The sequence below is a fragment of the Antedon mediterranea genome, chromosome 5 (genome assembly GCF_964355755.1).
Source record: "Antedon mediterranea chromosome 5, ecAntMedi1.1, whole genome shotgun sequence".
Classification (NCBI taxonomy): Eukaryota; Metazoa; Echinodermata; class Crinoidea; order Comatulida; family Antedonidae; genus Antedon; species Antedon mediterranea.
The window spans coordinates 7,900,710-8,030,632 of NC_092674.1; the positions used below are offsets into that span (position 1 = coordinate 7,900,710).

At 32.3% G+C, this 129,923-nt stretch overlaps 7 protein-coding genes and 3 long non-coding RNA genes across 16 annotated transcripts; 2 read left to right on the forward strand and 8 right to left on the reverse strand.

Moving 5' to 3' along the window:
• Positions 1-40,031: 40,031 nt before the first annotated feature.
• LOC140048828 (uncharacterized) lies at positions 40,032-43,953 on the reverse strand. 2 transcript variants are annotated; one of them, XM_072093626.1, is made up of 5 exons: positions 43,739-43,953; positions 43,266-43,553; positions 43,090-43,168; positions 41,291-41,546; positions 40,032-41,225 (listed from the first exon to the last, which is right to left on the reverse strand). In XM_072093626.1, the coding sequence occupies exons 1-4, from the start codon at positions 43,791-43,793 to the stop codon at positions 41,333-41,335; spliced, it is 636 nt and encodes a 211-aa protein (XP_071949727.1). In that variant the 5' UTR covers positions 43,794-43,953; the 3' UTR covers positions 40,032-41,225; positions 41,291-41,332. The 2 variants fall into 2 exon arrangements, with proteins under 2 accessions (XP_071949727.1, XP_071949728.1); XM_072093627.1 differs by having other exon boundaries at positions 40,032-41,221; positions 41,290-41,546.
• A 315-nt stretch (positions 43,954-44,268) lies between these two features.
• Positions 44,269-50,878, reverse strand: LOC140049653 (uncharacterized). The gene is made up of 9 exons (XM_072094603.1): positions 50,253-50,878; positions 49,766-50,149; positions 49,372-49,620; positions 48,986-49,120; positions 47,069-47,209; positions 46,172-46,303; positions 45,735-45,875; positions 44,662-44,973; positions 44,269-44,345 (listed from the first exon to the last, which is right to left on the reverse strand). Exons 1-9 carry the CDS (start codon positions 50,329-50,331, stop codon positions 44,269-44,271), a joined length of 1,650 nt encoding a protein of 549 aa, XP_071950704.1. The 5' UTR covers positions 50,332-50,878.
• A 124-nt stretch (positions 50,879-51,002) lies between these two features.
• Positions 51,003-61,020, reverse strand: LOC140049168 (tyrosine-protein kinase receptor Tie-1-like). 3 transcript variants are annotated; one of them, XR_011845207.1, is made up of 7 exons: positions 60,840-61,020; positions 60,454-60,702; positions 60,020-60,154; positions 59,767-59,907; positions 52,700-52,909; positions 52,547-52,622; positions 51,003-52,108 (listed from the first exon to the last, which is right to left on the reverse strand). XR_011845207.1 is itself a non-coding variant. In XM_072093987.1 (5 exons), exons 1-5 carry the CDS (start codon positions 61,015-61,017, stop codon positions 52,863-52,865), a joined length of 750 nt encoding a protein of 249 aa, XP_071950088.1. In that variant the 5' UTR covers positions 61,018-61,020; the 3' UTR covers positions 51,003-52,862. The 3 variants fall into 3 exon arrangements, 1 of the variants encoding a protein (XP_071950088.1); XR_011845206.1 differs by having other exon boundaries at positions 51,003-52,622; XM_072093987.1 differs by having other exon boundaries at positions 51,003-52,909.
• On the reverse strand, positions 56,289-57,954 carry LOC140048863 (uncharacterized). The gene is made up of 4 exons (XM_072093666.1): positions 57,949-57,954; positions 57,063-57,303; positions 56,654-56,944; positions 56,289-56,427 (listed from the first exon to the last, which is right to left on the reverse strand). Exons 1-4 carry the CDS (start codon positions 57,952-57,954, stop codon positions 56,312-56,314), a joined length of 654 nt encoding a protein of 217 aa, XP_071949767.1. The 3' UTR covers positions 56,289-56,311.
• Positions 58,007-58,956, reverse strand: LOC140049572 (uncharacterized). Its single transcript, XR_011845308.1, has 3 exons — positions 58,896-58,956; positions 58,451-58,756; positions 58,007-58,054 (listed from the first exon to the last, which is right to left on the reverse strand). It is a non-coding gene; the product is annotated as an uncharacterized lncRNA (long non-coding RNA).
• A 2,595-nt stretch (positions 61,021-63,615) lies between the features above and the next one.
• Positions 63,616-79,933, reverse strand: LOC140049654 (uncharacterized). Its single transcript, XM_072094604.1, has 19 exons — positions 79,853-79,933; positions 74,119-74,497; positions 73,736-73,984; positions 73,255-73,389; positions 72,984-73,124; positions 72,596-72,727; positions 72,054-72,194; positions 71,512-71,823; positions 71,289-71,356; positions 69,123-69,363; positions 68,711-68,995; positions 68,208-68,286; positions 67,524-67,998; positions 66,878-66,977; positions 66,339-66,412; positions 65,835-66,086; positions 65,308-65,462; positions 64,651-64,786; positions 63,616-64,466 (listed from the first exon to the last, which is right to left on the reverse strand). The coding sequence occupies exons 1-19, from the start codon at positions 79,931-79,933 to the stop codon at positions 64,383-64,385; spliced, it is 3,519 nt and encodes a 1,172-aa protein (XP_071950705.1). The 3' UTR covers positions 63,616-64,382.
• Positions 79,934-81,021: 1,088 nt separating this feature from the next.
• On the reverse strand, positions 81,022-83,908 carry LOC140049655 (uncharacterized). Its single transcript, XM_072094605.1, has 6 exons — positions 83,896-83,908; positions 83,504-83,582; positions 82,816-83,296; positions 82,151-82,250; positions 81,689-81,762; positions 81,022-81,087 (listed from the first exon to the last, which is right to left on the reverse strand). The coding sequence occupies exons 1-6, from the start codon at positions 83,906-83,908 to the stop codon at positions 81,049-81,051; spliced, it is 786 nt and encodes a 261-aa protein (XP_071950706.1). The 3' UTR covers positions 81,022-81,048.
• Positions 83,909-83,920: 12 nt separating this feature from the next.
• LOC140049656 (uncharacterized) lies at positions 83,921-90,012 on the reverse strand. The gene is made up of 10 exons (XM_072094606.1): positions 89,832-90,012; positions 89,548-89,682; positions 88,892-89,026; positions 86,727-86,867; positions 86,343-86,474; positions 85,801-85,941; positions 85,258-85,569; positions 85,035-85,102; positions 84,408-84,648; positions 83,921-84,286 (listed from the first exon to the last, which is right to left on the reverse strand). The coding sequence occupies exons 1-10, from the start codon at positions 90,010-90,012 to the stop codon at positions 83,997-83,999; spliced, it is 1,776 nt and encodes a 591-aa protein (XP_071950707.1). The 3' UTR covers positions 83,921-83,996.
• A 7,967-nt stretch (positions 90,013-97,979) lies between these two features.
• On the forward strand, positions 97,980-112,943 carry LOC140049163 (uncharacterized). 4 transcript variants are annotated; one of them, XR_011845203.1, is made up of 9 exons: positions 97,981-98,219; positions 99,024-99,095; positions 99,281-99,361; positions 99,673-99,736; positions 100,824-100,900; positions 101,134-101,211; positions 101,464-101,535; positions 101,898-102,367; positions 112,656-112,942. It is a non-coding gene; the product is annotated as an uncharacterized lncRNA (long non-coding RNA). The 4 variants fall into 4 exon arrangements; XR_011845201.1 differs by having other exon boundaries at positions 101,134-101,535; positions 112,656-112,943; XR_011845202.1 differs by having other exon boundaries at positions 98,157-98,212; positions 101,134-101,535; positions 112,656-112,943.
• Positions 112,944-120,756: 7,813 nt separating this feature from the next.
• Positions 120,757-121,592, forward strand: LOC140049989 (uncharacterized). Its single transcript, XR_011845343.1, has 3 exons — positions 120,757-120,783; positions 121,024-121,060; positions 121,493-121,592. It is a non-coding gene; the product is annotated as an uncharacterized lncRNA (long non-coding RNA).
• The last annotated feature ends 8,331 nt before the right edge of the window (positions 121,593-129,923 follow it).

Below are 129,923 nucleotides of genomic sequence, written 5' to 3' on the forward strand. Positions count from 1 at the left end.
CATGAATTCGTTCTTTTCAGATAGCAAGGGTCGCAGTGGAGTCATCAGCTCTGCGATCTTACTAGTCGAGGAGGCAAGTTGGTTTACAAGTCCACTAAATGCCCTCAAATCTGATCTGGAACTGGGCTTTGGAAATTTATTGATCGCTTCCATGGTTTTAGGACCGATCGAATATCCATTACGTGATAAGGTGAAACCTGCAAAGGCAACTGTAGTTTTACATAACTGTACCTTATCAGTTGACAGCGCAATATGGTGTTGTTGACATCTCTTGAGATATTCTGTAACCACTTTCTGATGCTCTTGTCTGGTTTTACTGAAAATAACCACGTCGTCGACTATGCGTCTATGATTAGTTAAACCTTGAAGCGCCTCATCCATTCGACGATTATAATGGTCCGAAATAGATGTGATACCGTATGGTGCTCGCAAATATTTATACCGTCCGAAGGGAGTTGTGAACGTTGTATAAGATTGGCTTTGTTTCTCTAATAGAATTTGGTGATATCCTTTCAGCGCATCGATTACAGTAAAGAACTGAGCATCGGATGCAGCAATATCTGCTACAGCTTCCTGTGGAGTAGTATGAGGATAATACTCGCGTTTTACACTTTTATTTAGTTGAGATAAGTCAACACACATTCTGATTTTGTCAGTGTCCTTCTTTGGTGCAATGACGATTGGAGCACACCAATTGGAATGTTCAGTAGTCTTGACAATGATGCCTTGGCTTTCAAGCGTTTCAAGCTCTGCTTTCAGCTTATCATTGTAGGCATACGGTATCTTTCGTGGGGTGCTAACACAAAATTGTTTAGCATCATCTGCTATCTTGATTGTGAATTTTTCACCAGGCATCGAGCGAATTATACCATCAAACACTTCTGGAAATTCCTTGGACAAGTTAGTCAGATTGAAACGTGGCGCAGCAATCGGACTAATGTTAGTAACTGATGCAACGTTTGCGTGACACAGTGGCTCAGGGTAAGCTGGTGAGAGAAATCCCAACTGCTTTGATGCATCCCATGATAAAATAATGTCATCGATGTCATCAGAAAAATAAATTGTAACACTCACGCAACGTTCGTCGGTTGAAAAGATTAGTGGTAATTTTCCTGCAATCTGAATTCTGCTACCTTCGACAGTTTCAGGTCGTATTTTGCAAAGGATGAGATTCTCTACGTGGTCATTAATTTGTTCGAGCAGTGATGTAGGAGCGAGACAAATATCTGAACCGGAATCAGGAAGAACAAGAGCGTCTACGGCATGTTCCCTGTGTGTTATCATTACTGTGGTTCGAGGTGCATGTGTAAACTGATCGTACTGACTGCACGTATTGATCCGTATCGCTCCATTTTGGGGCTTAGAGCGGCATACGGTTGAAAAATGTCCGCGTTTCCTACACGTATTACACGTAGCATCTGCAGCGGGGCAGTGCTGCCTTCCACGTTGGAGGACCTTGCCACAGTAGTTACATTTATCATTATTACTAGAAGATGGTTGTTGCTTACCCTGCTGCTTATTAATATGCTGCTTTTCTGGTTTTTTACTGTGATGTTTTCTCATATTATTGGACTTTCTTACAGCCGCAGTAGTGCTTGTCTGGTCTAGGCTTAGCTGTTGAGGATTTATTTCATCCCTTTGTCGTTTAGCGGCCTCTAACGCACGTACCGTTGATATGGTTTTGGTCAAATCCAATTTGTCAATCGCTAAGAGTTTTTCAACAATTGTATTATCAGAGAGTCCCTCGATGATTTGATCTCTTATGGCATTCTTAGCACATTGATCATTACAGAAGTTGCATTCACGCACAAGGTCGCGTAGGCTAACAAGGTAGTCGTCAAATTCTTCGCCAGGTTTTTGTACCCTGGATCGAAACTTTTTCCGTTCAACGGATTCGTTCAGTTGACCTTGAATATGCGTTTCCAACGCCGTAATAATGTCCGTAGGTGACTTGAGCTGAGCCTGAGTAAGGCCTAGGTACATTAAAATCTTTATAGTGTCAACAGAAAGGCTCAAACTGAGCACGTTTACCTGTGCTTGGTTGGGCTGTTGATCAAGTTCAGTGACAGCATTGTACGCTTCCCATTGAGTTTTCCATACACGAAACTCCGACAGTCTGTCGCTCGCTAAATCTAGCTTGGGAGGCTGAACTTTGATTGCTCGCAGCGCCATGTTTGGGTATGTTGCTTCGTCAATACCACAATAATAAAACTATACACAAAGATGTGCTATAACTAACTTTAATAACAACTCAAGTCAAACGAACAATATGGCGGTCTACGCACGTTGTTTCTCTTTCTCTCCAACTACATATGTCATACGTATGGGCGGCCTTAAGGGCCTCACACATCCCATGAGCATAAAAAGGCCTCGTAGAACCAGACGTGTTAGCCTATACTACACTAGTACGTCTACCATTTATTATAGTTCCATGGTACTATACTACGGATCACTACTATCTAGGCCTAGCTAGTGTGCTAGAGTTCCAGTAATTTCGGTCGCGTTTTCGGCCTACTTATCAGGAGGGCATGTGAGAGGTGAGGTAGGTTAGCCCAGCTAGGCTAAACTAACCTGTAAGTAGTATTCTAGCATGGGAACGAGTTGGCAGAGTGGTACGGGTTGACCCTTATCATTTTCTAGGGTGCTGGTCAACCCGTGCTTATGCCAACTCGTACCCAATTTGGCTAACCCGTACTCAAATAATTGGTCAAATCGTACCAACTTTGGCTAACCTGTACCCAAACTTTTAATAGAATTAAACATGGATACTGGTCAGCCCATGAAGAGTACGAGCCAGCCCTTGATGATTGCGAGAGTGAGCCAACATTTTGGGTACGAATATACCAAAATTTGGTTACGAGTTGGAATTGGTACGGGTTGACCTGTATTCCTTCTAGCTAATCTTACTAGGCCTCGAGTAGGTCTACGCTAAATTCCGGCTACAATAATGGTCTATTCTGTTTATAGCTTTATTGATACTGGGTTCAAATCTGGGTTGGGATGGCTTTTTCTCATTCAAAAACAGATTTCCTTATAATAATAAAATAATATCGGCCTATGAATTTAACTTAATATTGTATTGTTTACATAATATTAGTAATTCCCATTGCATTTATTATTATTATTATATATTTTACGGTTACCCCTTAATTATAGTAAATATAGTATAACTTCCTTGTTATATTTTACAATATTTTCTTCATAATTCAGCAATTTTTTTTTCACAGCACAAATTATCATACTGAATCATCACACACCAAGTCTCATGAAATCTCTACTGTATTTCTGCAAGCTAATGCAGCTACATGGTATTGCCTTGAGGCTAAATTACACTGTATACTGGCACTACCATCATTCCTAGCCCACACATAAGTACAGTCGTTTACTACTGATTCCATCCTGTGGTCAAGGCTTTATTTTGCTCTTATGCTTATTTCCTCTAACATACAGAGTACGTATGGCTTCTAATTTGCTTTTATACCGGTTAATTTAAAAACCATTTATGCCTATTGGTGCATAAAGATCAAATTTAGACTGTAAATACTGGAATAATCACCCAAAATTTATTTCACAGCTAGAAAAAAGCATACAGAGTTTTTTGTTTGTTTTATTCATAACTGTTGAATTGCATCCCAATACATGGTACCTATTGGTTTTATATCTATAAATATAAAGTACTCTCTTATAAATAGATGTATCTCTCCAAACTACTCCAACTACCTAATCTAATAATAATAATAGTACTGTACACTTTGTAGACAAGAAATATGTTGTATCCACCTAGAGGACTTATGGTAGTACTGTACAGTCGATCGTCCTCTCACTGGCCTGGTCAACATAATCTACGCCTAGATTATTACAGTAATTAAAAAGTACATTATTACAGAGATTATTTTTTTTGCAGAAATCAAAGTTATGTGTATAGAAAGCAGTACTCGTATTAAAAACTAAGCAGGTTGTACTGAACGCAAACTGGCAGGATATTTTGAATATTTTTTTTTCATTTTCCACGAACTGGAGACAAAGACATATTCCGACCCTTTTATTTAAATTTATTTGGATAGACCTCCATGAAAATTCATTAAAGGCTATATGATTGTTTTATATTTTAATAATGTGATAGTAGAAAACCATTGTGCATAATGAGGACTATGAATCTAATATTTACTTGCATTCTAATCTTTTTAACATTTTGTTTGTAATGCTGGTAATGAATTTACTATTGAAAAGGTCATGTTTCCACTTATCTCAAATGTTGGCACCCGGCCCACGTCTAACCTTGGTAGAACTGACTGTGTTCTACATGAGTACATATAGTAGTGTTTCCACCATACTACTTCAACCTGGTAATTGAATAAATTTCATTGGGGTAACATTTAAACTAATTATCACCGTTAACATAAAGTATCCTCCTGAAACATGTATTTGTACTGTACTTCATCTAATATCCATTACTTAATACTAATTTATGTGATTTATGTCTAACTTCAGGAATGATCTGAGGCTAGAAGAACGAATTTATGTACACATATAAAAAATAAACCAATGTTTTCCTAATAATTTAACCCCTAGGTTGATAACTAACAAAGAAATTATTGAAATTATGTTCTCACAATATATAGGTGTACTGTATCTACATATGCATGCTGCTGTACTTGTTTTTAACCGCATAATGGCATTGAAAACAAGAATGTTTTATAATTATTATAGGTTATTTCCAAATATTAAAGGTCTGAAACAGAAACTAAATGTTACCAAACTATGTTTTTGAAAATCTCTATGATATAATATAATAATATGAACATAATATTAAATTATATTGATAATCATCATGTCCTTATAAATTCATTTATATTTCTTTTGTGTAATATAGTTCATATATTATGTATTAAATAAATTGGTAAGGCCCTATACTGTTTATATTTAAGGAAAGTTTATATACACTATTATTTTATGCCTACCAATATTAGTATTAATTTTTTATGTAACTATTTTGTCTAATTGCATTGATTTTTTGTATAGGCCAATGGCATTAATGTTTTTCTCAAAGCAAATTAGCCTAATATCGTAATGTGGGGGTGTGGGAGTTATCAATAAGTATAGCCCCTCAGATCGTAAAGAATCCAAATAAAGTGAATACGATTAAGTATAAAATTTTGCAACAGTTTAAAAAGTAATACAAAACAGTATCAACACTTCTTTGTCTTGAACTAAAACAATTCCAATATCAGTAACACTTCAACCATGGCAAGCTTCAACGACCTTGATCCGTTGATAACATTGAATACAAATTAACAAACTTTTCGTATAGTAATCTACTCTAAATCTATGAAATCCTTTACAATCCATGTAAGTTCAAACTACAGTAAACATCTTCACACTCGAATTCTATTTCCAACGTCGTATTATACCTCTTAAACATCAAATTATTAACTAACAAGTAATATAAACATCAATTATTACTCGGAAATGTCCATTCAACTCTATTCGTCGTGTTCATCTCCTCTCTCGTGCGTTCTCCTCCTCCGCACAAAATATCTCAAATCCATGGGGGGCGCCCTTCACCTCCCGTCAATTTTCCTGTTTGAAAAACATTCGTCCCCGAATGTAAAATACAAATTAAAAAAAATGTTTCTCTGAAAACTTAACAAAAAAACAAATTTAAAAAATTTCAAATTACTTGTCATCTATGTAAAGTAAACCTCATAAATTATCTGCAATATCAACATAACAACTATTAAAGATAATTCAAGCTAATCCCTAATACTCAAGTGATCTTCTAACAGAGTAGCATACAATTTTAATCATGAACCCCTACTGCCGATGTCGGCAAATGACATGGATTTCCATGTTTCCCTTTATTCAATCTACTTGATCGTGTCAACCCTTTATCCCTATCTTCAATATTCTTAACTTGATTTTCTACCTCCTTGTTCTCTACAGAAGTAATATTGTCTATCTCTTCGTTTTCTACAGAAGGAGTAAACACTAATTGTAACAAAGCATCACCCTCGTCATCTCCTTCTTCACTACCCTCACTATTCTCATCTGATACAAATATAGGAAGATGATCTTCCAAGGCATCTGATTCCTGACCACGTGGATCAAGGTGCAATTGACGTCGATTTACCCATTTGGAAATTCCACCCATTGCTGGTCTAACTTCATAAATATCCTGTTCTTCATTCATGTCTATAATCACATGAGTTACTTCTTGAAATTTATCTGATAACTTATGAAGTCCAGTAAACGCATTTCGTTTCAACAACACTCTATTCCCAACCTCCAATTTAAAGTCTGTAGTGCGACCATCATGTCGTGCGGCTTCTCGGTTTGCTGCCTCTTTTTGTTCATCTTCCGTCTTAAAAACAGCTGCCTTCCCTGTTTGTTTGTTGGTCATCCCTGTAGTTACCGCGTGTAAAGGTACCGCGATTCTTGGAATCAACGATGGATTAATCCTTCTATATGGAAATCTAATTAGTGGTCCTTCTGTAACTTTGATTTGGTGAGAATTCACAGCACATCTACTAACATCTAAGTTTCCTTTAGATAAAACGTCTTCATTCTTTTGTAGTAATTTCTGCAGTCCCGCCTCCTCTTGTTGTGAAAGGTCACCAAGTTCCACTCCTGTTGGCAATAAGTTGTCACTTTCCGCCGTCGACAACGCAGGCGTCGCACATTTGTTATGAACATCACCCTCATTCATGACTTTGCACGATGCTAATAACATTTTATCCTCATCTGACGCAAGTATGACTTTGTATTTCCGAATAGCTGTTACCACATCCTTACTGCTCTGTATTGGCGAATTCACTAAATGTCTAAGAATATTGCAGCCGATTACAAGAGGTGTTATTCTGTGTACAAGACTGATCTGCTACAACTAGGAAACTTCCCGTCAAGTTCTGACCATTCACTTCAATCGGTACCTCGATGTAGCCTTCAATTGGAATTTCAATCCCGCCTACTCCAATAACATTTAGGAATATTCCAGATGCGGGCTGTAATTCACCAAGATTCTTTTTTAGTTTATCGTGATACAGTGACGATGGTATAATCGATGCTTCTGCACCCGTGTCAAAAATGCAACCCAGCATGATGCCTCCAATTTCCACATCACCAGAAGGATTTTTTGCGACCAGTCGATCTACCAACTCTGTATTTTCCATTGGTGTGGTTGACATCCGCTTTGTTCCCGGTCCTTTAGCTTCCTTCTCTTTAGGTTTCTCCGGACAGTTTCTACTGTAATGCCCTCTTCCTTTACAATTAAAACACAACGTTTCCTCTGTACAGTCTGTCTTTGCATGTCCATTTTTGCCACAATTGTAACACTTTAACTCTTTAGCTCGTTCCATGTCAGCACTCTGAATATTTATCAAGCTCTGGACACTCTTCGTTAGCATCGCTACGTCATTTTTTAATGCAGCAATTTCTTCTTTTAGTGCTGGTTCTTCTACCCTTCTTGCCTCTACTGAATGTTCCATAGACACCTCACAAACTCTGGCCTGATGCCTTGGCTCTTCATCCTTAAAAAATTCTAACACTTCCTCCCGCATTTCCAAAAATGTCTTATCTTTACACTGCATTTCTATTCTCCTTAGTTCTCTCCTAACCCAACCTTCTTTGGAACCATGAACAAATCTTTCCTTCAATGTATAATCCCTCAGCCTCTTCAAAGCATCCTTATCTTCTTCTACTGCAGCTGCCTTTACCATCTTTGTATATAATCTCATTAGAACACGGCTAAAATCTGCTAGCGACTCAACATCTTTTTGGTTCCGGTTGTGGAATTCTCGAGTTAGAGAAGGTACTGTTTCTATTGGTCCGAACAAAGACTTTAACACTGTCACTATTTGGTCATAGTCTTCTCTCACGTTTCCTTCTCTGCAAAGAATCTCTTCTTTCGCTGAACCTGCTAGATGATCCAATAATGACTGCGCTTTTGCTTTTCCTGTCAGGTTATAGTGGTTGGCATAACTCTGAAAGTCATCTAACCATTCTTTTAGTGACAAATCTCCATCTGCTTTCGTAGACCCTCTATACTTGGCTATTTTCACTGGAGGTGGAGCTTGCTGAACTCTTAACCCTTGTAGGACATCAGTCAAAGCCTGCATCATCCCCTGCATGGATGCTTGATCTTCTGCTTGTTCTTCTGCCATAATTGCAGACTGAGCTCTTACAGTACAAATACATTCTTATTACACAATATTATATACTACTGAGCTTATCTCTAACATGTACCTTAATGCACCAAAATCTTAAAAAACATCTATCGGGTAATGTATACAATTTTTGTTTTTACCCTTATTCTACCATAAATATTACACTTATACCATCAATCAATCAAAATAATTCCAATCAATCAACAAATAAAAATGTTTCATAAATATAGTGCTTAAAAGTCAAAATAGTTCTAGCTTCAACAATACAGTATTATTAGTCCAAATCTTGATAGGTGGCGTCCTTCACAATCAAAATATCTGCACAAAAGTATATCCACACGTAACTTGATCTCTTATTCCAAATTAGAATTAATACTATAGTTCAATCATAACTAGGTGGCGCACTTCACAATCGCCAAACTGTCATTAAACAAAAACACTGCAACGGTAAAACACAACAATCCGTTTATATCACACGTACGCCACGTCGTAAAATCCTTCCTTTTATAAATGAATCGCTAAACCGCTTCCTAGTTTACTTTCGGAAATGTCAATAATCGTAATCGGGATCTAGGCCTATGCTAGAAGTTTACAAATGGTAATTGTACAGTACTTACAAACTGCTACATCCCATCATCGTCGCCATTTGTCGTAATGTGGGGGTGTGGGAGTTATCAATAAGTATAGCACTTCAGATCGTAAAGAATCCAAATAAAGTGAATACGATTAAGTATAAAATTTTGCAACAGTTTAATAAGTAGTACAAAACAGTATCAACAATTCTTTGTCTTGAACTAAAACAATTCCAATATCAGTAACACTTCAACCATGGCAAGCTTCAACGATCTTGATCCGTTGATAACATTGAATACAAATTAACAAACTTTTCGTATAGTAATCTACTCTAAATCTATGAAATCCTTTACAATCCATGTAAGTTCAAACTACAGTAAACATCTTCACACTCGAATTCTATTTCCAACGTCGTATTATACCTCTTAAACATCAAATTATTAACTAACAAGTAATAAAAACATCAATTATTACTCGGAAATGTCCATTCAACTCTATTCGTCGTGTTCATCTCCTCTCTCGTGCGTTCTCCTCCTCCGCACAAAATATCTCAAATCCACGGGGGGCGCCCTTCACCTCCCGTCACTAATAATGCCATATTTAGACACATAATTCATTGATTTTTGATATTCTGTACTTGTGTATGCATTACTAAAATAGTAGTTATTTTATTTCATTTATAATGTATGTATAAACATTTATTCAGTTTTTTTTTTACCTTTTTAAGTTTAAAAAATATTAAAATACCTATCAACCTTTCTGTTATTGTTACTATTATAATATTTTTTGCAGAAGATTGATTTCAATAAAAAAATTTAAAACATTTAATTTGACTTATACTGTACTATGTTAGTTCAGGAGATGAAGTGTGTGTTGGTAGAATCTGGTGTGTTTGAAGTTGGTGATGTGAGGTGTATTTTTGTGACTTTAAAACCTAAATTAGATGTTTTCTGAAGAAAAGAAGCGAATAGGCTTCCCAATAAAATAGTATGTAACAGTGTATATTAAAGTACATTGAATGAATTCGAGCGGAAAAATAACACACACAAAAAAACATTCATTTCCTTGTCGAAAAGCGCCCTCTCTAGTTTTCTAATAATTTATTAATAATTATTATTAATTAATGAGTAATATAAACATTTTTTTAACATTTCATGCTTGAAGCTGATTCTACTCCAAACAAAGTTTCATACCTCCAAATTTCATCAACGTATTCAAAGCACTTCAATAAATATCACATTGAACATTAAAAATTAGGGTTATGGATAGAATTTTGCTTAAAACATATACAAAAAACATCGATAACAAATATTTTTCGTATTCAAAAACATTTGATACTTGGTATAAATGTTCAATATAGGTTGCTCCATCCATATTGCAAAAAAAAAAATAACTATCGAGCCATTATTACTGATTTTTTAAATTTACGTTTTTACAAAATGTACACTTATGAAAGACCATGCAATTCCAATGCATTTTTAAAACCTAATAACGATTTTGAAAAAAACAACCAACAAAAAACGTTCATGAATGAAATTTTGTTTCTGTGAATAGAGCAACCTATATTGAACATATAAAAGAAGTTTCAAATGTTTTTAAATTCGAAAAGTATTTTTTATCGATGTTTTTTGTATATGTTTTTAAGCAAAATTCTATCCATAACCCTAATTTTTAATGTTCAATGTGATATTTATTGAAGTGCTTTGAATACGTTGACGAAATTTGGAGGTATGACACCTTGTTAGGAGTAGAATCAGCTTCCAGCATTAAATGTTAAAAATAAGTTTATATTACTCATTAATTAATAATAATTATTAATAAATTAATAGAAAACTAGAGAAGGCGCTTTTCGACAAGGAAATGAATGATTTTTTATGTGTGTTATTTTTCCGCTCGAGTTTATTCAATGTAGTGTAATATACACTGTTACATACTATTTTATTGGGAAGTAGTTATTTTTGTGTGAATCTTCTTGGAGTTGTTTGAAAGCCTATCCACTTAGGCCTACTTCTTTTCTTCAGAAAACATCTAATTTAGGTCTTAAAGTGACAAAAATACACCTCACATCACCAACCTCCAACACACCAGATTCTACCAACACACACTTCATCTCCTGAACTAACATAGTACAGTATAAGTCAAATTAATTGTTAAAATTTTTTTTATTGAAATCAATCTGCCTCAAAAAATATTATAATAGTAACAATAACAGAAAGGTAGACAGGTATTTTAATAATTTTTAAACTTAAAAATGTAAAAAAAAACTGAATAAAAGTTTATACATAGGCCTAAATTATAAATGAAATAAAATAACTACTATTTTAGTAATGCATACACAAGTACAGAATATCAGAAATCAATGAATTATGTTTCTAAATATGGCATTATTAGGCTAATTTGATTTGACAAAACATTAATGCCATTGGCCTATATATATATATATATATATATATATATATATATATATATATATATATATATATATATATATATATATATATTTCCTATAATATATAGGGCATTACCAATTTATTTAATACATAATATATGAACTATATTACACAAAAGAAATATAAATGAATTTATAAGGACATGATGATTATCAAAAATAGTCAATATAATTTAATATTATGTTCATATTATTATTTTATATCAATCATAGAGATTTTCAAAAACATAGCTTGGTAACATTTAGTTTCTGTTTCAGACCTTTAATATTTGGAAATAACATAATAATTATAAAACATTCTTTTTTTAATGCCATTATGCGGTTAAAAACAAGTACAGCAGTATGCATATGAAGATACAGTACACATATATTGTGAGAACACAATTTCAATAATTTCTTTTAGGAAAACATTGGTTTATTTTTTATATAAATTATATGTGCAGAAATTCGTTCTTCTAGCCTCAGATCATTCCTGAAGTTAGACATAAATCACCCAAATTAGTATTAAGTAATTAAATGAATAGTAGATGAAGTACAGTACAAATACATGTTTCAGGAGGATACTTTATGTTAAAGGTGATAATTTTACCCCGATGAAATGTATTCAATTACCAGGTTGAAGTATGGTGGAAACACTACTATATGGCAAATTAAATGTACTCATATAGAACACAGTCAGTTCTACCAAGGTTACAGGTGTGTCACAATTTGAGATAAGTGGACACATGACTTTTTCAATAGTAAATTCATTACCAGCATTATAAATAAAATTTTAAAAAGATGAGAATGTAAGTAAATATCAGATTCATAGTCCTCATTATACACAATGATTTTCTACTATCACATATTAAAATATAAAATAATCATATAGCCTTTAATTAATTTACATGGAGGTTTATCCAAATAAATTTAAATAAAAGGGTCGTAATATGTCTTCGTCTCCAGTTCGTGGAAATTGAAGTTAGGATTCCATCATTTCAACAACAAAAAATATTCAAAATTTTCCTGCCAGTTTGCGTTCAAAAGTACAACCTGCTTAGTTTTTAATACGAGTACTGCTTTCTATACACATAACTTTGATTTCTGAAAAAAAAATCCCTGTAATAATGTACTTTAATTACTGTAATAATCTAGGCGTAGATTATGTTGACCAGACCAGTGAGAGGACGATCGACTGTACAGTACTAACATAAGTCCTCTAGGTGGATACAACTTATTTCTTGTCTACAAAGTGTACAGTAGTATGCTAATAGTACTATTATTAGATTAGGTAGTTGGAGTAGTTTGGAGAGATACATCTATTTATAAGAGAGCACTTTATTATTATAGATATAATACCAATAGGTACCATGTATTGGGATGCAATTCAACAGTTATGAATAAAAAAAACTCTGTATGCTTTTTTCTGGCTGTGAAATATAAAATTGTTAAATGAAAAAGAAAATTTAGGGTGATCATCCCAGTATTTACAGTCTAAATTTGATCTTTATGCAACAATAGGCATAAACGATTTTTTAATTAACAGGTATAAAAGCAAATTAAAAGCCTTACGTACTCTGTATGTTGGAAGAAATAAGCATAAGTGCAAATAAATCCTTGACCACAGGATGTAATTCACTATTTGGAATCAGTAGTACACGATACTGTGTTGGACCATAATGTGGTCCAGGTTGACGGGCCAGGAATGATGGTAGTGCCCAGTATACAGTGTAGTTTAGCCTCAAGGCAATACCATGTAGCTGGATTAGCTTGGAGAAATACACTAGAGATTTCATGAGATTTGGTGTGTGATGATTCAGTTTGATAATTAGCTGTGAAAAAAAAGTGTTGAATTATGAAGAAAATATTGTAAAATATTACAAGGAAGTTATACTATAGTATAATTAAGGGGTAACTGTAAAGTATATTATAATAATAAATGCAATGGGAATTACTATTACTACTTATTATTATGTATACAATACAATATTACAGTTAAATTCATAGGTCGATATTATTTTATTATTATAAGGAAATCTATTTTAGAATGAGAAAAAATTGCCCCAACCTAGATTTGAACCCAGCTATCAATAGAGCTATAAAGCTATTGGTACGAGTTGACCAATTATTTTGGTACGAGTTAGCCAAGTTTGGTACGGGTTGACATGGGTACGTTACGGGTTGACCAGCACCCTAGAATACGGATAAAGATCAACCCGTACCCCCATGCCGACTCGTTCCCATCCCATGGTAGAATACTACTTACATGTTAGTTTAGCCTAGCTGGGCTAACCTACCTCACCTCTCACGGGTGTCACGAAACCTAAGACCACGAAAGCTCAGACCCCCTAAGACCTAAGATCACGAAAGCTAAGACCCAACACCTAAGATTACAAATACTAAGATATACTACAGCTTAAAAACAATACTTGTTTACCCATACATAATTTTAAACACAGTAGGTTTCATTTATTACCATAAATATAATTTAATACTACCGCAAAACATAGATAAACTCACATTATTTTCGCCCGTTGAGTAAATGTATATTTTTTCTTTACAACAAACAAACTTGACGGGTTGTTTGTTGGTATATATTTACTCCATTGTGTTGGTTCAGAGGATGTTTTTCTTACGCACCTGCCTTTCTTGTATTTTGACTCCAAATTTGTTGCCTAACTTTATCCTGAACACCACACTTTAAAATTAGGACTTTCAGAAGGAGAAACACATAATAACAAATAAATAAATCCTTTAAATTGATGATTTTACAGATGTGTTTCTTTGTATACTGTAATGTAACTCCTCGAGCTCCCCATGCTCAATGTTTTTGTTTCTATGGAGCGCCAAAAAAGCAACAATAATAGTACAAGTATAAAAACAGAAAGAAAACGAAACAAGAAAACTTATCATGATTTTTAAATTAAAATTTATTTGCCAGTATTTATTTCTTCGTACTTGCATGATTATACTATTATCATTACAATTTTAATTTTACATTGTTCCATCCACACTGTAGATGGACTCCACAGAGTTTTCAGCCCTCTATTTAATTTCTGCTCTTTCGACGTTCCATAGAAACAAAAACATTGAACATGGCCCATGGGGTAGGCCTACTGTACTGTAGGCTAGTCATTTTGTGTGCGAGAAAAACGTCTGTAAAATCATCAATTTAAAAATGTATATGTTACTTTTTTATGTGATTCTTTTTCATGAAAGTGCCAATTCTAAGGTGTGGTATTCAGAATAAATGTTAGGAGTTAAAATACAAGGCAGGTGCGAAAGATAAATATTTGTAATCTTAGGTGTTGGGTCTTAGCTTTCGTGACCTTAGGTCTTAGGGGGTCTGAGCTTTCGTGGTCTGAGGTTTCGTGACACCCCACCTCTCACATGCCCTCCTGAAAAAACGCGACCGAAATTACTGGAACCCTACCCTAGTCTACTAGACCTAGATAGTAGTGATCCGTAGTACCATGGAACTATAATAAATGGTAGACGTACTAGTACTGTGTAGTATATGTTAACATGTCTGGCTCTACGAGGCCTTTTTATGCTCACAGGATGACTTTTTTGGGCGTCCCAATGTAGGCCTATGCCTATAACTAGGACAGATTTCCCATTCCTGCAGGCCTGTAGCCTATGCTCTAGTAGGGCGCCCGGGTGTACCCTGGTCGATTCACCCCTGGTCGACTCGTATCCATGCCAACTCGTACTTAACTTCCTACCCTAAACTCGTATCCAACCAAATAATTGGTTGATTTCCCGCTAGACTAGTAGTAGGCCTAGCCTAGCTACAATATTCATTATGCCCTGCTAAAAAGGTAGGAGCTACTAGACTAATTACGTAATTCGTATAATAATGTAATATAGTGTTGCGTTGTTGAGGTACTAATGAAGACTCTGACTCGCTTGACTGTCGTAACACATATATTGTTTATTCAGTATAATACTTCAGTACAATATACAACTTGTTTACTTACTTGTTTACTTGTTTCCGGAGCTCAGCAATGCTGGGTCCGGAGTCGAAGCTAGGCTATGCCTATAAGCCCCTCTTGATAATTACATCAACTCTTGAATATGGCGCAAATTTAAGAGGGTGGTTGGACCATGCCCGTTCAAGACCGGACTTAAATTGATTGGTTGATCTTGAAGCTACTACATCCTCCGATAACGAATTCCATAATATAATAGCTTTTCGACCAAATGAGTCCCTCATCCAATTTGTGCGTGAGAACTTAAATTTTAATTTAAAAGAATGACCACGTGTTCTAACATCTTCATCACGCTCAAAAAAAGAATCAGCAGAAATACTATCCACTCCATGTAAAATTTTAAAAATCTGTATCAAATGTATCTGTATGCGAGAGTAGGTAGGTTGAGAATTTTCAGCCTTTCTGAATAAGGTAAATGACGAATGGAAAAAATAAGCTTGGTGGCACGTTCTTGGACTTTTTCCAATAGGTCTTCCTCCTTACAATGTAGCGAGTTAAAAACAACGTTGCAGTATTCCAAGGTCGGACGAATAATAGCTTTATATAAACGAAGAAACCCATCCATATTTAAAAACTTGAAAGCTCGATATACCATGCCCAACTTCCGATTTGCTCTCATTGCTACATCTGCCACATGTACATTAAAAACAAGTTTAGAGTCAATAGTAACACCGAGGTCTTTTTCATGATCAACTTCATTCAATAAGAAACCACGCATGGCATACAGATGTTTGTTGTTTTTCTTCCCAAAGTGCATTACTTTGCACTTACCCTCGTTAAAAGGTAATTGCCATTTGTCAGACCAGTCACATGCTTTCTCTAAATCTTCTTGTAGAACTTGAGCATCATTCACAGTGTTAACTACTCTATACAATTTAGTATCATCTGCAAACATGCGTACAGAGGAAGAAATAACAGAAGATAAATCATTTATAAACATAATGAAAAGAACAGGTCCAACGACGCTTCCTTGCGGGATACCACTACGAACATCAGCCCAATCTGAAACACATCCATTGACACTAACCCGTTGTTGTCTATCGTTAAGAAATTCTTGAAACCAGTTTAGAAGTTTACCTCTAATACCCAATGCACTCATTTTCAGAAGGAGTCTATGATGAGGCACACTATCGAAAGCCTTCTTGTAGTCAAGGTAGATACAATCAAAACAATCCTGATTATCAAAATAAGAAAACCAGTTTTCAAGAACATCAAGTAATTGTAAAGCACAGGAACGACCTTGCCGGAAACCAAATTGCTCATAACAAATAAGTGAGTGATGTTCAAGAAAGTCCAATAATTCCTTCCTGATAATTCTCTCCATAATTTTACCAACTACCGAAGTTAAACTCACAGGTCTATAGTTGCTTGGGTCAGACTTCACTCCTTTTTTAAAAATCGGTACCACTGTAGCCCGTTTCCAACTATTAGGGACGGCTCCTTCTTGAAACAATTTCGTAAAAATAATATGGAGGGGATAGCAAATGATATCCTTTAGTTCGACTAAGATGCGTGGGTGAATACCATCAGGTCCAGCTGTTTTAGTAATATTCAACGTTGATAAAATATTTAAGATTTCGTCACAAGGAAAGTCAACTTGAGATAAAAAATCCTCTGAAATGTCATCAATAGCCGGTACATTCGAAAAATTTTCATCGACAAATACACTACTAAAAAACGTGTTTAGCAACTCAGCCTTATCCTTGTCATCAGACACATGCCTTCCATTACTATCAGTTAAGTTGGGTATACCAGACTTTATATTGATCTGAGAACTGAGATACCTCCTAAAAGACTTTTCATTAGATTTGATCTCAATTGCTATTTTATTTTCGAAGTCAGATTTACTACATCGAATCAGATCTACTGTTTGATTTCTTACTTGGACAAACTTTGACCATTTTGCTGACACACATACTTTTTGTTTTCTCTTGGCCTTTACATACTGTTTCCAACATTTATTCTTTTTGGCAATCTGCTTTTCAATTTTTTTGTTCATCCAAAGAGGTTTTCTTCCGTGGCAAACCTTCCTCATCGGGATACACTCATCAATATTCTTCGCAAGAATATGCTCGAATTCGTCCCACGATTGAATACCTGATTTGTCATTGAAAACCACATCCCAATCTACCAAACCAATTTTCTCGCGCAGCAAATCATAGTTACCATGCCTGTAACTTCGAATATTTGTTTCAATTCTGTCATCTCTTACAAGATCCAATGAAAATTGTAACACCATATGGTCGCTTTTACCCAGTGGTGGAGACTGCATAATGCCATTTATAGTATTCTCTTTGTCTGTAAAAACCAGATCCAAAACATTGGGTGTTTCGCCTTCTCTGTATCTAGTAGGTTCCATAACGTGTTGAATTAAAAATAGATCGTTGATGGTGTCAAAGAAACTTCTGCTGGAATCTCCATCTTCCGAAGACACACAATTTAATTCCCAGTTAATACTTTTATAGTTAAAATCGCCGACAACGATTAAATCAGAAAAAGATAATTTATATACTTCACGGAACAATGAGTTCAGCTTGATATTATTATCCATACTACAAGTCGGGCTACGGTAAACACAACCTAATAAAAGATCCGTTTTTACTTCTTTTACTCTAACCCAAACTGACTCTACAAACTTATTCTTCTTAAAGAAAATTTGAGAAACTGAAATTCCATTTCTGACATAAATTAAAACACCACGACCAGAAGTAAAATCCTCATTCGAAAAAAATGCTTGGTAACCTTGGACACGAAATTCATTTATCAGTGGCGGGTACAAACAATGCTTTGGTAAAATCTCTGTCAATGCAATAAAATCAACTTTTTCTGAAACCAAACGGGAAAGTAACTCTGACTTCTTATTTAGAAAACCATCACAATTTGAGTACCAAAAGTTAAATTTCTGATTGGAAAACGTACTTTCTTTTAAATTAGAGAACTTTCTGTTTTTATTTTCTTTATTGGGAACGAAAAAGCTTCACAATCTTCCCACTTCGGATAACTATGTCTTTCTCACCTGCATCTAATCGCGTTTTTAATTCACCTTTTAACTTAGTGAATGCTTCTCTTTCTTTCATGGTTCTATCATTACTAACAGCAAAACCCTTTTGAATTGCTAGAGAAAAAACTTGACGTTTAATAGACTCCTTTCTGAAAACTAATTTCAAAGGCCTCTTAATATCCTTCTCAGCTTTTCCAACACGATAGATAACTTTCATTTCGGCGTCGATATCAACTGAACCGTTAAAAAAAGAACGGATAACAGATAAGTCATGTTGTTTGCGGATCATGGGATCACTACTTGTATTTTCCTCAATATTATATAACATTAGGTTACACCTTCTTCTTTCCTTCTCAGCTTCATCTTCAAATCTCTCATTTATTGCTGTTAACAAATCAATCTTATCAGTTGAATCCTTAGCCTTGAGATCAGCAATATCACTTGAATTTCGTGTGATAGTATCATCTATACGTTTTATGTCTTTCAGAATATTTTCTTGTGTTTTACCGATCGTCGACAACGCTTTCAAAAAACCACAAGCCGACTTATTACAGGTACGACAATACCAATGAAGGCCCTGTTCACCAGATGAAATAACATCAAATAAAGACTTTCCTACGTCTTGACATGAACAATGAAAACAAAACCCACACATGCCACACGTTACTGATTGATTGTCAACAGCTTTACTACAACTACCACATAGGCCTAGATGAGGTATCGAATCATCCCCCGCTGGGGTTAACGCCGACCTAAGCTTACGAGCTGTCTTAGGCCTACCACCACCTCCAATATAGCCTCCACTAGCCATCCTTAAAAATCACAACAATCCTTGAACAAAAAAGCTTGTTTTCAATGAATCCGTCAAGCAATAATACTAAAGAGCAAATAGCGTTATGTTTTTTAAATACTTGCGATCGAAAAGTGTAAAAATTATGATAGTAAAAAGATCTCCAGACTACGAAATCACAAACACGACCAACCACCGCTAGTGCGCCCTCTATAAGTATAGATAAGGAACGGAGGATCAATGATGCTGTCGGTTAGGTGTGAAGTGTGTAGGTCTGCTTCTGAAGAAGTGGCTGTGAGGTGTGTAGGTCTGCTTCTGAAGAAGTGGCTGTGAGGTGTGTGCTCCGTGAAGTGGCTGTAAGGTGTGTGCTCCGTGAGGTGGCTGTAAGGTGTAGATGTTCTTCTGAAGAAGTGGCTGTGAGGTGTGTCTGGGCCCTTCTGAAACTTGGGAGTATATTGGCCCTCGGTTCATTTGCATATGTCACTACGTAATCTGTGAGGGTAACGATTGGTCCTAAGTTGATCCAGGGGTGTTTAAGTGGGAATGATTGATCTTATCTTGGGAGGTTACAATGATGAATTGGCCCTGTCGAATCTCTGCTTAAAACTGTCAATATCTAATTGTTTTACGATGGGAACAGTCACAAAATTAAGCTAAGTGTTTTCTTTAGGGATTCTATTATAAACTAAATGGTCATTAAAACATCTGGACAAACTCTCCTCTGGACTTTCTGGGTCAAGTTTGTGAACCTATTTGAATTCCGATACAAAGGTCAATTTCTTAAATATAAAAGTATATCGTTATATTACATCCCTCTGTTTCCCTTTTTTTTGTAATCTATTTTAAATATAAAAATGGTTATAATAGTGGCATGCAAAATTAAAGTTATATAAAAGAAAAAAAAACATTATTATACATATATGCAAAATTGAGTTAGCCAATATCAAATCAAACATAAATCAGTTAAAAAATAAAATTACAAAACTTAAAAATAGTATGTTACATTGAACATACATCAAATCGTGCGACAACTCATCGCGTTCTAATGGCCTTCAAACATAAATCAATCAAATCAAAACATAAAACTCAAGAAACTGTGGCTGATTAGCCTAAAATCAAATATCAAACTCATTCACTTTAAAACTTTAAAAGAAACAAATGTGTGTGTCCCGTTGACACAAACTTATCCACAATTTATCGTTATCATCACAACTTTATCGATTTAAGCATTTATATTCACAGGTAATACGATTTCAATCAATCGACAAATTCGACTTTTGTACTCAATGTCAAAAAAAATTACACTTAAAAGTACTAAGAAAATCTCCTGTTTTTGTATATCAATTAAGTAATGCTTGAGATTAACGACTCAAGGGTTAAACAAAATATTTGTTACAAAATGCTTGTCGTTCTTTTCAATATCTCAATATATCGATCATCAAAATTCAAAATTAATCTTTATAAAAAAAACTCGTTACAAATCAATACTTAAACATAAATTCAATTCTCTTTTAACTGTAATCACATCATTACTAAACAAATCTCATCAAATACGTAGACTATGCTATCATTAATTTAGCAAATGTCGTGATTTAAAAATAACCTTGCAAAAAAAATTAAATCAGTAACTTGTTGCATTATACAAACGTTTTATGAAACGTTTTGGCGATCCACTTATCGGTATCTGTTTATCATTAATGATCTCTTTAATCAATTTATCTGTATCGTTATATCTGTCAATATTCCACCAAAATTTGCGATCATTAGATTCGTGTTTTGTTTTATCGGTGTTGCTTTTGGCTGAAGTCGGTTTAGAATATGAAACTAAAACTTGGAAATGTCCTGCTTTAAATCTACCTCGGTTTAATGTCATATTTGAATCGTTAGGTGCTGTCATAATTAGATTAGTTTGTTCCTTAATTTGTTCTTCTTTCATTTGGAATGGGGCTGCTAATCCCATGTTATTCTCTACACAGTCAAAGTAAGGTTGCAAGTTAAGGGGTTCTACTTTAGTTGGATGTGTAAGGGTATCTGATTGCAATTGGGCAGGTGTCCTATCATGTTCGTCGATAAATTAAACATTGTTTTCGTCATTTACTACGTTAACGGTGTTCTGAATTTTCTCATTATTATCGGCGGGTTTATTCAACAATTATTTTAACAATTTAAAAAACAATTTTAGTGTGTATATATGTAAACTCTCACTTTTTCAATCAAGGTTACAAATCAAAAATCAAAATGGTTTTGACTTACCCCAAATGCTTCGGATCCAATTAAAAATGAATTAAAGGAATGCAAAAAGTGTTAAAAAATGTTTAAATGTTCAAACAACGAATTAAAGAAAGGTTAAAGGTGCTCATCAATGTTCAAATTTTCAAACAACGAATTAAAAAAATGCGAAAGGTGTTCATCAATGTTCAAAATGGTCAAAAAGGTAAATGTCGAAAAAAAAACGGCGTGAAGTTGAAAGTGTCCAAACGAAACAGTTCTTGTCCGCTTGCTTCTGTTTTGATTCTTTTTGGGTCTTCCTCGATTATCTTCTTTGTCTTTATCCAATGGTTATAATTTCATAAAATTTCTGCTTGTCTCGATCTCATTCAAATATAATTTCAGCTTGTCTTTTGTGTCTTCCTCGATTATCTTCTTTGTCTTTTGTGTAAAAGTAAATTTCTGGTTTTCTCCTTTCAAACAAATATGGTTATTTTTGTCTTCGTCTTCGTGTCTTGTTAAGTGTTTTTTTCTTGTTTTCTTGTTATTCTGTTTTCTCACTCTGTTCCTTATGAAATTTGGGTCTTCCACCATGTAATATAGTGTTGCGTTGTTGAGGTACTAATGAAGACTCTGACTCGCTTGACTGTCGTAACACATATATTGTTTATTCAGTATAATACTTCAGTACAATATACAACTATAAGTATAGATAAGGAACGGAGGATCAATGATGCTGTCGGTGAGGTGTGAAGTGTGTAGGTCTGCTTCTGAAGAAGTGGCTGTGAGGTGTGTAGGTCTGCTTCTGAAGAAGTGGCTGTGAAGTGTGTGCTCCGTGAAGTGGCTGTAAGGTGTGTGCTCCGTGAGGTGGCTGTAAGGTGTAGATGTTCTTCTGAAGAAGTGGCTGTGAGGTGTGTCTGGGCCCTTCTGAAACTTGGGAGTATATTGGCCCTCGGTTCATTTGCATATGTCACTACGTAATCTGTGAGGGTAACGATTGGTCCTAAGTTGATCCAGGGGTGTTTAAGTGGGAATGATTGATCTTATCTGGGGAGGTTACAATGATGAATTGGCCCTGTCGAATCTCTGCTTAAAACTGTCAATATCTAATTGTTTTACGATGGGAACAGTCACAAAATTAAGCTAAGTGTTTTTCTTTAGGGATTCTATTATAAACTAAATGGTCATTAAAACATCTGGACAAACTCTCCTCTGGACTTTCTGGGTCAAGTTTGTGAACCTATTTGAATTCCGATACAAAGGTCGATTTCTTAAATATAAAAGTATATCGTTATATTACAATAATAACAATAATTGACTAGGCCTAGAAGGCCTAAAAGCGGCGGAAAACACCTATCCATGCTTGCATGGCAGTACGAAAACCTATGATTGTACATCATTGTAAATTGTCAACACACACTGTGCTACAGACAGTGTACCGTGTGTTAAAAGTACAGCATTTAGGCCTATAGCAGACATCAACGTGTATAACTTGCTATAGTTTTACAGATAGCACATGTGGACAGTAGCAGATCACAGTTCTACTTAACCGATGTTACGACAAAATTCGGTATAGGGCTATTTGCAACAGATAAATCATTTATCACATTGACAATGTGACATCCACTCTGTCTTGTATGAGCGTATTTCAATCAGGTGGGTTATGAAATTAATAACATCTTTAACGTTTCAGTATTTATAAGACAGAGCATGGTGCAACCGTGCCACAAAATGATTGCTTCCGTACACCTACACTTCAACAAGAATAGTATTTGTAATACAAAGATTATTTTAATGAATACAAATTAGAACCCTGAGTAAATAGTGAACAAGATATATACAATTATAATAATATGCCTGTATAATTATAAAACACTACCTGCGAATCCAAAATGGAATGTCAAAGACAGAGCTATAACCAGCCGGAACAAGATTAAGTCCAATTTGTGGCTTAATATTCGTATTAGTGGACGCTCATTTACGTGTGTCTAAACTCAATATTCGGTTAGTAAGCTGTATTATATTTAACAATGTAAAGCAATGAAATTAACCGAAATTAATAGATTAGGCCTACTCAATCTTAACAACATACCTATAAGGTACTCGATCAATAATCTATATATAAATTTACGTAAGGGCTAAATTCGGTAAATCTCGGTTTATTTCTAGAATTTTTATTCGATGGTATGTAAAGTTGGTTCGTACTTTCGGTACTGATTTTAACCAACTGATTTAGTAACCCTGTTTACTAATTAAATTAAGTTAGATAATTAGTTATTGACGATTAAAACGAATTTAGGTTCAACGATTTGCCCCAGATAGGGGTGTTTTCCGATCGTGGTATACACTGTCTAATGGATGTCCATCTTGAAAAATACCCGCCACAAAAATGCGAGGAGGCTTCGCATTTTCCTATCTCCTCCTACGATAATTGTTTTTAATAGCTGAAAACCGGTTGAACAGCTCGAGTACAGTATCATAATGTTGAAGACAGGCCGATTTTAATTAAAATACTATTTTGATAGATTTAATATACGTTTATGCAAATGTATTGATTTGAAATGAATGGAACATTCCAATCTCTGTTCCACAAGTGTCTATTCCCTCAGGTGTCGTAAAGGCAAGTACTGTATACTCATAACAGAAATTCGATCCATTTCTTTTTCAATCTGTGCTGCAGAGGTTGGATATAGATTTTTTTTAACGGATAATGAGCTAGCGTTTTCAGTCGCCGTATATTATGTACAAATCTCTATTATTGCAGTTAAACCACCCACGTGACATCATCACCCTTCCCTCACTGGCATGAGTAGCGTTGTAAAGCAAGTAGAGGATAGGCCTACGGTGCATCACATGCCCTAAACACAGAACAACTTTGGTGAGTAGGGTTAGGAACCAACTTAAGTATGAATTGGCTCTAAGAAACAATTGAAACCCATTAGGCCTACTAATTAAGTTGAGTTAGATAATGTAATATAACGATATACTTTTATATTTAAGAAATTGACCTTTGTATCGGAATTCAAATAGGTTCACAAACTTGACCCAGAAAGTCCAGAGGAGAGTTTGTCCAGATGTTTTAATGACCATTTAGTTTATAATAGAATCCCTAAAGAAAACACTTAGCTTAATTTTGTGACTGTTCCCATCGTAAAACAATTAGATATTAACAGTTTTAAGCAGAGATTTGACAGGGCCAATTCATCATTGTAACCTTCCCAGATAAGATCAATCACTCCCACTTAAACACCCCTGGGTCAACTTAGGACCAATCGTTACCCTCACAGATTACGTAATTGACATATGCTAATGAACTGAGCCAATATACTCCCAAGTTTCAGAAGAGCCCAGACACACCTCACAGCCACTTCTTCAGAAAAACATCTACACCTCACAGCCACTTCTTCAGAAGATTATCTACACCTCACAGCCACTTCTTCAGAAGCAAACCTACACACTTCACACCTCACCGACAGCGTCATTGATCCCCCGTTCCTTATCTATACTTATAGTTATATATGTGTGTTACGACAGTCAAGCGAGTCAGAGTCTTTCATTAGTACCTCAACACAACATTATATTACATGGTGGAAGACCCAAATTTCATAAGGAACAGAGTGAGAAAACAAGAAATAAACACTTAACAAGACACGAAGACGAAGACGAAGACAAAAATAACCATATTTGTTTGAAAGGAGAAAACCAGAAATTTACTTTGACTCAAAAGACAAGCTGAAATTATATTTGAATGAGATCGAGACAAGCAGAAATTTTATCAAATTATTACCATTGGATGAAGACAAAGAAGATAATCGAGGAAGACACAAAAGACAAGCTGAAATTATATTTGAATGAGATCGAGACAAGAAGAAATTTTATCAAATTATAACCATTGGATACAGACAAAGAAGATAATCGAGGAAGACCCAAGAAGAATCAAAACAGAAGCAAGCGGACAAGAACTGTTTCGTTTGGACACTTTCAACTTCACGCCGTTTTTTTCGATCGTTTTTTTTAACATTTATTTTTTTTGACCATTTTGAACATTGATGAACACCTTTCGCATTTTTTTAATTCGTTGTTTGAACATTTAAACATTTTTGAACACTTTTTGCTTTCCTTTAATTAATTTTTAATTGGATCCGAAGCATTTGGGGTAAGTAAAAACCATTTTGATTTTTGATTTGTAACCTTGATTGAAAAGTGAGAGTTTACATATATACACACTAAAATTGTTTTTTAAATTGTTAAAATAATTGTTGAATAAACCCGCCGATAATAATAATGAGAAAATTCAGAACACCGTTAACGTAGTAAATGACGAAACCAATGTTGAATTTGTAGATGAACATGATATGACACCCACCCAATTGCAATCAGATACCTTTACACATCCAACTAAAGTAGAACCCCTTAACTTGCAACCTTACATTGACTGTGTAGAGAATAACATGGGATTAGCAGCCCCATTCCAAATGAAAGAAGAACAAATTAAGGAACAAACTAATCTAATTATGACAGCACCTAATGATTCAAATATGAAATTAAACCGAGGTAGATTTAAAGCAGGACATTTCCAAGTTTTAGTTTCATATTCTAAACCAACTTCAGCCAAACGCAACACCGATAAAACAAAACAAGAATCTAATGATCGCAAATTTTGGTGGAATATTGACAGATATAACGATACAGATAAATTAATTAAAGAGATTATTAATGATAAACAGATACCGATAAGTGGATCGCCAAAACGATTCATAAAACGTTTAAATAATGCAACGAGTTACTGATTTAATTTTTTTTTGCAAGATTATTTTTATATTACGACATTTGCTAAATTAATAATAGCATAGTCTACGTATTTAATGAGATTTGTTTAGTAATGATGTGATTTCAGTTAAAAGAGAATTAAAATTATGATTAAGTATTGATTTTGTAACGAGTTTTTGATAATGATTAATTTTGAATTTTGATGATCGATATATTGAGATATCGAAAAGAACGACAAGCATTTTGTAACAAATATTTTGTTTAACCTTTTAGTCGTTAATCTCAAGCATTAATTGATATACAATAACAGGAGATTTTCTTAGTACTTTTAATTGTAATTTTTTTTTTTGACATTGAGTACAAAAGTCGAATTTGTCGACCGATTAAAATCGTAATTACCTGTAAATATAAATGCTTAAATCGATAAAGTTGTGACGATAACGATATATTGTGGATAAGTTTGTGCCAACGGGACACACACATTCGTTTCTTTAAAGTTTTAAGTGATTAAGTTTGATATTTTGATTTTAGGCTAATCAGAAACAGTTTCTTGAATTTTATGTTTTGATTTGATGATTTATGTTTGAAGACCATTAGAACGCGATGAGTTGTCGCACGATTTGATGTATGTTCAATGTAACATACTATTTTTAAGTTTTGTAATTTTATTTTCTAACTGATTTATGTTTGATTTACGCGAATTTTATACCAAATTCATATTTAATTTTAATCTTTTTTAAGAGAGAGAAGAGAGAGAGAGTGAAAGTGATAAGGTTACACTTCAGAGTCAATGGTTTTGGCTAACTCAATTTTGCATATATGTATAATAATGTTTTTTTTCTTTTATATAACTTTAATTTTGCATGCCACTATTATAACCATTTTTATATTTAAAATAGATTAGAAAAAAAAGGGAAACAGAGGGATGTAATATAACGATATACTTTTATATTTAAGAAATTGACCTTTGTATCGGAATTCAAATAGGTTCACAAACTTGACCCAGAAAGTCCAGAGGAGAGTTTGTCCAGATGTTTTAATGACCATTTAGTTTATAATAGAATCCCTAAAGAAAACACTTAGCTTAATTTTGTGACTGTTCCCATCGTAAAACAATTAGATATTAACAGTTTTAAGCAGAGATTTGACAGGGCCAATTCATCATTGTAACCTCCCAAGATAAGATCAATCACTCCCACTTAAACACTCCTGGATCAACTTAGGACCAATCGTTACCCTCACAGATTACGTAATTGACATATGCTAATGAACTGAGCCAATATACTCCCAAGTTTCAGAAGAGCCCAGACACACCTCACAGCCACTTCTTCAGAAGAACATCTACACCTCACAGCCACTTCTTCAGAAGAACATCTACACCTCACAGCCACTTCTTCAGAAGCAGACCTACACACTTCACACCTCACCGACAGCATCATTGATCCTCCGTTCCTTATCTATACTTATAGTTGTATATTGTACTGAAGTATTATACTGAATAAACAATATATGTGTTACGACAGTCAAGCGAGTCAGAGTCTTTCATTAGTACCTCAACACAACATTATATTACAATAATTTAGTATTATTGACGATTAAATCGAATTTATGATTTGCCACGAATAGGGGTGGTTTTCACAAATTGTTTTACAATATATAAACATATTATACACGTCGTAGTGATGTATCGTTACATGTAGTGTACTATTTCAATCAACTAGGACGGTGATAGTTTCAACAAAGTATTACATCGCAATGTTTTACTGTGTTTAGTGGTATATTATTTGTAAAACATGAAAACAATTAATATTTCGTTACTACATCGATAAAGAATATATTTAAAAATTGTTCCTCTTTGCACCCATTCTCTTTCCCATCCCTCAACCTAATGTTACATACAAAACACAAATTAAGTTTGTTTAAATTTGACTTAAACAATTGGTCTCATTTTGTGACAAGTTTCTCTTTCGGAAGTAATTCCCAGGGTGCTAATTTTAGTTCAGTACATAAATCACAGTGTCTATGTATTCGTTCCCGTAAACGACATGTATTATTGTCCTGCGGTACGTATATTTGAAATCGCCAGTTTTTTAACGCTGAAATTATTATGTATTCGAGAACCATCTGTGGGCACGACCTAGATGGTACACGAGCGAAGCGTACCATTTCCACCATACAATGAACCCGTTCTAAAAACGAAAAAAAAATGTGGAAAATGGAGGGAAATGTAGAAGAAATGAATATGATATATGCTGAATCGACAAGGTGAGAATAATGTATGATCCTATGAAGAAAATGAAGGGCCTAGAGAGAAGGGATGGGGTAGATGATGATTACAATAATATATAGTCCTACTTTACATCAAAACTGAAACCACTGAATATGTATATATGTTTTGCTTCTTTATTCATCAAACTGATAACTTTACAACCATTTTTTATTTACTGTATATGTTTTTGAATACCATAACCTTTTATCACTACGTACAAAAATTATTCATATATATATAGGTCTTGGGGTGAGGAAAGGGTTTTCCGTCAAAAGAAAACTAAAAAATAAATACAAATTTTAAAATAAGTGGCGTGGATCGAACATTGGTGTTTATAAAGAGATTCGTTTTGTATTTTTGACAATTGTGACGATATGCATCAATACATTTTTATAATAACAATAGACTATCAAGCTTAGCTATTTACTTAAGAACTGACTTAATATTAACAATAATTATAGAACGTAAACATGTTATACTTAGGTGGTATGGGTTTATGTTCACTAATATTTCTAAATACACTGATATAAATATTATTATTGTGCAGCTGATCTAATACTGCCAAAACTTATTGGATTACACATATTTATTACATTTTACATTTTACGTCTGAACTTTTATGCAAAATAAGTAAATATGCTAAAATTAATTACCTTTATAAAGTTGAAGTTATGTTAATTTTATTTATAATCACTAATTTCTTCATAATGTTTCATTGGTAATTTATATTTTATTATACAGAATTATTCGTTGTAAAAAGAAAGCCATATATATGGCTGCAGTCGCGTGCTCAAGTTAGTGTTTACCGACTAAAGCCCTTTTCTCACAGAGCTGAGTGCCAGGAATATTGCGGGAATATACCATTACCATGCCGGTATGGTTTTCTGTGAGAACGGGTCGTCTTGACATCATGCCGGCACCATGCTGGCATCGACATGACCTGCTTTAGACCTAGTAATATTCTAGGGATATTCCCCGCAATGCCAGACGGGCATTCTGTGAGAACGTAACGCCGTTATATTCCGGGGTTCCCTGTCGAGGCTTCAGACACCTTGCGCGGTCAAGTGTATCACTTTGGCGCCGATTCAATTCAATTAACAATAATAATGTTGAACTGGAGGGATAATGAGATAAGAGAGCTGCTTAAAATAAGGGGACAAGAAGAAATTTGTAGCATAATCTATAGCAGGCCTAGGCCATATAGGCCTAGCTCTTTGTTGGTGCCTAACTAGCCTGACCCTTCGTCGCCTTGTAAATTGTACAGCCTTCTAAGGTGTTTTACAGATTGCCGATCGGCTAATTAATTGCTGTACCTGTATAATATATGCACAATATACTGTACATAGCATGTATTGCATAAATATGCTATAAAGGAAGATAACAATCTGTAACCTAACATTCGCCTACATTATATCCCTAGACAAAAATAATAACAATAAAGGATGCCCTCAATAATTATTTTGTCAGAGACTTTTTATTGGCCGAATATGCCCGACACCTTTCTCACAGAAAGCCGGTATATACCGGTTATATTTCCGGCACGATAGTCCGATGAGAATGGGTATATGCCGGTAACGATACCGGCACGACGCCAGCACTGTACCGGTATATTGCAGTAACATCTGTGAGAAAGGGGCTTTAGTGAGCTGTAGAGTCGCGTTACGTTTATCATACAAAACATACACAAATTCCGATTTACATATTTTAGTCAAAAAGCGCTAACGAACGGTTACGAGACATGTCCGAAATAAAGGTAGATTCCATCTGTATAAAAATAACAAATGATATTATGTCGGTGTATAATACTGTAGTACTTTTGCCGATAGAGGGCTATCGCATCGGGACGGTAAATGAAATGGACGGTAATTAAGCGAGCGTGGCGGTTATTTGGAAACAAACACGATGGCGGTCAATATACCCTTCCCCTTCCTTCCTTTCCTGGACATAGTCCGCAGAGCCTGTACACGCGGGTTTATGGGCATGTTTGGCAAGTTTTTTAGTTAGCAAAGTTCAAATGGATGGACTTTAAAACCTCAAAAGAGGCGTACTTGTAGTGGGTATTATAGGTTGGCACTCCTACATAAAACATATGATGTATTAATTACTACAACTAAATTGAAAAACCTGCCACGTGTATTCGCTTCGACCATTTACTGTTCCAATGAGAACTGAACGGAGTATACTGTCTGCACATGCGCAGATTAATATTTTGTATAAATCATCGTATCCATTCATCTATACCGCCCCCTTTCGCTTACCGTCCTGAAGTGAAAGCTCACTACTGTTGTTGTTGCTGCTTGCACTGTATACAACATTTATTTTACCTGTCAACTTCTCATGTTGTTGTACTGTATACAACTTTTCTTCTACTTGTCAGCCTCATAACTTTTCATGTTATTGACTGTTACTTGAGCTGTTCGTCCCTTCATTTGCATAGTATGTGGACAAACCAGGTTGGGACGGTTCTTGAACTGATGATGAAATTGTATTTCTGAAATAATAACTGTATTTCATTTTTTTTTTTTTGCAGAAGAGTTTTTATTTGAAGAATTCATTCTATTTTTGACTGCAACTTTATTTCCAATTTCGGTATTCGTGTTTCCGCCCGTAATTTAAGAAACAACAATATCCTTTGTGTTCCCTTTTGTAGAATCAATATTCTTAAAAATGGTTACATCAGTAGATTAAGTTTATCTTATAATAGTTTAGTCCAGGCCCATCCCCATATCGACATTTTTAATTCCAATCTTTATCTGTTACGTTGTAATTTAAGTGTTTCTTTGTATCTGTTAAACCAAGCTGTAAGTGGTGGATTTGTTTCTGCTGCTGTTTCTGGTTTTAAAAATAAAATAAAATAAAAATAAAAGGAATACAAAATTAAAATTGTTTTAGATAGGCATAGACCTCAATTTAAATTATATTAAAAAAGAAGTCAACCAGCGTATTGAAAAGCAAGATTCTTTATCATTCCCGACAACTAAAAGTTTATTATATACTGCACCCCCTTTCCTTCACTCCTGAACAAATAATTTTTCAAAAGTTATTTCAGCCATTTTATTACTGCATAATATAGGTATTTACTTGGACCGAAAATTGGACTTTAAAAAATTATTTGCTGATTTGAAGATCTGATGAAGAAAAAAACTAGTCAATGATCTGAAAGTCAATGGGTTTTGGTTCATTTAATTGTTTATTTAATTTTTTCATAAGCAAAATCATTATTATCATTTTTTTTTAGCAAAAGTGAAAAAATATTAAATTAAAAATGGCCTATTAAAAGATTTAGTCATCTCACAATGTACTTTTAATCAGTGAAATGTTATTAAATTATAGTCGCGGAAGAGTCGGGAATGCCTGGGATATATTTTTCCTATTGTTAAACCTTTTGGAATCTATATTTTGAGTTTTCTTCTATATTTCGAATTTTAAAAATGTTTTTCTTTAGGCTAGCCTACTACTTGTTTCAGTTCCAGCAAAGTCTTAATTGTTGTATCTAGATCATCCTATCAAATTATTTATTTATTTTGATTCCAATTAAATCTTACTGTAAGCTATTTTACACGTGTCTGCTCTAATGATTATTATTCATATATGTTAACACTAAAAATTGCAAATCTCTAATATACCAACGAGAACGTGAGAATTAGCGGGGTTGCTTTTCAAACTACCACATCTAAAAAAAAATTGTATTTACATTATTTACATCAGTTGATTTTTATGTAGTATGTTTAGCGACAGCATCGATTTGATTGTTTTCCCTTCAGTATTTCTTCTCTAATAAGGGGAACTCAGTAGTAGTATTTTTCATTTTTCAATGATTACTATAAACTTGATCCTGTACAGAATCAGACTCGGAGTTTGCATAAATAAATTCAGGCGGACACGTAGTAACAGTAACCTCAATATCTTCATATACACTTTGTTCATATTTTTCCGACAAACTGTGATAATCAGTATCTATTGTGCATACATTTTTTTGAACAGTAGAGGATTCACCAGCGTCTTTTTCTGAATCTATACGTCTACATCTAAAATAAACAAAGTGTATGTATATTTACTTCATCAACGGATCTCTTTTTTTAGAAATAATTTGATCGTAACATTCGTAAGTCATAGTCATTATCTAAAGTCTTTTCATTTTCAACCACAGTAACAGTCTAAGAGTGATACTTTACCGTTTCGATATCATCAAGGTGATAACAACTGTGAGAATTATCCAGAGTACTGATGATCCAATTACAACTCCTATTAGTATTACGTAATCTGAAAAACATGAAACATGTCACATTGTTATAGTTGTCATTTTTAATGTATGTAGAATTCTAGGTCTAAATCTCTTCGACTGTTTTCATTAACAACACTAACACTTTATCTCAAGCAATCTCAATACACACCTAATTGCTCTTTTTGGCTTGGATCACAATTGGTTCCAAACCAAAATTTCTTTGTGTCAGATGTACTGTTATTGTTTACATATGATGCAAATACTGTGAATGTATATTCTATACTTGGCTCAATTTCTTCACCAAATAATACAAGTTCAGTTTCTGTTGTACTTCCTTGCTGAAAAATTCTACCTGACAATTCATAATAGTAGATCAGCTGATAGTCTGTGATGTCACACGTAGGAGATTTCCACTTTATCACAAAATGTGTTCCATTTGTGAATGGCCCACTTTCAATCGCTGGCTCTGGCATTACAAAATAGAATATATAATGAATTATTATAAGCCTAATCTGTTTGTTATAAGGATGGTAACATGTCTAGAATAGGAAATAGTAAACATTTCACTCTTCCCTGATTAGGACTATTATATATTTTAGTGAATGGTCAACCAACCTGACGGAGCTGTTTGTATCTTTGTATTTTGTCCCCAATTACCGACAATATCCATATTATTAATAACTCGAGCGTTTACGACATATTCAGTACAACTTGATAATCCTGATAGTTCAACTTCTAATTGAGAACTGTTTGTTGTGTTGACAACATCTTGTGTATTTCCATCAATCTCCGAGTATTGCACTTGATATCGAAGAATATAGTTACATTGGATGCTATCATGATTATTAGATACAGGCTGAAAATACAACAACAAACATTCAGGTAAGGTAGATTGATTGATTGATTTTATTCGATATTCATACATAAAAAGTTAAAATATACAATGTATTAAAAGAATACCTGGATAACCCATTAAGTCGACAAAAAAGTAAACTTATTTCCAATGGGGTCCAATCCGTAATGACTGAAAAGTGAGTGGTTGGGCCTAGTACAATTATCATTAAGTATGACTCAGTAAAAATGAAAAAAACAAGAAAATACATACAAGACAAGATAACATCAAAAAAACAATATTAAAAATAACTTAATTAAACTGAAATTCCAAGCTGTAAAATGTGTATGACAGCTATGACATGGAAACCTGGGGCTGGGGAAAGTCGGACGGCCCAAAACAACATGGCGGAGAACAGTGGAATAAGAGGGAGAAACCCTTAAATGTAGGACATGTAACGAATCAAAACTATAACCAACTGGAAAATTGCCATTGCAGCCTTATGGCCCACGAGGCCTGAAGAGATTGGGTAAGGTAAAATATAACCAAAATACAGTAAATGACAAATACCGTTGTTTGGATATGATACTGGTAACCGTTAACAATTTTCGATTTAATATTTAAAATCTAAAAAAAATAGAGAATACTACTACTGAACTATAGGCAATGGAATATCTGCGGACCATTTTAGAAACTATTTACGTCATTAAAACCTAAAACAGCAACATAATGTATACTTTTAGGTGACAGAACATTTGAGGAACCTTTGAGAAACCATTTACGTCATGAAAACTATGTAATACTTTCACTAAACATACATAAATACCAATAACATAATTTATAATGTATGAAACATTCTAACAAACAAGAATAAATCTATATTAAACAATGTACCTTTACACTCACGATCATCTGATTATCTTCAACGGTTTTTAATTCTATCTCAGGTTCTTCTAAAGGCTCTATTTCATAATACAACAAATCAATTTCAAACAGTAGGTAAGTCGATGTTAGTAGTTATAGATTTACGGCCTATTATAGACCTAAAATAAATGCAGTTGGTTAATTTGCTGATCACAGTAATATAACTAATATACTTTGTATTGTTTTACATGATTTTGGTGTAATAATAGAGCTTACCTAAACAGATTGTGTTTGTTGTTCCAAGTGTACTTCTTGGTCCATCTATCTCAATACCACCAACCATCCTCGAAAATTGAGAGTAGAACTGAACTTGAGTATTTGGGATGAGATTATCAATAACAATAATTACATCGTTTTCTGGTTTAACTATAGCTGTAAATGAATCCATCTGCGATGATTTATACGAAAGCTTCCGTTTCGTAATTGTTCCTGTTCCATAGTCTTCACCAGGAATCCAAGTGACGTCAAATGCTATATTTGTTGCTGTCTGTTTTACAACACTTGGCGGTTCAGAACGATATGGCAATGCTAATTGTTATAAATGCAAAGTGTTTTGTAAAAACTGTAAGTTTTAACTAAGTAACTCATTTGAATAAGGGATAGCAAAAAATGCTGATCATATGTCATCATGGAGGATCTTGAATATGTCACATATTAACAGATTGTATTTTTTATAATTTAATAGAATTACCACTTCACCACGTCACATTTGATTACGGTAAAGTATCAAGTGCTCGACTACAATAGTTGATGCCAATGCTAGTAGTAGGCCTACCAATACCATGCTTGCATCAAGCTACTGCAGTATTATGTTGTATTATGCCTATCTATCCAAACTGAAAAATACACTTTTTATATTTGTTTATTATCGTTACCTATGCTGCATTCATTTCCAGTCCAAGCCTCATGACATCCATTAGGGCAAATTCCATCTCGATTGCAATTTACAGAATGTTTGCAGTGACATGGATAGTTACACAAAACACCAAAGAATCCGGATGGACAGAACGGAGGTACTATTATAAAAAAAACAAGTACATATAATTTTAAAAACAAAACGTTTTTTTAAATAGATTTTCCATAAAAGATATGACTATAAAACGATATCTTTTGGATTTAAGGTAAAAAAACTATCATGGAGCCATGGTTTTGAATATTGAATAATATTTATATAGTAAGTTAACTTTAGTTAGCAAAACCAAACAACCTAAATAAATCAGAAATTGAGTGAAATACTTGGCAATATAGAGATAGCAACAGTGCTATTTATTATTTTGGCCCATATATTGAATATAATATATATATAAATAACTCGAGATTTTAATCAAAATTTGTCACCAATACATCAATTGTTCTGACAATCAACAGATATGTCTGGAAGTATATACCTATTAACACCTAACAATTCAGGAAGAAGATTTTGGGCGCAACCGTGCAAACAAACAATCAAAAACAAAGAAACAAAGCAAGTACTATACTTAGCAAATTTATACTTTGCTAAGTAACAATTGTGGTTAATTGTGGTACAGTAGTATCACAAGGGTGTATACTTTTAGAGTATACAGTACCTTGACAAGTATCACCAGTGTATCCATCCAAACAGTCTGACCCGGATGAACATCCTGTGTGTTTATCACAAACACTATCGTCACAGTGACATTCTTGGCGACAATCAGCTCCATAGTATCCAGCCCCACACACTATAAAACGTAGTTAAATATTATTCACAGATAATATTATGTTTACAGTTTTCACATCTTATTCTATCATTATTTCTTATCTTACTTGAGTGAACATGTAATAATCATTACAATAATATTATAGTATAATCATATTATAGCAATAACTCTAATACAGTATAAATTATAAACTTTTTAAATCTATATATAATTTTACATAAGGGCACATTTTAGTAACAATAACCTGTACTACAATCATTTCCTCCAAAACCATTGATGCATGTACAACCAACTGGATCAGGTGGACAAAAAAGTATTCCAGTACAATTCGCACCCTCGCTGCTACACACAGAGTCGCATTTACGACCCCAGTTGTTATTTCCACAACCTATCGCAAATAAAATACATACAATAACGTTCAATGTATGTTTATTTGTTAATTACACGTCCACGTATTTTAGCAGTTTATATTTAGGCCTACCGTTTTCACAAGAATCACCGTTGAATCCTGCTGGGCAAATACAAACACCCGTCTTATCGTCACACACTCCGCCATTATAACAAACGGGACAGTTCATTTCACAGTCTGGAGGGTTCCATTTTGGTGAGGGACAAGCTAAGAAAGCATTTAAAATAAATATAACTATACGATTATATTGGTTTGTATATTTTTGCTTAGTACAAACAGAATACTGCGACTAATGTTTAAGTTTTAAGTTTGTACATCATGTTTTCCAAACTAGCATTTCAAATCTCAAAACTACATTATAAACTAATTTTAAACTAAAATAAACGTATTTCATTTCAAAATGTACTTTTCTTTTGTACCATTTTTCAATAATATTCCTATAAATCTTTGTCAATGCTGTTTTTTTTTTTAACGTAGAATTATTATTATATCAACCGACCACATCAAATAATTCTCATTTGTATATAAGGAACTATTTTATCTGACGTTTTTCCATCTGTTTAATTAATATGTAATAAATGTTATAACTTACTTCTAACAATAAGTCTCATGATAACATGGTTACCATCAGGGCTATCACCTGTATAACATTCATATACGCCATCATCTTTTCTTCGTATGTTTCCAATCACAGCAGACGTTTTACCCGTCATATTGTGTATTTCCTTTCCATAATTATGTCTCCAGCGTAAATCGTCAAGATCACCACCTTTACTGAGATTGATAGTGACAGACTCCCCTATACCGACCGTAGTCGTTCTGTGCTCCATTTCAATATTGGCTGTAAAAATTGAATCAATAGGTCTTACAAACTAAACGTAATTATGTAATGGGCTGATGTGTTTTTCTAGTTAACAATCACCTCTATAAAAAAAATTAATTGATAATTTAAGGACGGGATTGCATGGCATTACTCACCAGAAGCAGATTTCAATATTATTGCTGTATGTGTGACTACTCCATTTTTCTTTGCTTCAAATGAAAAGACACCAGTCTGAGTTTGTAAGTTATTAACACCTAGAAAGGTGAAATATTGGTGTGTTCGGAATCTAATTATGCTGTCGGTGGAAAATATTTTACCGTCTGGCATATCTTTTGTTTGCTGCCTAGAGCTTGGGCCTTTAAAATTACCAGTATCAGCCCAAGTCACGTTATCGTTTCCATTAATATTCTTGTACAATATTCCAACAGATAAATCTCTGATGTCTTTGTCTTTTTGAAGTGCGAATCCTTGAAACCAACCATTACTATTCGCGTCAACTAGAGGTGTTCCAGAAAGTGCTGTTATATCTAATGGCTCTTTAAAGAATAAAAAAAATAGTAATTTTTAAATGAAGTTCGAACTGGTGAATAATAGCTAGTACTGTAGACCATTTTCGGGAATACGGTATACATGTAGAATAAATAGATTATAGTAATATAACAATGTGACACAATTAGCAGTGGCTGTTTGCAGATTAGAGGTAACCTTATGATTTGTTATTTCTATTGTTACAGCAATTTGCCGATAGTTATTGCTTCCACACACAAAAAATTAGCCATGTATATTTCAATACAAACTAATGAATAAAAATAGGAACCCCCGATTTAAAAAAAAAATTGTAAACAAATCAGTATAAAACATACCTGATAATCCTGAATTAAACGTAAAATATAGAGTCACAAGCAGGTAGAACAAGTGTGAAAAACGTATAGCTAACATCTTCACTAAGCTCACAGGTACCAGAATTAGTAGCTGACTAGTCCTAGTAGTACGCTCATTTAAAACTCAATATTCGATTAGCAAATGTGCCATAGGCCTAATATTAAAAAATGTGTAATAATGACATTAGCAGTTGAATCAGTGAATGTTCGGATTTCCGAAATTGACGTTTGGGGGCGTAGATATTGGTGTTGGGTTGTTGAAAAATTATAGTAGTGGAAGTTATTATAGTAGATAATAATTATATTCTTATTCCTGAAGGTCGATGCCGAATTATGATTTGAATACATGCGGAAAATAAAGCCAGAATCAATAGTTCAGTAGGCATGTTTGTATCATATTAATATATAAAAGTATTAATGTCATACCGTATTTTATTTCTCAAATTGTATTCAGTATAGTAATTAAAAGTAATTTACTTTAGCTATTTTCATATTTATCTTGTGCATTTATATATTCTATTTGTTAATGGTATGTGTCTTTTAGGGGGATGTGGATAGAGAAGCTTGTCACATGTTCATCCATTTCTTTTTGCTGCCTATATGTTATGTTATGTGCAGTGATAAAGCTTAATAAATTTTAAAAAAATAAACGATACAAAGTTCGATCTTATTTTTACGAAATAAAACTGAAACAAGGGAACACCGAGTATGTCATATTACTGGACCAATTATTGGATTATCTATCATTAGAATCATTCATTAATTGTGTGGAAACGATTTGTCTGCTCTCGAGGGATCCACCCTGTAACCGTTTTAGTGATCGTGGCCGTAAAACCTGTATGCGCACAGCAGTAGATGAGAGATTGGATCAAATAGTGGACGTCGTATAGCCGATTACCATCATTTTAGTGCCCTTGAATTGCAGACTATTTTTGGTGAAGTGACATATAGAGTCAACTCACAACCATTGTTTGCGGATGGAACTGATCCCTGAATCATCACCAATTACTTTCTTTTACCACACGAACAACCTGTAATGGTGCAACCCAACTCGGACGTGCTAACGAATCAGAAAGGTATTTTCGACATGGCACAACGACCTATCCTTGCATTCTGGGATTGCTCAAATAGTACAACGTTCAAAGATTGGATATTTTGTGCTAGTACTTGAACCTGGGTTAACGGGGGCACAGTACCTTGATTAACGGTGTATAATTGTTGTGGATGTGAAGCCTGGGAAGGACAATCTTATTCTTAGGGCCATATAATGGTAATGGTAATGTAGAAAGATCAAATAAGTACACTGGAACGGCCTGTACATAAACTGTGTTTGATTGCAATTGTGAAAGAACACAATTTTTCTTCGAAATAAGATAATATATTACGTAAAAGTCTTTCAGACGTCTGAACATTTAATTACTGTAATATTATTAAATATAGATTTGTTTTGTAGTGGTTATTCGAAATCATTGTACGTACTGTGACTCATTTTAATTCGTCACAAAGCGGGAGCGTTTCGGATTTCCGAACATTGGCGTTTGGGGTGTGAATATTTTGGTTGTAGACGAATTGACAGCAAGAAAGTCAGGGTTATCTAATAATATATAGGTGGACGTAAGTTATTATATTATAGTTTGTGTATTCAGACTTTTCCTAAGGATAAAGTACGGCTAAAGTAACTATAACGAATTCGTTGTATCATCATCCGGATGGATGATACGTAGGTCTACGGATTATAATACAAAGTTTTTCCTTGTGTGGTTTTATCAACTCGTGACTATATCTTTTACAAATAATTGTCTTATATTTAACACTTAAATGGAACAGTTATGGTTTTGACATTCATTCGCAAAAATAATCTACTATCATTTAAACGTAAACTTAAATTAAATGGTTCCCTTTTTTGACAGTTTATACTGTACCATAATAATAATTATAATTATTTAAAATGTGTTGTGCATGTGCGTGGACGCAGACGAGAAGTAAGACAGTGAGTTGATCTGGGTCTCCGTATTAAAGTTAATTTATTTAATTAATTAGTTAAATTAAACTTAATGCCGTTATTTGTAGATCTTAATTAAGTTGGTTGACTATCGTAACTAATTTGCCTTTCAAATTTGTTTGTTTTGGTATTGACAGATAAATAAATGTATTTTTTTTTTTAAATAACAATTTTATATAAATAATTTCATGTGATTTCAGTCTGTTAATTAAGATTGGATTGATTTAAATTAGAAAATAAAAACACGCAAGCATAAGATAAACGTATACAGTATATACCAGGTAAATACAACAAAATACATTAAAGCCATCTTTTTTTTTAATGCATTCTAACTTCATTGTTTGTAAAATGCTACCGATTAATATTTAAGGTTATTTTTTATTATTTATTATTTAGTGACATTTCATTAATTCAATCATTAAAGAGTCGTGAAGAAATGCTTGCTAAACAGTTATTAATATAGTAGAAAAGCTGACTAATTTTAACTAGTGATTTGATTATTTAATTAGTACTGACAATGCTATACTGTTGTAAAACAGTTTAATAGGACTAGGACGACATCATATTTCTGTTATATATTATGAAGATTATAAGAGATAGCCTACAGTGAAATAAGCATTTTTTTATCCTTTTGTTTATACTAATTTAATTTTGTATTTAAGCCTATTCTGCATTCATAGAAATGTTCGTAAATAGTTATTAAATTACGCTGTATATAATACTTCTAGTTAAAGTCATATACAGCTTTCAAAAGAAATGGTTGCTATATCTATATATATATATATATTATAATAATTGTATTTTCGTTTAAATCTTACTGTAGAAAGACTACTTCAAAGTGTCTGTTCTATAAATGATTAATATGGATCTTTCGATTTGCCATGACCAAACTAGGTCATGTCAGTTCATTGTACGGACAAGTTAGGACGCCCTTCTTCGCTCTCCATCTCGACGCTTGGTGGCTTGTAAGTTCAGATGATAATCGACCGTCGATTGACATGACCTAGCTTGGTTCAGATCGTCATCGCAAATCTGCAGCTTCTCTTATTTTCTATTTTACATATTTTATTTAATGCAGTTTATTGGTTAATCGTTTTGGATAGGAGCACTTAAGAATGGTCGTTTATTTTGCAAACTACCAGTTTTGTTGATAAAATTGTATTATATTTACATTTTGTTGATTGTTTTTAGACTATGCTTAATTATAGCTATAGATTTACTTCTGTACTGTAACTACATTTTTTATTTCTTCAGTACTTAGGCTAGGCTAGGCTAGGCTAGGCTAGGCTAGGCTAGGCTAGGCTAGGCTAGGCTAGGCTAGGTACTACTACTACTACTAACTCAATAGGTTTATTTTTGATTTCTCAATCAACTGTGTTAACATAAACATGTTCCGGTGCAGGCTTGGTGTTTGCATAAACATGTTCACCAGATGAGGATTCAACAGCAGGTTTAATTTCTTCATACTCACTTTCTTCATATTTCTTAGATAGACTTTGATAATTTGTATCTATTGTGCATACATTTTGTTGAACATCAAATTTAGCAGCGTGTTTTCCTGAATCTATACGTCTAAATCTAAAAGAGACCAAATGTATTTATATCAATCAATTAATAAAAAAAAATTAATAAAAAATAAATATTTCATCAATATCAAACAAGGCCAACAGCCATTAAGTCGCGTGCTACAATGCATAGTGATACCGGACCGACAGACAAACAGACCGACAGACAGACAGACCGACAGACAGACGGACCGACCGACCGACATAGTGAACTATACTGACCGAAATTACTGAACATGTTTAAAAATGTTGAAATGTTTAAAAACATTTATATTTTTTTAATTTACACGTGCGTAGCCTGTCACTTTTGACGTGCTCGTATAACGTAATTTCGAGTTGAAAAGTAAGTCAAGAAAACAGAAATCGGGCAAGAAGAGTGCGCAATAACATTTAACGTGCAGTGCGCGCGCAAAAATCTGCGCACTCATGGCAATTTTGTAAACGCTTAAAATTGCCTGAAACGTACTCTTATTTCATCGAAAATAAATTTTGAAAATTTTAAACGCGCTTACGCATGCGTTACATGCGCTACGCACGTAATTGTATTGCCATATGATGATTTATGCCCTGAAATTTATGAGTACCAAATTTTATTTAATTGTGATTCATGGTTGTTAAGATATGATTACAAACGTGATTTCGTTAAATCGTGCGTAGACCACGTAATTTTTTATTGCGTAATTTTCGATGAAATAAGAGTACGTTTCAGTCAATTTTAAGCGTTTACAAAATTGCCATGAGTGCGCAGATTTTTGCGCGCGCACTGCGCGTTAATTGTTATTGCGCACTCTTTTTGCCCGATTTCTGTTTTCTTGACTTACTTTTCAACTCGAAATTACGTTATACGAGCTCGTCAAAAGTGACAGGCTACGCACGTGTAAATTAAAAAATATAACTGTTTTTAAACATTTCAACATTTTTAAACATGTTCAGTCATTTCAGTCAGTTGGTAGGTTGGTCGGTCGGTCGGTAAACACTAAGCACGCGACTGCAGCCATCTATATGGCCTTGTTCTTTTAAGTTTTAAGTTTTGTGATATGGATAAAATATCAAGCATAGTAACAGTTTCAGTGTGTGATACTATATGGATGAAATATCAAGCATAGTAACAGTTTCAGTGTGTGATACTATATGGATGAAATATCAAGCATAGTAACAGTTTCAGTGTGTGATACTATATGGATGAAATATCAAGCATAGTAACAGTTTCAGTGTGTGATACTATATGGATGAAATATCAAGCATAGTAACAGTTTCAGTGTGTGATACTATATGGATGAAATATCAAGCATAGTAACAGTTTCAGTGTGTGATACTATATGGATGAAATATCAAGCATAGTAACAGTTTCAGTGTGTGATACTATATGGATGAAATATCAAGCATAGTAACAGTTTCAGTGTGTGATACTATATGGATGAAATATCAAGCATAGTAACAGTTTCAGTGTGTGATACTATATGGATGAAATATCAAGCATAGTAACAGTTTCAGTGTGTGATACTATATGGATGAAATATCAAGCATAGTAACAGTTTCAGTGTGTGATACTATACCGTTTATACATCATCACGATGACAGCAACTGTGATAACTGCCGCGATTAGTGAGCCAATTACAACACCTATGATGTAACCTGGAAAATATAAAAGGACAAATTTTCTTGTTTTATTTACATTACTGGTACTGAATCTAATAAGAATTCCAAACAATGAACTATGTATAATACACACCTTGTTTCTTTTGGTCACAATTTGGTCCAAAAATGAATTTCTTTGTGTCAGATGTCCCACTAACGTGTAAAAATGATGCCAATACTGTGAATGTATATTCTGTACATGACTCAATTCCTTCACCAAACAAAACTTGAGTTTCTGTAGTATTTCTTTGCTGAAATATTCCACCACCTGACAGTTCATAATGGTAGGTCACCTGATAGTTTGGAATGTCACATGTAGAAGCGTTCCATTTCATCAGTATATGTGTTCCATTTGTGAATGGATTGCTTTTTATCGATGGCTCTATTATTGTAACATAGAATATTAAACAGATTTTTAATAAATGAATTATACTAGACATTAAGAATTGTTTCAATTGGCCGATAAAATGTTTTACCCATTTTTTTATATATAAACTTTACACTAAATGACCAACTAGGCCTAAATGTTAGTAAAATACACTCACACATTTAATGATTTAAGCATACCTGATGGTGCTGTTTGTATCAATATGTCCTCTCCCCAATTACCAACAATCTCCATATTATTAACAACTCGAGCGTTTACGACATAAGCAGTACAACTTAATAATCCTGGTAGTTGAACTTCTAATTGAGAACTGTTTGTTGTGTTGACTACATTTAGTATACTTCCATCGATGTCTGAGTACTGCACTTGATATCGAAGGATATAGTTACACTGGATTCGATCATAATCACTAGAAACAGACTGAAATACAGAAAAAAGACAAATACCGTTATTTGAATCTGATACTGGTAACCAATTTCTGTTTGATAATATGTTATATTGTAAGGACAAACAATTAGAGAATACTTTACAACTTTACTTGCTTGAACTTACTTAGTTCATTTACAAATACCAATAACGTAATGTATACGGTATTTACATTCACTACTTTAATTAGACTTTCTAGTAGGCCTCCTAGTTCCGTAATAATTAATTTGTTGATTGTGGAACTTACGATAATGAAGAACAAACAAGAACAATAAAAACATATCTAGTGTACCTTTAAATTCACTATCATCTGATTATCTCCAATGGTTTTTAACTCCATCTCAGGTTCTTCTAAAGGCTCTATTTCATAATATGTAACACAGCGGATTAGAACAGACATACAAAATACAACGTGGTGTGCTATGGTAGATATCATAATAATTTTTCTAACAACAAAGAATAAATAAAGGAATATCTCATATAATCCAACAAAAAGTTAGCATACTGTAAAACAAGTAAAAATTAATAATCTGTGAATGATAAAATCCTTAAAACAAATGTTGGCAATCTTTTAATTCTAGATCTATAGATACTAGATTTATAAAATCAGTTGACGCGTTGCTGATTACATGGCTTGGCAGTTTGTTAACTGATTATCTGTAATGTTAGATCTTGCCTGAACATATTGTGTTGGTTGATCCAAGTGTACTTCTTGGTCCATCTACCTCAATACCACCAACCATCCTCGAAAACTGAGAGTAGAATTGAACTTGCGTATTTGGGATAAGTTTGTCAATGACAATACATAAATCATTATATGATTCAGTTATTGATATAAATGAATCCATCTCCGATGATTTATACGAAAGTTTCCGTTTTGTAATTGTTCCTGTTCCATAGTCTTCACCAAGAATCCAAGTGACGTCAAATGTTATACTTGCTGCTGTCTGATTTACAACAGTTGGTGGTTTAAAGTTGTATGGTAATGCTATTTATGAAAATAGAAAACACACTGAACTATTAAAACAGAATACATGTAGGCCTATGTGTTGTTCTGCCGTATAAACTTTACTAAATCATCTGCATATCTAATTAGATGGTTTTACTCGCTTTATAGTCGGATGTATAGAGACTATAATGACTTCAGAGATATAGATAATATATGGGCAAGGCAATTGAGAATAATTCATAGAGAAACATACGATAAATGTTCATGTGGAGCAATTTGTCGATAATCAAGTGTAAATATGATTATGACTATCAATCTGTTTGTGTGTGCATCATAATTTTTGTGCAAATTAATTAATTATTCTCTTTATGTGTATATAATCAGGTTTTAAATGTTTTTTTTATATTTACATAATTGACTATTTTGTAGTTTTTGTAGGGCTGTGGATACTCGCATGTTTTTGCGCATTGTTGCTTTCGCAACCTCTATTTTTGACCGATTGTGTTGATAAAATAAATGGAATGAATAAATAAAACTGTAAAACATGGAAACATTTGATGATCCTAGTTGCCTATTGTGAATTTTCTAAATGGAAATCAAATTAACTGCATCTTCAGTTATACAATGAGGTACTACAGAGAAAAGGCAAGATGTATGTATGTGTATGTATTTAATTAATTAACTTTCATGACAAAATATGTAACTAATAATCTAATCTCTCTCTCTTTTCCGATAATTCTTCAGGCTACTTTGAATAGCTGAAAGTATACGACATATATAGTTTAATGTCGTGTAGTTACCTATGCTGCAGTTTGGTCCAGCCCAAGCTTCATGGCATCCATTATCGCAACCTCCATCTCGATTACAATCTGCCGAAGCTTTGCAGTGACACAGGAAATTACACAAAGCACCAAAGAATCCGGATGAACATGACGGAGGCTCTTTAGAAACCAAGAATAATATCATTAGCAATTTCAATGTACTGTACAGTATAAATGATTGTGTAAAAGTCAAAGAAAACTTAATTGAGTAGAAACTCAGTTACCAAAGTAAATGCATAGAATTGACCAAAAGGTTTAATTTTCCTCCATTGTCCCATTATATTGTTCGGATTGATTTTTTGGTGAATTTGTGAATTTATTCGGGGTGAATCGCCATTCAAATGGATCAGTGGTACATTTTAAACCGCCCAGTGATATAAAGAAAAGTATCTATCTTATTTTTAATAATATACTACCTAAACACGTGTCTCCTGTGTAACCAGACGAACATTTTGAACCGGAAATGCATCCTGTTGTTTTATTACAAACGCCATTGTCACAGTTACATTTTTGACGACAATCTGCTCCATAGTATCCAGCATCGCACACTGGAAAACATGAAACAATTGTAGTTTAAAATACTTACATCTTATCTAATATTAAAAACTGTAAAAATCAATCTTATACAGAAAATAATAAAACAAAACAACTATACGATTAGTAATAATAATAATACTGAGATATGGTACAAATAGTACGAACAGTAATCACGGTGATAGATGTGAAAGCAGTGAAGCGATATCAATAGTATCAGCCGATTCTGCTACTGTCAAGAGGTATCTATCTGTAAAACTATGTACAGCATTTCTGCAGACAGCAACGTATATAACTTGCTATAGTTGTATAGATAGATACCTCTTACAGTAGCAGAATCGGGTCCTAGTATATGAATTAGCCTAAAGGCAAAATTCGACATATCCCTCCAAACACCTATCGAAAACCAGTATACTAATCAAGTTTAGTTAGAAAAGTATTTAGGTTAAACGTAAATATTGTAAATAATGTGTATTCATAGTTATGTTACGTCATCATTGGATGGCGGTCAATAATGTTAAACTTTATAGTAGTGACCTGTAGGGCTTAAGTTTGAGTTTTCGTCTGACATCAATAGTTGAAAAAATAGTTTGGCATAATGGCAAAGATAATTAAGAAATGCTTTTTTGCATAATTTATCATAATTTTGGAAATTTATTTATTTTATTAAAACATATTACCTCAACAACATATTTTTTGAGTATTAATAGCACTAATAACACTAAAATATAATAATCATTATTTTCATCATAGGCACAAAACATATAAAATGTTCTGACCTGTAGTACAGTCTCTTCCTCCAAAACCTTTCATACATGTACATCCAACTGGATCAGGTGGACAGAAAAAAACCCCAACGCAATTTCCACCAGTAGAACAGTTACTGTTGCATTCATGGCCAAAGTTGTTAATTCTACATCCTTAAAAAATACATTAAAAGTATCTCATAAAAGAAACATCTTTACTACATCATAAAAGTATTATTATCTTATCCTTTGTATAGTATTGTATGTTTTTAACTGTTGTTATTTTTATTGTAATTTCAACCTTGGAAGGCAAATTTCATTTACAGTGTATTTGACAATAAATTTGAACTTGAACTTGAACTTGAACTTGAAGTAATTTGACAAATAATTAAAATAAAAACAAATTGTATCAAAAATAAAATTCGGAATTATTTACGGTCATTAATTTTGTTATACACTATCCCTTCACTTTGGAAACATATGTAAGCTAAAAAATGAAAGCAATACTGGATATGTAATTTAGACTTTACTTTTGACTGTTCTGACTTTACGAAAAAGAAAACATTTGATGATGCGCAAAAACACTAACGAAAGTACAAAATACCAAACTATATTATTTTTGTTGGTTTTCGTGGTGTATTAATTATTTTGATAAATTTAGATAAAACAAAAAAGTTGACAGAAATCGAATGAAAAACATATTGCTGCGGAAACACGAATTGTTAAGTTTTTATGTTCTATATCAAACCATTTGGAATCGTTTTGTTTGTGGGTGTTCATCATCATCTACATTTATTTTTATTTCAATGGTTTTGATATTTTGCATTTTCGTTTGTGTTTGGGAGATTTGATACCTATTTGCTACTTTTTTAATTTTAAAACTGTGGTTTAGAAGTAAAGGTCATGTCTGCCTTAACAATAATTCGCATGGGATGAAAAAGCGCACTCTTCGCCCCGGCTCCTGAAAATCATGTTAAGAATTGTCAAGAAAAAATTCAGAACTATTTACGGCCATGATTTTGTTATACACGGAGTATTCCTTACTTTATAAGTGAAAGCAATAGTGGATATGGGAACTTTGTGGTGATCTAGGGTGCGCATCAGAGAGTGACAATGTGCATGAGAGAGAGGATGAAGTCTGTCAATCAGTAGGCAGTGTTGGAATAATAATAAAACTACAGCTGACTGACGGACTTTTATGAATAATGTGTTGAAAATAGATGATGATGTTTAATGTTTATTGCTTAATAACAATAATAAATGTTATGTTTTAATAATTTGTTTACCTCCGCCAAGGATGTATATGTAGTCGATCGCTTGTATTTGTATCTGTCTGTTTGTTTGTTTGCAAGATTACTCAAAAAGTGCATATTACAAGATTTTTACGAAAATGAAAATACAGATAAATATGTGATCAAGGACCAGGGTCCCAATTCTGGACCACTTTTTAGTATTATTTTCAGACCTGCCAGATAGGAGACAATTCTCAAAAGCCGGCGAGCAGTCTTAAAGTAACAAGTAACCTGAACTTGCATTTTCTCGAGAACTACATGTCAAAAAAAAACTTCATTTTTGTACAGAAGCAAGAGTTATAATTTGTGATTTGTAATTTTAAAACATAATTTGATTTAATGTACAGTTTTATATGATTAGTTTTAAAAACCCTATTTCTTTTCAAATGTACCCGTTTATTTTTGGCGTTGCTGTTCTATTGTTAATCAACTGAAACTATTGTTAGTTGAAAGGCTGGTTACGTAACCATTACACCAAATCACACACAGCTCGCATTTCCGGTGAAATCTTATGTAAGAGAATTTTATAGTAGGCGGAGGTATGCACTCTCGGAGTATCGTTCTAATTTTAAGATTATTTATGTGATTTCCAGTTTTACAAAAATTGCCTTTAAATCCTGCTAATTATATTATAATACAATATAAATTAAGCTATTACCAGTTTTACAAGAAGCGCCTTTAAATCCTGCTGGACAAATACAGACGCCCGTCTTATCGTCACATACTCCACCATTATAACATATGGGACAGTCCATTTCACAATCTGGAGGATTACATTTTGGTGATGGACAAGCTATTAAATAAAAATAATAAAAATAATAATAATTTGTCCGAAAATGTAAACAGTCTCTCTGAAAGACAAATTATAAGGTCAATGTGTTTTCATTTATTAGAACCAATTAAATAATGTATACTAATTTACTTTTAATTTAAAATATTTACATATTAGTATTATGTTCCAAGTGTGTATCCTAATCAGATATCAAACTACCTTGTTGGTAAATATTACTAATTGACGATGAAAATGCTTTTACAAAGATTTACCTCTAACAATGAGTCTCATGATACCATGGTTACCATCCAGGCTATCACCTGTATAACATTCATATACCCCATCATCTTTCATTCGTATGTTTTTAATCACAGCAGAAGTATTACCTCTCAGATTGTGTATTTCCTCACCATAATTATGTCTCCAACGTAAATCTTCAAGATCACCACCTTTACTGAGATTGATAGTGACATACTCTCCGATACCGACTGTTATCGTTCTATACTCCATTTCAATAGTGGCTGTAAAATAATTATATTGGTAAACAGATAATAGTAATAGCTATTAAACAAAATATTAATGTTTTAAAGAGTATGAATAAAATTAGATATTATTTATTCATTATCGTCGTCCTCAAATTGAGAATAACATCATGACCTTACTCACCAAAAGAGGATGTCAAGACAATTGCTGAATTTGTGACTACTCCATTTTTCTTTGCTTCAAAAGAAAATACACCAACTCTTTCACTGTGAGGTAAGTCAGAAACACCTAGAAACGTGTGATCATCGTGCACTCGGTATCTAATTGTGCAACTTGTGGGAAATATTTTATTGCTTGGCATATTTGTTGTTCTTTCATTACCAGTATTGCCATCCGTATACGGCCCAGTATCATCCCAAGTCACGTCTTCCCCTTCCATATTCTTGTATAATATTCCTACTGATAAATCTCGAATGTCTTTGTCGTCGTAAAGAGCGTATCCTCGAAACCAACTACCATTATTGGCAACCAGTGGTGTTTCAGAATATGTTGTTATATCTAATGGATCTTTAAAAATAAAACATCATTTTTATGAGGAGAAAAAAAATCGGTAAATCGCTCGTAACTTTTACAATTTATAGTCTTCAATGACCGGCAACTAAGTACATACCTGAGGAGAATCCGGAATAAAACCTTAAAGAGAGAGCTATAATCACGTAGAACAAGTTTGGAAAACGTTTAGCCAACATATCCACTGAAGTTTTTACTTGTAGTAAAACTTAAGTCGTGAGAGACTAAATGTTTCGTTAGTATGCCGTTAGCTTATATATTATACTTCACAATTTAAGCAATGAAACAGATTTCTCACCCAATAACAAAGAAATACAGTAATACAAAACTATTTCCTTGTTTATTCAAGTGTCAAAAGTATTTAAGTTGAATAGGCCTATATGTAAAATGTTTTTATTCAAAATATTTATTTCAGCTTAGAGAAAGAAATTATATGTGGAGAAAGACTGTAAACGACGAGGATAGATTTGATTTGTTATGCAAACATACTTTGTTTGAAAGCACTGAATATTTCTCATACTTTCTACACTATCAAACGTTATGTGACAACAAATGTGATGTGCCCATAATAATGGACACGATGATGTCATATCGCTACCATATTTAAGCATATCGCTACCATATTTGGGCATATCAGACATTTTTTGTCAAAATATTTTGATAATAGGCCTAGAAATGATTGTTTCTAAATGTTTTTATTCATTTATTGTATCCAGGTGATTTTTATAATCCCCAAAACAAAAAGTATTTTTTATGGCAAGGAATTTAATCATTTAATGATATTTTACTTTTAAAACTAAAGCGTATAAGGAAATAAATAATAATTTTAAAAATAAGTCACCAAGGATCGAAATCTTGGTGTTTATTATTATGATGTGTGTTGTAAATTTTGAAAATAAAAATAGACTATCTTGTCAAACTATCACGTAGGCTATTTAATCCTGCTGATATCATGTCGCTTGATATCAAGGAACGATATTTTAACCAACAATATGTATAACATTATAATCTTAAATGATAAAATAACATAATCATGCAGTACCTTTTAGGAGTATATATTCACACATATTTCTAAATCCATTGCTACAGTATTATAAATCGAATATATTGGGCAGCTGATAATATGCTATTGTCAAAATTATTAAATTACACAAAACAAAAGTGTATTACGTCTTCACTCCGAACCGCATTAACCTTTAACTAAATAATTAAATAATAAAACTAAAATAAAATTAATGTTTAGCTCTGTTATACATGCAAGCGTATTTGAGTGAACATCTATGTCTATGTTTTAACTTAAGTTCTGTTCATCTACATAGTTATCTAATTACATAATATAGAATGCAGTTTGCACAAATGAGAAAACAAGAAAAAGTATATTTTACCTTTGACCTACATACATACATACACAATGCTCATTTTTAAAAATCAATCTAAACCTTTGGTATGTTACTTTTTAGTTGCGTGCAAACGCGACTCTACAGCTCACTATGTCGGTCGGTTTGGTCGGTCGGTTAGTTAGTCGGTCGGTCGGTCGGTCGGTTGGTCGGTCGGTATAAACACTAACTCAAATTAAAGCAGGCTACTGCAGCCTTGTTTATTTGTATTATTCTAAAATAATTATGATTGTTAGTAAAATCCCGGACATGTCAATACCTGCAAAACATGACAATCAAATGGGTAATAAATTTATTAGTACGGTTTTTAAATATATATATATATTCAAATCTTAATATGAACAAAGTGCAGTGGACTGAATTAAATTAAAATTAATAAAATGCTCTACTTTTACTGAATTTTTAAAATGCCGTCATTAAACCATAATAATTTTGAGTAATACAAATATCAAAATCAAATCGTAACCGTTTTTCTTTTTGAAAACGTCCAACAGATCTGTTCTAGTTTCAAGTTCAACAAATCAAAATTAAGTCCATAACAATAACCATCTCAAATATCCTGAAATATAAAAGTATTGAAGAAACGTTTGTATAATATATTTTTTTTTCTTTTCTGGTTCACCACCACATTTATTCATTCAATGTTTCATTACATATTTTCTAAAAATGTTCTACCATTTTTCGTTATTTTCTGTTTTTCCTCATTGATATCTTAATTTTAACCTTAGTATCATACCATCAATACAAAGTATTTACTTCTTAACATTTCTTGTGTTGAATCCTCTATTTAAAATAACCAATTGTATATTAAGTAAAATACTTAACTACATACATCAAATGTTTACTGCTATTAACCTGCACACACACATAGTGTAGACACATGTAAACATACACATTCATTTATATATATTATATCCTTTCCACAAATGTTTACATTTGCATAATATTATACATTAATTATTCGTCAGACTTAGTCCTAAAGGCATACAATACAAACCTTTCAGTTGCTGAACAAAGATGCATAAGTTATGGTGAAGTACAGTCGCATCTTACAATTATACTAGGCCCAAAAGCTGAAAAAGAAAACACATTACTGAGTAAGATAATACATGATTGGAAGTTTGCGGATTTAATTGTATTTAAAGCTTACCTTTGATGGTGTTTGTTGATCCAAGTGCACTACTTGGGCCTTCTACTTCAATACCACCAACCTTCCTCGAAAATTGAGAGTAAAATTGAACTTGCGTATTTGGGATAAGATTATTAATAATAAATACATCATCATCTGGTTCAGTTACTGAAATAAATGAATGTTAGAGTGGATGCTGTCTGGTAGACGGTTCAGAACTGTACGGTAATGCTATAATTATGGAAAAAAAAAGTACAGAAGATTATTCCAAAGAAAAGATAGGTTTATATAATTATGTTTTAGTTTGGAAATCGTTTAGCCGACATATCCATTAAATTTCAGGATAGGTTGTATAATACAATGTATAGCATTAGCAATAACTGCAATAAGTGAAAGACTGACAGTTACAATTATTGTCACTATCGTTACCCAATACTATAAAGTATTTTTTTGTAAATTAAGTTGTTGTTCATCAACTTCTGACTGATTTTTGTTTCCTCATACAATTGTACAGTGCTGCAACTTGAATAGATTCCTCCATGATTCTATACGCTATAGTTTATTTTAGCATAGCGGAGATAAGTAATAGACATTTAAGGTAAATCAGCAAAGAAAGAGCTGAATAATGAAAATTAATAATATGTTTTTCTATTGTAACAGTATCGTACAATGGGCCGGAGGCTTGTACTCATTGAATAATCAAATGAAATGAAAATTAATGACAGTGTTTATCGAGAATTAATACTTTGTATTAAAAGCACTGTATATTTCTGACATTTCTTATTATATTAGTTGTTTCTATCTTAGGCTCTGTCTACACTATCAAACTTTATGTGACAAAAACAATTTGATGTGCCCATACATGACCGTATTTGGGTACAAAACACTTTTTTTTGTCAAACTAATTTGATTTTGATTTTTTGTGTAGACAGAGCTTTACAGTATTATTATACATTTGTTATTTGTCTGATTGCTGCTACCACAAGAAACAATTTTGTTAATGTACGGTATACTGTTTCTTTATTTGTTTTGTTTTTAGAGCAAATAATACTAATAACATGTATAATTGCTACACCCGCATTGTATATTCAATATACTTATACTTTTAAAACAAAAACATGTAATAATATTACGGTAATTGCGTACATCGTATAAGGAAATGAAATAATAATTTTAAAAGTAACTGTACTGCGGATTAGATTCATATTGTTTACATTTGTGACGATAATGCTTCGATGCATTTTGATAATAAAAGTATACGTTAAGCCATCATGTAGGCTCTAGTTTGGTTCTCCACTACGTACACAAGTACTACCAACTACAAGCGTCTATGTCAATATATTTGCGTCAGTGTGTTATTAAGCTTATTAGTGGAAACACTAATTTAATTTGGTAAATGCCTATGAATTGTATTTATCTGTTAACGCAAAACTAAAAATATAGAAACTAAAATATTTAAATCAATTTACAGTTTAATCAATCTAGTGGAGAATTACTATATTTGTAATATTTTAGGTATGTTAAAGGTTTGTGTTTAAAGTAAGTATATGCAACCAAAAGCTAGATGTCAAAAAATTATACAAAATATGATTACTTTTATAGAGGGCGTATAGGATCCCAACAATCTCCTGTCTGTCTTCAAACACTGCATCACCCATTTACATTCGTCTTGAACACTTATCAATATTTCAGTAATGTCCTTCAGAAGATCAACATTGTTGCAGTATCGTCTTTTTGTACTAAACTATCCACATCTTTCTCATCATCCGATCAAACCTTTTGCCGAAAATATAGTCGGCCGTTCACCAGAGGGCCGACTTTTGCAAATGTTCCTGTTAAGGTTTGATTTACCTGCGTTAACTGTCAAATCACCAGTTCCATCTGCCAGTTTGATAATATAAGCCCTGTTACCTCTAGGCCTCGATACGATCTGATTGGTTGGTTGTTTTTTAGTTAATAACCGACACCCAGATGTACTTACCTTTCATTATGCAAGAGCCCTTACTGATGCTAAAGTATTTTCGGAATATCACGATTAGAAATATTCTCGTTAATGAGTCTTTTTAAGTTCAAGCACACATTAAAGTAAAACATCATTTTTTATTGTGTTTATTTTATAGGCATTTATTACATAAATCCATTTTACGATTGTAGCTTTAATGTTTAACGTTCATATAATTTCGTTTCAAGAAATTGGATTTTTATTTTTGTTTTCATTTTTCATAAATACTGTAGTATATTTTGTATTTGTTTTTCTATTTATATTTGTATACATATGGTATTATTTATATCGCCTTAGTTGACAGGGGCACATCACAAGATGACGGTTTCACTAGTTTTGCTTTTCCTCTACACCCTATAACACTCTTGTTTGTGTTATGACTATGACTATGAAGTGACATTTATAATTATACAAAAATTTTCAATAGCAAACAAATTACATAATTTGTTACGAAGTGATATATACAATTATTATAATAGAAAAAATAGTGTAGATAAGTAATCTAATAATACGGCAAAAGACGACAAAAAAAGTTGAAGGATCCTAACTAGAAAAAAAAATTGTCTCACTACGGAATCCTGACTTAACTAAATATAAGGTAAAAATAGGAAAATAACAAATAAGAGGCAAAAAAATATAATAATAACGTTTTAAAAGTAGAAGGAACATTTTGAACAGTGAGCAATTATATTTCATATATAGATATAAGATTAGAAAATATTGTTTTCAATTTCTCTTAAATAAGTATAGGCTAAATAAATTACTGTATGTACATTTTTAGGGAGTTGATTCCACAGTTTGGGACCAATTGAAGTAATAAACAATCATGGTTAAAACATAAAAATGGTATTTGCAATGTCTAACCAATCGGTTACAGGAGTATTATTATTATATTAGTTAAAGTTGATTGTCTGCCTTTAAATCTCAATGTAATAACTACAGTAGCGAAACAAAAATGTTTTATAGAATTTGACATAATTGTATTTGTTTTATTTATCATGCTAAGGCTGTTGTTATTCTATTTTGCGTGTTTGTTCAAATGAATTATATTTGTCCATTTCCTTTTAAGGTAATATTATTACTATTTTCTACTACGCATCTTGTTGATGTTTCATAATAATAAGTTTTATTTCATTATTGGTTAAATATTTTTGAAAAAGGAGTACTTGAGATTTTACACTTCTTTTGGAAACATGTTTGTATTTTTAGTTTATACCTATTCACGTAAATCATTTCTATGGGACTGTAACTACGATTTTGTAAATTGTTTTCACTACTACGGATAATTAAATGCTTTGTATTCTTCATTTTTCAACTATGTTATCATAAATATGTTCCGATAAAGGCTGTTGAGGGTTAGCGTAAACGTGTTCAGGTGGAGAAGTAGTACCAGCAGTAGGATTAATGTCTTCATATTGACTTCCTTCATATTTTTTAGACAAACTCTGATAATCTGTATCTATTGTACAAACATTTTGTTGCACAGTAGAAGATGTATTTCCATAATTTCCTGAATGTATACCGGTACGTCTGTATCTAAAATTAACAAAGTGTAGTATTGTTGGTAATATTCACTCGTCGATTTAAAGATGGTAAAGCAGTCAGTATGTTCTTTATAAGTAATATCTAATTTATAAAGATAGTAATAGTCTAACAATGATACTATACCGTTTGAATATCATCACGATGATAGTAACTGTGATAACTACAACACTTAGTGAGGCAATTACAACTCCTATGGCGCAACCTGGAAAAATAAAATTACACATTTTTGATAACTTATTTTGAATAAAGCTTTGGTTTACAAGCTCGATATTTCTCTATATTTCATTGTTAGTTACTAGTACAAATCCCAAAGACAAATCTAAAAACGTGAAAAAAGTATCACTATTAAAAATGAATGCGGTTTCATGTGAACTGCGCGTAAAAGGAGTCCGATATGATAAGGGTTTTAAGGAAATACTACTACACACCTTGACCAGAGTCTGCAGGATCACAATCTGTTTCAAACATGAATTTCTTTATGGCAGATGTCCCATTAACATTTGAATATGACGCTAATACTTTGAAGGTATATTCTTTATTTGACTCAATTCCTTCACCAAACAAAATGTCATTGTTTGTTGTAGTCCCTTGCTGAAATATTCCACCTGACAGTTCATAATGGTAGGTCACCTGATAGTCTGGTATGTCACACGTAGAAGTTTTCCACTTCATCAGCCAGTGTGTTCCATTTGTGAATGGATTACTTTCTATCGATGGCTCTAATAATTGTAATAATTCAATGATTAAAAATACATAATAATAATAATAGTTATTATTCTTCACATCATAATTGTCGATAAGTTTTTTATAAGATCATAATATGAATAATAAACCAACCTAATGGCGGTGTTTGTACCGTTATCTCCTTTCCCCAATTACCAGCAATTTCCCAGTTATTTACAACTCGAGCATTTACGACATAAGCAGTACAACTTGATAATCCTGATAGTTCTACTTCTAATTGAGAACTGTTTGTTGTGTTGACTACATCTTGTATATTTCCATCTATGTCAGAGTATTGCACTTGATATCGAAGAATATATTCACACTGTATTTTATTATAATTACTAGAAACAGGCTGAAATACAAGATTACATAATAATGTCAATTTCATCTGAAATGGTATTGTACTCTTCAACAATGTTTGCATTCATCAAGCTAATTTGTGAAGAAAAACAATGATGACCTAGCGAGCTCTCTGAGAACGTATAGATTAAAATAATATATTTATGAACAATTCTAACAAGGCCATATACATGGCTGCCGTCGCGTGCGCAAATTTGAGTTTGTGTTTACTGACCGACCGACCAACCGACCGACATAGTGAGCTATAGAGTCGCGTTCGCACGCGACTAAAAATGTTTAGAAACATTTATATTTGCCTCCAAGTATTAATATCCAGTGTCAAAATAACGACAAAAACAATTAGGAATATGAGTTAGTGTTTACCGACCGACCAACTAACCGAAATTGCAGCTGGAAATGTTAACAAATGTTGAAAAATAATAAAAAACATTTATATTTGCCTCCAAGTATTAATATTCACCGTCAAAATAAAAAAATAAATGAATATGAGTTAGTGTTTACCGACCAACCGACCGAAATTGCTCAAAATATTTAAAAATGTTGACACATTTTTAAAAACATTTATCTTTCCCTACAAGTATTAATATCTACTGTCAAAATAACGAAAAAATATGAATATAAGTTAATGTTTACCGACCGACATAGTGAGCTATATCAAACACATTGTTACAATACCTTTAAACTCACGATCATCTTCTTATTTTCAGTGGTGTTTACTTCTATCTCAGGTTCGTTCAAAGGTTCTATGTTATAAAATGGATTAGTGCTGAGCAAATCATATATTAAACAAATAACACGTTGTCTAATATGGTATACTTTGGTAAATATTTACTTTATGTACTTTGCAAAAAGAAAGAAAATGAATAACAAAAACATTTTGTGTTATATGAGAATATAAAGTATGCTCATTTGCACAAAAAATAATGTGTACAAACAAATAATAAATGACATTTATTTAAAATTATCATACCAAAGAGATTATAATAAAACCAAATAGGAACGATACAAAATAAATTGCTACAGCATACTGCAAAATCGTGTACATACAGTAATACCATGGACCTATAAATTAGGTCTAATTTATAGGTCCATGATAATACATAACGTAGTAGGCTAATTTGCTGAATGACCATGCTTACCAGAACATATTGTGTTGGTTGATCCTAGTATACTTCTTGGTCCATGTACCTCAATACCACCAACCATCCTCGAAAATTGAGAGTAAAATTGATATTGAGTATTTGGAATGAGATTATCAATAAATAAATCATGATGCGGTTCTTCTATTGACATAAATGAATTCATTTGAGATGATTTATACGAAAGCTTTCGTTGTGAAATTGTTCCAGTTCCATAGTCTTCATCAAAAATCCAAGTGACGTCAAGCATTAAGGCGGTTGCAGTCTGGTTTACAACAGCTGGCGGTTTGAGGCGGTATGGTAATGCTGTGTATAAAGAAATGCACTACATTATCTCATATCAAAAAGGTGTACTACTAACAGATAAAGAAAGCACCATGATGTAACTACCACGTTGCGACTTGCAAGGAGTATAATATAATAATTATTATGCCTTAAGATATACCTATACTGCATTTTGATCCAGCCCAAGCCTCATGACATCCATTAGAACAACTTCCATCTCTATTACAATCTTCAGAGTCTTTGCAGTGACATTGGTAGTCACACAAAACACCAGCAAATCCAGAAGAACATGACGTAGGCTCTTTTACAAGAAAAAACTTTAAGTTTATTATATTACCAATTCAAATTATTAAATTGTATAAAATGATATGGAATGAATAATAGAAAATAATAACGAATTTAATTCAATGCTACCTAGACACTTGTCTCCAGTGAAACCAGGCGAACATGTTGAACCGGAAGCACAACCTGTTACTTGACTGCAATCACTATTGCCACAGTTACATTTTTGCCGACATTCTGCTCCATAGTATCCATCCTCACACACTTAAAAACATAAATCCCGTTTGATAGTTCAAGAAACTTTATTTTTTTTATCGTCGAATATACATTAGGTAAATAATGGTATGGTTTAGGATGTACTTAGATAAATCAAGTAAAAGTATATTGAAAGTTAAATAGTAAGAGTATAAACAATAGATATAATCATGATATTATAAAAGCAATAATTAACCATGAATATGAACATCGTATCATTAGCATGGGTTAGCAATTTGAGGGACACCGGTATGGCTTAATCTCTGTCTACACTATCACTATAGGGCCGCATAAAATGTTGTAGTACAGACAGACCTAACCGACATTATATTAAAATCATTAAAAAAAATACTCAATGTTAGTCTGCAAACTGTAACAATCATAAAACTGTCTCTTATTGTCAATAGACAATTTATTTCATTCATTCATTTTGACAGTAAAAAACACATACAAATAATACTAGTTATTATACTAATATTAGTTATAATACTAACCTGTACGACAATCATTTCCTCCAAAACCATTGATGCATGCACAACCAACCGGGTCAGGTGGACATAAAATAGATCCTGTGCAATTCCCGCCAGTAGCACACGCAATAGTGCAGTCACGACCCCAGTTGTTATTTCCACAACCTATTGAAAAAAATGGTTCTAGATTCATTTTTTTATTAATAAATTAAAATTTAAAAGTCTACATTCTCTGATTGTTATCGTGTTTTAAACATTATTATTATTTTGCTATTACCTGCTTCGCAAAAAGTGCCTTTAAATCCTGCTGGACAAATACAGACACCCGTCTTATCGTCACACACTCCACCATTATAACATACTGGACAGTCCATTTTACAGTCTGGAGGATTCCATTTTGGAGAAGGACAAGCTAATAGAAAATATTGAACTAAATTTAAATACATTTGCAATTCTTGGAGCCATTTCGTTGGTCTGTTTCATTTTACAATAAAATTGACATTTTAATGAATTTCTAGTATAAATATTTTTTCCTTTTATATTAAGCTTAAATCAATTTAAAATTGTAAAGGAACCGAGATGCAGAAACAATTCGTCATTTATCAGACACATCATTATCCAAATGTTTAGTCTTGATTTGGTGTATGATACATTTTATTAGTATCTATTTGAAAAGGTAGAAATGATTATTATAAAAGCCTCAAAACCTACATCTAACAATTAGTCTCATGATACCATGGTCACCATCAGGACTATCACCTGTATAACATTCATATACGCCATCATCTTTTCTTCGTATGTTTTCAATCACAGCAGACGTATTACCCCTCAGATTGTGTATTTCTTCACCGTAATTATGTCTCCAACGTAAATCGTCAAGATCACCACCTTCACTGAGATTGATAGTGACAGACTCTCCAATACCGACTGTTATCGTTCTGTACTCCATTACAATAATAGCTATGTAAAGTCAACAATAATTGTTATAAATTATAATGTATATGTTTTAGTTAATTAGTGTTACCTTACTTGGCACGTACATTAATATTATATGTTTTCATAATGATGATATAATGATGGGCATCATTGGCACTCACCAGCGGCAGATGTCAAGACAATTGCTGAATTTGTGACTATTTCGCCTTTCTTTGCTTCAAATGAAAATACTCCAACTCTCCCATCGGGTTGTAAGTCAGCAACACCTAGTAACATGTGGCGAGTGTGCACCCGATATTGAACCATGCTTCCTGTGCTAAATATTTTACCATCTGGCATATCTTTTTGGTTTAATCCTCTATCGGTAACATCATCAGTATCATCCCAGGTCACGTTATCTTTCCCATTGATATTCTTGTATAATATTCCAACTGATAAATCTCTGATGTCTTTATCGTCTTGAAGTGCGTATCCTCGAAACCCACTACTACTAGATGACGTCAGTGGTGTGTAAGAATGTAATGTTATATCCAATGGATCTGCAAATAGATAGATAAAAATAATTCATTTTAAATTTTAAACTTGCAACTTGCGTATCCTCGAAAATCACTATTACTACATCCATGCTGACTTAGAGAACAGTGTTGTATCTAATGGATATGTAACAACTAAAAAATGTTATGATCAGCGGTGCAGATTTTACAGAAGTCCCACACATTTCAAACTTTAAAATGATTTATATTTATTTTCTGTAACGTTGAATGATGTAACTTTCGGTAATCATATGAAGTGTAAATTTTTCAAATGATAAAATAAGGCTACAGTTATTAAAATGAGAAATTCAACCAGGAAATTGTGTAAGCAAGCAATTTGAGAATTAGGTGTAACCAATGCCGTAAAGTAATACACAAAAGAAAGATGCACCGTCCTTAGTGGATTTCCAACGGTGTAAAAGTGTTACTTTCTAAATTAATCCTTATAGGCCCTACTTAAACTTGGATTGGGGATTGGTGACATTTTATATTGTGTCTAACATGGAAAAATGAAATACAATCTTCTAAGCTGTGCAAATATATTTTAATACTATTTAGTACAGTATAACCAAATTAAACCTTAAAAGTCCCTTAATATGCGTTCTACTGTATTAAGATATGCAGATTTATATGGCAAACAAATATGCCAAATTGAACAATGATTAAAACAGGATACATGGAATTGAAAAGAATTGAAGCTTGTGTAATACGTAAATTTGTTAAATTAAACACATTTTTTTACAACATGGATCCACTAATTGGTCAGATTTCACTTGTTTGAAAAAGTTTTTGAAATCGGACAGACAACGAAAATGTGGTAAAATCAGGTAGTGTAGGTTATAAAGTAGTTAAAGTCCCTTGAATACAAAGTACAAATTAATGAGTGGAAATTAATGATAACATTGCTGTATACGAATGAAGTAAAACACACATGAAAATCGCCATGCATTGGACAAAGCCAGAGAAACATAAACATATAATTATTATGAAGATCCATTTTTGTACTAAAAACCATCTATATGAATATAATAATTGTTTGTCTTTTTTTTATTAAATCAACCATTTTTTAAGCACACTCAAAATTGTCCCTTCTTCTTAATAAAAGTGTCCCCTCTCCTTAATAGACGTGTCCCCTGAATATGGGTTGGAATTAGTGGTAAAACATATATTGCCCTCATTTTTACGATAATACAAGTTTATTCGCAATTCTAATACAAGATGCTGAACCAGGTTTACCTGGCCGCCTACCTGAAGATCCGAATTGGAACACCAAACAGAGAGCTATAATCAGGCAGAACAAGTTTGGGAAAAATGCTACAGTCATCTCCACTATCGTCACTTACTAGTCCGACACTTATCTCAGACAAATGCCGTTTGATATAAAGCAATACAATTACAGATGAAGCAATAAAGTAAACAATATATTACACGTTATCAATTCGTCTGCAATATCAAGTATTTCCTTGTGTGTATAATGTGTCATTTATTTACATATGATTCAATGTAAAAGGGACTTTTATTCTGATTATTGCATCCTTTTTCACATGCTCAATTGATAATAAGAGAAATTTGAGATTAATTATTATCTAATACAAACCAGAGATGACAAAAGTAGGCCTACACTTTATATTGACACTCAATTTCTATTTTTACTCTAACGCCTTAAATTTAGCATTAATGGCATTATTCTTCATTTATTTATAAATACCATGTAAAGCTGAATGATATTTTTAATCTAATCTTATTTATTATGATACGCCTTCCTCTTCAGATATTCCAATCTGTGTTGGTCTAGCCTATTTGGTTTGTATTCAAACTCAATCAATCAATCAATGTTGATACAATAAAATGTTCCAGTACAGGGGTTGCGTATGTCAAATGTATGCAAAAGCAACAGCAGATTTATATAAGTTATATTTTTCAAACAAACTATGATAAATTTACTAATTATTATTTAATTTCTCTTTCTTATGTTTATTTAATTCTTTAATTTCGCACAAACATTAACTTTTGTTTATATTAGGCCTAATAGGAGCTGACTTTTTTTGTTTCTGCTGTAAGACGGCAACTTAGTTAATAAGAATTTTGTTTATTTCAATTTACAATTCTCTCTGTTTTTGAGGTCTTCAGATTATTATTCTTTACCACAAAACTTCTGGTTCTCACTTCCACCCCTTGGTGGTTCTACACGGTTTGTGTTTAATATTCGACCAGAAAGTCAAGAATATTTGTGACGTGTAGGCCTAGGCTTGGACTTTGAGATAGTTTATTAAAGATGTAAATAAAACAATAAGAGTAAGACCTAACTAATTCACACACAATAAATGGACGAAAACCCCGACTTTCAATTCAATTTATTTTATTTATTTATTTATTTATTTATTTATTTATTTATTTAGTTCTAATATTATATTACTATCAATGTTCCTACATCAAATTTAAGAAGTGATTATAATAATTAGATCAAATAATACATCTTCACATTCAGTATGGATTTGCAAGGTGAGATCTATTGGATATTACTATATACATGTTTTTTTTAGTTGTTGTCAAATTATGAGTTTGATACTGGATTACTGGATATGGGCATTGCAGTCTGTGTTCAATCTTTGTATTTGTGTACATAAACTTTATTTATATTTTCAGTTGTCCATATAATAGTGTAAATATCTGTCAAAAAGTTATTAAAGCACAATTACTTACCTCAGTCATAATCTTTACTGAAGTCTGGAATTGTTTTTATTGATTATTCAATATTATTTTAATCACATCAGTCAGTAATGGAAGTCTTTTCGATTTTAATAATCATTAATTCTAAATCTTATTTATTTTGTTTCCGCTTGAATCGTATTTGTGTACTCATTGTGTGTTCTACATAAGTGAGTATTTGTCTATTGTGTTTTCTTGTACACCCACTTGATAACTTTCGTTGCTAATAAATAATAGGAGCTTTCTGCTTGACTACACATATGTCGAGTTAAAAAATCACTATGAGCATTTGCAGTTTAGTGGAACGTGTACACAAAAGTTCTCTATGACAAAGAAATGTTATCTGCTTAGGGTAATTATTTAAAGAAATTGTCGATTATAATTAAATACACTTTCCTAACCACTACAAATTACAGTCTTCGTTGTTTTTAGACTATGCCTAGTTATAATTATTGACTTCATTTATTTTTCTTCCGATACTCTGTTGCCATCATCACACCTTCTCAGATAACACAATGCAGCGTCATAGCAAAAGTTGTATTGGATCTAAATTAGTAAAATAATAATAAAAATACTGTTAAATACAAAGTAATACGTTCACGTAATGTGCTTATTAGATTAGTTAATCACTCTTCCCTGGTTAGTCCTACGATTGTTACGTATATAATTTTCTTATAAACTAAATTTCCTCACTATTAAAACTAAATAAAAAAAAAACTTGTCTTCTCACCTCAGAGTCCACCATAGTGGGGCATGCTGACCGCAGTGCTTTAAGTGTTTGGAATACATCTACTACCTTTTCATCTCGCATTTTCTCGATCATAGAATAAACTAGACAGAACAAGCCTGATCTGGAAACACCGTCTCTAGAGATTGATATAGATTGTGTTTTTATAGTTTCCATAAAACTTAATTTAAAACTGACCAGCTTACAGGCCCGTCGTGTTTCCACAGCTACAAATTAACTGATAATTAGCCGATAACCGGGGTTTAACTGATTCTACTCGAGAAAAATTAACCGATAATTATCTCATTCAAATCGGATAACTATCGGGAAAATGCGATAAAGTTTTACCTTTGACCTGAAGAAAAATGGTTGTGTTGTGAGTGTGTACCTGGTTGTTTTATAATGAATGATCATGCGCACTTTATTTTTTAATTGATTACCTGATTGGTTCACAAATTTTTTTTTTGGATGCGAAAACACATGTCATGTGTCTACGTTGAAAATACAAAATGTTAACATAATTATAAAATTTCAATATTTTTAGTATTACATAATACGATGACAAACTGCTGTAGAAAGAATACGTTACATTTTCCGTTACTAATAGGCCTATATTAATATTCTAATAACAAAATAGAGAATATTTCAATTTATACCCACGTGCAATGAACAGTGATCGGTGTATTGATAGAAGACGTAGCACGTCCTTCCATTATCGTCCTAATGAATTTAACAAATGCATCAATTTCAGGAACAGGTTTATTTTCTGGCCATTGGTTAACTTCATACAGAATAATTTGCTGTACATTGTTATCCTATAAACACAAAACAGAGAGTTATTAGTTTAAATTGTACTTACAAACATCTATTTTATTGTTCTTTGTTCAGATTTCTGTTTTCGCGATGACAATTTCATTTAAACGTGTCATCATGTCTTAGGAATTATGTAAACAATTGTTCTATTGCAGATACTCCAGTAACTACATCGCTTACTACAATAAGGATAATCTTAGTTGGTTTCAGTGCAGAGGTGTAGGTATCTATTATATTGTAATCTTCAAAAGAATATTGATTATATTTGTTATAAAACTTTAAAAATATAGATACTGCTGTAACTCATGCATTACAATTATTTTGAGATGGTACTTCAGTAAAATACAACAAGAAAAAAATTTAGTAGGTCTAACCTTTTTTAGATTTAATTTTCTCTCAGTCATAAATTCGTTCTGAAAGTTTGACTTAGCAGTCACGGTTAATTCACCAAATGGTTGTTTTTGGTTGATCTTTTTCGGGAGGTACATGGCACTCGTTAGGTCTTCCATCTCATGTAGTTGTACAATGACGTCAGATTTACAATCAAACACCAAACGCCAAAAATCGATCGTGGTATCCGATAATGGTGTCCGAGTAACAACAAAAGCACGGCGACCCTTGTGACGCTAGGATATAAATAAAAGATAACACCGGAAAATATTTGTGTTAAAATAAGTATTTAAAAAAGAGTATTTCTTCTATAATTGTCTTGCAGGTGAATATTACTATCTTTACAAATTGCTTTTGAGATCTTTTTTCATTTTATTACGTTCTCATATTAATTGAGAAACAACATGTTTTTAGGTTCAGTTTGATTTCACATAGCGCTAGCTTATGCCCCTCGCTTTCCTTTGAATGAAACGTTCATGTCCTCATACCTCAATGAGCGCAGCATTTACGTAATCTGCACCACTGCCAACATCCAGATTTAGTTGAAAACATCCTTTAGTCACTGTGATAAATTAAATAATTTTAAGAAGCTTAATATCAGAAATTATAATGTTTTTTACTCAAATATGAATGAAAGAAATAAATGTTTATTTGAATTTGAATTGAATTGAATTAATTGATCTACTAATAATCGGGCTTATGACAGTCGAGGTTCTAATCCACATCAAAATCGTGATCATATTTAATAATCTTTGATGAACACATGCAATTCAAAATTGCTATAAAAAACCGACTGAAAATTACTACATTACACAATTGAACCGTTCTCAATTGTGACGTTATGTTCTTGCTGTTTAATAATAACCACATTATATTTAAAAACTTTCTTTATCAATAATAGTCAACGTATAGTAATAATTGGTCAGTTGTTTGCCCTACTTTTACGTCATTTGTACATACCGAGAATTCTCGGGTACATTATCATCAACATTGTTAATTACACTGATGTATTAAGTATGTAACTTACGGAACAAAACATTATGAAATGTGTCCTGGCAACTGACATCTTGTCGTCTAGTTTGTGACGCAAGATCTTCACCAGGATGTGGAAACAAATTACGCAACGTCTGCGAATAAATGCATTGTTTAATACAAAATGTTTAGGATATCCGAATCGTATATTCGTCATCGATGTCACAACCAACATTGCTACTATTAGTCATAGCCATTTCCTTTTTTTTTTTCTTTTTATGCGTGTGCTTAAAACGCAGGCGAAAGAAATCCAATTTACTATTTTTGTATTTTCTTCTTTTTTAAAATTTTCATAACATAACGTGTTAGGCAATGTATTGCTCCCCCTTTTGTATGAAATTCATTAGGTAATTTAAGAATTGGCAGTCAGTTTTTATGTGTGTTAAAAACTCGAGAGAAAGAAACATATTATTTCATTGGGAAATATTTTTTTTTTTCTTTTCTATGTATTTTATCATTTTTTTAATAACTTTATGAATTCAATTTTTCGGTTTTTGTTTATGCTTTATTAATATAAGACTAATTAGTTAAACAAGACAGTCAGACAGTAATTCTTTGTAATATAGAGAGATTCGTTCTGGTGTTGATTCTGAGAGGATAATGGGTAATTAATTTAAAAATTAGAACAAATCATGCTTTACCTCAAATTCTTTCTTTAATTGATGCTTCGTTACATAGCCATGCAGTTCGGATAACTCAATAGGTTTATAGTCTTTATTTTCAGATTCTTCATAAACAAGGTCCGGCTCAGGCTCAGGGTCAGCGTATACGGGTTCAGTGGAAGAAGCAACAACTTTTGACTTAATATTAGTATATTCACTGTTATTTGCAAATTCCGTGACGTCATAAACATGTTCAGGTTCCGGCTCCAAATCAGAATCTGGCTGCGTGTATACGGGCTCAGCACTGTTGCAATAGGCATGTTCAGGCTCCTTTTCTGGTTTTGTGTATACATACATGGCAGAAGATTTAGTGGCAGCAGTAGACTGAATATTTTCATATCCTCTTTCTTTTTCAGACACATTTTGATATTCCGTATCTACCGTGCTTAGGCCTAAATTTTGTTGACTAGTTGAAGATTTACCAACGTTGCCTTTGGGAAACAAGTGTCTAAATCTGAAATGAACAAATCATAATGTTTAAAAGAATGTATGTGTACGTCATCACCATTTTTATATTCTCTGTAATTGTTTTTTTTTTTAATTTTGTTAATGCAGATAGTTGTAATATTTACAATTTAGTATGATATTATTTTTGTAATACTGTACTTATTATCTGAAATATGTTTGTAATAATATTTCTGTAAAAAGTATTATAATACTTACCGTTTAAATATTACCAAAATGATTGCTACTGCGGCAACTACGGAAATTAGTGAGCCAATTACAACTCCTATTACGGTACCTAGAAAATTATTTAATGCTTATTATGTTCATAAAGTAGTCATTTGAGGAGGGGGGGGGGGGGTAGCAAAACAGTACAAAGGAAAATGTAAGAAATTAAGGGAAAAATAGAAGTAATATGATTAAAGAAATATATATATTTGAAGACAAATATTACTGATTATTTGTAATGTATTTAATTATGATGTGAAGGAATAAAGTGGTGGTTTACGCCACAAAGGAGAGAAAAAAACGTAGTCATTAGGCATAAGTTATAAAAAAAAAACAATGGCTTTAATAGAAAAAAATATTTATTTTTTTATATTAAAATGTTGTTTACCTATATAATCCATTCAAAGTTCAATATTTTTCTTCGTAGGACTAAGATTTTCGATTTTTATAGTTACTGAATTCTATTCACAAAGCACAAACAGTAAGGAACTAACCTTGCTTCTTTTGATCACAATCTGTACCAAAGATAATGGTCATTACGTCAGATGTCCCTCTTACGTTTAAATAAGACGCTAAAACTGTGAATGTATATTCTATACACGAATCAATGCCTTCGTCAAAAACAACTTCAGTTTCTGTTGTAGTTCCTTGCTGAAATATTCCACCTGATAGTTCATAATGGTAGGTCACCTGATAGTCTGGAATGTCACATGTAGAAGCGTTCCACTTCATCAGTAAATGTGTTCCATTTGAAAATGAATTGCTTTGTATCGATGGCTCTATTATTTGAAAAAAGAATAAATAGGCCTATACTATATTAAAAATAATTACTGTGATTATTAGGACTATCCTATGAGTAAATCTTTAGATTTAATACAATATAGTTAATAATAGGAATAAGCATACCTGAGGGCGATGTTTGTACCGTTATGTCCTCTCCCCAATTACCAGCAATCTCTAAGTTATTAACAACTCGAGCGTTTACGACATAATCTGTACAGCTTGATAATCCTGATAGTTGAACTTCTAATTGAGAACTGCTTGTTGTGTTGACTACATTTAGTATATTTCCATCTATGTCCGAGTACTTCACTTGATATCGAAGAATATAGTTACACTGAATTCGTTCATAATCACTAGAAACAGGCTGAATTATATAAAATAATCCGTCAGAAAGAATGAGAATGAGAACTTTTTCAGACATAGGCCAATAGAAATTTAGCTTAAAGGGGGGATTTGGGTTTAAAATGAATAGTAAAAAATGTAAAATATATTTGTTTGTCTCCTGAACGGTAAAAGTTTCAATTTATATAAGCGCCCAGTGAAGCAGAACGAAGGCTGTGAAATCAGGCCAGATTAAAAGTGCAGCTACGGCAAAATCACACTGTGGTTACAAAATAGGAAATTCGTGAAATGGTCCATCTTCCGACGACTCGTTATCATTAACCATATCAATTACTTTTGTAAAATTATACTTATCTGATGTAATTTTAGTCGGTCTTCCCATTTATAAAGTCAATTTTTTATGAAAATTCATCAAAACAGTGAAAAATTAGATATGTTTGCACTTTACGTTTGCCGATTTTCACACCGACTTAGGGAAAAATCAAAATCAATGAAGCGTAACGTATACTGTACATTCCTGCTGAGGATCGAGCGAGACGACGATACACGTGCTCTCTCTGCTGCCCATGCTTGGCATCGTCACGTTATAAGCAGATACAACAATACCAAACTGGTCGGGTCGAGTATACCCCGTCTATAATCACAACATGAACGATGTACAGTATTTGATTGAAGGTCGACTCGACCTTCCGGAATGGTATAGATAATATAGCTCGAATGAGAGAGTTGGAATATTTGTGTAGTGCAGCCTATAGTAAAATGCCTGGTAGTATCAATTCGCATAGGGTCTACTACACTAGCTAGCTCAATTTTTAACTGGGCCGGATCGGCTAGGTCTCCTTCCTACTACCTGGTCTACTTGCTTGATGCATGAGTATTCCGCTTTTTTGGAGAATAAACTAGCCTAAGCCTATTTTATTTTAGGCCTACTTAGACGATCGGGACACCATACGTGTGGACGGCGGCGATCGGACCTTGTTTTGCTTCAATATTTACAGCCGATTTTGTAGAACGTTTTAGGTTTAGATTGTTTAGGAGTTTGGTTGATAGGATGGGTTTTGTTATTTATGGGCCAATCGTCTAGTAGTAGGCTAGCTAGGCCCAGGGACCCCATTGTTTTAACGTAGCCATCGTGGCGTGGAATCCCTAGTCAGAATGGCTCTCGCCCATTAGGCTAGGCCTAGAGTAGTATTGTACGTGAAGCCGATAATACGATCTGTACTATAGTATAGAGGTATAACAATAGTATAATTTATGACTCCGTAATCTGTACTAAATTTTGTATTTCATTAAATGTCAAATAAATATATGCTACTACTGTTATTATTACACTTTAGGCCTAGCTTAGAAAATCTACAAAAAAATGTATTTCACAATGATCGGGTGGTCGTCGTTTGACAGGGGAGAGAGAGTTTTGAATCCACTGGTGACGTGATTTTGTGAATATCTCATGAATATTAATGAGCTTCCCTAAGCTGCAGAAAAACAGACTTTCCATGAATTTACCCTAAAATGTATATGAAATTTAATTTTTTTAATTTCTCGTTATTACTTCTTCATTCTGACATGTCTATATTGTTATAATATTTTTTATTTAATAAATAAACGATATTTAAAAGCAATTTTAAACCCAGAATCCCCCTTTAATCCTGTTAGCGGATAAAACAAGTTTACGAAAATTCCATTTACGTAAGTGAATGATTTGTGGAATTATCCTTGTCTACAGCAGCTCTCCGTAAAAAATGTAGGCCTATACAACACGTAAGTCAATTATAATTATATACAATTTTCAAACCTACTACTGTAGTTCAGGGGAATGGGTTTGTTTCCCTTTACTGGGATTGGAGTAAGAAACCGGCATCTATAAACGGAAAAACAGGAAACAAGATTGATATACTATTATTTACACCAAGCAAAACGTGTGAACAAAAAAAAATACTTTAAAACCTCTAAACACAATTTGACCTGGTTTTCTTCAACAGATTTCAGTTCTATCTCAGGTTCTTCCAAAGGTTCTATAACATAAAGAATGAAATTGCTGAGCAAACAAAAATCATGACGACATGCTTTATTAAATCGCTTCTGTATAAATATAGTTTAAAATGTATTCTCAAAATGCACATTATAAAAATGTAAAAGTAGTCCAATATGTTTCAATTTTATAACTGACCTTCACAGATTGTGTTAGTTGTTCCAAGTGCACTTCTTGGTCCATCTACCTCAATACCACCAACCATCCTCGAAAATTGAGAGTAAAATTGGTATTGTGTATTTGGGATGAGATTATTTATAACAAATAATACATCGTTATCTGGTTTAGCCATGGATATAAATGAATCCATTTGAGATGATTTGTACTCAAGCTTCCGTTTTGTGATTGTGCCTGTTCCATAGTCTTCACCAGGAATCCAAGTGACGTCAAAAGTTAAGGTAGTTGCTGTCTGATTTATATCACGTTGCGATTCAGTGTGGTATGGTAAAGCTATTTAATAAAACACATATTTGTGTATATTTTTAACAAAAACGGTGCTTTTTAATTTAACTTATATTAATAAAACAATATAAACATGTAAGCATGGAAGGTGATTTTTTTTTCGTTCACCTTTCTTCACCCTCTCCATTTCTCCTTTCTCCCAACTTTAAATTCAGAAAAGTATCTCAAAGCTTAGGGTCTAATTATTCCTCATAATATAAATAAATGTGTGTCGTTACCTATGCTGCAATTTGGTCCAGCCCAAGCCTCGTGACATCCATTAGTACAACTTCCATCTCGATTACACTCTTCAGAGTCTTTGCAGTGACATGGGAAGTTACACAAGACACCGAAGTATCCGGATTGACATGACACAGGCTCTTTACAAAAAAAAATATGATTATTATGTTTGTCATTAAAACTATTTAACTCCAAAACTAATACAAGCTTCTGCAATTGTCTAAATCTAAAGAACATATGCTATAGGTTCTTTGCTCAATATTATCACATTCGGTACAGCTCATTAGGAAGTATACTCTACAGTTAGAGGGAAAATGGCACTGTGGTCATGTTAACAATATAGATTATCTGATCAAATTCCTAGAAAGTAGGAAACATTTTGCCATTTTTTCCTGACTGTTCATGGTTCTCACACAAAAATAAGACTGTACAGTATTTTCAAGGTTGTTTTTCTTTCTACATGGTAAGTTAACAATATTTACAAAGGAAACATAAAAATGATAATAAAAGAAAATGGTATCGAATTGTCAAATATCATTACCTAGACACCTGTCACCGGTGTAGCCAAACAAACATGTTGACCCAGAAGTACATCCTGTATCTTGGGTACAACTGATGATATCACAGTTACATTTTTGCCTACAACCAGCTCCATGGTAACCATCCTCACAAACTTAAAAACATAAAACAAAGAACTTTTGTAGGAAAACTCATTTCACAAAGGTGACAAGCAGAGCACAAATAATGGAAAATATAGGCCTATTAATATACTTGACCAATTATAAAGTATTAATTAGGTATACATTATAAAACATACTATTCAACAAACCATTACCATAAATAACGAAAATTGTTTATTTTTAGCATAATTGTTTTTCTGATCTTTGCTGATACATTTAATGATAATATAGACCTAATTAAAATCTAACCTCTTTCACAATCACTTCCTCCAAAACCATTGATGCATGCACAACCAACTGGATCAGGTGGACATAGAAGAGATCCTTGACAATTCCCAACAGAAGAACATACAGCTTTGCATTCACGACCCCAGTTGTTATTTCCACAGCCTATTAGTAAACAATCATTTCCGTATCAGTATATTCTATTTACACATTGCTATTTTGTAATAATCAAAACATAATTAACATAAATCACATGCTATGTTTGATATGTTTTTAAACATGAATTTGTCTTTACCAGTTTGACAATAATTGCCTTGAAATCCTGCTGGACAAATACAGACACCCGTCTTATCGTCACACACTCCGCCATTATAACATACGGGACAGTCCATTTCACAATCTGGAGGATTCCATTTTGGCGAAGGACAAGCTAATATACAATATAGAAAACAATTTAAATGACTTGTAATAAATTGAGCGAGTTTCCTAAGCCTACCAGAAATGCTACGTGTTGGCCTATAAGGATAAATATAATAAAATAAAATTAATAATATTTTATCAGTAAATCATCACACACAATAAATTCTTTTTATTATGTGAAGTTATTTATCAGACCCAATCTAATATAGTGCAACAATAGTCCTGCATTTTATCAGAATTCGTTGTACACATCTGTATAGCTGAAGAGATAAGTAATGGCTACAAATATACCTAATGATAAGCAAGACAATTTGGATTTCCTTGAAAAAAGTAGGCATATAACTGTTAAAACCTACCTCTAACAATCAGCCTCATGATACCATGGTTACCATCAGGACTATCACCTGTATAACATTCATATACGCCATCATCTTTTCTTCGTATGTTTTCAATCACAACAGACGTATTACCCCTTAGATTGTGTATTTCCTCACCGTAATTATGTCTCCAACGTAAATCATTAAGATCATCACCTTTACTGAGATTGACCGTGACAAACTCTCCAATACCGACCGTTATCGTTCTGTACTCAATTACAATATTTGCTGTAAAATAATAATTGGATAATGAAAAAATCTATACTTTTATTTACGTAGAATTAGTTTAACGTAGTTCTATGAACAATCCTAAGATAATTTTACAATTAAAGATATTGTGGGGAAAGCTTGCCCATACTCACCAGAAGTGGATGTTATTACAATTGCTGAATTTGTGACTATTCCAGTTTTATTAGCTTCAAATGAGAAGACACCAACTCTTTCAGTTTGACTTTGTAAGTTAGTAACACCCAGTGAAGTGTGGGAGTCGAATACCCGGTATGTAATACTGCTACTTGTGTGAAATATTTTACCGTCTGGCATATCTATCGTTTGCTCTCTTCTAGCACCACTCTCGTCGGCAGACGTATCAGCCCAAGTCACGTTATCTTTCCCATCGATATTCTTGTATAATATTCCAATTGATAAATTTCTAATGTCTTTGTCGTCTTGAAGTGCATATCCACGAAAATAACTATTACCAGATGTCGTCAGTGGTGTGCCAGAAAAACATGTTAAAATCTAATGGATCTGAAAAGAAAATGGCAATCGGTCAATTTACTGCAATTACCATACTTATTGGTATCCTTGTCACCTGAGGCAACTAATCTACACTTGACGTTCAATGAAGGGGGCTCTCTAAGTTTTAGATAGAGAGTTAAATATGGTCAATTTCTATTAGGGAGTTAGTGATATTGTAGTATGCGAGAATGTCTCCAGTTACAGTGTAATTTCAATCTTTTATATATGCATATAGAATTAAGATAGCGAGTTGCCAAGGTAGGCCTTAAACAAAATGACTTTTTACAAACATCTTGATCATGAATGGGCTTTTGATGAAGTATTCCAAACAATTATTGAGAGTAAATGATTTATTCAATCAAGTTTCAGCTGATAAATAGAAATTTGCCCAGAGTACAAAAATATCAGGTCACATACGGCAAACATATTTAAAAAGCGTAAATACAATTTTTTTTAAAAAGATACTCAGAACTATTTTTTAGTCATGTGGTGCAACGCGACTCTACAGCTCACTATGTCGGTCGGTTGGTCGGTCGGTCGGTTGGTCGGTCGGTCGGTCGGTCGGTTGGTTGGTCGGTCGGTAAACACTAACTTGAGCACGCGGCTGCAGCCATGTATATGGGCTTGTTAAAAATACGAACATCAATTAAGAGTAGAAGAGTAAGTAACTAAAAGTATTGGTACAATAAATCCGAGAGGGATGTGTGTCGACACCCGGAAATTATTAGAAGGAACCTTAAAGGGAAGGAACATTTAAAAGTAATCATTGGATGAATACAGGTATAAAAGGCGCAATGATTTGACCATTAAGAGAAGAACGCAGGCGGACCGACAAACAACCCAGAATTTTAACCAGACATTTTAAATCTAGAATTTTAAAACAAATACGTATTCCTAAAATTCACATGTAATTAAATGGTAGATTTATTTTTAGTCGCGAGCGTGCAACACGACTCTACAGCTCACTATGTCGGTCGGTTGGTCGGTCGGTCGGTCGGTAAACACTAACTTGAGCACGCGACTGCAGCAGCCATGTATATGGCCCTGCTCACTTTAAAACCAATACTTAGTTTTAAAAATCCCATGTAAAAGGTAGATTATTTAGGTCATTCAGGCCACTAATACTTCCCTAGAATATCATGAAATATATAAATTAATTATTTTACGATAAACTCTCTTTGTTCGGAAGACTTTCGTATAATTATTTTAAACATTATAGATTAGAACCACTCATTGTAAACTATTAAAAACAGCAATTAATCATAAAGCATACCTGATACTCCTAGTTCACAAGTCAAACTGAGAGTTATGACTAGATAAAACAAAATTGGAAAGCGTTTGGTCAACATCTTAACTATGATTAGAAAATGTTGACTTGTAGCTAATACTAAAATAACTTGTGAATAATAAGGAAGTAAAGCATATTTAAAAAATCAGTTTTCCAGCAAGTATCCCGGGATGTTTGTAATATAGAACCATTGTTTGCATTGTTACAGAGTTTATATGCTTCAATTGATTTTGGCAATAATAACTAGAAAAATCAACGCCCACACCAAACTAATATATGCAGGCCAAACAAATTCTCTCGACTGTGGCTAATTATTCAATTGTACCTGATTGATGTATTTCGCTTCTTAAATCTTTTACCTCATAAAGGATCGAATCAAAATGATAATAAACCAGCAACAGATTCTAAAGTAAAATAAAATCAGTTTGTGTTTTATGAGTGAGTATGTGTGTGTATTTTGTGCTTGTAAATATTAAAATACAGATTGTAATGACTAAAAACAATCATTAATTTTAAAAGAAAACAATATTAATTATTTCGATTTTTTAAATAGTCACAAGTAACACAAGTCACAAATCAGTTTATTTCATCCATAAAGAAAAAAAAATACACAGCAAAAAATATACAAAAGGATCAGGTAGACTTCCATTAAGGCCAAAAGCCGCATGCATGGATACCATCCGAACATTTTAAATAATATATAATTCTGTAGAAAGTAAAATAGGGCCTACTAGGTTTTGCCTTTTCTAGGATTTCCCTCTGATATTGGTTTCAAATTCGTATGTAGAAAATTTCGGTCAATAAACTTCTGACGACAAGTAGGCTTAAAAAAATAACGACAATCATTCGTACTTTATTCACAACACATATCCCCACCAATCTTTCTCCGTTAAGAAAATGTTTAAGAAATTATTTAATGATTTATAAGGTATATTGCAAGGAAAAATTTAAAAACTCATCTTTTTGCTCAAGCTTATACATATAGGAGTCATAGGCCTAATTCTTTCCATTTTAAATTCGCATTTTTATTGTGCATTTAATCTGAGGTGATTCCACACTATAAGCATTTAAAAGCGCCTTGAACACCTTTAGTGGTGGTCGTGCGCTCTAGAAATCTGCATCATTATCATCGTCGTCGTCGTCGTCATCATCGCCGTCGCCGCCATCGCCATCGTCATCATCATCATTATCATTATTACTTCCCTCTATGGGGATTATTATTCAAAGTGACTTTTTATTGGGGACGTTTATTCAAATAAATACCATCCTAATAATTAATACATTATTTAATTTAAACATCTCTTGAAACTAACTTCCGCGATAGAGTGGCCCAAGAAGGAAGACGTTTTAGACGGCTTGCAACATGAGCAGACGTATCCCGGTCCTAACGGGACACAGATAGCCCACAGTTTTATTCCTGTCAGCTTATTCAATAAAACTCTTTGTCCCGAAGTTTTTCCATTGTGCTCGCCTATGTCAGAATTAACCATAATTTATATATAGATTACTTCATGATTCTATAAATCAATCATGCATAATATATATATAACGTTATATCACAGTAGCATTCAAACGTTATATGTGTATGTAAAATATATAATACAATGTTCTGCTTTCTGATTACTGTAGCTTAGCAACAATTATTTGCTGACAATATTATAAACAAGTCAATTTCAGAAAACAAAATAAGGAAAGCAAATCAAATCAAACAATTGTAATCATTTGGACATCCGCGCTATTCCACCATCTCTCCCTATATCCTAATCATTGATTCCAAACTAGTAATTTATGCCTACCTATTCATAGCATACGTACCTGATAATCCATATTGGCACGTCAAAAAAAGAGTTATAACCCGGAGGAACAACTTTGGGAAACAATTATTCAACATCTCGACTAGCATTGACACTCGTGTATTCCAGAATCCAAAAATGGCTTGTATATTTTTAACGTAAGTACACTTTATCTAAAAGTAAAATACCGTATAAGTATTGTTATACTGTGTATAACCAGTAGTCTTCACTAAATACAACTGCAGTGTTTCCTTTTGTATTCAAGAGTCACTTATTACCTCGTAAAACAATATAACGAACATAGTTCCTACTCGTTTATATAATTGTAACGTCAAAAGCATTCATCACATACAAAAAAACGAGATTTATTGTTTCCTTGTGAATTTAGATATCTATAAAAGTATGCTTAATTCTAAGATAAGCAAGCATAATGCAAATTGTCGTAATAATTAGGTTTTGATGTTAGAAAGTTCTTTCCACTCTTTGAATGTTTGCGTTTGATTATTTCATGTATATTTTATTTAAATATACCCAAATTGTTGAATTTATTTATATTCAGGATTATTTATATAAAACAAAAAACTTACCAATTCTTCTGGTGCCGTTTCCACGACAGCTATTTTGTTTACGATTGCTTTAAAGTATTGTATCTTGGTTCAACATCTTACCGAAAACATTCAAACCTTTCATTTAATCGTCAGTCAACGTTTTACTTGTTTATGTTCATTTTCTTCAAGAAAGTCATGTTTACTCCACAAACACAAACTTTTCATTTACATTATTAAGAGGTGAACTTATTTTGGGCAGATAATTTGGATCTTTAAAATGTGTTTTTGTTGCAAATCAGCAACATAGTTATTCAGAAATGTTAGTTTTAATTGCTAAAGGATTTATAATTATATCAATCATCGCTTATATCGATTTCCGAATGAATATCATGAAAAGCTGTCTATTTAACACGAAAATTCTGGCTGGAAGAGTCCCACTCTTCTCTTATGTTTAATATCCTAACAGAGACCTACGCCTCAGCTTTGACTTTTGAAGTTGATTATGTGTGTAAATATGCCACAAAAACCAAACTATTATTCACACACAATAATTATTATGGTCAGTGATGAAAATATAGTTTTTAAACAATTATCATTTATTTTAGTAATATTTAATTTATTATTAATTAATATTTATAAAGTGTAAACGTGCCTTAAATTAAATTACAAAGAAATACATTAAATATCAAATTAGATAAAATAATACACCTTCACCTAATTCGAGATATTACAACATATTTATATACTGATAAAGTTGTATCATTATGAGTTCGATATTTGTAGGATAGGCCTACAGTTTTCTACATTTGTGTGCGTGTGTGTATAATTGGATTGCAGACCGTTTTAGTATGTTCAATATAACTTGTGTGTACATAAGCTTCAATCATAATATTACTTGTAGTGGTTTTCATTTCGATCCTTCCCGTGTTTAGTTTATTTCATTTAATAAAGTAAATATCTGTCAACAAGTGTTCACAAGACACAAAAAAAGTATGATTCATATTCAATATTATCCGCCAGTGATGAAAGTTTGTTTAATTTCAATCTTCCTTAAAGTAGAATACTATTTATTTTATTTCTCCTTGAATCTTAATGTTTGTTCAATGTATTTGTCTATTGCGTATTTGTATAGTACTTGTCAACTTTCGTTGCTAATGAACAGAGTGCTTTCATTTTTACAACAATACACTCGTAGCAGACTACTGTAGCAGACTACTGTAGCAGATGTCGAGTAAAAGAGTACTTCTGCGCATGTTCATATCTTTTCTTAGTATGCGTAGGTTAGTGGAGCGTGTAAACGAAAGTTTCCTATGAAAAAGAAATGTCTCTTTTCTGCTTAGGGTTATCGAAATAAAGCTGTTAGAAATGGGTACTTTTCTAAATAATGGTTTGCTGATAGAATATGTATTTTGCAGTTGCCACTGTTGTTGAAACTCAGTTAATAAATCTATTGACTTCATTTTATTTTTATTCCGATAATCCGTTGCCATCATCACACGTTCTCAGATAACATAATGCAGCGTCATAGCAAAAGTTGTATTGGACCTAAATTAGTAAAATAATTATAAAACTACTGTTAAATACAAAGTACTACGTTCACGTAATGTGCTTGTTAGATTTGAGTTAGTCCAGGGTTCACTCTTTCTCCCCCCCCCCCCCCTGGTTACGTATATAATTTTCTTATAAAATAAATTTCCTCACTATTAAAACTAAATAAAACAATTACCTCAGAGTCCACCATAGTGGGGCATGCTGACCGCAGTGCTTTAAGCGTCTGGAATATATCCACCACCTTGTCATCTCGCATTTTCTCGATCATAGAATAAACTAGACAAAACAACCCTGATCTGGAAACACCGTCTCTAGAGATTGATATAGATTGTGTTTTTTTAGTTTTTATAAATTGAATCTAAAACTGACCAACTTACAGGCCCGCAGTGTTTCCGCAGCTCCAAATTAACTGATAATTAGCCGATAACCGGGGTTTACCGATTCTACTCTAAAAATTAACCGATAATTATCTCATTCAAATCGGATAATTATCGGGGAAATGCGATAATGTTTTAACCTTTGACCAGAAGAAAAATGTTTGTGTTGTGAGTGTGTACCTAGTTGTTTTGTAATGAATGATCATGCGCACTTTATTTTTTAATTGATTACCTGATTGGTTGACAAATTTACCGACAATTTTTTTTTTTTGGATGCGGAAACACATGTCATGTGTCTACGTTGAAAACACAAATATTAATTAACATAATTATAAAACTGCAATATTTTTAGTATTACATAATAATAATAATAATAATTTAGGTATTTGTATAGCGACAGAATAAACTAAACCGAAGTAAAAATCAAAGATGCGTTTTAAGTTCTTTTTTAAAAATAGCAATAGAAGTTGATTTAGTAAAATGACGATGGAGAGAATTCCAAAGATGACAAACTGCTGTAGAAAGAATACGCTACATTTTCCTTTACTAATATATTAATATATTCTAATAACAAGTAGTAGAGAATATTTAAATTTATACCCACGTGCAATGAACAGTGATCGATGTATTGGTAGAAGACGTAGCACGTCCTTCCATTATCGTCATAATGAATTTAACAAATGCATCAATTTCAGGAACAGGTTTACTTTCTGGCCATTGGTTAACCTCATACAGAATAATTTGCTGTACATTGTTATTCTACAAACACAAAACAAGGAATTATTAGTTTGAATTTTACTTACTGTTATTTGTTGTTCTTTGTTCAAATTGCTGTTTTCGCGATAACCATTTTATTTAAACGTTTTCTGTTTTTTTCCCTCCTGTCTTAGGAATTATGTAAACAATTGTTCTACTGCAATTACTCCATTAATTACATCGTTTACTGCAATAGGAATAATCTTAGTTGGTTTCAGTGCAGAGATGTAGGTATCTATTATAATGTAATCTTCAAAAGAATCTTGCTTACATTTGTCTGTAAAATGTAAAAATATAGATACTGCTGTAACTCATGCATTACAATAATTTTGACATGGTACTTCAACAAAATATAACTAGAAAAAATGTAGTAACCTTTCCTAGATTTAATTTTCTCTCAGTCATATATTCGTTCTGAAAGTTTGACTTAGCAGTCACGGTTAATTCACCAAATGGTTGTTTTTGGTTGATCTTTTTCGGGAGGTACATGGCACTCGTTAGGTCTTCCATCTAATGTAGTTGTACAATGACGTCAGATTTAAAATCAAACACCAAACGCCAAAAATCGATCGTGGTATCCGATAATGGTGTCCGAGTAACAACAAAAGCACGGCGACCCTTGTGACGCTAGGGTATAAATAAAAGATAACACCGGAAAATATTTGTGTTAAAATAAGTATTTAAAAAAGAGTATTTCTTCTATAATTGTCTTGCATGTGAATATTACTATCTTTACAAATTGCTTTTGAGATCTTTTTTCATTTATTACGTTCTCATATTAATTGAGAAACAACATGTTTTTAGGTTCAGTTTGATTTCAAATAGCGCTAGCTTATGCCCCTCGCTTTCCTTTGAATGAGACGTTCACGTCCTCATACCTCAATGAGCGCAGCATTTACGTAATCTGCACCACTGCCAACATCCGGATTTAGTTGAAAACATCTTTTAGTCACTGTGATAAATTAAATAATATTAAGAAGCTTAATTAATTGATCTACTAATAATCGGGCTTATATAGTCGAGGTTCTAATCCTCATAAAAATCGTGATCATATTTAATAATCTTTGATGAACACATGCAATTCAAAATGGCCATAAAAAAACCGGCTGAAAATTACTACATTACACCATTGAACCGTTCTTAATTGTGACGTTATGTTCTTGCTGTATAATAATAACCACATTATATTTAAAAACTTTTTTTATCAATAATAGTCAACGTATAGTAATAATTGGTCAGTTGTTTGCCCTACTTTTACGTAATTTGTACATACCGAGAATTCTCGGGTACATTATCATCAACATTGTTAATTACACTGATGTATTAAGTATGTAACTTACGGAACAAAACATTATGAAATGTGTCCTGGCAACTGATATCTTGTCGTCTAGTTTGTGACGCAAGATCTTCACCAGGATGTGGAAGCAAATTACGCAACGTCTGCGAATAAATGCATTGTTTAATACAAAATGTTTATCCGAATCGTATATTCGTCATCGATGTCACAACCAACATTGCTACTATTAGTCATAGCCATTTCCTTTTTTTTTTTGCTTTTTATTTGTGTGCTTAAAACGCAGGCGAAAGAAATCCAATTTACTATTTTGTCGTTAAATATGTTCTTCTTTTTTTAAATTTTCATAACATAACGTGTTAGGCAATGTATTGCTCCCCCTTTTGTATGAAATTCATTAAATAAGACTCATTAGGTAATTTAAGAATTGGCAGTCAGTTTTATGTGTGTTTAAAACTCGAGAGAAAGAAACGTATTATTTCATTGGGAAATATTTTATATTTTTTTTTCTTTTCTATGTATTTTATCATTTTTTAATAACTTTATGAATTCAATTTTCCTGTTTTCGTTTATGCTTTATTAAATAAGACTAATTAGTTAAACAAGACAGTCAGACATTAATTCTTTGTAATATAGAGAGATTCGTTCTGGTGTTGATTCTGAGAGGATAATGGGTAATTAATTTAAAAATTAGAACAAATCATGCTTTACCTCAAATTCTTTCTTTAATTGATGCTTCGTTACATAGCCATGCAGTTCGGATAACTCAATAGGTTTATAGTCTTCATTTTTAGATTCTGTGACATCATAAACAAGGTCCGGCTCAGGTTCAGGGTCAGCGTATACGGGTTCAGTAGAAGAAGCAGCAACTTTTGATTTAATATTAGTATATTCAATTTTATTTTCAAATTTTGTGACGTCATAAACATGTTCAGGTTCCGGCTCTAAATCAGAATCTGGCTGTGTGTATACGGCCTCAGCACGGTTCACATAGGCATGTTCAGGCTCTTTCTCGGGTTTTGTGTATACATACATGGCAGAAGATTTAGTGGCAGCAGTAGACTGAATACTTTCATATTCTCTTTCTTTTTCAGATACATTTTGATATTCCGTATCTACAGTGCTTAGGCCTATATTCTGTTGACTAGTTGAAGATTTACCAACGTTGCCTTTGGAAAACAAGTGTCTAAATCTGAAATGAACAAATCATAATGTTTAAAAGAATGTATGTGTACGTCATCATCATTTTGATATTCTCTGTAATGGTTTTTTTTTAATTTTGTTAATGCAGATATTTGTAATATTTACAATTTAGTATGATATTATTTTTGTAATACTGTATTTATTATCTGAAATATTTTTTTAAGAATATTTCTGTAAAAAGTATTATAATACTTACCGTTTAAATATTACCAAAATGATTGCTACTGCGGCAACTATGGAAATTAGTGAGCCAATTACAACTCTTATTACGGTACCTAGAAAATTATTTAATGCTTAATATGTTCATAAAGTAGTCATTTGAGGAGGGGGGGGTAGCAAAACAGTACAAAGGAAAATGTAAGAAATTAAGGGAAAAAAGAGAAGTAATATGATTAAAGAAATATATATATTTGAAGACAAATATTACTGATTATTTGTAATGTATTTAATTATGATGTGAAGGAATAAAGTGGTGGTTTACGCCACAAAGGAGAGAAAAAAACGTAGTCATTAGGCATAAGTTATAAAAAAAAACAATGGCTTTAATAGAAAAAAATATTTATTTTTTTATATTAAAATGTTGTTTACCTATATAATCCATTCAAAGTTCAATATTTTTCTTCGTAGGACTAAGATTTTCGATTTTTATAGTTACTGAATTCTATTCACAAAGCACAAACAGTAAGGAACTAACCTTGCTTCTTTTGATCACAATCTGTACCAAAGATAATGGTCATTACGTCAGATGTCCCTCTTACGTTTAAATAAGACGCTAAAACTGTGAATGTATATTCTATACACGAATCAATGCCTTCGTCAAAAACAACTTCAGTTTCTGTTGTAGTTCCTTGCTGAAATATTCCACCTGATAGTTCATAATGGTAGGTCACCTGATAGTCTGGAATGTCACATGTAGAAGCGTTCCACTTCATCAGTAAATGTGTTCCATTTGCAAATGAATTGCTTTGTATCGATGGCTCTATTATTTGAAAAAAGAATAAATATACTATATTAAAAATAATTACTGTGATTATTAGGACTATCCTATGAGTAAATCTTTAGATTGAATACAATATAGTTAATAATAGGAATAAGCATACCTGAGGGCGATGTTTGTACCGTTATGTCCTCTCCCCAATTACCAGCAATCTCTAAGTTATTAACAACTCGAGCGTTTACGACATAATCTGTACAGCTTGATAATCCTGATAGTTGAACTTCTAATTGAGAACTGCTTGTTGTGTTGACTACACTTAGTATATTTCCATCTATGTCCGAGTACTTCACTTGATATCGAAGGATATAGTTACACTGAATTCGTTCATAATCACTAGAAACAGGCTGAATTATATAAAATAATACGTCAGAAAGAATGAGAATGAGAATAAATACTTTTTCAGACATAGGCCAATAGAAATTTAGCTTAATCCTGTTAGCGGATAAAACAAGTTTACGAAAATTCCATTTACGTAAGTGAATGATTTGTGGAATTATCCTTGTCTACAGCAGCTCTCCGTAAAAAATGTAGGCCTATACAACACGTAAGTCAATTATAATTATATACAATTTTCAAACCTACTACTGTAGTTCAGGGGAATGGGTTTGTTTCCCTTTACTGGGATTGGAGTAAGAAACCGGCATCTATCAACGGAAAAACAGGAAACAGGATTGATATACTATTATTTACACCAAGCAAAACGTGTGAACAAAAAAAAATACTTTAAAACCTCTAAACACAATTTGACCTGGTTTTCTTCAACAGATTTCAGTTCTATCTCAGGTTCTTCCAAAGGTTCTATAACATAAAGAATGAAATTGCTGAGCAAACAGAAATCATGACGACATGCTTTATTAAATCGCTTCTGTATAAATATAGTTTAAAATGTATTCTCAAAATGCACATTATAAAAATGTAAAAGTAGTCCAATATGTTTCAATTTTATAACTGACCTTCACAGATTGTGTTAGTTGTTCCAAGTGCACTTCTTGGTCCATCTACCTCAATACCACCAACCATCCTCGAAAATTGAGAGTAAAATTGGTATTGTGTATTTGGGATGAGATTATTGATAACAAATAATACATCGTTATCTGGTTTAGCCATGGATATAAATGAATCCATTTGAGATGATTTGTACTCAAGCTTCCGTTTTGTGATTGTGCCTGTTCCATAGTCTTCACCAGGAATCCAAGTGACGTCAAAAGTTAAGGTAGTTGCTGTCTGATTTATATCACGTTGCGATTCAGTGTGGTATGGTAAAGCTATTTAATAAAACACATATCTGTGTATATTTTAAACAAAAACGGTGCTTTTTAATTTAACTTATATTAATAAAACAATATAAACATGTAAGCATGGAAGGTGATTTTTTTTTTCGTTCACCTTTCTTCACCCTCTCCATTTCTCCTTTCTCCCAACTTTAAATTCAGAAAAGTATCTCAAAGCTTAGGGTCTAATTATTCCTCATAATATAAATAAATGTGTGTCGTTACCTATGCTGCAATTTGGTTCAGCCCAAGCCTCGTGACATCCATTAGTACAACTTCCATCTCGATTACACTCTTCAGAGTCTTTGCAGTGACATGGGAAGTTACACAAGACACCGAAGTATCCGGATTGACATGACACAGGCTCTTTACAAAAAAAAATATGATTATTATGTTTGTCATTAAAACTATTTAACTCCAAAACTAATACAAGCTTCTGCAATTGTCTAAATCTAAAGAACATATGCTATAGGTTCTTTGCTCAATCTTATCACATTCGGTACAGCTCATTAGGAAGTATACTCTACAGTTAGAGGGAAAATGGCACTGTGGTCATGTTAACAATATAGATTATCTGATCAAATTCCTAGAAAGTAGGAAACATTTTGCCATTTTTTCCTGACTGTTCATGGTTCTCACACAAAAATAAGACTGTACAGTATTTTCAAGGTTGTTTTTCTTTCTACATGGTAAGTTAACAATATTTACAAAGGAAACATAAAAATGATAATAAAAGAAAATGGTATCAAATTGTCAAATATCATTACCTAGACACCTGTCACCGGTGTAGCCAAACAAACATGTTGACCCAGAAGTACATCCTGTATCTTGGGTACAACTGATGATATCACAGTTACATTTTTCCCGACAACCAGCTCCATAGTACCCATCCTCACAAACTTAAAAACATAAAATGAAGAACTTGTGTGCGATAACTCATGTCATGTCTCATGTTTCACATAGAAAATATAGGCCTATTAGTAACAATATACACGACCAATTATTAAATAAATATTAATTAGGCCTACATTATAAAACATACTATTCAACAAACCATTACCATAACTAACGAAAATTGTTAAAGGATTTTAGTATAATTGCTTTTCTGATCTTTGCTGATACATATGATATAGACCTAATTAAAATCTAACCTGTATCACAATCACTTCCTCCAAAACCATTGATGCATGCACAACCAACTGGATCAGGTGGACATAAGAGAAATCCTCTGCAATTTCCAGTAGAAGAACATACAACTTTGCATTCACGACCCCAGTTGTTATTTCCACAGCCTCTTAGTAAACATCATATTATATTAAGTGTATATTATGTGTTTTTACAAATTTAAAAGGCAACATATTGTTTTACCATTATTTTGATAATGGTAAAACAATATTATGTTTTAAAAAAACATGAAAAAATCAATTTAAAAAAATAATAATAAAACATACCGCCGGTTTTCTATATATAAATTTACGTAGGGGCAAAATTCGGTAAATCGCGCGTTATTTCTAGAATGTTTACTCGATGGTATATAAAGTTGGTTCGTACTTTCGGTACTGATTTTAACCGCCTGATGTAAACCTGTTTACTAATTAAATTGAGTTCAATAATTAGTTATTGACGATTAAAACGAATTTAGGTTCAATGATTTTCCCCAAATAGGGGTGTTTTTCGATCGCGGTATTGAATTGAAAAATACCCGCAGACGATAATACGAGGATGCTTCGCATTTTCCTATCTCCTCCTACGATAATTGTTTTTAATGGCTGAAAACCGGTTGAACAGCTCGAGTACAGCATCATAATGTTGAAGACAGGCCGATTTTCTTTAAAAAATACTATTTTGATAGATTTAATATACGTTTATACAAATGTATTGATTTGCGATGAATGGAACATTCCAATCTCTGTTCCACAATTGTCTATTCCCTCAGGCGTCGTAAAGGCCAGTACTGTATACTCATAACAGAAATTCGATCAATTTTTTTTTTTCAATCTGTGCTGCAGAGGTTGGATATAATTTTTTTTTAAACGGATAAAGAGCTAGCGTTTTCACTCGCCGTATATTATGTATAAATCTTTATTATTGCAGTTAAACCACCCACATCATCACCCTTCCCTCACTGGCATGAGTAGCGTTGTAAAACCAGTAGAGGATAGGCCTACGGTACATCACATGCCCTCTTAATAAGTATGAAACAATTGAAAACCATTAGGCCTACTAATTAAGTTGAGTTAGATAATTTAATATTTATTGACGATTAAATCGAATTTATGATTTTCCCCGAATAGAGGTGGTTTTCACAAATTGTTTTACATTATATAAAAATATACACGTCGTAGTGATGTATCGTTACATGTACTGTACTATTTCAATCGACTTGGACGGTGATAGTTTCAACAAATTATTACATCGCAATGTTTTACTGTGTTTAGTGGTATATTATTTGTAAAACATGAAAACAATAATAATAATAACTGGTACTTGACAATTTAGAAATTTCCAAATTAAAAAGTGGGTTTTGAGGAGAGATTTGAAGACACTGGTGGAAGTAGCCTGACGGATTTCAATAGGCAACGCATTCCATAGAGAAACGGATGCCGAAGAAAACTTAGTGGAAAGATGAAATATATGGGCAAGAAGAGACTCAGATCTAGATCTCAGAGACCGCTTAGGAACATAAGGTTGAATAAGTTCAATTAATATTTCGTTACTAAATGGATAAAGAATATATTTAAAAATGGTTCCTCTTTGCACCCATCCTCTTCCCCATCCCTCAACCCTAATGTTACATACAAAACACAAATTAAGTTTGTTTAAATTTGACTTAAACAATTGGTCTCATTTTGTGACAAGTTTCTCTTTCGGAAGTAATTCCCATGGTGCTAATTTTAGTTGAGTACATAAATCACAGTGTCTATTTATTCGTTCCTGTAGGCTGTAAACGACATGTATTATTGTCCTACGGTACGTACATTTGAAATCGCCAGTTTTTTAACGCTGAAATTATTATGTATTCAAGAACCATCTGTGGGCACGACCTAGATGGTACGCTCGCTTCGCTCGCGTACCATCTAGTAATCACAAATTTAAGCAAGCATTTTTTATTTATTTTATATGTTTTGATATTAACTCGTTTTGCTTTCTTATTATGAAATAATCGGTACTTTTCTTCAATCATTTTCGTATCAGTATATTACTTACACATTCTTATTTTTTTAATAATCAAAATTATTCCGCTTGCGTTCGAAACTTCTCCAGTCGACTAATTAACATAAATAACATGCTATGTTTGATATTAATTTGTCTTTACCATTTTGACAAGAATTGCCTTGAAATCCTGCTGGACAAATACAGATACCCGCCTTATCGTCACATACTCCGGAATTAAAACATACGGGACAGTCCATTTCACAATCTGGAGGATTCCATTTTGCCGAAGGACAAGCTATTAAGATACAATATTGAAAACAATTTAAACAACTTGTAATAAATTGAGCGAGTTTCCTAAGCCTACCAGAAATACCACGTGTTGGCCTATAAGGATAAACAGAGGCGCCTCATAAGGTGGAACCACCTAAGCTTCAAGACGTCTCATCGTTGTACATAATAAAACAATAAAGAAAGTCACATAATATTCTATAATCATCGCACGCAATGAATTCTTTTTATTTATGTGAAATTATTTATGAGACCCAATCAAATATGATGCAACATTTATAGTCCTGCATTTTTTTCCTGCTGTACACAGCTATTATTTCAACTAAATGCTATAATAGTTCTTATGGTTGACCAGATAAACAATGGTTAAAAAAGTACCTCTAAATAAGTAGACCTATAACTGTTAAAACCTACCTCTAACAATAAGTCTCATAATACCATGGTTACCATCAGGGCTATCACCTGTATAACATTAATATACCCCATCATCTTTTATTCGTATGTTTTCAATCACAGCAGACGTATTACCCCTCAGATTGTGTATTTCTTCACCGTAATTATGTCTCCAACGTAAATCGTCAATATCACCACCTTTACTGAGATTGATAGTGACAGACTCTCCAATACCGACCGTTATTGTTTTGTACTCCATTACAATATTTGCTGTAAAATAATAATTGGATAATGAAAAAAATCTATACTTTTATTTACGTAGAATTAGTTTAACGTAGTTCTATGAACAATCCTACAACAAAATACCAAAGATAATTTTACAATTAAAGATATTGTGAGGAAATCTTGCCCATACTCACCAGAAGTGGATGTCAATACAATTGCTGAATTTGTTACTACTCCAGTCTTATTTGCTTCAAATGAAAATACACCAACTCTATCAGCGTGAGTTTGAACGTTCGTAACACCTAGAAATGTGTGGTCTGAATATATCCGATATGTAATACTGCTACTTGTGTGAAATATTTTACCGTCTGGCATATCTATCGTCTGAGCTCTAGTGATAGCCCCACTGGCACCAGTATCATCCTAAGTCACGTTAGTTTCCCCGTCGATATTCTTGTATAATATTCCAACTGATAAATTTCTAATATCTTTGTCGTCTTGAAGGGCGTATCCTCGAAACCAACTATCACTAGCTGTCGGCCGTGGTGTGTTGGACAAAAGTGTAATGTCTAATGGACCTTAAAATAATAATAGCAATCAGTCATTTTGCTGCAATTAAATTAGCTTTATAACATACCTTTGTATCTACATTTGACTCAAGCTACAGTCACTACAGTGGAAATTCAATGGAGAGATGTAAGTATGGCCATTTTTTAGGCTGGCAGGGATTTAGACAAGTGGTATTGTAGTCTCCAGATACAATGTAATTTCAATCTGTATACAGGATAGAGGCGTAAATGTTAAAGCCATTAAGCCTACTGTAGGCCTATGTAGTTGTAGTTATTTGTGCCGAAATAGGCATAAAACTAAATGACTTTTTTACAAACATCTTGATCAGGAATAGGTTTGATGAATTACTTCAAATAAGTAGGCTACAGTAGAGTACAAATAATGTAATCTAGCTTTCAGTCGATAAATGTAAATTTTTCTTGAGTATGAACGTATCATATTCGGTGCATGAATAAATATATTGATCAATAATAAAGATTCGGCAAGATTTTACTTCACATATATACATACGGACTGACAAGCAAAACTAGAAATATACTAGGACTTTACTATTCATTTTTTCCACTATACTTAATTCTAACATTCTCATGTAAATGGTAGGTTATTTAGGTCAGTAATTGGAAAGTTAGAAACATCATGGAGAAAACTAATAATCCTCTATTAGGTAAACTCTCGCACATTACATTTGGTATTAACAGGGAGTTAAGTCAGAAATTCGTTTGTAAGAGTACAATTTTAAACATTATATTAGAGCCACTTATTGCAACTAATTTAAAAAGTAAGCAGATTAATCTTAAAGCAGCATACCTGATAAAACAAATCCACACGTCAAACTGAGAGTTATAACCAGACGAAACAAAGTTGGAAAGCGTTTGTCCAACATCTTCAGTAAGGTTGAAACATATTCACTTGTACAGACCTAACCAATGCTAAAATAACTATACCTGTATACAGTATGGTATTCTATTATTTGCGTAACAATTGGATAACCCAACCACGTAGAATGTATAAGGAAATAAAACATATTCCAAAATACATGTTTCCCGGGATGTATATAAAATAGATCCATTGTCAACGTTGTTACAGGGTTCGTATATATGCTTCAATTGATTTCGACAACAATTACTAGAAAAATCAACGCCCACACCAAACTAATATATGCAGCCCAAACAAATTCTTTCGGCTGCGGCTAAATATTCCATTGTAACTAATTGATGTATGTCGCTTCATAAATCTTTTACATCATAAAGGAATCGAATTGATAACAAACCAACAACTCGTAACACAAATATTTTACACTACACAAAATCAGTGTGTTTTGTGCTTGTAAATACAGATTGCAGTAGAATAAAAATAATAATTAATAGTTCAATGACAATTTTGTTTTTAAGTACAGCATTTTGAATTACTTATTTTACTCTTGACATCCGGAGGTTGCTGGGACACCATTTGTCTGGGTGGTTGAGGGAATTGCCCTGGTTCTTGCTCTGCCTTCAATGTGTGGTGGCTCACACATTCCTGAGGCAAGTTATTTTTTAAGTCACTTTTGAAATCCTTTTGCTCTGTTTTTTCTTGTTTTTTTTCCTTGAAATATTTTTCACGCTGCTGCTCTAGCCCGCTACGTCACAAGAGATGACTCATGTATAAGCAGAAAGCAAGCAGCATTTATAGTACTAGAGACTGAAGTTTTTGGCTAAAATGCATACTCGACTATAATTTATAGGTCCCAGCTGCTGGACCCAAAAAACGTCTGGGAAAAGAGTTTACGAGGGCTCACGGTTGAACGATTTTGGATTCTTGCCCTTTGATTGGTTGACGCGAATCAACAGATTGTAGAAGAATTTCCACTTGTACCAACTTGAAGTCACGTTGTCTCTAGAGGGTATTCAGTTGCATGCCTACAGTTTAGGTTGAGGTCACAGACAAACAGGCTACAGCACATTAAATTTAAAAATTGACCATTTTTAAATGCCATTTTTTAATTAGTAGATTAATATTTGTTGGCAAATAATACATTTTTGGAAAGGTACACATATCTTCTTTCAAATGCTGTGTATACAATTAACTAGTGAAAAAATGGGCATGTGATTCATAATTAAAGAACTATTTGTGATTTGTATGCGATTAAAGGACATCTTTTTAATAATTAATCATAAATTAATCAAAAGAACAATGATTAATTTTAAAATGTCGAGCGGCGTTTTTTTGTAAGAAATATTTCTTGTTTATGTACGCTTTTTATATATTTTTTATAATATGAAAAATTGTAAATAAGTACCCTAATTCAACTTTTTTCATTTTATTTTTTATATTGTACTTATGATGTTTTTATTGAAATAAAGATACCGATATATATATATTTAATTATTTTCTATGAATTGGGTTTCAACTTAACCTTGTATGTACAAATCAATACCTCGACGTGTAGTAGTAGAATGTCGGTCCATAAACTTCTGACAAGTAAGCGTACACAATAACGACAATCAGCTAAATGCATTCGTACTTTATTTACAACACATATCCCTACCAATTTTTCTCCGTCTTTATGCTATTTATACATTACTTCATTCTAGTGATCAATACCAATAACTGGCGCCATAAATAATAGTGTAAATAGCGCCGCCACATACCATTCAAAACGTCGTATGAGCATGTAAGATAATACAATACAATGTTCTGATTTCTGATTAGCTTAGCAACAATTATTTGCACGATACCACTGACAATAATATATAAACAATTTCAGCAAAAAAAATAAAGGAAAGCAAATAAAAAAGTTATAATTATTCAGACATCTGCGCTATTTCAACATCTTTGTATACGTTGCTTGAGTGTCCATCCAGATTTATTTGCAATACATTTTCTGTATGTTTTCACAATGCTGCTATATTTGTTAAGTGCCAGATCACAATGTCTTATAGTCCTACAATGTAACCATTGTCAGACACAGCGACACAAGGTAAATAACGGTTATTTATAGTGATAGTAGTCATCATAAAGAACTTATAATGGTAGTGCTTTCTGGGTTATATTCTACTTTCTCATTCAAAATCATGTTTTCCGTAAACTATTTGTCAAATATTCTTTATCTGGTTTTAGCAATTCTCAGTTTAGGTTGTCCAACAGAGTCTTCAGGTATGTTAAACGATTAAAATACGATACAGAGTTGGAGTAAACTATAGCTTGCGAATTTGTTTAGCCAGTTTTATCAGACACAAAGAGTGACAATGGAAATAAAGTGAACTAACAATGTAGCCTACTTTCAGAATGGCAATTTTAATCAAATGCATTTCTTGTTCCTCTCTTTTCAGTTTTAAGTCTCTTTTAGGTTTAACTAAAGTTTTTTGAAAGTTCATAATTGAAAGTGAATCACTTCCAATCCATTTGCAGATCCATTAGATATAACATTATTTTCTACGACACCACTAACGACGCCTAGTGGTAGTTGGTTTGCTGGATACATACTCCGAGGCGACAAAGACATTCGAGATTTATCAGTTGGAATAATGTACAAGAAAATCGAAGAGAAAGGTAACGTGACTTGGAATGATACTGGGCATACGGGTGGTTATACTATTTATACAGATTTTAAAAATAAGCCTATGCCAAACAATAAAATATTTACTCCCACCAAGTGAAATTATATACAGGGTACATTATAGTCTAACAGCACTCTGAGTTACAAAATTACAGCCTCGAATTTAAAGAGTTGGCGTTTTTTTATTTGAAACAAAGAAAAATGGAGTAGTCATGTGCACAAATTCAGCAATTGTCAAAAAAAATAAAATTAATAGTTTTTCACTTTGATCGAAAAAAAAATTATTTGCCTGATAGAAAAACGTAATTTAAAGCAAGAAATACTTAAATGTCTGTCAGACAATGGTTTTTGGTTAAAATTAACCGTTTCTTTTGTCTTTTTATAAATAAAATAATTTTGTTTTCGTTTATTTTTTTTACAGAAGTGAACAGCTTTATTAAAACTGCAAAGGGCCTATTTAAAGTCTGATTTATATTTTTCATTATTTTGGGACAATAGGCTACATCTTTAAAACTATACTTTAAAACACGGATCGACACTTTGGTTTTTATATTATTCTCAACACGCAAACTAGACTATTTATTTATTTGCTGATCCCGCTTGTAAACAATAATATGTATTAGGAATTGTTTAATTTAGTCAAGCCGCTATGTCATTACCGCTTTCAAATAAAAATTACGACTTACGCTACCAGGTATTGCTAACAATTAAAATTAGTTTAAATATAGGTAAAGGTATTGAAACAATGCTTTGTTTGGCCTTATTTGCAACCGTACTCTACGGTTTCCTTTGCTTACTAGTCATTTAAGTTTACAATTACGTTATTATAGTTCAATTATGTATAAATAATTGTCACTACTACACAGATGTTTATAAATAAATATGTACATTTCCATGCGATACCATGTTTTAGTTTCATTGACTCATAAGACAAAAAGGAACGTTTATTGTCGAAACGTGTTCTTTTAACCGTTAATTTTTCTTTCAGTTTCATTTGAGTAATAATTCCTTGTAAAATAATATAAAAGTTAGATTGATTATACAAGAAATCAGTTATATAAAGTCTAGGACTGCTACACTATACTGGTTTTTTTAGTCATAAGTGAACATAGAAGGTGAACATTGAAATGTTTTTCGTTAAATATATGTCAAATGTGTGTCATCTGGTTATAGCAATTATCTCTTTTGGTTGTCCATTAGAATCTACAGGTAAGCTAAACGGTTAAAATAATATCACAAGGCTTAGATAGCCTATTATAGTGTTTCATTACTTATTTTATCATTGATTTATACAAAGATATATGCCAGTAGTGTTTACAGAAAAAAGATTGTTAATATTCTTTAATGTCACAAATTAACTTAAAAGCCTAAAAGAACTACGTGATGCTCTTAATAATATAGCAGAAGGAAGTAGACATTCAAACCAAATCATAGATTATGCTCTTTCAGTACCGTGGACGATAATCATAAGCCGACTCAGAATAGGCCTAAATTATTAATCATATATAATCTCAAATAAATATTTCCTAAAATTTAAGATCCATTGGATGTAACATTATTTTCGGGTAGCCCATTGTCGCAAAGGAGCGCCTGGTTTCGAGGATACGCACTTCAAAACGACAGTGACATCAGAGATCTATCAGTTGGAATATTATACAAGATTATTCCTGGTAGAAATAACCTGACTTGGAAAGATACCGAGTATTCGGGTAATCATACTGGTAATATGAAAGTTAAAGATATGCCAGACGGAAATGTGTTCTACACAAGCAGCAAAATTATATACCGATTACACGCCAATTTGACTTTTCTTGGTGTTTATAATAACGTCGAACGACCTCAGATGATTGGTGTATTTTCATTTCAAGCAAAGAAGGATGCAATAGTCGCCAACTCGGCAATTGTCTTGACATCCGCTTCTGGTGAGTAACTAATTATCAGCTATTTATAATAATAATAATATATCTATTTACTCCAAAATAAATCTATACAAATAATTCAAATGTATTTATTTGTCATCGCATACGTACACAGTGATATTTCGAAACAATTTCAAGCGTTTTATTAGTTTAACGATTAGTTTACACTTGCTTTAATGAGAATAGACTACATGATATTTTGAAACATTTTCACAGATATCAGCACTCAATTGCAATTTTTAGTATTTAGGCTATTATTGGTATTTCACAGCCAATATTATAATAGAGTACAGAACGACAACGGTCGGTATTGGAGAGTCTGTCACTATCAATCTCAGTAAAGGTGGTGATCTTAACAACTTACGTTGGCGACATAATTACGGTGAGGAAATACACAATCTGAGGGGTAATACGTCTGCTGTGATTGAAAACATACGAAGAAAAGATGATGGCGTATATGAATGTTATACAGGTGGTAGTCCAGATGATCACCATGGTATCATTAGACTTATTGTAAGAGGTAGGGTTTAACAGTTATTGCTCATAAATTGTTTTTAATGTTACAAGATCATTATGATCGCATACATAAATAGAATAAAGATTGTAAATATAATTGAAAAAAAAAATGGCGAGAACACATGATGAACAAACCTAAATAGTCGAATTTAGAAAACACCTGGTCTGATCTACACTGTTTTTCTCTCGTTTTCTGAAAAAGAATTCTTTCATTTTACGATAATTCTGTTATTGAAGTGATTCAGTCGTCAAACCATATGAGATAGTATACAGAAGATGAATGTTTATGAGTTGATAAATTGAATGCTCTATTTTTAACGAAGCCATCATAATCATTGAGGAATGTTAGGCTGGGAAGCTAGGCCATTAAAAAAAGGTTCCAACTTTAGACGCGGTATAGAATAGACGGCGCGAACGAGATCACTCAAAAAAGTCGCGTGACAAAAATTCTAAAAATAATTTACAGAAAGATGAACGTGCATTAGAGCCGTTCATTATCACCATTATATATCACCTTTTCATTAGGGTTAATTCCAAAATCAAATTGCAAGAATACAATGAGTTGTTTTAGGCCTATATATATATATATATAGGCCTATATATAGGCCTATATATAGGCCTATATATATATATATATATATATATATATATATATATATATATATATATATAGAACTCAACGGCCTTTGCTACGATGGATATATAGTGCTATTTCTCAAATGGCCTTTGCTACTTTGCATTTTGACTTGTGACGTATATGTTTTATGTTTATATGTATATGCTCATCGATAGGAGCAAACGGCCAAAAGCGTCTTGAGAATTTAAATTTTTAAATTACGATAACTTTTGTAAAAATGATCGAAATTTGATCGGATAACCACATTTATAAAGACAATTTAATAGAGTTTACCCTATCATCAGCTTATATTTTCTTATCACGCACTTTTTGAAATATTGGTTTCTGAATCATGCCTACTTATCGGGTAGTAGTTTTGATAGGCCTGATTTGACAACAACCAACCTAAACCGTCTTGAACTTCTAATTTTTTTGTTACTTATCCGATTTGAAATTTCTTTGTTGTATACGATAGAAGATCATATAAAGAACGTGTATACGAAATTTCATCGATTTATCTTAATTTTAAGTTACTTTAAAAAAATAATTCTATATTGAATTTTTTCGCGAAAAATTGGGATGTCATTTTGCTACGTACCAAAACTCAAATAGTCATTGCGTTTAACGTATTTACTCAATAAATGTAATTTTTGTACAATGTGTTCATATATATTGTTGGATTATGTGTGCCAAATTTGGATTTATAAAACTAAAAAAATTCGGAGATATTAAAAAAACATTGCTCATTTTGGCCGTTTGCTACGTATTTTCTTAATTTTTAAAATGCTTTTACAACGTGGTTACTTTACGAAAACAAACTATTTTTAGGTATGTTAGTCTATGTTTAACATACTATCGATCTGCTATTTTGATTTTTTGAATTTAAGCGTGTTTATATTTTTAATAAAAACCGACTTTTTTTAGATTTTGTGGTCGCTAGAACTCAAATATAATTGTCTCGTTCACTCAAAGTTTATTATAAATGTAAAATGACTTATTAAAATATCTTTATTATCATTAAATTGCAATTTACATACTGAAAAGCTTTATTTTCATTATTAGTCATCATTTAGTTAGCAAATGATTATTTTAAAAGTATATATTACAATTTTTCGGAATTTTGTTATCATTTTAAAATTGGAAAACGTTTCAAATTTAAGGACTTGTGGCAGGTCTTGTATTAAATTACGATTTATTTTGTTTAACATTTTAGAAACAAAAATTCCTTTAATATGTGTAATCATTAAAACATTCTGCATCCACTAGACGTTGATTTTATTGATTTATATAGTTTTAAAACAATTAAATTGGCGATTAAATGTCACGAAATTTAAAAATCCTAAGCATTTGTACTGGAACCACAGCATCCTAGGCCCAACAGCATCGACAGCCTACAGCAAACTATAGATAAACCAGGTATACCGTAAGTTTTTATTTATTTTTGTTGTAATATAGATTTTTAAATAGTTATAGTTCAATGTTATATATTTAATGTTGTTATCTGACTCTCTGGCGGTAATCTATGAGAGGTAAATTAGGGGCCTAGGCCTTAGGTCTATGATGCACATAAAATGCCAAACCTTGTGTGCAGCCCGGGGGGCTGCTGCGCCCGGCCCAGGCGGCCTAATTAGGCTTACCGCTTAGGCCTCGGTTTACATTAGGCCTAGGCCCTAGTGTCTGTTTAAAGGTTTGTAAGTCCATAAACAGAGTAGGCCTAGACCTAACTTTTCTGGAATCTAGGCATAGGATAGGCACTGACTAGGCCTATGTCTAGAAATAAGCATGGCCTATTATTTACAGCTTTAGCCTGGAAGCCTAAGCCTACTAGGCCTAGGCCTAGCCTCTAGGCCTAGTAGGCCTAGCCTACTCCTACCTAGCCTGTCTTAGGCTAGGCTAGGCCTAGAGGTAGTACTCAGTGCTAGAAGCCTGCCTAGGCCTAGATGTAGCCTACATCCTAAAACTAGACTAGGCCTAGGCTAGAACCTCTAGTAAAGGCTTTGACAGTTTTCTAGGCCCTACCTACATTATGTATGTTAGGGCCTATCTGACTTCTAGCATAGGCCTAGCCCATTTACAGAAGGTGTACTGTAGGTTTCCCTTCTACATCATTAACAGCTAGCTTAGAACAATCCCTGCATTAAATCAAGCATCCATCCCAAATATTTTTAACATTCACGAATTAAACATACTAGGCCTATTATGATTTACAAAGCAAATTAATTTTTAGTTTTAGTGTCCGGTTTGGAGTATTCAATCAACTACTCAATTTCTGATGACTCAATAATCAACTTAACTTCAGGTATTTTAAGTCCCAAGCTTATTCAACTTATGTTTAATGTGACTAACAACATATGAAAATAACAATTACTCCTTAAAACTATAAATAAACATTAATTCAATCCAAATAATGGTAGCAAAAGAGATGTTATGAAATAGTAACTATTAAATACTGTTGGTGTTGACTGTATTCAGTTTTTTTTTCAGTGAAACACATTATGGTACAAATGGAGAAAAATATATCTAGAAGAGAGGAAAATAACAAGATGAAGGAGCAGGAAAAATATGGTATACTTATCTGTATGGGGATTTTCATACACATTAATTCATGTTAAAACAAAATGACCATTAAACTATTTTAAGCCTAATTAAATACAACAAAGCACCCAAGTCAATGCCATGAAATGTAATTTAACAGGTGTCTTAAATTAATTCTAAAGCCAATACAAAGCAAATTCATTTACAATTAAAATGAAGTGAGAAAAGTGTAATGTAACAGTCAGAATTGTTAGAAATGTAATATAAATAAAATACAAAATTAAAACTTTTATTTTAGACAACTTCTAATGTTTATTAAAATGTGCTTTTTCATTTTTCAGTTACTGCTGTGGTTTCAAACATCCTTCACTTCACATACAAGTTAATGGCTTATTAATAATTAAGGTAATCAGTAAACTCATTATAAATGTTTTGCTTTAATTTACTAACAATGTTTCATTTATCTACTAACCATACATAAACACACTCACACACCAACATACACAAAACACCTTTTAGAATAGCTTGTATTTAATGTAGGACAAAATTAAACATAACAATGTAGTTGTAGGACAAAATTAAACACAACAAAAGTTTGATCTAGGCTTATTAGTTGTAGGAAAAAATTCAACATCAATAAAGCTTAGTTAGTTGCTTAAAATTAAACGGAGGAATACAGTTCAGTTTAGTTTATATTTACTGTATATAAAAATTAAACGGAGCAATGTAGTTTAGTAGTTGGTTGTAGAACTAATTTAAACAGGAGAATGCAGTTCAGTTGAGTTTAGTTATTTACTGTATAGGGAAAAAAAAATAACAGAAGAATGAAGTTTAGTTTTAGTTGGTTGTTGGACAAAAATGAACAGTTTGGTTAATTGTTGTATTACAAATGCAGACACAGCAATACAGTTCAGTTTAGTTATTTACTGTAGGAAAAAATAAACACATAAACATTGCAGTTTATTTAGTTAATTGTAGGAAAAAATTGGTTTAGAAATCATTTATTGACACAACATTAAACTAGTTAGACATGTGTAGGGTTACAGTTATTATAGAACACAATTAAGAGTACATATTTAGACAATCTGAAAGTATAATTGGTTGAGAAATCATCTATTAAACAAACCAATAATACAGGACATTCAAGTAGTTTTGACATGTGTAGTGGTACAGTTATTATAGAACACAATTAAGAGTACATATTTAGACAATCTGAAAGTATAATTGGTTGAGAAATCATCTATTAAACAAACCAATAATACAGGACATTCAAGTAGTTAGACATGTGTAGGGGTACAGTTATTATAGGACATAATTAGGAGTTTGTTGTAGGACACAATTAAACACAGCAGTTTAGTTTAGTTAGAACAAGCCCCGCATTAAATCAGTAATCAAGCATCCATCGTAAATATTTTAAACATAATTTTGTAATACTATTTTCATGAATTAAAAATACTATATGACTTATATTATAATGCAAATAAATTTTTAGTTTTAGTGTCCGGTTTGGAGTATTCAATCAACTAGCCTATTCAATTTCTGATGACTCAAAACTCAACTTAACTTCAGGTATTTTAAGTCCCACGCTTAATCAACGTTTTAATGTTACTAACAACATATGAAAATACAATTATTTTTAGGTCATAAAAATAACAATTACTCCTTAAAATTATAAATAAAGTAATAAATAATAATAATTCAATGCAAATAATGGTAGTAGGCCTAGTGGTAACAAAAGAGATTTCTTAAAATAGTAACTATTGAATGCTGTTGGTGTTGACTGTATTCAGTTTTTTTTTCAGTGAAAAACATGATGGTACAAATGGAAAAAAGGTCTAGAAGAGAGGAAAATAACAAGATGAAGGAGCAGAAAATATATGGTTGAATATATGACTAAAATCATACCTTACATTAAAACAATCAATTAAATTAATATTTTATATTACAATAAAGGATGAAATCAATGGTAGGAAATGTAATGAGGCCAGTCAAACTAATAACATATAGTATTGAAATAGAGTAAATGTAAAATAAAGAGGTAATTTAGGTGGAAAAATGATAATTAAAAAAAATGCTAGTACTACAAGTAAAAATGTTTATTCACATATTTTTTTTATTAATTATATTTTCAGCCTCTGCTATGATTAGTACCAAGTATTGTTGCTTTCAACAAGTCTTACTTCACAATTTGATGTCTTTTAAAGGTAATTTGTCATCTCAATATTGCTTTACGCTTTAAACCAAAAGATAATAGTAATAATTGTAGCAGTACAATTAGAAATTAAATTTACATTACATTTATCAAACAAAATGTCTAATGTGATTAGTTGACAACACGATTACAAAAGACAGTAAAAAAGTAGTTAATTTGAAATGCCCAAATTCAATTTAGCTTTCCCTTCTCCATCAGCTGTTCTTGTTTGGGTACATTGTTTAAAATCACAATATATGATACACAAAAATACAGTCTGTTTAGGTCATAAAAATGAATAATGCACTAAAAATGTTATTAGTTTTATTAGTACTGTATACTAATGACTGAATATAATGGTTTTTTTTTAAACAGTGATAATGGATAAGAAAGAGGATAATCTAGAAGTGGAAGTGGAAACAAGATGAATAATACATTTAGGAAGAAAAAAAAAGGAGATGGTTGAATATAACTAATAGTCTTATTTTCATACACATTAATTCATGTTAAAACAAGATGACCATTAAACAATTTTAAGCCCAATTAAATACAACAAAGCACCCAAGTCAATGACTAGAAATGTAATTTAACAGGTTTCTTAAATTAATTCTAAAGCCAATACAAAGCAAATACATTTACAATTAAAAATGAAGCGAGAAAAGTGTAATGTAACACATCTGAGAATTGTTAGTAAAGTATTACATTTCAAACCCAAAATTAAAACTTTTTTTTAGACAACTTCTAATGTTATTAAAATGTGCTTTTTCAATTTTTTTTTCAGTTACTGCTGTGGTTTTAGACATCCTCCACTTCACATACAAGTTAATGGCTTATTAATAATTAAGGTAATCAGTAAACTCATTATAAATGTTTTGCTTTAATTTACTAACAATGTTTCATTTATCTACTAACCATACATAAACACACTAACACACCAACATACACAAAACACCTTTTAGAATAGCTTGTATTTAATGTAGAACAAATTAAATCTTCTTGTACTAGACTAAAGTTAAACACAGAAATGCAGTCAGTTTAGTTAATTACTGTAGGGAAAAATTAAAAACAGCAATACAGTTCAGTTAGTTGTTGTAGGACAAAATTAAACTAAGGAATACAGTTTAGTTTAGTTATTTACTGTAGGGAAAAATTAGAAGCAGCAATGTAGTTTAGTTGGTTGTAGAACATATTTAAACAGGGGAATACAGTTCAGTTTAGTTATTTTCTGTATAGGAAAACAATTAAAAACATCAATTCAGTTTAGTATAGTTTAGTTAATTGTACTGTAGGACAAATTTAAACACAGCAATGGAATTTAGTTGGTTGTGAAACAAAAGTGAACATAGTTTAGTTTGGTTAATTGTTGTAGGACAAATGTAGACACAACAATTCAGTTTAGTTTAGTTGGTTGTAGAACAAAATTAAACACAGCAATTCAATTTATCTATTGAACAACCCAATAATACAGGACATTCAAGTAGTTAGACATGTGTAGGGGTACAGTTATTATATAACCTATTTAGGAGTACATATATTTGACAACTCTAAAATTATAATTGGTTGAGAAATCATCTATTGAACAACCCAATAGCCATTCAAGTAGTTAGACATGTTTAAGAGTACAGTTATTATAGAACACAATTAAGAGTAATTATTTTAAAAAAATCTGAAAGTATAATTGGTTGAGAAATCATCTATTGAAGAACTCAATAATACAGAACATTCAAGTAGTTAGACATGTGTAGGGGTACAGTTATTATAGAGCACAATTAAGAGTACATATTTTAGACAAATCTAACAGTACTATTTGTTGAAAAATCATCTATTGAACAACCCAATAATACAGGACATTCAAGTAGTTAGACATGTGTAGGGGTACAGTTATTATAGAACACAATTAAGAGTAAATTGTAGTTTTTATCAATTGGTTGTAGAAGAAATTTAAACACAGCAATGCAGTTCAGGTTAGTTAGTTGTAGGTGAAATTTAAACACAGCAATGCAGTTCAGGTTAGTTAGTTGTAGGTGAAATTTAAACACAGCAATACAGTTCAGTTTAGTTAGTTGTTTAGGGCAAAATAAACAGCAAATCTAACAGTGTAATTGGTTGAGAAATCATCTATTGAACAACTCAATAATACAGAACATTCAGGTAGTTAGACATGTCTGGGGGGACAATTATTATAGAACACAATTAAGAGTAAATTGTAGTTTTTATCAATTGGTTGTAGAAGAAATTTAAACACAGCAATGCAGTTCAGGTTAGTTAGTTGTTTAGGGCAAAATTAAACACAGGATTGCAGTTCAGTTTAGTTAGTTGTAGAAGAAATATAAACACAGCAATGCAGTTCAGTTTAGTTAGTTGTTTAGGGCAAAATTAAACACAGGATTGCAGTTCAGTTTAGTTGGAATTGTAGGTGGAATATAAACACAGCAATACAGTTCAGTTTAGTTAGTTGTTTAAGGCAAAATAAAACAACAAATCTAACAGTGTAATTGGTTGAGAAATCATCTATTGAACAACTCAATAATACAGAACATTCAAGTAGTTAGACATGTGTAGGGGTACAGTTATTTTAGAACACAATTAAGAGTACATTGTAGTTTGATCTATTGGTTGTAGGATAAATTTAAACACAGCAATGCAGTTCAGTTTAGTTAGTTGTTTAGGCAAAATAAAACAACAAATCTAACAGTGTAATTGGTTGAGAAATCATCTATTGAACAACTCAATAATACAGGACATTCAAGTAGTTAGACATGTCTGGGGGGACAGTTATTATAGAACACAATTAAGAGTAAATTGTAGTTTTTATCAATTGGTTGTAGAAGAAATTTAAACACAGCAATGCAGTTCAGGTTAGTTAGTTGTTTAGGGCAAAATTAAACACAGGATTGCAGTTTAGTTTAGTTGGTTGTAGGTGAAATTTAAACACAGCAATACAGTTCAGTTTAGTTAGTTGTTTAGGGCAAAATAAAACAGCAAATCTAACAGTGTAATTGGTTGAGAAATCATCTATTGGACAACACAATAATACAGGACATTCAAGTAGTTAGACATGTGTAGGGGGACAGTTATTATAGAACACAATTAGGAGTACATATTTTAGACAAATCTAAAAGTATAATTGATTGAAAAATTATCTATTGAACAACTCAACAATACAGGACATTAAAGTAGTCAGACAAGTGTAGGGGTACAGTTATTATAGAGCACAATTAAGAGTACATATTTTAGACAAATCTAAAAGTCTAATTGATTGAGAAATTATCTATTGAACAACTCAACAATACAGGACATTAAAGTAGTCAGACAAGTGTAGGGGTACAGTTATTATAGAGCACAATTAAGAGTACATATTTTAGACAAATCTAACAGTACTATTTGTTTAAAAATCATCTATTGAACAACCCAATAATACAGGACATTCAAGTAGTTAGACATGTCTGGGGGTACAGTTATTATAGAACACAATTAAGAGTAAATTGTAGTTTTTATCAATTGGTTGTGGAAGAAATTTAAACACAGCAATGCAGTTCAGGTTAGTTAGTTGTTTAGGGCAAAATTAAACACAGGATTGCAGTTCAGTTTAGTTGGTTGTAGGTGAAATTTAAACACAGCAATACAGTTCAGTTTAGTTAGTTGTTTAGGGCAAAATAAACAACAAATCTAACAGTGTAATTGGTTGAGAAATCATCTATTGAACAACTCAATAATACAGAACATTCAGGTAGTTAGACATGTCTGGGGGGACAATTATTATAGAACACAATTAAGAGTAAATTGTAGTTTTTATCAATTGGTTGTAGAAGAAATTTAAACACAGCAATGCAGTTCAGGTTAGTTAGTTGTTTAGGGCAAAATTAAAAACAGGAATGCAGTTAATTTTAGTTGGTTGTATGAGAAATTTAAACACAGCAATGCAGTTCAGTTTAGTTAGTTGTTTAGGGCAAATTTAAACACAGCAATGCAGTTCAGTTTAGTTAGTTGCTTTAGGACAAAGTTAAACAAGGAATTCAGTTTAGTTAATTACTTACGACAAAATTAAACAGAGGAATGCAGTTCAATTTAGTTAGTTGTTTAGGGCAAAATAAAACACAGCACATCTAACAGTATAATTGGTTGAGAAATCATCTGTAGAACAACTAAAAAATACAGGACATTCAAGTACTTAGATAGGTCTAGGGGTACAGTTATTATAGAACACAATTAAGAGTACATATTTTAGACAAATCTAAAAGTATAATTGGTTGAAAAATCATCCATTAAACAACCCAATAATACAGGACATTCAAGTAGTTAGACATGTGTAGGGGTACAGTTATTATATAACCCATTTTGGAGTACATATTTGACAACTCTAACAGTATAATTGGTTGAGAAATCATCTATTCAACAACCAAATGGATATTCAAGTAGACATGTGTAAGGATACAGTTATTATAGAACACAATTAAGAGTACATATTTTAGACAAATCTAACAGAATAATAATACAGGACATTCAAGTAGTTAGACATGTGTAGGGGTAATAGTTATTATAGAACACAATTAAGATTACATATTTTAGAAAAATCTAACAGTATAATTGGTTGAGACATTTTTGGTTGTAGGACACAATCATAGCAGTTCAGTTTAGTTTAGTTGGTTGTAGGACACAATTAAACAGAGCAATTCAGTTTAGTTTAGTTGGTTGTAGGACACAATTAAACAGCGCAATTCAGTTTAGTTTAGTTGGTTGTAGGACACAATTAAACAGAGCAATTCAGTTTAGTTTAGTTGGTTTTAGGACACAATTAAACAGAGCAATTCAGTTTAGTTTAGTTGGTTGTAGGACACAATTAAACAGAGCAATTCAGTTTAGTTTAGTTGGTTTTAGGACACAATTAAACAGAGCAGTTCAGTTTAGTTTAGTTGGTTGTAGGACACAATTAAACAGAGCAATTCAGTTTAGTTTAGTTGGTTTTAGGACACAATAAAACAGAGCAATTCAGTTTAGTTTAGTTGGTTGTAGGACACAATTAAACAGAGCAGTTCAGTTTAGTTTAGTTGGTTGTAGGACACAATTAAACAGAGCAATTCAGTTTAGTTTAGTTGGTTGTAGGACACAATTAAACAGAGCAATTCAGTTTAGTTTAGTTGGTTTTAGGACACAATAAAACAGAGCAGTTCAGTTTAGTTTAGTTGGTTGTAGGACACAATTAAACAGAGCAATTCAGTTTAGTTTAGTTGGTTGTAGGACACAATTAAACAGAGCAATTCAGTTTAGTTTAGTTGGTTTAAGGACACAATAAAACATAGCAATTCAGTTTAGTTTAGTTGGTTGTAGGACACAATTAAACAGAGCAGTTCAGTTTAGTTTAGTTGGTTGTAGGACACAATTAAACAGAGCAGTTCAGCTCAGTTCAGTTTAGTTGTTTGTAGAACAAAATGAAACAGAGCAATTCAGTTTAGTTTAGTTGGTTGTAGGACACAATTAAACAGAGCAGTTCAGTTTAGTTTAGTTGGTTGTAGGACACAATTAAACACAGCAATTCAGCTCAGTTCAGTTTAGTTGTTTGTAGAACAAAATGAAACAGAGCAATTCAGTTTAGTTTAGTTGGTTGTAGGACACAATTAAACACAGCAATTCAGTTTAGTTTAGTTGGTTGTAGGACACAATTAAACACAGCATTTCAGTTTAGTTTAGTTGGTTGTTAAGGGCAAAATTAAACATAGGAATGCAGTTCCGTTTAGTTGGTTGTATGAGAAATTTAAACACAGCAATGCAGTTCAGTTTAGTTAGTTGTTTAGGGTAAAATTAAACACAGGAATGCAGTTCAGTTTAGTTGGTTGTATGAGAAATTTAAACACAGCAATGCAGTTCAGTTTAGTTAGTTGTTTAGGGCAAAATTAAACACAGGAATGCAGTTCAGTTTAGTTGGTTGTATGAAAAATTTAAACACAGCAATGCAGTTCAGTTTAGTTAGTTGTTAAGGGCAAAATTAAACATAGGAATGCAGTTCAGTTTAGTTGGTTGTATGAGAAATTTAAACACAGCAATGCAGTTCAATTAAGTTAGTTGTTAAGGGCAAAATTAAACATAGGAATGCAGTTCAGTTTAGTTGGTTGTATGAGAAATTTAAACACAGCAATGCAGTTCAGTTTAGTTAGTTGTTAATGGCAAAATTAAACATAGGAATGCAGTTCAGTTTAGTTGGTTGTATGAGAAATTTAAACACAGCAATGCAGTTCAGTTTAGTTAGTTGTTAAGGGCAAAATTAAACACAGGAATGCAGTTCAGTTTAGTTGGTTGTATGAGAAATTTAAACACAGCAATGCAGTTCAGGTTAGTTAGTTGTTAAGGGCAAAATTAAACATAGGAATGCAGTTCAGTTTAGTTGGTTGTATGAGAAACTTAAACACAGCAATGCAGTTCAGTTTAGTTGGTTGTATGAGAAATTTAAACACAGCAATGCAGTTCAGTTTAGTTGGTTGTATGAGAAATTTAAACACAGCAATGCAGTTCAGTTTAGTTGGTTGTATGAGAAATTTAAACACAGCAATGCAGTTCAGTTTAGTTAGTTGCTTAAGGACAAAGTTAAACAAGGAATTCAGTTTAGTTAATTACTTACGACAAAATTAAACAGAGGAATGCAGTTCAATTTAGTTAGTTGTTTAGGGCAAAATAAAACACAGCACATCTAACAGTATAATTGGTTGAGAAATCATCTGTAGAACAACTAAAAAATACAGGACAATCAAGTACTTAGATAGGTCTAGGGGTACAGTTATTATAGAACACAATTAAGAGTACATATTTTAGACAAATCTAAAAGTATAATTGGTTGAAAAATCATCCATTAAACAACCCAATAATAGAGGACATTCAAGTAGTTAGACATGTGTAGGGGTACAGTTATTATAGAACACAATTAAGAGTACATATTTTAGACAAATCTAACAGAATAATAATACAGGACATTCAAGTAGTTAGACATGTGTAGGGGTAATAGTTATTATAGAACACAATTAGGATTACATATTTTAGAAAAATCTAACATTATAATTGGTTGAGACATTTTTGGTTGTAGGACGCAATCACAGCAGTTCAGTTTAGTTTAGTTGGTTGTAGGACACAATCACAGCAGTTTAGTTTAGTTGGTTGTAGAACAAAATTAAACAGAGCAATTCAGTTTAGTTTAGTTGGTTGTAGGACAAAATTAAACACAGTAGCTTAGTTTAGTTTAGTTGGTTGTAGAACACAATTTAACACAGCAGCACAGTTTAGTTTAGTAATTAAACAGAGAAATTTAGTTTAGTTGGTTTTAGGACACAATTAAACACAGCAGTTCAGTTTAGTTTAGAACAAAATAAACAGAGAAATTCAGTTTAGTTTAGTTGGTTGTAGGACAGAATTTAACAGAGTAATTCAGTTTATTTTATTTGGTTGTAGAACAACATTAAACACAGCAATTCTAATTTAGCTTAGTTGGCTGTAGGAAACAATTAAACAGAGTAATTCTGTTTAGTTTAGTTGGTTGTAAGACACAATTAAATATAGCAATTCAGTTTAGTTTAGTTGGTTTTAGGACACAATTAAACATAGCAATTCAGTGTAGTTTAGTTGGTTTTAGGACACAATTAAACATAGCAATTCAGTTTAGTTTAGTTGGTTTTAGGACACAATTAAACAGAGTAATTCAGTTTAGTTTAGTTGGTTGTAAGACACAATTAAACATAGCAATTCAGTTTAGTTTAGTTGGTTGTAGGGCACAATTAAACAGAGCAATTCAGTTTAGTTTAGTTGGTTGTAGGGCACAATTAAACAGAGCAATTCAGTTTAGTTTAGTTGGTTGTAGGACACAATTAAACAGAGCAATTCAGTTTAGTTTAGTTGGTTGTAGGACACAATTAAACAGAGCAATTCAGTTTAGTTTAGTTGGTTGTAGGACACAATTAAACAGAGCAATTCAGTTTAGTTTAGTTGGTTGTAGGGCACAATTAAACAGAGCAATTCAGTTTAGTTTAGTTGGTTGTAGGACACAATTAAACAGAGCAATTCAGGTTAGTTTAGTTGGTTGTAGGACACAATTAAACAGAGCAATTCAGTTTAGTTTAGTTGGTTGTAGGACACAATTAAACAGAGCAATTCAGTTTAGTTTAGTTGGTTTTAGGACACAATTAAACAGAGCAGTTCAGTTTAGTTTAGTTGGTTGTAGGACACAATTAAACAGAGCAATTCAGTTTAGTTTAGTTGGTTTTAGGACACAATAAAACAGAGCAATTCAGTTTAGTTTAGTTGGTTGTAGGACACAATTAAACAGAGCAATTCAGTTTAGTTTAGTTGGTTGTAGGACACAATAAAACACAGCAGTTCAGCTCAGTTCAGTTTAGTTGTTTGTAGAACAAAATGAAACAGAGCAATTCAGTTTAGTTTAGTTGGTTGTAGGACACAATTAAACACAGCAATTCAGTTTAGTTTAGTTGGTTGTAGGACACAATTAAACAGAGCATTTCAGTTTAGTTTAGTTGGTTGTAGGACACAATTAAACAGAGCAGTTCAGCTCAGTTCAGTTTAGTTGTTTGTAGAACAAAATGAAACAGAGCAATTCAGTTCAGTTTAGTTGGTTGTAGGACACAATTAAACACAGCAATTCAGTTTAGTTTAGTTGGTTGTAGGACACAATTAAACAGAGCATTTCAGTTTAGTTTAGTTGGTTGTAGGACACAATTAAACAGAGCATTTCAGTTTAGTTTAGTTGGTTGTAGGGCACAATTAAACATAGCAATTCAGTTTAGTTTAGTTGGTTGTAGGACACAATTAAACAGAGCAATTCAGTTTAGTTTAGTTGGTTGTAGGACACAATTAAACATAGCAGTTCAGTTTAGTCTAGTTTGTTGTAGAACAAAATTAAACATAGCAATTCAGTTTAGATTAGTTGGTTGTAGGACACAATTAAACACAGCAATTCATCTATTAGCCAAAACAATAATACAGAGCATTCAAATATTTAGACATATGTAGGGGTACAGTTATTGTAGACAACAATTAAGATAATATATTTTAGACAAATTTAAAAGTATAATTGGTTGGGAAATTATCTAGTAGACAACAACACAATACAGAACATTCAAATATTTAGACATGTGTAGGGGTACAGTTATTATAGAACATCATTAAGGGTACATATTTTAGACAAATCTAAAAGTATAATTGGTTAAGAAATTATCTAGTAGACAACACAATAATACAGAACATTCATATATTTAGACTTGTGCAATTCAGTTTAGTTTAGTTGGTTGTAAGACACAATTAAACATAGCAATTCAGTTTAGTTTAGTTGGTTGTAAGACAAAATTAAATAGAGAAGTTTATTTAAGTTGGTTGTAGAACAAAATTAAACAGAGCAATTCAGTTTAGTTTAATTGGTTGTAGGACAAAATTAAACACAGCAGTTCAGGTTATAGGACACAATTAAGAGTAAATATTTGAGACAAATCTAACAGAATAATTGGTTGAGAAATCTATCTATCTAATCTATTAGACAACACAATATTACAGCACATTCAAGTAGTTAAACATGTGTAGGGGTAGAGTTCTTATAGAACCCATTTGGGAGTACATATTTTAAACATATTTAACAGAATAATTGGTTAAGAAATTATCTATTAGACAACACAATAATACAGAGCATTCAAGTAGTTAGACATGTGTAGGGGTACAGTTATTATAGAACACAATTAAGAGTACATTGTAGTTTGATCTATTGGTTGTAGGATAAATTTAAACACAGCAATGCAGTTCAGTTTAGTTAGTTGCTTAAGGACAAAGTTAAACAAAGGAATTCAGTTTAGTTTTGTTAGTTCTTACAACAAAATTAAAGAGAGGAATGCAGTTTAATTTAGTTAGTTGTTTAGAGCAAAATAAAAAACAGCAAATCTAACACTATAATTGGTTAAGAACTTTTAGACAAAACAATTATACATGGTACAGTTATTATAGAACACAATTAGGAGTAAATATTTTAGACAAATCTGAAGTATAATTAGTTGAGAAATTCTATATGAACCAACCCAATAATACAGGACATTCAAGTTGTTAGACATGTGTAGGGGTACAGTTATTATAGAGCACAATTAAGACTCGAGTACATATTTTAGACAAATCTAACAGTATAATTTGGTTGAGAAATCATCTAATAGACAGCACAATAATACAGGAAATTCTAGTAGTTCACATTTGTAGGGAGGGGTACAGATATTATAGAACACAATTAGGAGTACATATTTTAGACAAATCTAACATTAAAACTGGTTGAGTAATCATCTATAGAACAACCCAACAATACAGGACATTCAAGTAGTTAGACATGTATAGGGGTACAGTTATTATAGCACACAATTAAGAGTACATATTTTAGACAAATCTGAAGTATAATTAGTTGATAAATCATCTATTGAACAACTCAACAATACAAGACATTCAAGTAGTTAGGTTACAGTTATTATAGAGCACAATTTAGAGTAAATATTTTAGACAAATTTAACAGTACAATTTGAGAAATAATCTATTGAACAACCCAATAATACACATTTCACATTTAACTAGTTACATGTGTGTAGGGGTACAGTTATTATAGCACACAATTTTAGACAAATAATTTGTTTAGAAATCATCCATTAGACAACACAACGACACAGGACATTCAAGAAGTTAGACATCTGTGGGGATACAGTTATTATACAGCACGATTAAGAGTACAGCTGTATTTTAGACAAATCTAACAGAATAAATTGTTTAGAAATCATCTGGTAAACAACACAACAGTACAGAACATTTAAGTAGTTAGACATCTGTAGGGGTACAGTTATTATAAAACATATATACTAGACAAATCTACCAATACAACTGTTTGAAAAATCATTTATTAGACAATAAAACAATACAGGACACTTAACTAATTTCTTAGAAAAAAACAATTACCAATTTAATTATACACCCAAATGCAAAAACCAAAAGTAACTATTGTTAAACAACTGTACTTTTAGTAGTATTATTGATACAATTTTAATGTTTGCAGTCAATTAAATGAACACTTAACATGCTTATTGTGAAACCTGGTTAAATCCTGCAATATTCTTCTACCCACAGTGTGTTGCTGTTTGGACTGTCATTGAAGGAGCATTTTCATAGAATGAGCATACTGAAGTAGAAGTCTAAATGTATTCACCTATTCATTTGAAACTCATCAACATTATACAGCAGCAGCTCCATAGTGTTTGGTTGCATGAATGATTGGCCAGGACTTGTATTCAATGACATTTTTTAACAAACGTTACATAGATGCTTACATAGGCCTTAATTCTTTAGCCTTTCCAGGTTAAACTATTAAATGTGTTACCTTTTATAAGAAATAATTATTTTGAATTAATTTAAGCTCTTCCCTTACAGTTTGTTTTTTAGTATTTTGTAAGTTTTATTTTAATTTGTCATTAAATTAAATCAAAGATGAAATAAAGTTATAAAAGTTGTCTTCAATTCTGTGTGCACCTGCTTTTATCTAATACATACAGCTACAGATGAAGGCTGCAGTGGGGTTCTAGTCATTCCATTTATTACTATTCTCTCCTTATTTTGCTCACACTGGGCCACTATTTAAAAAGCTCATCATCCTAAAGTTAAATGACTTGCATTAATTTTATTAATCTTCAGTGTTCATGTTTTTGGAAGACAGTACATCTTTAAGTCAATGTGATTGGTTTTTTTAAACTGGTTATATATACTTGTTAAACCTTATTTCTGATTTACTTTAAACTGAAACCTTTTGTTTTGCTGAAAAGGGTCAAGTCATGACAAGTGCTTTTGCACTTCTGGACTTGATCCTGACTGCCATAATTATGAGGTTTACTACATTAAACATGAATTTAAAATGAATTATGAGAACCCTAGCACATGATGATGTTTATGGATGGAGTTGTTGATTTTCTTGTCCATAATTCTTGTAACATCCAAAGTTGTATAACACTGCATCAGTGTTGTCCACAGCGTAGGTCTATTAGTGTCTGTCAACATATGGTTTTTATTATATAAAATGTTATCAACTACATGTTATTAACATGCTCCAATGTTATTTTCTATTTATTTTCGACCAAAAACAAGTTAAAAAAACAATCTTGTATAGTCAATGTATTCAATTATAATCTCTATTCATCTGTTTAAAAAGAAATATAACATCATGTTTGCATGTACTTGATAACATTTTGTCATACAAACTTACTTGGTGTAGATTACTGTAGAAGCTTACTAAACTTAATCTAGGTACTTGGAAATAGTAACCCACCCCACACTTAGCTTTGTACGTCACTAATTTATTGAGAAAAATACAAAACTACAGTAAAGTAAACACATTTGCTGATTTACCTTTATTAATTAGTTTTTATTAATGATTTTGACACCTTTTTTCAAGTTAAACACAGGCCTACTACTATCATTTGCTATTTATTACTGTATTTTGTATTCTCATCATCATCTTTTATTATTAGTATTTCTGGACAGCGTCAGCTACATCATCTTCATTGATTCCAGACAAGACAATTAATGTTCTTCCACCAACATTATTAGTTGGTTATTATTCTCAACTAACTTTTAGGATGGGCTTTAAAACTTTCACATCTTTTTATATTAATATATTATAATATCACAACCTAAAAGAAATAAAATAATTATTTAACAATTTGCATAACACATTTAGAAATAAAATTAAACACAGGTATTAGTTATTACTAAAAGGTACTGTAGTGTAAAACACATACAGCATAAAAAAGCCTTGCTTAAGGCCTACCTAGGCTAGGCCTAGTCCTGTATAGCCTACAGACAGGCCCTGCCTAGCTAGGGCCTACCTACCTATGTGGGCTACAGGCCTAGTAGGTTAGGCCTAAGCCTAGGTCCTCTATTAAGCTAGGCCTAGCTAGTAGCCTACTACTACTAGGCCTATAGGCCTAGGCTAGGCTTGACTATATGATGAGCCCTATAGGCCTAGTAGGGCCTAGCCTAGGGCCTACCTAGGGCTATATAATCAAATGATTTATTTGATTTGAAAAGACTTCGAGTCTAACAACAAAGCCCCGATATGGGTAAAAACCCTACCTGCCTAGGCTCCTAGCCTATGTTTGGTACAAAATACACAAAATTACGTACATTAATTATTTTTTATAAATAAATAAAGTTGTTGGAAAGCCTGAAATCCGTGGCAAATGGCAAATCATAATTTCATCGCACATCACATTTCCTTTCAATTTTTGAAGAAGAAATAACGGAAGTGACGTCACATGGGCAATGAAAACTCCAACGTAGCAAACGTCCATAGCCAACGTAGCAAAATGACAGTAGCAAACGGCCAAAAAGTCTTGAATTCGTAGCAATCGGCCATTTGAGTTCTTCAGAACGTAGCAATCGGCCATTTGAGTTCTTCAGAACGTAGCAATCGGCCAACAAGATCTGGATATATATATATATATATATATATATATATATATATATATATATATATATATATATAAATCAATGATGTTGCGTAGCACTGTGTAAATTATATATAAATCATACTGTAAATTATAGAAACAGTGCTCATATTCGGAACATGATCTCATAATCGCGTCGAGCACTGTTTCTATAATTTACAGTATGATTTATATATATATATATATATATATATATATATATATATGAACAGGGCAAAGATATCGTCACGATTTCTGTTAATTGTTCTTTATTTTGTTATTCAAGCTTGTCCTTCGCCAAAATGGAATCCTCCAGATTGCGAGGAAAACTGTCCTGTATGTTATAATGGTGGAATTTGTGATGATAAGACGGGTGTCTGTATTTGCCCTGCAGGATTCGACGGTGATGCTTGTGAACACGGTAATTATAAACTATTGCTAAATTACATATTATAACAAAAACATAACATACATTATTATTGAATATAGTTTTATGTATTTTATTTGCAATAGGTTGTGGAAATAACAAATGGGGTCGTAAATGTGACTCTGTGTGTTCCTCTTCTAGGGGAAATTGCAAAGGAGCTCTTTTATGTCCACCTGATCCAGTTGGTTGTACATGCATCAATGGTTTTGGAGGAAACCAATGTAAAACAGGCATGAATCATATTAGTTATCATAATTAGGCCTATGTTATACTATGATAATGTTAATTATTTATAGTCATCACCTTTTCTCTATATCACTTAAAATAGTGAAATTAAGAGTGAAAAACAATTTAATAAATACTTTATAGTACTTTATAGTGTTATTATCATTAGGCCTACTTAATATTATTGCAGAATCATATAATAAGATGCCAATCAAATTTGCAAAAACCTGTTTAGTTAAGTTAATGTAGAAAGTTAAGAAGGTGGTAAATAGGTTATTGGTAAATGTTAAAATTTTAGAGTTGTTCAATAATGTATTTATTAGTATTTATTTCATTCCAATCCACCAGCGAATCATCGCCATTAACAAGCTGGTTAAAATCTATATAAAAAACTACTTAAGATAAAAAATAAGGCAAATAAAGTGACAAAAATCGTATGAAACATTTCAATTAGAAACATTTTTATGAAATAATAGCCAAAAGGGTACTTTGTACTGGACTGTATTTCAAAAACTTGACATTTAATTCTTTCTGGCTGTTTATCACATCAAATGTATACATTTTTTATTTGTGGCATTAAATAAAAACTAATCATATTAAACTATGTTTTTTGAAGAATGCGAAGCTGGTTTCTATGGAGCGGATTGTCGTCAAACATGTCATTGTGACATTGTTGATTGTGATCAACACACAGGATGTACTTCCGGGTCAACATGCTCGTCAGGTTATATTGGTAATATGTGTTTAGGTAAGGGATTTGTCGTTTTATGCATTTGTACCTTTCATCAATGTATGCGTGCCTACAAACAAACTGATATAATCGGACTTCCATTTTGAATGTAAACCATCCATTAAGCCGTCCTCAACTATATTTATAAAGTATAATGGATTTTACATGACGAATTAACTGCCAATAGTTCAAAATACTACATTATACCATAATAATAATTGTAACGTAATTATATCCTGGGTGTATCAAAAAGGAAAAAAAAGTTAATTACTGTTAGTTTTTTCAACTGTAGGCCTATGGCCAATATTCTGAAAGATAAAACAACTCTCAAATCGGAACTTTTGAATTGTTTTTATAGAACCTGTATTCTGTCCGCCTGGATTCTTTGGTGTTTTGTGTAATTTCCCGTGTCACTGCAAAGACTCTGCAGATTGTAATCGAGATGGAAGTTGCCCTAATGGTTGTAATGAGGCTTGGGCTGGACCAAAGTGTAGCATAGGTATAACTGTACTTACTTACTTAGGCCTACATTCAATTATTTTTATAGATTCAAAGACACCCTTGTTACAGGCCTAATTAAAAAACAACACGTCCCTATAAAAAAAAATGTGTCTCAATAACTTACTGAAAACCAAAAAAAACATACAAACAAATTGATTAGTATAAAAGAATAATGTTGTCTAAAATATAAATAAAGAAGAAACAAAGGACCTTATAGAAGTGAAGTTCAGACAATTTTATTCAACCAGTGATAATCTGTGTTTTTAATAAAAATCATCAATCAGGCGGTAATCAATGTGGTCGATGCAGTAAATAGTATTCTAAAATCTTCAACATTTGTTTTAAGTTGAACTGTGATGCTTATGATTTACTTTCGGTTAACATTTACAGTATTCAGAATATTTCCAATTTGTACCTATTATCAATCTATGCCTTAATGTTTCAATAATTAGCACTACCGTATCGTTCTGAACCGCCAACTATTGTCAACCAGACAGTATGTACACTGACTTTTGACGTCACTTGGATTCCTGGTGAAGACTATGGAACAGGAACAATTATAAATCGAAAGCTTTCGTACAAATCATCGGAGATGGATTCATTTGTATCAAGAACTGAACCATATAACGATGTATTTATTGTTATTGATAATCTCATCCCAAATACTCAATATCAATTCTACTCTCAATTTTCGAGGATGGTTGGTGGTATTGAGGTATATGGACCAAGAAGTACACTAGGATCAACAGACACAGCAGCAGCAGGTACGTTATAAAATTGATACACAAATATATTTAAAAATTATATTATAATATATGTGATAACTAGGGTATTAAATTATCATACGCAGTAATAATATATAATACTTAAATGGTTTATGTAGTGTTCTTTCCATTCCATAGGTCATAGGCGTGCGCGACTCTACAGCTGACTATGTCAGTCGGTTTGTCGGTCGGTAAACACTAACTCAAATTTGCGCACGCGACGGCAGTCATGTATATGGACTTTTTTTTAACTTTCATTTTACGATTTGAACTTTGTTTAGACTAAACTGTCGTATATTGCAGAAAAGAATGGTTTGAAACGATGCACTATGTAACTTTATTACAGGCTAGACTCCTTAATATATTAAGTTATTAATTAGTAAAATAACCCTGTCATTTTGTCTTTCTCAAAACAAAAATTAATTGCTAAGGATGAATTGATTGTGTTTACTCATTTACCAATTTTGCTATCATATAGAACCGTTGGAAGAACCTGCGATAGAAATGAAAGCTAATGAAGACAATCACGTCATCTTAAGTATAAAGGTAAGCCTACATCATTTTGAATTATTGTTTTCTTTATGTATTTATCTGTAAACGAAATGGGCATGTTAGGGGCCCAATATATATTTGTTTACTATGACCCAAAATATTTAAACATTGCTATCCGAAAAACTGCAAAGTTTAGCCAAACTTGCTGCCATCCCTTCATACCTCTATTAATAATATGAATAATATGCCTTCTTTATTTTCAGCCTGTTTATAGTGATTATGAGCGAATCCGGTGTAACTCTATTCTTCGCTATCAAGTGCAATACTCAGACATAGATGGCAGTATACAAGATGTAATCAGTACGACAAGTAGTTCTCAATTGGAATTAGAACTATCAGGATTGCCAGGTTGTACTGGTTATATCATAAACGCTCGAGTTGTTAATGACCTGGAGATTGCTAGTAATTGGGTAGAAGACATAATTATACAAACAGCACAACCAAGTAATAATTTTCAGCTATTCATTGTTTTTTTATTACCTTGACTTGATAACATATTTTAGAGATTGCTGGTTAAATTACGGACAGAACTTAACGATACAAACACCGACCTCAGTTTAACATAGTTCTAATGGTTATTATAACGTTAAGAACTGTTAGGTTAAAGTGCTTTACATATAGTATTACGTTTAAATATTCTTCGAATAAGAAACAAATAATTTATATTGGTATCTAAAAAATATACTAGATAATATAACGAGTACTCAGAAATATAGACTTTCAATAATTCAATATTAGTCTACAGCCTATACCATCAAAGGTGAAACCTTGCATAACACAGTTTTATTATTAAAAAGAAACCAGTTGGCTATTTGATTTAATTGTTATTACTTATTTGATTTGTATTTTGTTTTTAGTACCATCAATAAAAAGTAAATCATTTGGAAATGAGACATATTTGCTTATTAAGTGGAACGCTTCTACGTGTGACATCCCAGATTTTCAGGTGACCAACCATTATGAACTGTCAGGTGGAAAATTTCAGCAACGAAGTAGACCTACAAACAAAACTGAAGTTGTATTTGGTGAAGGAATTGAATCGTGTATAGAATATACATTCACAGTCTTGTCATATTCAAACATTAATGGGACATCTGAGACAAAGAAATTCATATTTGAAACTGATTGTGATCTATCAGATAACATCTCAGACAAAAACAAATTTGGATTCAGTAAGAATCATATTTTTCAAAATAATCAGAAATATTAATGTCATGTTATATTTTAACGATTGCTATTTATCAGCTGATGACTGGATAGTGATTAAAAGAAGAAAGGTATTGCCTAAAAACCAATGTCTTCATTTTTTTTCAATTATAATTATTACAATTATTATTATTACAAGATTACTAGACCTTTTGTAAGGAAGCTTTCGATTCCAGAAAATGCTATTAGGCCTATATACGCCAAGAAATATTAAATTACCATGGAGGTTATTAATAAAGATTGTTGTATATATTGTTATATTTTTCAGATTACATATTAGTAGCAAGTGGTTCACTGCTTTTTGCAATTACCACAGTTGCAATCATGTTGGTGATATTTAAACGGTAAATAAACTCTCTATAAACTACAATTGAAAGTAGGCCTACATATATTAAAACTTAACCATTAAAAGTCAGAGTGTACTTTTTTTTTCTATTAGATCGATCTTGAAAAAAGATCAAGTTACAGATTATCAAAGCCTGTCTAAGAAATATCAACGGAATGAATATGAAGTTATTAGGGATAATGTCGATGATAATTCTGCTGCTGAATCCATCTACCCAGATTCTGAGCTTGTATCGCAACGGGAACCTGGCCCCCTGTCTTACAACTTAACAATCGATAATGAAGAATACAAACCAATTGAGTTATTAAAGCTACATGACTATGTGAGGAAGCGCCAATTAAGCGTTGACAATGGTTTTGAGAAAGAATTTGAGGTAAGCTAAAGTTGTTTTAACTGCCTAGTATATTATAACACATTTCATTTTCAGTCTCACTAACTATTTACAATTCCGTTAACTATAACGAAGATTTTTAATAACGATATTTTCAAGCCAGAATCTCTTGTTGATCTGTTAGATATCCATAATTCCATCCATATACAGTTCTGTGCCAATGCTATTTTTGTCAGTCAGTTCACATAACTACAGAGTTCCATCACATGATTCATTGTGCATTTAGTGTTGAAATATCATTTTAGGTATCGCAACTTGATGCCAACAAGCCTTTCCATTCTTGGAACGTTGCCGAATTACCGGGAAAGAAAAATCAAAATTCTAATGTCATTTCATGTGAGTTTATTATTTATGTGTTTAATGTATGTTTTTAGTTGCACTTGTCAGCATATGTCAATCTAAAAAAATAATCCTAAGTTTGTATTTACGAAAGAATGAATAAAGAGAAAAGAAAAAAGTTTGAACCGTGAAGTAGATATTTCGCTTTATTAAAAAAATATGTATTCAAGATTTTAGAAATGAAAAAATGGTAATAAATAATGAATAATTTAAGACTAAATCGCTTTATTTCAGATGACAACTCTCGAGTGCTTGATACTGTTCCCGGATCTGACAATATAAATGCTTCGTATGTAGATGTAAGTTGCTTTATTAAAGCCTAGTAGAGAAGATACTATTTATTGCGAAATCAATCGATTACCTAATGTTATATCTTACCACTACAGTGGCAGGGTCTTCAATTTGTAAAATTAAGTGCTGTTGTTACCCTAATTTCTATTTATAAAATTATAGTGATGGAGGACTGGGTCAACACGTCACAAAATGTTTTAGGAGAAACGTGCATTGTTATAAAATAAAAATCTGTGTTTTATTTTCAGGGACGTTATGAACCACGAGAATTTATTGCATGCCAAGGTAAACTTTATTTTTACCAAGATCATCATAATAATAAATATAATACAAATTACATACACAAGAAGGAACGTCAAATTGTCTCCTTTAAGGTCCAAATTCTATATATCCAATTAGTGTCAATAATTAGTATATATATTTCTATTAGTTATGTGAGCTAAAAGAAAATAAGAAAATATGTTATTATGAGTGATACTATTTGTAATTAATGTCACGTCAAAGCTTGTTTCAAACGGATCCAAACATCAAATCAGTATAATTTATTTATTACTACTACTGTAGGCCTACTAGTACTAAATCCTAATAATTTCGTTTTGTATGGAAGCGAATTACTTTTTACTAAAGTAAACCCAACAGAGATAATTGGATTGTTTTTAGTTAAATGTTTTTAAAATTGTTATTTCACATTCATTTTATTAATCACGGTTATTATAGGGCCTACATTTGATTCTGTCAAGGATATGTGGAAAATGATCTGGAATGAGAAGTCTATGATTGTTGTTATGGTTCTAGAAAGAAAAAAGGCAGGTTATTTGGTTACCAAAACAGTATCCCAACACTAATCCCTAAACAAATTACAGTACAACAAACATATTCTCACAGATATGGCTACACCTTTCACATCAACGTTTGTGTGGATTTGGCTTACTAACACAACAACACGATTGACAATACAGGTCTAATATTACAGATTATCAATAGAGTTTAGCTGACTCAAATGTTAAGGATAGATTGCGCCAACACACTAGTGTAGAAGTTATTAATGTTATGTTTTTATTTTAATAAAATGTATTATAACAAATTTGAAATTATCTGTTTGTATTACAGCAACAGTGTGAAAAGTATTGGCCAGACTTAGGCCATTCTAAAGACTTTGGAAGTCTTCTTGTAACCAACGCAGAAGAAACCGATTACGAGTACTATGTTCTTCGCAACTTTAAAGTTCAACAGGTACTGTAAAGTAATATTGAAGTATTCCCCAATACAAAACTAAAACAGTATAACTTGTTAATAAGTAAGCCCATGTTTAGCATGAATAAAATATTGGAAAGTTTTAGATATCTAGTAGAATCTACCCTAAATTAAACTATGGATTCGTTCATTAAAACTAATAATTTAACGGAAATTATTTCGCTGAAGTGTGTGGGCCCTGTAACTGGTATATAATTAATTTAATAATAATTTAAATCAAATTGTACTCTAAAGGTTGGAGAAAATAATACGATCCACAATGTGTATCAGTATCATTTTACTGAATGGCCTGACAAGAGTGTTCCCAGTACAGTCTCGCACTTGATTGATTTCATCAAGAAGTTTAGAAAAACTCAACTGAGTTATGGTACAGAAAGTGGGCCAGTCATCGTACATTGCAAGTAAGCAGATAGAGTATAATAACAATATAAAACATCCACGATTCAAACGTACAAGCAGAATGTAAATATTTCTTTAAAAAGTTTTACAATCTTTTCAGTGTCCAATTCAGTGTATTTTCAAAAGGCTAAATCTTAACATGCAAAGAAAACTAGACGTTCTGTTTAATTTTACAATATCAGAAGTGAATCAATGCTACAAACTTTTTTAATTAAATCGATAGCATAATGTAAAATCAAATAACCTTAAAGCAATTAATGTCTAATAGTTCAGGAGCCGGTAGAAGTGGAACTTTTATAGCTATAGCAGCCATGTTGGATATGTCATATAAAGAAGGGAAAGTGGATGTCTTCAATTACGTACGGAGTATCCAAATGGTTCAAAATAAGGTTACAATGCTTATATTATCTTATGTTTTCCTTTTCATCGTCTTCGTATTGTATTTTTCTGGTTCATTAAAAATCTTTCTTTAATTTTTTTGTCATATTATTTAAACTTTTACACTCATTTTGTTGTAATGCTTAAAAAGTGAACGATTTTAAATTACTATCAGTAGGCCTACACTCTACACAATGCTTTCATTACTTGCAGTTTTCCAAATTAGGTCCTACTTGTACAAATAAACATTATTATTTACTATTGGTTTCTTTATTCTTTATTACTGACCCTTTTAAAAACCTTTTTTAACCTATCTATAAGTTAAGTTGTTTGTTGTTTATATATAGGAGCAATATACATTTATCTATGCAGTTTTACTTGAAGAGTGGTTCTGTGGACAGACTGTCATTCCCGTGGGTGACATACAAAAAATAATACAAAAACAAAAATTGAAAACTTCCTCAGATTTTGAATACCAACTGAAGGTAATGGTAGTTTATTCAAATCATAGTTAAATTGTAAAATGAATGATTTTAAAAAGAGGGAAACCAGTGATTGAAGTTCATATACAAAAACTACGCAATGTAACGAGTAATTATATTGTATTACAATATGCGATTCAGTTAATGTGATGGTAATGGTAATTTGAATGTAATGATGTCATACATATGATGTCATCATCATTCGAAATTAATCAGGATGATGACAAAACAGTTACGATGCTGATGAAAATGATATACGGTAACTATGACAAATATGATTTTTAAAATAACTTGTTTATTGGATATAACATTTTTTTTAACTTGCAGACTTTGAATAGTTTGTTTCCACGTCCTTCGGATGGTCTTACATCACATGCCAGACGACAAATCAATGGAGACATATCTCAAGATGTTTTGCTCTGTAAGTTGGATCGATCTATGTTTTAGAGTGTAGATTACATTGTCAAAGACAATAAATGAAAAGTAAAACTAATCAAGAAAGATCTTAGATCGTGGTTACTAATAAGTTTGTTATTTGTTTAGTAACTAAGGGATGCTTCAATTCAGAAGTTGACAGTGATGGTGATTACGTTAACGCTTCGTTTATTGAGGTAAGTACAATTAGGAAAGATACAACGTGTGTACTTTTTACTGTAATGTCTTGCTTGCTGATTTACACTGTAAACGCGTCGATACTAGAAAGTGACGAAAATGATACGGCTTTTGTTTTTAATACAATTTAATTCTTGCTTTACACTGTAAACGCGTAACTATAAAGTGAAAGGGTACAACGTTTTCTTACAGCATAGCCTACACATCAGTAGGACTATTCATTGAGTGCGTGCTTGTGCCCTGACGCTCAAAATTGTGTTTTAGTCATGTAGTTGTACACCTTCTATTTCTTAGAATTGGAAGTATGGACATGCATATATCGTTACACGGACCCCATTTACCGACGACGGCAGTGTCGATTTCTGGCGTTTGATGGTTGACTCTAAATCTGACATCATAGTGCAACTAAATGATATGGAAGATCAATCGTGCGTGTACCTCTCAAATAAGATCAATCAAAAACAGACAGTTGGTGAATTTACGGTCAATATCAAGTCAACGCATCAGTACGATTTTTTTACCAAGAAAAAAATCATTCTAGAAAAGGTTGTTGTCCTGTAGTATGTTGCGATTTATCGGAAAGCACAAACGAGAATCAAGAGTATTAGATAAATATAACCAAATTTTTCAAACAGATTCTGCCCTTGTTGGTTCCTAGATATGGTATGATTCTAGATGTGATGGTGGTTCATTATGTACATCTAATTATATAATAATATTTATGTTTTCTTTAAGGATAATAGAAAACAACGAATTTGTCAGTATGATGTTAACCAATGGCCAACAAACAAACTTGTTCCCGACGTTGATGCATTTGTTAAATTCATTAGAACAGTAATGCAGCGAGGTGGTTCTTCATTGCCAATCACTGTTCAATGCAAGTAAGAAGAACATTAAAAAGTATAGTATCTGAAATTATGGTGGTTGGTTAATTAGTTGGTTAGGTAGTTCCAGATATGATCCGTGACAGTAGTTCTAAAATCACCCCGATAAGAATGTCTTTCCTTAGGAAACATTCACTTCTATTTCCACAAACTATAGGGAGCAAACACAGTTTAAACTTTGACTAAACCAAGTGACTGAAAGAAAGACTAGAGAAATTTCATTTCTATTTAACCACGACAAGTCGTGAGAAATAACGGACTGTAATTAGATCATGTTTTAACTGCACGATTGTCTAAAAGAAAAACTTGTAGAATGTACATTTTTCTTTAGAGACGGTGTTGGTAGATCAGGATTATTCTGCCTAGTTTATTCAGTGATCCAGAAAATGCGAGAAGACAAGGTGGTGGATGCATTCCAAACACTTAAAGCATTGCGGTCAGCATCCCCATCTATGGTGGACACCGAGGTAAGTTTCTATTTTTTCTTTGTTTGATGTAGGTTTTTTAATTTTTTTTTTTTTCATGCCAAATTCCGTACGATAATACTTTCGGTCATTTTGTTGAAAACTGTTTTTGTATAAAGTACACTTTAAATTATTTTGTTTTGTATATTCTAGGTCCAGTACAATTTTTGCTACGATGCAGCCCTGCGTTATCTGCAAATATACTCGGAATGAGTGAAGTGGACAGAACTACAATAAATGTATAATTGCTGTTCAAAGCGTTGGAGCATTTTCAATGTACATACATTGTAAGGGTGAATAGATCCAACGATGGACAAAATGACACTTTCCCGACGGCGATTCAACGCCAGAAATAAAATAAAAACCGTGAGCTAGAATCTAGTTAGAAAAAAGGAAAACGCTCGTAATTGAATTGACAACGTAAAAGTGAACTCTAGCTCAAGGAAAGTCTAAGTCACAGTAGGATAGATTGAATAAATCATTGGGTTAGTACAGAAAAGAGTCTGGTGTTCCTTAAACAATGTAAATACTGCAGACCCTGGCAAGAATTAATAAAGCATTACTACCAATATAAGGTATCTAGTGTAGATTATTTGTTCTTTTTTTAATAAAAATGTAGCATTGCTGTTAAATAGCAATGTGTGTAATAAAGGCTTTTGGTTTGATTTAGTTTAATAGGCTTTAATTACACAACATATATTGTAACGTAATCTAACTTGCAAATCATGTGAAGTTTTTATTGAAAAAGCACACACAACCACATTCACTGCTCAGTAGATAGAGTACATCATCATCACATATGAAGAGAAATAATGTTACACTATGAGCCTCGAATATAGAATAAAATATATTTACTTTGACACTGACCTCTATGTGTATTTATAAATATTCCTTGATCTTGTAACACCAAAAACGACATAATATTCCACAAAGCAAACTGCTAAGATATATAAGATAAGATAAGACTACTGTATGGTGCGTCAACAGTAGTTACAATCTATTCCATTAGTTAAAACATTCCTGTAATATTATTTCAATCTCCATTATTGTGTACAAATAAGACGGAAAATTCAAAACCATGTCCACGTACTATTGAGATACAACACACTGACGTAACGTGTATGGTGCGTCAACAGTAGTTACAATCTATTCCATTAGTCAAAACATTCCCGTAATATTATTTCAATCTCCATTATTGTGCACAAATTATAAGAAACAACTACGTCTTTAGTGACGAAAATTTAAAACCATGTCCACGTGCTATTGAGATACAACACACTGACGTAACGTGTATGGTGCGTCAACAGTAGTTACAATCTATTCCATTAGTCAAAACATTCCCGTAATATTATTTCAATCTCCATTATTGTGCACAAATAAGACATAAGAAACAACTACGTCTTTAATGCCGAAAATTCAAAACCATGTCCACGTACTATTACAATACAACACACTGACGTAACGTATATTTAAATGTTGATTTCCTATATCTTACAACAAAACATATTTCCACAAAGCAATCTGCTAAAAACCATGCAACAACAGCTAAAAAAATGTCAGTAAAATATAAATTATAACGAGCCAAGAATGACAAGCGATCATTGTCTTATCCTGTTTTTCATCATTTATCATTTTAATGTAGGAGTGAGGACGATCAAAGCATATTGATCGAAACGTCGAGAAACTCGACAGTTTTAACTAACAGTGGTGTACCGCAAACTTCATACAAGATACAAGATACAAGATACAAGATAACTTTATTGTCAAAATTGTTAACAATTTCGAGATATTTTTTGTACCTGAGTAGAATAAATAATACGATGTGATAACTAAATAAATAAATACAAATGATACAAGTGACTAACTTGAAAAGGTTTTGTTAAATAAATTGCATGCTATGTACATTGGTGAAAATCTGAAACGGTTTGTGGATATTTTTTTCTGTGTCAGTCTAACCCTTCCTGATCTACTTATGATGTCTGAATGTAATGGGTGTGATGGGTCTTGCATAATTGTGTCAAATTTCTGAAGTATGAATGTATTAAACATTTCATCTAAAGGTTTCACTTCTACACCGATAGATGGCCTTATTTACTAATCTTTGAATTTGACTTTTATTGTTTACATTGATATGAGAAAACCAAACAATAATACAATAAGAAATGATTGATTGAACAACAGAGGAATAAAACATATGAATGAAATGAGAACTAACATTAAACCGTTTCATTTTGTATATAAAGTACATTCTCTTATTAGCCTTGGTACGGAGTTCTTTAGTGTTGCTCTCCCAATTTAGTTTATTATCAATTATTAATCCCAAGTACTTATGACTTTCTACTATTTCAACAATTTCATTATCAATTTCAATATTTACATGATTTGTTTTATTTTTCTTTCTAAAATCGACAATAACCTCTTTAGTTTTTTTTTGCATTTAGTTCAAGAAATTTACACCAGACTACAAATTGTTCAACATATTCATTAATTCAATTCAACTTTATTTCAGACAAACTGTCCATATATTATTGATTACTATAGTTTACAAAAACAACACATTATTATGGCTATACTGATACTAAAAAGTAAAAGTATACATGAGATTATATATACAAAAGTTCTGTCCATTTTCTATGCAACTTTGAATCTTTTAGAATACGAGAAAATACACATGTAATTAAAGTATTACAGCTTTTTTCAATTTTTGTTTTGAAACAAAAAATTGATTTCCGAATGTACTCATAGAAAGAGGGAACATGGTTATCAACAAACATAGCACTAGCACTACAGCTCCTTGAGCGTCTTAAAATCTTTCTAAGTGCGTTATTATAACAGACCTGTAATGACTTTATAGTTTTTACATTAAAACCGCACCATAAGGCCGCACAATACATACTAATACAGTATGACTTAAACAAAGTAATCTTAACATCTGTTGAGCATTTACTAAATTTTCTACAACTAGATGGTACGCTCGCTTCGCTCGCGTACCATCTAGGTCGTGCCCACAGATGGTTCTCGAATACACAGTAATTTCAGGGTAAAAAATCTGGCGATTTTAAATGCACGTACCGCAGGACTATAATACATTGTCGTTTACAGAAACGAATAAGTAGATGATTTATGTAGTCAACCAAAATTAGCACCCTGGGAATTACTTCCGAAAGAGAAACTTACCACAAAATGAGTCCAAATTGTTTGTTCATTTAAAGAAACCCAATTAGGGTTGAGGGATGGGAAAGAGGATAGGTACAAAGAGGAACAATTTTTAAATATATTCTTTATCCACGTCAGTAACGAAATCGGGAACGAAATATTGTTTTTATTTTTTATAGGCCTATAAATAATATACCACTAACGGTGACTAAATATAGTAAAACATTTGCGATTTAATACTTTGTTAAAACTGTCACTGTCATAGTCGTTTGAAATAGTAAAGTACATGTAACGATACACCACTACGACGTTTATATTTTTTGTAATTATTAATTAATGCAAACGTTGAGAAGCAACTGTCAGTAATAAAGTTTATTTGTATATTACGTGTTTATATATCTAACAGTAGAGCCTACCCATAATCACAGTAATAAAGTTTATTTGTATATATTTTTTTACATCTAACAGTATTCACAGTAAGACATGTTTGTATATATTTTTTTACATCTAACAGTATTCACAGTAAGAAATGTTCGATTCAAATGACGACCAAAAATGGTTAATAGGTATTTGCAGTACTGTATTGTCAAAGTATTGCAAGTTTATTCTCCAAGGGCTCATAAATTTACCTACTTGTGTTAAACCAAACTGGCTGACTGAGAGATTGGAATGTTCCATTCATCGCAAATCAATACATTTGTAAAAACGTAAATTAAATCTATCAAAATAGTATTTTTCAAAGAAAATCGGCCTGTCTTCAACATTATGATGCTGTACTCGAGCAGTTCAACCGGTTTTCAGCTATTAAAAACAATTATCGTAGGAGGAGATAGGAAAATGCGAAGCGTGCTCGTATTATTGTGTGCGGGTATTTTTCAAGTTGGACATCCATTAGACAGTGTATACCACGATCGGAAAACACCCCTATTTGGGGCAAATCGTTGAACCTAAATTCGTTTTAATCGTCAATAACTGATTATCTAACTCAATTTAATTAGTAAACAGGGTTACATCAGGTGGTTAAAATCAGTACCGAAAGTATGAACCAACTTTATATACCATCGAGTAAAAATTCTAGAAATAAACCGCGATTTATCGAATTTTGCCCTTACGTAAATTTATATATAGAAGAGAGTTACCTCTAATACATAATGATCGATATTGCCTTTTAATATCCAGTTCGTCCCTAGTATCATTGCTGATAACACAACCAAGGTAGGTAGTGGATTGAACGTAATTTAGTTCTTTACCACATAGAACAGTAACATAATTACCATTCAGTTTTCTTTTCCTAGGGCAAAAACACATGCAAATTGATTTTTTTGAATTATATAATACATCAAAGTCATTAGCAAAATCCTCACATATGTTAACCATATTTTGGAGGGCATCTAAAGAGGGCGCAAGTAACACCATGTCATCTGCATAACTTAAGTTGTTGAACTTTGTATTATTGAGCTCACAACCAAAATTACAATCACTAAGCATACTGTTTAAATTGTCAATGTAAACATTATAT

Bases quoted from the DNA above. Each gene is read 5' to 3' on its own strand.
- LOC140048828 (XM_072093626.1), bottom strand. From the start codon at position 43,793: ATGGAGATTGTTGGTAATTGGGGAGAGGACATATTGATACAAACAGCA. The intron at 43,554-43,738 runs GTATGCTTAAAT...TTACAATAATAG, and splicing joins GATACAAACAGCACCATCAG to AGCCATCGATAAAAAGCAAT. The intron at 41,547-43,089 runs GTATAGTATCAC...GGTCTCTTTTAG, and splicing joins ATCGTGATGATGTATAAACG to ATTTAGACGTATAGATTCAG.
- LOC140049655 (XM_072094605.1), bottom strand. The intron at 82,251-82,815 runs GTAAAGCATGAT...ATTTATTCGCAG, and splicing joins AATTAAAGAAAGAATTTGAG to ACGTTGCGTAATTTGCTTCC. The intron at 81,763-82,150 runs GTAAGTTACATA...AATTTATCACAG, and splicing joins ATTTCATAATGTTTTGTTCC to TGACTAAAAGATGTTTTCAA.
- LOC140049653 (XM_072094603.1), bottom strand. From the start codon at position 50,331: ATGTTGGCTAAACGTTTTCCAAACTTGTTCTACGTGATTATAGCTCTC. The intron at 49,621-49,765 runs GTGAGTAAGGTC...ATTATTTTACAG, and splicing joins TGTCTTGACATCCTCTTTTG to CCACTATTGAAATGGAGTAT. The intron at 49,121-49,371 runs GTAAATCTTTGT...TTTATTTAATAG, and splicing joins CATGAGACTCATTGTTAGAG to CTTGTCCATCACCAAAATGT.
- LOC140049656 (XM_072094606.1), bottom strand. From the start codon at position 90,012: ATGCCAGACGGTAAAATATTTCACACAAGTAGCAGTATTACATATCGG. The intron at 86,868-88,891 runs GTAAAGACAAAT...GTTTACTAAGAG, and splicing joins AGGCAATTCTTGTCAAAATG to GCTGTGGAAATAACAACTGG. The intron at 85,103-85,257 runs GTCAGTTATAAA...TTTATGTTATAG, and splicing joins AACTAACACAATCTGTGAAG to AACCTTTGGAAGAACCTGAG.
- LOC140049168 (XM_072093987.1), bottom strand. From the start codon at position 61,017: ATGCCAGATGGTAAAATATTTAGCACAGGAAGCATGGTTCAATATCGG. The intron at 60,155-60,453 runs GTAGGTTTTGAG...ATTTTCTATTAG, and splicing joins CATGAGACTAATTGTTAGAT to CTTGTCCTTCTCCAAAATGG. The intron at 59,908-60,019 runs GTAATAGCAAAA...TTTTTTCAATAG, and splicing joins AGGCACTTTTTGCGAAGCAG to GTTGTGGAAATAACAACTGG.
- LOC140048863 (XM_072093666.1), bottom strand. The intron at 56,945-57,062 runs GTTGGTTTATTA...TACAATTATTAG, and splicing joins GGTACAAACACCGCCATTAG to AGCCATCGATAGAAAGTAAT. The intron at 56,428-56,653 runs GTGTGTAGTAGT...TTATTTTTCCAG, and splicing joins TCCTGCAGACTCTGGTCAAG to GTTGCGCCATAGGAGTTGTA.
- LOC140049654 (XM_072094604.1), bottom strand. From the start codon at position 79,933: ATGCGAGATGACAAGGTGGTGGATATATTCCAGACGCTTAAAGCACTG. The intron at 73,985-74,118 runs GTGAGTATGGGC...ATTATTTTACAG, and splicing joins TGTAATAACATCCACTTCTG to CAAATATTGTAATTGAGTAC. The intron at 68,996-69,122 runs GTATGCTTATTC...TTCAAATAATAG, and splicing joins GGTACAAACATCGCCCTCAG to AGCCATCGATACAAAGCAAT.